This window comes from Camelus bactrianus, chromosome 29 (assembly GCF_048773025.1).
Source record: "Camelus bactrianus isolate YW-2024 breed Bactrian camel chromosome 29, ASM4877302v1, whole genome shotgun sequence".
NCBI classification, from domain to species: Eukaryota; Metazoa; Chordata; class Mammalia; order Artiodactyla; family Camelidae; genus Camelus; species Camelus bactrianus.
This window is the reverse complement of record NC_133567.1, coordinates 5,337,319-5,481,497: the sequence shown is the minus strand read 5'-3', so window position 1 is coordinate 5,481,497 and position 144,179 is coordinate 5,337,319. Positions and strand designations below refer to the sequence as shown.

Below are 144,179 nucleotides of genomic sequence, written 5' to 3'. Positions count from 1 at the left end.
GGAAATATATTTGGCTAATTCCTTATCTTTTGGAGCTTAATTCAGCTTCAACTACAGAAGCTGAAAATGCCAGATATTCATTGTCCTGGCTCTCTTGGGGCTAAGGGGTGTGTGCATGGTAGGCCTTTGCTAGTCATGTGTTGACCTGGTGATGCAAAAGAAAGTCATTCTGGTGATAGATTGCATGGCAATAGCTACATTCACACTTTTCAGTTCTGTGGTATCATTTTCAGTGCTACTTTTCGCCAAGGAGCTCCAGCCCTAATTCACCAGCCGTCTGGATGAGTCTGTGACCTACTCAATATTCTTTTCATAAATTCCTCTTCTGCTAATTTCAGCCAGAGTCAATCAGCTTTTGTTGTTTGCACATAAACCTCTGACTAATACATATGGAAATATGGGTACAAAACATTAAGTGCAATTGGGAATTTATAAAAAGTTACCATTCTTAAGAATGGGGAAGGGAAATAAATACCCCTAGTAAAAAGATTGGCCAGAACACACAAAAAAAACCCCTAAAAGTGATTATTTCTGGTTCGTGGGACCCTACGTGCTGCTTTCTCTTCTTCCTCTTCCTCTTCCTTATCTTTTTTTCTTCTCTTTTTCTCTCTCGCTCCCTTAGGCTCTCCCTTCTCATCTTCCTTTTCTTCTTAAAACATCTTTTCTGACATTCTTTTACAGTATATAAAAATAATTGTTTGCAATGCCTTTGTTAAAACATGAGGCAGACAGAAGGTTTACATGTATAAATTTTAACAAATTTTAGAGGGTAGTAACTCAGAAATTAAGTTCTCCAACTGCCTCGTTTATACAGGACAAGATATCCAGGGCCCAAAAGGTTACTAACTCACAGTCACACAGCAAGTTTGAGGCGGGATTAGTGCTAGAACATAGATCCTCATTCATTCAACAAATCTGTATGAGTCAGGCACTGTTCTAGGCATTGGCGAGAGAGTAATGAGTGAGGTCACTGTTCTCCTGAAGCTTAAATGCTATTGGGAGAAAAAAACAATAACCAGACAAACAAATAAATAATTTTTTTAATATATATGTATTTTATTGAAGTACAGTCAGAGGTTACAATGTGTCCATTCTTGCTGTACAGCACAGTGTCCCAGTCATGCACATACATACATATATTTGTTTTCATATTCTTTTTCATTAAAGGGAGCAGAGGACACAGTCTTTCTGCTTTATTCCCCGTGTCCCCAGAGGCATGGGCTTGTTCCTCTGGACCTATCTGAAAAGTCACCAGATAGAACAACATTAATTAATTGCCAAGACCTTTATCAATAATTTGGGAAGCCACTAGGAAGAAATGGATCTCTCAGGAGGTAGACGGGAAGAGGGAACAGAGCATCACTGAAAGATGAAATAAAGCTAGTGACACTTGGACACGTCCAGTGATTTTTGGAACCAGTAGGCCAGCCAGTTTTAATACCCAATAAAATAAGACATTTTGGGCAACATGGAAGAAAATTAGCTTCCTTTATAACGTGTGTTACATAAGTAATCAAGGTAGACGGGGTTGGCATAAGATTTTTTTACATCCTCCATTTTAAGGAATAAATGATTTTTTTAAAAGACCCTATTATGCCTTATTTCTCAACTTTTCCATAATTGTGACTTCATTAGTTAATCCAGGTATAGAATTTAAACATCTAATTAAGGTAGTAAGAATTAGGCACTTTAATTTAAACCATTCAGATACTCAATTTGGTATTCAAAATAACCCAAACGGCCTGGGATTCCGATGTTTTAATAAGTTCTGAGTTTTTATATCATTAGCCATCTGCTTATGCAGCAGACAAACTGAAAACCCAGGAATACGGGCGTATCAAATATTCATGGAGATCAAATAGAAATACATTCTTCAGGGAAAACCACTTATACTTCTAGATGCGCTGCGACATGCAAATCTGCGTTTTATCGTCAGGAAGAGGACATGGCATGTTTCTTGCTTTATTTTAGACGTAGGCTGGTGGTTTTGACCGATCTGTTCCAAACTCTGCATGACCTCCTTCTGTGGGAACCAGCAGGGGCAAGGGGGCGCTTTCCGTCAGCTGTGGTTTTTATTCATGAGCTCTCGCAGTCTTTCTTCCTCCCTTGCTTTAGATGTTTTCGTGTATGACACGTTCAGAGGTTTGGTCTTGATAAGCCTGTGCAAGTTTGGATGTTTATTTAAACCTCTTGCATCTGCGAAAACCCAGCCAGGATCTTTTGAGAGCAGCCTTTCTTGGAAGCTTGCCGACGCCTCTGACTTTCTTCCCTACTGGCAATCCCAGGTAGACTCTCTAGCTCGTGGCAGTTTATCACTTTGGCTTTGAGCCTTAGCAGCAAAGGAGAGACGCAGGTACTGAGTCCACATGCCCATTTTGAGAGAGAAGGGAAGGACTGTACCTTCAGCATTGGCTCCGTGTGACCTCAGTGGATGTGGAGGGACAAAGGGATGGCCATGACCTCTCAGACTTGAGATACTGAACTGTGATAAAATTTAAGGGACACTATGCTTTTAAGTTGTAAACTTCAGTATTAACCACTTTAATCCTGTAGACTAAAAAGTCCATTCTAGCTCATACACATCACTTTATGTTAATCTACATTTTTGGCATTCATTCATCTAGTTTATGTTAATCCTGTGCTGGGTGCTGGTTGCAGCACTGGGGTTCCATTCACGGATAAACTTCGGTAAATAACTAACTCCAGAAAGGGCTCCCCTGGGAGGATCCCTTTCTTTCCCCTTCCGCTGAATCAGTGCCTTTCCAGCACCCTCCATGGCACCAGAGTAATTATTCAACAAATATTTCTTGATCATTTTGTTCACTAGGAATTGCTACAATATGAACACTGCCAATGATGAAGCCTCGGGGACAGGCAACAATAAACTTATTTCTTAGTCCTTCATCTGCCTGTGAGGTGGGTGTTGGCTGGTGGAGGCTGGCTTTGTTGAGCTTGCTTCTCAGCGGTGAAATGGATCCAGGTCTGCTCCATCTGCTTTCTGTCCTCGCCAGACCCCTGGATCTCCAAGGACTGGCAGAAGCACAGGAGGGGCGGGAGGAGACGTGTGACGCTCTCGCGGGCAGAGCTGACACGTTCTATTGGCCAAACAAGTCACAGGGCCGCCTTCGCCATCCGTGGCGTGGGGATGTGCACATCTTCTTGGGATCTAGTTGGGGAGGGAGGGGATGAGTATCTGCTGAACGGTCATCTGCTCTGTCACCAGCACCTGCCATGTGCCCACCGTTTGCAAGCTGCTAAAGAGGAAATGCCTTCCAGAAGGTCAGAGTCTCTCTTTCCCCTCCACTAAATAGACAAGGACAGCAGGTCAGCTAAAGGCAGTGGAGGTGGAGTTCAGGATTCGAGTGCTGAAGTCAGGCAATCTGTGAATTCTGGTGGTTCCATTGATTAAATCTTGAACACAATCCTTTTTTCTCCTCTCTGAGCCCCAATTTCCGTATCTGTAAATTGAAAGTGACAATAAGTTACCCATCACAGAGGGTTCTTGTGGGGATTAAATAAATAATGCACGTAAAGTTTTAAATTTAGAGTCTGGTGCCATGGAAGGGCTCAGTAAATGGACATTGTCATCATCAACACCAGGCAGCCCAGATGGCCAAGAGGAGCATCCTTGTTCGGGATGTGCTGGGCAGTAGACTAGGACCTGGAGTGAGCTCTGTCCCAGTGTCTCTCCAGTTGGGTTACAGGCATTGGGTGTCCCGTCTGCATCCCCAGTTGGCCTGTGAGCTCCTCCAAGACAATGTTCATGCCTCCTTCCCCTGCTGCTGCCACCCAGCTGGCACTCAAGGCGTACTAATGGTAAACCACCTGCATCCAGTCCCCTCCCCACGGGGCTCTCCACAGCACTGCTGCTTAACGAGGTGCCATGAAGCATCTGTTTGGCTTTTTGTTTGTGTTCATTGTTGTTGCTTTTGTTTCCAGTCTGTTGTGGACCAGTGTTTTATTTGCCCAGGGAGATAGACCTCCTGATCTTATGCCTGAACGTTGCGGGCACCTCAAGTTGCCATAAACGTTTCTAAACATTTCCTGGAACATTTACTCGCTCTTTCCCTCCGCATCTCTTTGTGAACTGGCAGCAGTCATTCTGCAGACCAGCACCAGTTCCCAAAGCCCCTCCCCTTTGAACAGGGCTGCTGTACGTTTTGTGTTTCCCCCTTACCTCCTTGCCAAGGACAGCCTACAGATGAGCAGACGCAGCCTTCTGAGAGCCTTACAGGTACTTAGAGCCAATGGGCTAAACCATCGCTTATCTTGTCAATGGTTTTCTCCCTGATAATTTGTTCCTGCTTTTTCTCCACAGCCCAGTTTTCCTACAAAAGCACCGTGGAAGCTGCTACAGACGCAGGTCCGTGGGCCAACTCGGAACAAATCTCCGGTGTGTGGGCCGGGGGCGTCTGAGAATGCTTCAGACCCGGGTGTCTTTCCAGCAGGGGGCTGTGATCTCCCGGAGAAGAGCTTGGCCTGCGCCAGAAGCATGTGAGTACCTCCTGAGGCTCCTAGGGCTGCCGGGAAAAGTCGCTGAGAACCCAGGCGAGAGCCCCTGGCGGAGCATCACGTGTTTACAGACTGTTTCGCTCCTGCCTGTTTCCGGATGCTCAGGGAGCTCCCCGCACCCCCTGAGTGGATCTTCCCGGCTGTGACTTCAGCCTCAGCTCTTTCTAACTAACCTAGGCCGGAGCGGGGAGCTCCAGGCCCGGAACAGGTGTCGGGACCCAGCGGAGGGTTTCCAAACCCTCCAGCCGCAACCCACCCCGCTCCATCTCCCCTTGCTGCCCGAGGCTGTGACCCTCACAGCTCTGGAGCTGCTCTCATCTACCGGGGAGGGGAGCCACAGCGCGTGGGTCCCCCCAGTCCCCAGGAGCTAGTGGGGGTGTGTAAGAGGGCCACACCCGCTCCCTTTCCTCCACTTCCCCAGGGGGAGGGGAGCCTCTCTCCTTCCCCAGTAGACTCCATATGCCTGTATCCTTAACACCCCAATCTCTCCCTGAACACCCCCATTCTCCACCTATGGGTGTTGGGCGCTCCTTGACCCACCCAGATTCAACAGTACAGGGGGGACTCCCCCACTGCTCCTCTTTCCATCCTGTGACCCCATGTCTGGGGCCTCATCACCCTGGAAGATGGGGATAGTAAGGGTATAAGTGGATGGGAGGTGTGGGGAAGGTTTTGGACCAGAACCAGGGGTGAGTATGAAGGGGGTGACAAGGTCCCCCAACGGGGAAACCAACTTTGTCTGGTGGATGAGAAGGCATGTTTATTTTTCACTGCATAATACATAGCAAGAGAATAAAAAATCTAAATGGGGAAAGAGACCCTGAGACGCTTCCAACTCACTGTGCTTCAAGCATCCATTCTGATCAGAGGTTTCATTTCTGCTGCCACAGACTGGGCTCCAGCTCCCCGCTCCCCAGCTGCCTGTAGGCTACCGGGGACGCTCCAAACATTCCAGCATCATTTAACAAACAAACAAACAAATAAATGGGCTCAACAACTCCTAAAGCATGGAGCTTCTGTTAAAAAAAATATGATGGTTCTTAAGGAATTAGCCTAAATGGCTACAGAGCAAAACTCTAATTCGTTAACCCTTAAGCTGCCTTTCCGGTACCGCCGCCCTCTGCTGATACTCACGCACCCCGCAGGCAGGGGAACTGAGTCCTTCACGTAAGCCTGGTATTTCCCACCCCTGGTATTGCTTGTCGGGCCCCTACCTTCCAAGTCCACATGCACAAGGTCTACCAGTCCTTTATCCCCCTCATTCATGTCCTGCATTAAACCTTCCCTGCTGTGCCAGAGCACGATGACTTACACATAGTAGGACGTCCATTAAATGTCCCGGGATGAAGATATTTAAGCAAAACTTCTTTCCTCTTCAGGATGGGGGCCGTGTCATTTTGTTGCTCAGTTCAGCCAATCAAGACTTAGGTTTCAAGAAAATTTTTATATCATGAGGGTTTTTTTTTGTTAGAGATGCGGCTTTGGACAGTATGGTTCCAATGATTGACTGGATTGAATGAAAGAATGAATGACTTTGACCCTTGTTGAGGGGCCCTGGGAGTTCTGTTTCATTTTTTGTTACCCTTGGAAGGGTTTTCCTGGCGGGGTTTGAGTTCTTCTTTCTTTTTCCCTGTCTCAAATCTAAGAAATTGCAGTCATTTTATCAAAACTCCTGACTCTGAAGGAAATTGCTTCTCTTCATTCGTAGCAAGTTTCCAAATCGTCCTACAAATGAATGGTTGCTGAGTCTATGAAGCAGTTCAGACAGAGAGATCTCCTCCCTAGAATCTTAGATGAGGCGGGAGCTGTCTGTTCCAGGAAGGGAACCAGGGGTGCAGAGGATCCCTCCCCTGTGTTCCCAGATCCCTCCCCTGCATTCCCATTGGGGGCTGGTGGCAGAGGCAGGACTAGAACTCGGGTCTGCAGCTTCCCTCTCGGAGCACTCACCACTAGGCTTCCTTCCCCTTGTGGGAGCCTCTCCTTGGCCTTTCTTGTAAGTTTGAGGTCCTGGGAGGGGCAGCAGGAAGTGGAGGGAAGGCGTAGGTGGACATGGACGTCCTGGTGACACTTTCTATCCTAGATCGCTGTCAAGGTATCAAATTTCACTGCATCTGTTACCAAACTGGTCAGGTCCTAGCCAGAGGAGACCCCCTTGTCCAGGCCAGGGAGGATTCACGGAGCCAATAATGAAACTGATTTGAGGTTGGAACAGCACAGGCTTTAGGCAATGGCCAAAGACTGGAGAAGCGGGAATCTAGCTTGCAAACCAACTTCTCAACCCAATTTGGGTGGAGACACCAAATATAAAGGCAAGTCTAGGTAAAAGGGAGGGAATTGGAAAGAGCAAGAGGAAAGAGTGGGAGTTAGCTGAGAACAGGGTTGTGGTTTGGGCCCAGAAATGATGCAGCTCTTCTTTTCAGTCTTTGTATGGGCTGTTCTGGTTGTTGTCATGGCGATCGTCAACTGTCATGGCGCCAGTGGCTGGCTCGTTCAGCATGTGCTGATGCAGCGCAGTGAGCATAAAATGAGGCTCAGGGTCAACTGGGAGGTGGTAAAATGGTGGCCTCCTAACTCCATCATTCTCTGTTACCTAAATTGAACTCATAATGTAACAGCGAATAAGACAAAGACTCTGCCTCGAGGAATTTACACCGTTTACTCCTTCAAGACATGTCTGTTGTGCTAGGAATACTTACCATATGACCCAGGAATCCCGCTCCTGGGCATATGTCCAGAAGGAACGCTACTTCAAAATGACACCTGCACCCCAATGTTCATAGCAGCACTATTTACGGTAGCCAAGACATGGAAACAGCCTAAATGTCCATCAACAGAAGACTGGATAAAGAAGATGTGGTATATTTACACAATGGAATACTACTCAGCCATAAATACCGACAACATAACTCCATTTACAGCAACATGGATGCTCCTGAGAATGTCATTCTAAGTGAAGTAAGCCAGAAAGAGAAAGAAAAATACCATAAGAGATCGCTCATGTGTGGAATCTAAAAAAAAACCGACCAAACAAAGCATAAATACAAAACAGAAATAGACTCATAGACATAGAACACAAACTTGTGGTTGCCAAGGGGGCACAGGGTGGGACGGGATAGACGGGATTTCAAAATTGTAGAATAGATAAACAAGATTATACTGTATAGCACAGGGAAATATACACCAGATCTTATGGTAGCTCACAGAGAAAAAAATGTGACAATGAATATATATATGTTCATGTGTAACTGAAAATTGTGCTCTACACTGGAATCTGACACAACATTGTAAAATGATTATAAATCAATAAAAAATGTTAAAAAAAAAAAAAAAAAAAGCATGTCTATTGTGACTCTGAGCTGTGTCCCAGGACCTGCGGTTAAACACTGGCAGCACATCGTACAGCCAGGCACCACCGCCCCTCTCCCCGTGGAGCTGACTGCTTTACGCCAGGGCGAAGATGATCCACCCACGAGCAAATAATGGAAGGAGGACAGATCTGCGGAAAGCGCTGCGGCGTCCTGACGGGGGGCGGCAGGGAAGGCGGTGCGGAGCTCGGTCTGAGACGGGGGAGGGAGCAGGCATTTGCCAGTGAGGGTCGGGGTTGGGGGGAACCCACTCTCGTGGGCAGGGATGGAGACAGGCAGCTTTAAAGGAGCCCCTTCCTACTCTGTGAGGCTTTCCCTCCCACACCATCCCGGCCACCCACCTCCAGGCGGACTGAAGGCCACCGTGCCTGAGGGGACCCCTGCGTCAGCTTGGCCTCTACGGAGGGAAACATGGCCTGACCTCCCGCCTCCTGTCCCAGACGGCCCGTCAGAGAGATGCGCTCGTGTCTCGGAGGGAGAAAAGAGAACCATCGCCCTTCAAGTGCTTGGGTTGGGTATCAGCATCCTCCAGGCTTCACTCAGGGAACTCAGGCCCTGAGACAACGCCCTAGATTGAAAATGCAGAATCAGAATCCTCCCAGGTGGGCTGGGCCTCCAGTTGCTCAGCTGGAGGGGCCGGGCCGGGGCGGGGTGGGGCGGGGCGGGGGCGTGGCTGGGGTGGGGCCGGGGCGGGGTGGGGGCGGGGCTGGGGGGGCTGGGAGTTGGGTGTGGCGGGGCTGGGGCGTGGTGTGGCGGGGCTGGGGGCGGGGCTGGGGCAGGGCGGGGCTGGGCTGGGCGGGGTGGGGCGGGGCTGGGGCAGGGCGGGGCGGGGCTGGGAACCACACTCTCAAGTTTCCTGCAAGGATTCAGTGTGATTATGCTTGGAGAGCCCTCGGCTCCTGCTCACACCTGGCTAATACACACATGTATTAGAGGCCGGTTCCCACTTTTATTTGATTTTTTCTCATTAGAGACAGGGTCTGTTTTGGTGACTGTTATTAATAGGGCATGACATACCAACAATTCATGTAATATAGTGTGGCCTGATACACGAAGCCATGAATATACATAATATACCATCACACACTATATCTTATTTCAACGGAGTCGTCATTAAAACAGCCATTTGATATAATTTTCCATCATGTTAGAAAGAAAACTCACATGGTGGTGGAACTCTGCTTTTGTTCCAAAAAAAGAATTTTAAGAGCTGAGCTTGAACTTAGCATAATGATTTTTAAAAAGTGACAAATATAGAAATTAAAGAGTAGCCTTGCCCCTCATTGCTAATGATTATAGTCGGAGTCCCTTCCACACCGGTGGTGGAGCAGGGTCACCAGGCTCTGTTTGGGTTGGGGCAAGACAAATACCATACCTATTGGGTGTGTCCCACCAATGCTCTTAGACTAAATCTCTATGACAGCGAGAGGGACTCAAACCCAGACAAACAATACTTTCCATGTCCCCACACTAAGAGGACTGGGTGTTTCCGAAGTGCCTGTAGCTGTAAGGAGTTACGGCAAGGACATATGCTTCTCAGTAAACTGGCTGGAACTCATGCATCTAAATGAGGCCCACCCTGCGGAGCAGTTGTTGTGGGACATGCTCTGTACACATCCCCACAGAGGTGTCAGTTCTTAAAATACCCGGGAGCTGTGTTTTTGGAATGATTCTAAGATAGATTTTGAAAAACTGCATAAGAATGATCAATGCACCATTCACTCTATAATTGTGTCTTACTCTAAAACAAAAATAAAGTCTGATCACTCATGTGATTCTCCTTTGTTGTTTCCCAAAACGAATCCAGTTTATATGGGCTGCATTTGGAATACCAAGGAGGACACTGTGTCCTGGGACCAGGGCTCAGGAGAGCCCTGTGCCGCTGAGCTTTGATCCTTTGGGTGGAAAGAGGACTCCATTTGGGCATCTTGGGAGAACAGAATGCAGTAGATGGGATACCTGCATCTGACGTTACTGAAGCTTAAAAACCTAGCAAGTCTCTGAGTCAAGACTGAACGCAAGTCCCACTCCAAAGCCCAGTGCCCTGTAGAACTCCACCTGAGCTGCCCCGAACCGTGTCATGAGATGTACCTGAGATTAGGTAGCTAAGCAGGGCTTGGGCGTCAAGGAAGCCTGGCCTGTCGTCTCCAGCTGCAGGGAGCCTCATTTACCCCTGGGTGCCTTGCAAGTATGATTTCTCAGCGGGGCTTGGAACATTTGGAAGTACCACCTGGTGCAGTGACACTTCATGCCGTCACTCACTCACTATTTTAATTGATTATTAATCCTGACCATTAGGCCTGCACAGTGATCCATCTCGAAACGATCATAGTGAACGAGACACAGCCCTGTGTGTGTGTTTAATGGGCGTGGGAGGGATAGACAAGGATTAGCAACATCGTTACCTACAAGAGTCATGAGAATTCGGGAGAAATGTTCCTCTCTTTCTTTTTGTCTTAGTATTTCCCAGTTTTCCTATAACCACCATGTATCAGAGAGCAGTTCACCTCCTGGCAGAGGGAGCCCCGGGCTTGGGCTGGCCACATGGCGCTTTATGGCCCAGACCGTCTTAACAGCCCGTGGACCCCATCCCTCTGGTCCTGCTCTGATGCTCTATGAAATCTTCATTTGCACCAAGCTTCCAAGGAGAGCAGGTGTCCAAGAAACTGGCTCATGTCTGAGAGTATTCACTGTCCTTAAATAGAAATGTTCTCAGAGGCACCATACGCAGGCCAGTAGTCAGAACTCTTTTTTGAAAGCCACGGAAAACCCAACTCAAACTAGTGCAAAGAGGTGGGGGCGATTTTATTTTTTGCCCACAGAATTGAAAGTTGGGTGGGCTCTGCTGAGCAGCCAGCCTCACCCTAGGCGTTGGCCCAGCAGCTCCAGCCTTCCCCCCACCAACCCTGACTTATTCTAGGGACCCTCTCCCCACTTCTCACTGGGGGACCTCTGGCTGGGCTGCGTGGCCAGGGAGTTGGGACCCTGGAAGTCACAGACAAACTCTGAGTCATGGAGAAGCCTCTGAGCCTGGAGGGCCCTGCAGGCCAGCTGCCCCGCATGCGGGGTAGACAGCATCAGTGTTGTCCTGCTGGAGCCATCAGACCTCATCCGTGACATCACCACTTGGCAAAATATTTAGGGCTTCATTTTGAAGGACAAGAATAGCTGCCAGAGGTTAAGGTGCTCTGAGCACTTAGGAGGCAGAGCAGCAACAACAAGGTCAAGACCAGGATCGCTACTTGAGCTGCTTAGACCTTCAGTCCCGGAAGTGGCCTTGGCTTGCCCCCTCCCCTGTTTCTGTCCCTAAATTTCCTGCGTGGGTGTCTGCACGCTCGGTCAGCCCCGGAACCCTTGGAACAGACTTTCCCCAGTGTTCTTCGGGGAGCACAGCACCCCATTGTCAGCTACGCATCCTGGGACGCCCTCTCCTCTACCAAAGGGAAAACTGTTGTCACCTAAGAGATGCCACCTCACTCAGAGTCAGTATTGGTGCTGGACCCTGGGTGCTGTTTGGAGGGACAAGGCCATTGTTGCTGCTGGTCTCTGACTGACTGGTGTGTGGGGGACAGTCCCGGTGAGGGTGTCTGCAGCTGCCACGGGCTGCTGTGTGGTTTGTCCTCCAGCCTCGTGTGTTCTCTGCAGGGACATCCGTCCAGTCTGCAAGGTCTCAGGGAGGGAAGGAGGTCAGCGGGCCTAAAAGATTGGCTCAGACAGAGTGAGAAGCAGAAACCAGACCTGCAATGCGGAGTCCTGTCCCCCATTCACTCTTTCAAATCCCTAAAGTATAGAGTGCAGCTCCTTTCATAAACACCAGCCCTCCCCCCCCCCCCAACACCTGGAGAAAAGCATTCACACAGAAAATCCTTCCAGGCTGACACTTCCAGGGCTCGCAGCGCCCGCTTCCCACCAGCACCTGGAACGGCGCTCCGTCCTGTGTGGTGGTCTTGCAGCTCCTTAGCGCCCCCTGGGCTGGCGATGGCAGCCGCGCAAACCCCAGATCTCAGGCGAGCTCTGTGAGCGTGGTGGTTTTCACTCACTGTCTGTTCTTGGTCTGTTTTCCAGCCAGCTGCCACAAGTTCACGGCCATACCCCAGTTCTGCACAGCCGAGCCCTGAACCCCAGTGAGTAGATCTAACTACTTGTCTACCAGGTAAGCTACAGTGCGCAGCGTGGTTGTAATGCCTACGGAGTTCTGCAGAAAGCTTTATCTCAGGGAGTCCAGCTCACAACAGTGTACAGCGCTCGGGGAACATTCTCTGTCTCTCTCCTTGGCTTCCCTTCCTCCCCCCACCCCAAGTTCACTATGTTGCTATTACTGTAACAGTGAAGCGCCATGGAAAACCTAATTTAAAGCAATTAAATGGTATTCGACTGCAGGCATTCACAGTGGAAGGAACGGCAACACTCAGTTCAGAGCCTGGATGGTCTGTCTGGGTCTTTAATTAACTGCACGTGTCTGCGCGTCCTTACACCCATTGGAACCAAAGTTATTTTTAGAACTACAGTTACTTGTGTAGATAAACCCAAACCAGAATGTCTTAGGAAGTAAATCCGAGTTAGAGTTCACGCCAGGGCAGCTTGTACGCAAAGCGGGTTTTCCCAGATGAAGCCACAGCGTGAACATTTAGATGGGTGGGCTTTCCCATTGCCTTCCCGGTGGGAAAAGTTAAACAGAGCAATGCCAGGTCTAAACAACCATTTCTAACACCAGTTTCAAAAAAACAGAAGACAGGCCACAGGGCCATGCATGATTTATTGCCACGTGTTCTCCACAGTGAATAGCTGTCATAACCCATGCAGAAGGGAGGCGCTTCCTGCTGGGAAGAGCAGGTGTGGGCTGTGCGGGGGCAGGACGGGGAGCCCAAGGCGCTTGATTTGGGCTGAAAGTGGAGGGAGGCGGGCTCAGAGCTCCAGGCGCTGGGGCCCCGCCCTCTCCCCGCCCACCTGTCTCACTTCTGTCTGTGCGGAACCCCCCTACCCGGCGTGGGACACTCCTGGCCTGCAGCACATATACGTATACATACATGTATACGTGCACACACACACACATGCACACACACAGGGACAGACACATATGTGTACATGTACACACATATACAGTGTATACATATACTATATATACTAATTATATATAAACATATACACATATTTATAGTACGTGTGTACATCAATATGCATATAGCATAGGTATGTGTTATATGTGTATGTATAGTATACATATGTTACATACATATATGTATAGTATGTATTCATGCATGTATATATTCATGTACATTTAAGTAAACATATATACTATACTATATATAGTATATATTCACTATATAGACATATATGTGTACATACAATTATACACATGTGTTATTACTTTATTATACAGGTCTGAAAAAGCTGTCTATTTGAAATTATATTATCCTGTATTATTTGCTTTTCTGTTACACAAATGCTATTAAGAAACAAAATGAAAATGGGACTAGCTCACAGCGCCGAGTGGCAGTGACGAGCAGCGGGACTGAGTGACAGCGTGTGCTTAGTCCCCTTCCTGTGTGCAAGGAAGACGTACTGTTTTTGTGATGTCCTTTCTGTCGCCTGGCACAGCAGGTCCCTTCAGCCCTCCTCCTCTTTCTCGAATGTTTGAATGTCTCGGGCTGGTTAGGATGTGCTGGGGACACAGCCGGTGACAATGTGGCTCTCGAGTCAGCCCCCATTGCCACTCCCCCTCCTGCCCCTCAACTTCCTTCTGTGATCTATACAGAACTGAGTTGCCCAAAAAATGGTTCTGGACTCACATACACTTAGGAAACAGTTTGTACTAAAACTGCCTCTCGGAGATGAAAGGCTCCGATAAAGATCCCAGAGAACCAGCTTAAGTTTGTCTAACCTGGGCTTCCCTCTAAGTGGCATTTGATTGCTAGAGCATTTTTCTTTCTTAGCCCTTCCCACTAAGTAGCTAACAGGCCTTACCTGATCCCTCTTCGTTCCTCTTCAGCCCTACGGGCCAGCCTCCCACCCTGTGATCGCCGTGTCTGCAGCCTGATTGCTTTCTCCAGATCTCTGCAGGGTTCCTCCCTCGCCTCCTTCAGTCTTTGCTCAGACGCCGCCCTGAGTAAGGCCACCTCCTATCACTCATCCCTGCTTTGTTCTTTTTCCCTCAGCGTGTGTCATTGTCTGGCATTCTGAGTGCCTGACTTACTCAGCTTGTCGTGTTGCCAAGGGGACCAGAGCTCCTTGCGGTGGGTGCTTGTCTGGAGGGCTCCCTGCTGTGTCCACAGGCCTGGAGCCTAGAGTGGTGCCTGGTGCAGACCAGGGACTCACAGAAGGGCAATGCACCGGAGGAGACCACAGAGGGAGGGAAGCCCGGGGAAGGGTCAGGCACAGCCAACGGGAAGCCGCCTGCTAAGCCCGTCAGGTCTCTCCCCTCGGATTAGACTCCTAAAATGATCTTGGGTTCTCTCTACCACATATTCACTCAACAAACGTTAGGCACCCGCACCCAGTACGTACCAGACAGGTGACTAGGCAGTGGTTGTAGTGGGCAAACGAGCGCCTGTCTCCAGGGAGGTTACCTTCTGGCGGGCAGGTGTTCGGGGACAGGAAGAGGACTATCCAGTGGAACCACATCCACAGCATTAGCTGTGGTTCTGTCTGCTTAATAGGCAAGGCGTTTGCTCTCCATCTCTCCTTCTCCCCCAAAGCTGAATGTGTGGAAAAGCAACTCAGTCACGAGGAAAGAAGGGTTCAGAGCAGCTCACTGCTAAGGAGAGAAGGTGCCTATATTTCCTTTCCAGCTTGAAAGCAGCCTTACTACCCGCTGTCTGCGTAGCATTTCAGATCCCACTGAACAGACCCCCAATCACTAGGATTTTAATTTAAAAAAGAACTGTGCTGTAAGGTGACCCTCAGCACACTTGTCTGGAATAAATTCTTTAAGAAATCCAACATGTGCATGCATATGAACACATAATCGTTTAAGTGCAGAAGGTACAAAAATCCATTTCCACTATTAAACTGGATTTAAAAGGCATCATGTGGTGAATTCAATGCTGAAAACAAAACCTTGGGAACCTGCAATGCTGTCCAAATCTCAACTCACAGATTCTTTCAACCAGAGAATTCGCAGCAGATGGATGCAAATCCATAAGCTCAGAGCCAGGCGTCTTTAGGGGAGTTGGGTTTGTTTTCTGTCGGATGCCTGGACACTGAGATGCTCGGGGAAATTTGAAACGTGGACAAAAGACATCAAGCCTTTGTCCAGGCGAAGTGGAGTGATCTTCCTGCAGCCACAGACATTAGCCCTGCATTCCTAAACCCTGTGCAGCTGTCAACTCATTGGAAGAAAATAAGAGCCTTTAGTGACATAATCATGTGCCCATGAAGTTGCTAGATGGATGTTTCAACATTTCCCACCAAAATAAAATGCTCAGTGGTTCAAGTCCTTAAAACGTTCAAGTCTAAGACTCAATAGAGGAAAGGGATGTGACTGAAACACTTGGAGGCTTGTCTACCAGAAGCTAGCTTGTGGTGCACACACGTAACTCACCTGGCTGCTGTGCTCCATCTCTGAGACAAGAGAAGAACCCACCGGAAAAGGCTAAGGATGCCTAGAAATCCTTGAAAGTGTCCAACCTACTTACACATAAAGGCAAAACCTGCGAACCCAAACGTTTTCGGAGGTGGGGCAGCGAGGCTTCTCCCCTCCCCCCGTTTTCCTTTCCCCACTTGAACTTCCATATGTTCTCAATTACGAGCCACACAGTGTGATTCAGCTGAGGGGGCAGTTGCATTCATGCATGGCTTGCCTTTTTTTTTTTTTTTTCTCTTCCCCAGTGAGCAGAATTTTCAGAGAATGAGATGGTGAGCCCTCAGTTGACAGGTCAGATGCACATTTGAAGGCTAAGACATTAGGCATTTCTGAAGCAGATCTGTCTTGCAGACAGTCTGCCAGGAGACCTTCAATGGTTCGTACCCAGTAGCACTGCCTGGAGTGTGCATTTTCACGCAAAGGGTAAGCTTTTGTTTTTTTTGGCAAAGAAAAAGGTATGTAGGCTTCTCCTTGACCTTTGGGACAAAGGAGAGTGTCAAGCTAACAGTCATGTCTGCAGCCTTAGATTTTTGTGAGCAGAGGAGTTAGGCTGGGATTCATACATTCCGTCCAAAGAGACAGATCATCCACCAACCCTGTGCCAGGCACTGAAATAGGTAAAAGGGATAAAAAGTGCCCAAGATAGACAATAACTTAATGAATGAGAGAATTTCAGATTGTGGTGTAAGTGCCAAGAAGGAAATGAGCAGGGATGGCGGTGAACACTTGGGATCTGCTTTACACAGAGCGGCCTTCCGGGGGGATGACCGCTGAAGAGGAATCTAAGATGATGAGCATGGAGACGGAATGTCCAGGGGGAAATGGCCTTTAAGGAAGAGTGGCGTGGTCCTGGACTTTGGGCAGTGGGTGAGATGCGTGTGGATGTTCTATAAACACGGAGTGAGGGTGTGAGAACGGGGAGCACCGGGGGCGAGGGGCAGGGAGACTCCTCCTTGACCTTGGAGACAATGAGGGAGTCAAGATAAAAATCATGACTGCAGTCTTAGATTTTTGTTGTGCCTCCCTGTCCGACCCCAACCAGTAGAGCCTGGAGAGTAAGGAGGAAACAGCTGCAGGGTCTCATTGGCCAAGGGACCACGTTTTAAATTTTGTCATAACCGCAATGGAAAACGACAGAAAAGTTTTCAGCAGCACAATGACACTTTGTACATCACTTTTTCAAGGGTCAGTTTTGCTTGCTTTATGGGAAGAAGGTGAGGGAGGAAGAGCACAGCGGGTCACCCAGTCAGAGGCTCTGGTCGCGGTCCAGGTGGAAGACCACGCAGCTGGGCAGGGTGGGGCAGTGGGAACGGACAGAGGTTATAGCATGGCTCCGACCTGCAGACTCTGTCCTAGCAGACGGGTGGTCTGGAGTGTATTTTTCATGTCTGAAAATTAGACTCCGAAAGGCCAGCGCTTGTAACTACGATTCTAAGATGTAACCAAAGTATCTTCAAGTATCTGGCAACTGTAACATTTTCACCAGTTTTCCGGTTAGCAGCATTGAAAGCAGATTAATTATCTGTGAAAGTAGAGACTGGAATTTTAACATGTCTAAGAATCTTCTGGAGGGCACTTGTTAAAAAGGCAGATTCCTGGACCCGGAGTGGAGCTCAGGAATTTGCTTTGTACTGAGAACCTCAAAGAACTCAAACGTGTTTGGGGGTGCGCTTTGAGGAATAATGTGTTCAGCCTGGCTGTTTGATTCTGCCTCCTGCTGGAGTAACACGGTGGTCCTTTACGTGTACGCTGCTACGCCTAGACTGGGGCTGCTCTTCCTCTGAGGCAACAGTCAGGTTGTGCTGCAGAAAAAAATGATCCTCAGACTCTCAGTGACTTACAAGAACAAAGCTCATCCCCAGGGCTGGGTGCGGAGGGCTACGTTCCCCACTGTCCTTGTTCAGGATCCTAAGAGCAGCTCTGCTTTCTGGAATTTTGTCGGCTGCCATGTTTGAGGGAGATAAGATGGCACATCTGGGACTGGCTCTTCTGCGCTTCCTCCCAGCTATAACACTTGTCGCTTCCATTCCTGGTTCATTGAAATGCAATCTTCTGGTGAGCCCAGAAGGAGAGGAAAATGCCTGCTGGAAACAGTGTTAACATCTACCCCGAGGAATACAGGAAGCAGAGGCATCAGGCTTGGGAAAACTGTTCCTAAGCTCTTGCAGAACACCCAACACCTAGGGACGTGGAGGCATTACAATTATATTAAAATAGTGGTAATTATTTCCTGAATTGCCAATAACTTCCTTAAAGAAATGTCTTAATTTTTAAAAAGTATTTTATATCTGCTAGGGTTAATTGAAAAATAGTTAATGTATATCAACAGAAAGTCTTCTAATTGAAGTTTCATTAAATATCTGATCGTTTTTGAGATAAGGAACACCGCATAAGAATAACAGAGTGAACACTAATCAAGTCGCATGATGAAGCTGTCAGTGGTCCCGCTGCTCCCTGGCTCTGGTCCTTAGAGAGGGTGGAGGGCACTGGTCTCTGTTCTGGCCCCATCTGCCAGTTAACTGTGCTACAACCCGGGCTGAGTCCCACCACCTCATTTCTCTGCATCTGTTTCCTCCACTATAAAATAAGTGGGGGAGAGACAGTTATCACTAATATCTCTCAGAGGAGCCCAGAAGTTTCAGTCCTAGCGTGATCAAATGTAATGAATAGTTTTGAGACACTCACTGTATGGAAGAATCAAAGCAGCACACGCAATCATGCTTTAAGCTTCTGAGAAATATCCTGCAACACAGCTTACTGCAAAGGAGCAGGAATGGCTCCTACCACGCTAGGTGCTGAAAATCCACTACAGCGTGAGTCTGAGGATGCGCTGTATTTACCCGGGTTTGCATTTCACTTTCCCCGCTTATTGGACGTGTGCCTTTGAGAAGCTGTTTTATCCTCGGATCGCTCATCGTCAAAATGGATTCTAATTTGCTTCTAAGGTTCTTGTGAGAATAACATGAAGTAATGTGACAACGGGCTTCGCACCGCGTCTAAGACATACTGATGGTCGTTTTGTGAATGCGAAGGGAGTGAAATGTCCAACTAGTGGAAGCCTGTGTCATCGTTACCCGTTGTGCGTGGTGCGTGCCTGCTTACGCTCAGTTCTGCCAGCTCCTGACAGCCCGATTCCTCGCATTCAGAGAAGGATCCTTTTACAGACGTCACTTCTTTCCCCAACTAGAGTGCTCTCTGCCGCCGGTCATGCAGCCCTTCCAGGGAGGTGTTTGGCCCCCGTCAGCCTCGCCCGCTCCCCTGCTTGGCAGGACAAGTGGGGCCCACTCTTCCCTGAACATTCACTCCTCACATCTCATCCTGATGTCCCCCCGGAACAGCTCTCAGTGCTGTCACAAAGCCCCAGGGCCCCGGGAAAACACGCGTGTCGGCTGGCTTTCCTGCCATTTTACAGATGAGGGGGTGCGGGCAAACTTCCAGGCAGATGGGTCTCTGTTACTGAAGAAAGGGGCTCCAGAGGGCTGCTGAGACCCCTCTCCCTCTGGACTTCCCTTCTGCTGGGGTTCTTCCACAGCCAGGGCGTGAGCTGAGAAGCCCTCCACGAGGCTGACTTGTCCAGAGCTAAACGTGCAGCCGCCGAGCCTCCGGCCCCTGGCAGGTCGGGGCGGGCAGCACGGGAGCCAGTGGGAGGCTCAGGCATCTCCCAGGGCGAAGCAGACAAGGCAGATCTGACACTGCAAAATCACAGTGAGATGCGTCATCTTTTGTGAGTGAAGAATCTATGCCGTGCCTCTGGAGACCCCGCCACCTGTTTATTCCTGCCCCAGTGCATCTTCTGGTCAAGACACACCGTGTACATCCATCCCCGAGGGTGGGAGCAGGGAGCGATGCTGATTCACCACATCATCAAAACGAGTTTCCTGCTTGTTGACCCGTGGCCAGAACTTTCCCTCTACTGCCTGCCCTTCGAAAAGTCCTTGATCAAAAAAGGAAGGGTGGGGTTTCAGAACGGCACACTCGAAACTGAAAAAATGGTATCTAAGCCTTGTCTCTCTGAATTCAGTGGTCTGTAAGTTACTTATGGTGGAACAGTGGACGTCTTCTTCCAATTTTTACTGGTTACCATTTGGGTAAGAGTGAGATTGCTGAAAATCTGACTCAGATGTGCTTGTATACACAGGCGGCAGATAAAGTTATCAAGAGGAATTTAAGGGCGCTTTGGTTTTTAAGTACAACACACTCGCTCTGCCTGGCCTTGTCTTGAGTTGGGCTGCAGGGAGGGGCAGAGCTGGGATCACAGAACTGAGTTTAAGTCCCATTCCGTCACTTACTTCCTCTGGGGTCTTGGTTAAGCAGCTTAATCTCCATGGAACTGAGGTCCTTCACTTCTAAAATGGGACAGTAACTACCACCTTGGCTTCAATGTGACAGTATTTATGGTGTAACTAGCACAGGACTAAAATGTGATAGGTTCAAAATATCACAGCAACATTTATTAAACATCTGCTGTATGCTCTGGGCTTCTGTGTGGCCTTCTGCCCAACTCTGGGGCCATTGTTCACACCGTAATCATCAGAGCTTTGTGAGTTTGTTAGGACAGGTTTCCTCCCTCTCCCCAGGCAAAAAATAAAACATTTTTAGGAAAGTATATGACCTAAAAATTCACACCAAGGCACCCATTTAGTCTGGCAAAGGCTGGGCCCATGCTGGTAAAGACAAAAATGATCACCAAATGGGAAAAGGCGACACTGAAACTTAAAAAAATCTCACCGGTTGATAGTTGAGTCTGTGAGGCCAAGGAGGGAGAAGAAAGGATTTCTTACAGAACGAAGATCTACCGAAGCCCAGCAGTAGTGGTGATACTGAGATATGTCCATAAATTCCTTGGTATTCCTTCCTTTAAAAGCTGGGGCCACACTCTCCTTTCCATGTGTGGGCTGCATGTACTGACACTCCCCTGATGAACTGAACTTGGGGGTGAAGGTGTGTGACTTAGGATGTGGGGTCACCAAAGGCATGTGGCTTCGATCCCTGCTCTCCGGGGTCACTCCGCCTGGGGGAAGCCAGAGGCTATAGTGTGAGGACTCTTGTAGACACCAGGAGCCATCTTGGAAGTACTTTCCTTGGTCGGTCAGGCCTTCAGATGACGCAGCCCTTGTTGACATCCTGTCTGCAGCCTCACATGACACCCTGAGCCACAGTCATCCAGCTAAGCCACTCCAGGATGCCTGATCCATGGACACTGAGATAATAAATGTCTGACTTAAACTGCTGAGTGGTGGGGACATTTGTTATGCAGCAGTAGGGCACTGATGCAGTAGTAAAAAGTCCCCACTTCTTCTGGGAAACTTCTCTTTGGTTGGAGCCTGGAGACCTAGGCTGGGTGGTTGAAGGGGACACAGAAGATGAGTCTGAGAGGGGAATGTCTGACTTTCCTCTGTTAAGAAGTTAAGATTTATCCTCGCAGCAACTCATTCAGGCTGGAGGATGTTTTTACAGGGAGGAGTAACAGGATCAGAGCTGGTTATGTCTTCGGCACGAAGTGGGACGTAAGAGGCCGACTGGGGGAAGAGGGAGCTTCCAGTTAGAAAGTTCTAGGAACAACAGATTAAGATTGGATGTGAGCCTATACTGAGGCAGTGGAAGAGGGGGTGGATGTGGGACGACTGCCTTAGAATACAGCGGTCTGCATGACGGTGGGGAATGAAAGGCTGCTGACCTGTACCACAGCTCTGTATTCATACCAGCAGTATCATCTCTCTCTCTCTCTCTCTCTCTCTCTCTCACACACACACACACACACACACACACACACACACACACGATACTGCCATGAGCTAAAAAAGTGATGAGCATTTTGCAAAAGGACCTGACTGGGAAATGTCTTGCTCTTACAATTTAATATTAAGCGTTTGAAATCGTCCTTTATAGAAACTCTAATTTCAAGAACAAAAAGAAAATAATGAGCTCCCATCTTCCGTCAGGACCAAAAGCCTCACAGTCGTCCATGGTATAAATAAGGCCACAGAAGATTAGACCGAACCCCAGTCCCTGTACTGTGGGCCAGCTGCAGTGGGACAGCTTGTAGCTGTGTTGGAATACAGGTCAGACGTGGTTTTGAAGTGTTGGAAGATTCAAACAGGATCTATAACTAAAACAGCACAGGCAGAGACGGTAACTCAGCTCAGTGCTCCTCTCCCTCCAAAACTGGCTACCTGACGAAAATGACATTGATCTTTAGTGTTTCAATAGCTCCAGAAGTAGACGGATGTATAAATGTTAAGCTATGAATATTTTAGACAGCCACATTTCTGCCCAAACGGCAAGGGAAGAAAACGTGTGTGTGTGTGTATATATAAATATGTAAAACTTTCGTCCTATTATCTTGAATGCACTGGGTCATCACCACTCACAGCAGAATTTCCGGGAAGTGGTGTTCTAGTTGAACTTAAAAATAAGCAGAGAACCAGAAAAATTCAGAACTAGTGGAGAGTCGAACCAGATTTGTTTTCAGAAGGAAGATGTCTGTGAACAGTAATAGTGGAATCGTATCATTTGTTTCTGTAACTTACTTTTAAAATAATCCTTTCTTTTACCTTTACATGTGATATGGAACTTTTTAAGAAATAATAATCTGCAAGTAACTTGATTTCATGAACACCTGTTGAATACTCAATGTCCTAATAATAAGAGAAAAGACAGGTCCACTAAGGGGACTGACATTTCTCTTAAAATAAATGTGAAAATCTAAGTTCTTCAAGGCAGACACTGTGCTGTTGACCACAGCAGTCCTGTGTCTACAGGGGGCTCTGAAAAAGAGAATCACTCTTCAAATGCACTTTTAAAAGAGGAATGAAGAATGAATGACGGAACGGACCGGTGTATGAATACACGTAATGTTAACGACAATGGACTTGTACAAGTAAGAACAAGGCTATACGTTTTAAAGGTATGTCTCCACTGTAAGAACTCACACGTATTTACAACTGAAGAGCCAGGTGGAATATGTTTAAGAAAAGATAAAAAATAATGGAAGAGTGAACTGAGTAAAGCAGCAGCAGCATATTTTCGGAACCTCGGTGAAACTATTTTAGCACAAAGCACACTGCTCTAGCGATGAGGAAGAACACGGCTGTTCAGAATAATTGTGATCTGGTGAAAAGAACTTAATGAAGTGCTGTCTCTTCAAGACCATCAAAACTCAGCTCACAGTCCAAAGTGGAACTTCCGTGGAGGGCAGAGGAGCGGACAAAGAGAAACCACCACCGTTAGCGCCTGCACCAGAGCTGTTTATTAGAGTAACTTTGCCTTTTTTTTTTTTTCCCTTAAAGATTTCATAACAACTGAAGTATGTACAGAGTCTTACAGCATTTACACCATAAAAAAATGTCCTTTGAGCTGATGTCTAAGGCAGTGCTGCCAACAGCTCTGGGGCATGACCACAGGGCAATGAAGCCGATCAGCGCAGGTGGACCCCTGCCTACCACATCCCGACTGGGGGACAGGTTAGGGTGGGGGGAACAAGCTGATATGCAGAACTAGAGACCACAGGGTGGGAAGACTACATGAAGTGGTGTTTCTACAGTTTCCTAGAGCAGTGATGAGGGTCCACAGCCTGACGGGTTAGCATATGCACGGGGACTCAGCCATGCTGCTCAGATATGGGTTTGCTACCAAAAGTACTGACGTTTGAATAGGAGTCTCTCTAGTGATACTGGTATCTCCCTTTGAGTTCATATCTTCAGATGGCTCCCACCGCCCCAGCCTGGCTGCCCTCTCCCAGCTACAACAACACAGGGAGGGAAGAGAATCCGCCTGGAATTAGTTCTTGACCAAAAAACCAACTTAAAAAAAAAGACATTCAGATTTAGCCTTAGGGTGGCCATTCCTGCCACCCTAAAAGATTAATAGGAGATTAACAGGAGAAATTTCAGAATCAACCCAAATAAGAACAGTTATCAGCCTCCCCCAACACCTAATCTGATTTAATCACCTTCATGGCCTCTGATTGTCTTTCCTTGGGGTCAGGATTACACAGAACCACGCACATTTACACACCGAATAGGACACAAAACTGACGTAGCATTGTTGCCCCCGCCGTCTCTTAAGTGGCCAGACACCTTCAACAGGTAAATGGCTAACATCGCTCTAGTCCTCTGAGAGCCTCGCCTGGCTCTCTCCGTCAGTCACTATCTCCGCTGGGCAGCAGAGCCCCCTCATCTTCCCGTCTTTTCTGTCTCACAGGTTGGCATTATTGGCTTTTTATTTCAAAAAGATGCTACTCTCAACTTAAAAGCCAGTTGATAAAACTTTTAATTAAGACACAATAGCGTGGGATATAAAAACACAAAGGACCACATAAATATTTAAGTTGTATACCGTTTTCGTGTAAACAGTTCTGCTGAAGATTGAAGCCCTAATTAGCATCTGGCCGGAAACTTCTGGCAGATGACGGTGTGCTCAGCCAGGCTCTGCGGCGATGGTGGACGTGGAAGCCAGGTGAGGCCCCATGTTGGCAGGCATGCAACTTGAAAGACATTGCACAACAAGCAACACAAAGAGAGCGGCGAAGCTCACAACACTGCAAGGAGACCTCACAACCTTCACGACTGCGGGTGCACAGAGACCCCCCCTCCCTCCGCTGCGCGCCCTTTCATCTTACACGTGGGAGACCTTCTGGGATTCTCTAGCCTGTTTGATGCTATACAACCATTTGATGATCCTGGCATTTCTCTCGATGGCAGAAATGCCGTAGGGCACCCGGTCATTGGCACTGTCATCATTTCTAAGGTCACTGTTACTGTCCTGAGACTGTTCACAGTCTGAGCTGATCATGCTGGCGCTGCGGAAGTTGAGGGATATGATGTCGGAGTTGGCCCTGGCGAAGTTCTCCATGCCCAGGTTCTCCAGCTCTTCGGGGTCCAGCCCGCAGTAGTTGAAGAACCGCTCCACGTCGGCGTCCACGCGGAAGTACCTGTCGCTCAAGTCCGACTTGGACCGCTGGAGCGAGGGTCTCCGGCTGACCCCGCAGGCCGGCTCCAGCGCCTCGGCCTCGGGGGACTTGCCCGCGCCGGCGGCGGCGGCGGCGGCGGCGAGGGCGGCGACCTTGGGCTTGGGTGGCAGGGGCGGGGCGGAGCTGCTGCAGGGGATCGCCTTCAGGGGCTTGACGCTGGTCACCTTGCGGATGTCCGAGGAGCTGTGCGACACGTGCAGGAAGGCGTCGGCGGCCGGCTCGAGCAGCCGGCGGCCCACGTGCGAGCCGCCCTCCTGCGGGCTGCCGCGGCCCGGCGTGCTCGGGTAGACCCGCAGCGACTCGGCGAAGGAGTGCCGGTGCAGCTCGGCCGCGTCGGCCCGCGGCGCCGGCCAGTTCCGCGCGCCGTGCTTGTGCGCCGAGCCCGCGCTCGAGCCCTCGGAGCTGTTGATGATGTTCTTGAGGATCTCCAGCTTGAGGCTCTCCCGCTGCGCGCCGCCCTCCGTCTTGGCGCCGCCGCCGAACACCTTGAGCGTGGGGCTGCCGAGCGCGCGCTTGGCGGCCGGGCACACCGGGGGCTTGGCCAGCACGGCCGGTTTCACGGGCTCCTGCTTGGCGTTGATGACCTCCTGGCTCTTGACGTACTTGGCCTTGTCGGCCTCCAGCCTCTCCACGGCGCTGAGTCTTTTGGGGTTGGGCTCGGCCTGCCGGCGAAAGTAGTCGGGCCCCTTGTTGAGGATGCGCAGGGGCACGGCCGACGTGAAGGTGCCGGCGGGGCTGACCGGCTTGACCATGCTACCTGTCTGTAGGCTCTCCGTGGGCATGGCGGGCGGTCTCTCCCCGGCGGCCGTGGTGGATGCTCTTCTGGGCGCCTCCGGATGCGCTGAACAGACACATGTGCGTGGAGCACAAAGGGCGGCGGACGGTCCCGGAACCTGAGCGTCAGCAGCTGCGGCGGCGGCGGCGGCAGCAGCGCCTCATCTCACAGCTCATGACCCGCCCCGGGGCTGGAAGCCACTTCCCCCGCCGACGGGCAGCCCCGCGCCGAAAGGCCACCAGCCACAAGTTCCTTTAATCTGCTTCGCCGCCTCCTTTCTTCTCCCCGAAGGAGGTGGGAGTCTCCTCCAGGTCTTTGTGTTCGGCTGCAGCAGGCAGAGCTGAAACACACAACAACCAACCGCGGGTTAGGATGGGCGAGTGACATCACGGCTGTAGCAACAGCGGAGCCGCGCGCCCCCGCCCCGCCGCCCCCGCCCGAGGGCGCCCCCGCCGCCCGCCCGGTGGGAGGCGATCCCGGCGGCGGCCCGAGGTCGGCCGCCCGCGCCCCGCGCCCCGCCCGCGCCCGGCGCTCGGAGGCCCGCGCTCCGGAGGAGGAGGAGGAGGAGGCGCAGGGTTCCCACGCGCCAGCTCCTCCGGCTGCCTCCCCTCTGGGGGAGAACCGCCTCCCGATCACGCCCGGTTGGCATCACTTATATCAGAACCCAGGAAATACTGGATGCGCGCAGAAAGGCGGGTTTGCCACAGCCCGGTGCACTGGGTTCCTGAGAATCCCTTCTCTGCTTTAGGCGACAGCCTCGTTTGCCATGAAGCCAAACTTCTGACTTCTCACCATCAGTCTCTCCTAACACTTCCACAAGCCCCTCACTCTTCAGAAACTGAAAGGTGGGCAATAAATAGCAGGAAAGATGAAAAGATCTTCAGAGAGTCAACATGTTCCTCTTACTTTTGCCCACCAGTATCTTTGACAACACTCTCCCGAAAATTAAGAATGTGTATGACGTTCATCCCATTAAATACAAGCTTATTTTTAACTAAAAAACAAAATACAAACAAAACCCCCTAAACCCCTAGAAACACTTCCAGATTAACCAACTGTATAGGTAATTGGATTATAAATGTCCCATAATTTTTCACACAAGGAGCAGAAATCAAAAGTTTGTGATATGTATTTTCCCCAATCCCCTAGAAAACTGAGAACAAAATCTTAAGATGTCAGTCATACATAAATGTTACTTTATAGAAAACTTGTATGATAGTTAAGCACTCCTGGGGCTTATTTATGGCTTTCTGAACAACTTGACCCCCCCACCCCCCATCCAAAGCCACTATAATGAAACTCTTATCAATACTCCCAAAATAAATCTTTAGGGAGTCTTTCTACTTAGCGCATAATATAGTGTACCATCCCCGCAGCCCTCTGAACAACTCCTCGTTAGCCTGTCACCGCTGGCAGAGAACACTGACAAATAATACATCAGCATTCCAAGGCACTGGTTAAAGACCTTTTCAGCATCTTTGGTGATAATCAGGAGTATTAAGAGACTAACATATTCAACTGACACATCAAATAGCTAATTCACAAAATAAATGAAGTGGTATGACTATAAAACCATTTGCTCTCGTGGTAGGAAAATCAAGAGCCTGTTAACAACACGCTTTGGAGGCGGGGGGAGCCTGGTAGATTTCCTTATCATCTTTCAGAACTCTTAATCTCTAAGCACACCCATCGTCCTGTTTTGTTAGAGACAGTTTTGGTAATCTGCAAAAGGATCTGTTCTAATAAAAATATTTTCGTTTGTAAGATTTAAGAAGCCCCAAGGCAATTCGTCCACAATGATTTCCTTTAATTGTGTGGTTCTATGATGATACTTCAATTTAGTTTAAAAACCATCTCCTCTCATGAAGATTAAGTGAGATTGTTTCTTTGAACAGTCTGAATGCAACGCCAGGGGAGAAGTGGAGTCCTCTGCAGAGCCTCAGAGCCTGCTCCTCTCCTACCCTGGGTCCACACAGCAGGGAGATGAGCGGGCAGAGGAGCCTGGGCTTGGAGACAAACCCCTGGGCAGCCCCCAGGGCACCTGAGAGCCCCCAGGACAGGCCATGTTTCTCCCGAGCGTGTGCAACATCTCCACTGATTCCCTCTGTAGCTTCCAAAATGTGTCCGCAGAGGGGACCTTGCTAGAAGGTTCAGGGACAGAGTGAAGGACAGGACTGCAATCTCTGCCCGCCAGCCTGGTACCCAAGGACCACAGCACACCTCCGGCCAGCGGGGAGAAGGCCCGGCGGGCGACAGGAGGCAGCCCTGCGCCCTCTCCCAGGGCCGTGTCTTCTCATCTGTGACGTGCGGTGCCTGGACAAGACTCCCACTCTCTTCTCCCTCTGAGGATGGCTCTCCCGGGCATCCCCATCCCACACACCACGCCCTGAGGAAGCAGTTAGTCACAAAACCAGCATGAGATGCATCTGTCAGAAAAACAGTAATTATTTGTAACCAATTTACACTTCATTTCCTTTTTGTTTCTACCCCTCTGCCATGTTTCCTCAGTTATTCCCAATATCCCTAATCATTTTTAACACACTGGTGATGTTTTGAAATGACCATGGTCACAGTTTAAAAGTTTTCATTTAAACTCTTTGGAAGAGGGGAAAAGCATCTTCTTAGAGAACTCGAAAGCCCTGAAAAAGCTAGAGGAACTGACTGGGGCCCCCGGGTAATCACGCAGCACCCTTGATGTTTTCCACCTGTTTTTGCGAACAACCTGAACCTTCTGCAAAGATAACGCAGGCGGAATCGGCTGCTCCTCGTCTCCATCTTGACATCACCCTTAAACTCCTGCTCTCTTACTTTTCGATGTTTAACCCGTGTTGGCTGAGATAAGCTGCACACCACGTACATTCACGACGACCAGTCAAATGGTAAGTGACACACCTGGAAGCCTGGAGCTACATCGTGATGCCAGAGATGGGATAACCATTGGGGGACACCGGGCACGTGACCCTCTGCTGATGGCGGCCTGGCCCCAGGCCCCTGACACCAACAGGCCCCGCAGGTGTGCCCGGGCACTGATGGGAGCAGCCAGGGGCTCCTATTCCTCTTCTTGTTTCACGGAAGGAAAATCAGATCTCAGCTGTACAGGGTTTCATAAACAGAAAGAATTATCCAGCCCCGCTTGGTCCCCCACTGAGGGCGAAGGAGTGAGAGCACAGGCCTGAGGGAAGCGTCCATTCACAGACCATTTGCCTACATTCTACCCCCATTTAATATCCATTTGAAAATTTCATGAAAGCTTAAAAAAAATTGGCAAAACCAAGGCCCCCTGGACCCAACAGCAGCTGGCCTGGGGGTCATCATGGGAGGAGCCGTCTCCTTCCCACTGGGGGACCAGGGCTGGAGGGGGTCACGTTATCCATGCGGAAGGGCTGGTGGGGCAGAGAGTCAGCTGGGGACAGAGGACATGCTCCCACTGGTTCTCGCGATGCTTCTCCGTGCCCGTGCCCCTGGGGATCTGCTCCAGACCAGAGTCTGACTCAGCAGGTTCAGGGTGGGCCCCCGAGGCTGCATTTCTCACCAGATCCCGGGAGATGCCCAGGCAGCTGGTCCAGCCTTTGCACTCAAGGAAATGGAAGGAACCTCACTCCTGGACCAGCGAGCATCAGAGTTGGTCCTGGGTGCTGGCGTGGAGAAAGCCAGCCAAGCTTTCTCGTCTCGTAAGTGAGTACGAGTCTGGGGCTCTGGGGGCAAGGAAATAGCAATGCTAGAGAGTTCAAAACTTTTAAAACCAAAATGGCCTGGATCCTTCTAATTTGAAATCCGCCCGCGGCTCACAGGGGCAGTTAGGTAGAGACCAGGACCCAGGTACCCTGGTCTAAGAGCGTTTACCACCCCGGAGGCAGTTAGGGACAGAAAATGAGCTGCAGTACACACAGTTCATGGGAAAAATGCTTCAAGTCCAATTCCTGTAACCCAGGCAACGTGTACCTCCACGTCTCCGAGATCAGGCAGGTAACAGGGACTGTGGCCTGTGTGAGGGGGCCTCTGGCTACGGGCTGCCACGGGGAATGGCCTTCACTGCTGACGCAGCCAACCCAGATCTCTGAGTCATCTCTCGAGATTTTAAAATTCAATAATAGAAAACAGCGTGGGCCACATGCTTCCAGTAAGCAAAAAGAAACAGAATAGTTAATCCCTAATTGATCCTTGAATTTTAGGCAGGAAGAAAGCACCGCTGCGAGAGCAAGGGCCCTGAGACCGAACACCTGCCCGCTTTCACCCGCAGAAGTTTCACAAGTATGTGAAAACTGGTCCCTTCTCTTGTGTGTTACGGTGGAAAAAAAGGTGGGGATACTGTTTCAAAGAGGGAGTCACTAATGCCCCTTGGAGTCACCTAACATCTCAGTGTCTAGATCTCACCTATGAAAATGGACGTGTTCAATTTGGGGAGCCTGAAAATGTCTGCAGCTCAAACATTCTTGGAGGCAAGGAGCAGAAGCAGCAAATTTACCTTGGAGCTTAGAAGAGCTCTCAGAGAATGGATTCTCCTGGCTTCCTCACGTCAGATCAGAAAGCCTTTAAAATATGGGCACACTTGTCCCAAGCTGCTTTCTGGTTTTTCGTAACAGCATCTGTGCTTACTGACTTTAGGCGTAAGATTCCAACCAGCCTGGCGGTCACTCTCCTAACTGCAGTCTCGGTTTTCCCCATTTAAGAACAGAGACACATTCTTCTTATTAAAGTAAGAACGTAGTCTCGCATGACAGTGTTAACCTCTGAATTCTTTACAAACATAAGAGAAAGGCGCTCAAAATCTAAGGGTGCTCACTGACTCACAGGCTGCGCTGAATCAACTGATTAGCACATGTTGACTGAACAGTTATGTGTAAGATGGAAAGGAACAAGAAAGTCATGACAATTTAGGAAAAAAGATTGAAAAAAATATGATGACTACTAATTGAATGATGTTGATAAATATGGCAGGACTGTCACAAAGCACTTTCCCACCCCAAACTTCTTGCGAGTCAGAGGATGGAACAGTGAGGAGGGAAGACGGGGTTAAACGGCTGGAGACTGCGTGTCTGTCCCCACAGCAGCTCTCTCCTGAGCTCACGGTTCATCCAGGAACCCTAAGGCACACCCGACGGCGACGCAGAGCGCCAGGGGATGGCGGCGTGGGGAGGACTGAGGGGTGGATGGGCTTTGGGTTTTATGCAGAGTAGTGGGAGAGCCGTACAGGGCACTGCAGCATTCGTGACAAGGTCAGATTTGTATTTTTAAGAAGTCCCCTGGCTGCAGGCAGGGGACAGGAGGGGGGGCAGGATCAGCTGCAGAGGCCCAGCAGAGCTGCCCAGCAGAGGGAGGGGCAGCGGGCTCTGAGTGGTGGCCCACCAGGCACTGTCTTTGGGTTTGAATCCTGGCTCTGCCCCGAAGGGCTGCGTAGCCTGGGGCAGGTCACCTCCCCTACCGGTGCCTCGGGCTTCCCATCTCTTGGTGGAGATCACTACCTCCAGTTCAGGGGAACTGAGCAGGTCAAATAAGGGCACAAAGATACTTCTCATTCATGTTGCCCTTTGGAGGAAGGTGGCTTTGGGGATGGAGAGAAGTGTGGACAATTTCAAGAGATGCTTAAGACGCCCACTGGACGGAACTTGGAGATGGACTGGTTGTGGAGGAGGAGGGCGCTGTTGAGGACAGTTGTGGATTTCCTGTCTGACTGCTGACAAGCGGTCTGTGGGGAAGCGCACACACCAGTCTAGTCCTCTGTTCCTTCTTCTTTTGCTCCCTAGGCTCGAGCCGAACCAGCTGTGCATTCATACATCTGCCTCCCTCTGCCTGAGACAATTTTAACCAGCAGGGTCTCACATCAAACTTGTCATCTCCTTAATGTGCATCCCAAAGTGTTAACACCATTGTGCTCATCACAAAAATTATATTTAGAAGCCAAACGTATTCATAAATCCAGTGCTCAGTTCTGTGGGCTGAAGGAAGCAACGCCATTGCATTTGGAAGACAAGGACTTACCCGTTTTAATTAATACGCCGTGTCTCTCAACGTCTTCCCTTTCCCTCCTCTTCCTAATGCATAGTCACTTTTATTAACTGCTTTTATGCCATGAAAATAACTTGTAAAGAATGCAAAAGGAGAGTAATGAAAGTGAAAAGGTAAACAGGGGAGTAACAAAAGTATGTATCAAAAAAGCCTGCGTCTGACACGGCAAACTGAATGGAAACTAAGAAGCCAGAGGGCCAAACATCTGGAAGCATTAAGTCGAAACCACCACCCCTTTGGGACCTGTACTTTTGCAATTACTGAATGACGTGCCTCCTTCCTTACTGCCTGGTGAAGTCCCTCACCAGCTGCAGTTCTGACGGCTGGATCTTCCCTCTCCTGACGCCAGCACTGCCATCAGCGATCAGCTCCAAGCTGTAAATGAAATCATCTTCTTGCCAACACCACCACCACCACCACTTGGTATATTCTCGGAAAGCCACGGACTGGTCCTAACAACGTTTAAACTTTTGATTTCTGAGTCCTTGTCATTTTTTTTTTTTGGCTTCCTTTTTCAGTTGGCTCCAGCAGGTCTTCAATGTCATATAATAAAAAAAAAAAAAAATCCTTGCCCTGGGTTTTCATTACTTTGTTTTCATACCCACCTTTTGTGCGAAGCACTTCTCCACATACTCAGCAAGGTCTTTACACCTGTTTCTTTTGCCACATCCATTCTGTGCAACCGAGTCTAGAAATGCCTGCTGGAATGAGTGAAGACAGGCTGAGGCCAACTCTTGCCTTCTAAGGCCTTCACGGGTACAGGCCATGGGGTAACGTCCACCCCCGGGACGGCTCTCCTAGGATGTGCGGAGGCAGCACAGACGTGCACAGGTGTTCTCCGTGAACGTGTGACAATGACTCCGTCAGGTACAGCGTTACGGCGACAGCCTCCAGGGGGCGCTGTGACCTGCGCTAGGCAGGCGGGAAGAGCGGCGGGGGTGCAGCTGTTGCCCACGGAGCTTCCACGGGAGGTGCAGTGGGCAGAGCAGGAAGTGGGAGACAACCTGGGCTAACGGGCAGGTATCAGGACAGGTGGTCCCAAGCCCTGTGCTCAGAGCCTGGCACGTGCGCCCACCCTCCCCTCAGACGGGCTGAGGTCGGACGCAGGCACCCTCCCGCCCCCAGAGCGCCTGACCCGGGTCTCTTGGAGCTGGCGGAGTCTGGCAACCCTGAGAGGTCTAAGGGCAGAGTTGGCCCTGGACCTTCTGCCGCAGGCCACAGGCCACAGGCCACTGCGTGGAAACACGTGTACTTGGGGAAAGGTGGTCTGGGGTTATCTTCAAAGGAACTCTCCCCAAACAGCCCCCCCGGCAAAGGAAGCCGAGCTTGCACTGAGGGGTGAGCCGCAGCGCCCCCAGGGACGGCCTGCCCCCGGGGAACCCAGAAGCTCCCAGACAGAACCACCTCTGGGTCCCAGGCCCAGGGGACACTGGATGACAGGTGTCAGAGCCAAGGAGGGGACCCCTTGTCATCTTCTGCCATGCATTCATACACCTCACGGGGCCTGCCCCCAGGGGAGAAGTCACGTCTAGTCATGAGTGGGAAAGGAGCCGGTGCCAGGAGAGATGGAAAACCCATGAGATTTATCAAGCCCCCTCCTCCACAGAGGTTTCCAGACCAACCCAGGCCTGCACTGGGAGAGAAGCCAACTGAAACAGGAGAAGAGGCTGGAGTTCCGGTCGTGGCCCTGGCCCGGCTCTTCCATGCCTGAAACTGATCTGAAGACTGAATTATTTAAGATGAACTGAAGAGACTACGGGTCTTGTCTGAAGTTTCATCCCAGAGACAGAAAAAAGAATTCAGGATGAATTCTAGGGCCCGAGGAAAAGGGGACGCTCACTGTCCCCAGATGAATTCAGGCCAGAAAGGAAAACAGGTCGTTCCGGTCTGTCTGCCTGTTAACTCGGGCCCCTCAGTCCAGAGCCAGGTCCCGGGGTCAAGGTCGACCGCGATTACTCCAGAGCCGGCCACTCACAGCCCTGCGACCCTGGGCGAGTTACTCAAGCTCATGCACCTTGGTTTCCTCCCAACAGCTCGGTGATCACGATGGTGCCGCCACTTCGCGGGGCTGAGGTGAGACTTCCACGAGGGCCCAGGTCGAAAGGGCCCAGCGCAGAGCTCGGAGCCACGTTTGTCGGTCACCCAGCGCTGTTACTAAGTGTCGTCCCCAGTGTCCACGCTTGGCACTGACCATCCTGTCATTAGATTTCAAGCCTGATGGCAACTGAGTGATCTTTTGTCTTAAAACAAGCCCGCTGCTCTCCAGCGATAGTGTGTGTGCTACTTCTGTCGAAGTGGGCGGACTCTGTGGTTTCTGTCTGAAAGGTCATTCGCGTGACCCCATTTTTATTTGAGTTACAAAGAAAATATGTGGTTTCAAATTTCAAAGCAAACAGTCATGTGAGCGAAACAGCCTAGGGTAAATAATAAAGCCATTATTAAAAATGAAATCCAACCGAAGTTTGGTAGGAGAGAAACCGCAGGTCAAGTCTCCCCCCCGGGAACGGAGTCTGGACCTCAGTGTCACTCTCTAAGGTCACTTAGAAGACTCGTTCACAAGCGTCTTTTTCATTTGCAAGTAAATCCATTCTAACAAAAATGTGACGGGTTTCTTTTACAATTGCTTTTTTCTTATTTGGGACAATGACAATGAACTAGAGAATCAGGAAAAAAAAATCACCTTTCTGGTTCAACACTCTTCCTTGGCTGAAGGCAAAGAATATTTTGCAATAACAGGGCCATCAACCTGTGGCGATGTTGGGCGGGGTGGGGTGGGGGGCACCCTGCTTTTGCACCTGAAGTCAGTGCTTCGCGGAGCCAGCACCAAAAATCACTTGGAAATACAATGACTTGTTGGATGGAAATGATGACAAGTAATTAAAAAGCAGGACTTCCAGAATTCTTAATGAAAATCCAGTAGCACTGCTTGCTTTATCCAGAGAAACACAAAATAACGCCGCTTTCAGCCACTTCTGTCCTCGCCGGTGGCTCCGTGCTTGACTGAGAATGTTCAGGCCTGGCCAGAGTCTAAAGGAACGTGGGGTCCAGGGAGCACCGTCCTGTATCACAGACGAGAATGCTCAGGTCCCGGGCTTCACAAGACTTGCTGGTTACTGTTGAGGCTAAGAGGTAGCTGGGACCCCAGGCAGGCGGACCAGGAGGACCTTCTAGCAGCAGCAGTAAGGGCTCAGCAAACTCAAGGATTATCAAGTCTAGTAACAATTCATGGAGTTCTTGGGGCCACTGCGCTGGGCTCACAGTCACCACCTCACACACCCTCACAATTACCGTCCTGTACCAGCAGGAGGGTAAGTACTTGTGAGAGGTACCCAGGGAGCCCCAGCCAGGACCCAGGGCCATGTGGACCTGGGACCCTGCATCCAGTTCTCCCACCCACGTGGATTTGAAGCATCTGCACTTTGTATACTGTGTTTTTTTTTTTTTTTCAGCTGTGTAGACTTGTACATACTCGTGGCAGCCGGAGCAGGTAACAATATAGATCGAAACTTTATTTGAGAAAATATTTTAAATTCCCAGGGAACAGCCTTGGGGCAAAGGATATTTACTCTGAAATAAATATATATTAAAACTGTGAAACATTTCAACTTGAATGAAGAAAAAGTAAAGCAGCATTTTTGGAAGGAGTGGACCAAGTTCACTGTGAATGTATTTAGAAAACTGCTGTCTAAATTATGTTTAAAAATTAACCTGTTCATAATGACCATTTTGTACTAAGCACATAAAATAATGCATTTTACAGGTTTTAAAATTCAATCTCACCAGCATCTCTAAAACAAGTGTTATTATCCCCATTTCACAGACGAGTAAACTGATGTCCAAAGACACCAACAAAGTTGTCTAAGAAATTCCGCTACTGTGTGGCCGGGGGCTCCACACCAGATCTGCATACCTACACCTTGGTCCACCTCACCGTGTCACACTGTCATTCCAGCTCTTAAAAAGATGCGTGAATGTATTTACCTTAGGAAGGCACGCTAATTATATTTTAGTTCCTAAGATCTAAGACCTACTCTTTTGGCCACTCACTGCTTAGAACCAGTTTCCCCCAGCAGGAAGAAGAGGGAAAGAAATCTTTTTAACTTTTTGTTAAATCAGATAATCATGTTACTTGCTCACAGCTTAAGTGCACAAGCAGAGAAGGGAAAAATGTTTATAAAGTGAGTTCCATTTATTTAATTTTCTTTCTTGACACCACTGACTGTAAGGTAGCGCAACTCTGGCGAAAGTGCTAAGTGAGGGATAAAAAGAACAGTAAGCGATGCGAGGCGGTGTTTCATCCTGACCGCACAGAGCACTGGGGAGCAGGGATAACTTGCTTTTTACTACCATTTCTGACTAACGCCCCCAGCCGTGCACACAGTAGGCACTCACTAAAGCGGGCACCAACTTAAACCTAGAATCTAAAATGCTAAACCCTCAGTAACGATCTAGCGCATCATTTTATGCTGTAAAGGATCAGTGATGGTGTCAGATGAAGAACTTGGGAAGTGGAACTTGGGGTACACTGTTTATAACTTGGGAACAGCACTCCCGGTGCCTCCTTGTGGCTGGAGAGTGTGCGGGAACAGCACACCCGTGCACAGATCCTGTTGATTCACAACTTAGCGGACACACTAGCCCTGACCTGCACTTGGAACACCAATGTGGCCCAAAGGGAAATCGATGCCAGGGAGCACATCGAAGCAGAACCAGCGGGTTCACTTAGCACGTACCGGAGACTGCTGACCTCGCTGGCCCGGGAGCCCTGGGACGCTCTTCCGTCTCGTGAATCGCTCCGAGTCCAGCACCTGTTAGCACAACTAGTTCCCTGCCCCGAGTGTACTCAGGAAAGACTGCTTTTTCACTTTTAAAGATTCAGATGGAACTGCGGGACAAACAATAATCTTCAAAGTAAGACACGGACGTCTGCAGACACCTGTTACCGCAGCACACATTTTAACCTGTAGCTCTCACCACGGCTTCCATCAGCCACCTCCAGGTCTAGAATGGTGCAGGGTGAACAAGGCTTTGCTGCAGTCTGCGCTTGCAGCGCTGTCCCGGGGACTGAGCGACGAGGAGCTCAGCGACGACTCAGAAGTTCACTGCGGTTGCCCAGCCCCGTCCCAGCCCTGCTCTGGGAACTAAAGCAGCAGGCAGAGGGACACGAGTGGACATGAGCCAGGAAGGCGGGGAGCAAGGAGCACTCGTGGGCCCCTCCTCCCCGCCCCCAACCCGGGGTCACCAGGCTGCTCCCATCACGAAGCCCCTCTCCTGCCGCGGTGGCAGGGCCTGGGTACCCACCGCAGGGAGATGCTGTGGTCCCCAGTACTTGCTGTGCCAGAGGATAAAACAGTGAGGGGGGGTCAGGGGCAGGAAGATGTTCTGGAAGCTCTGTGAGCAGAAGGCATTCATAAATATACAAGACAGGCCCGAAGAATCCAGTGTGTGGCAGTGACAGTAAAGCTCTTTGGTAAGGTTCTCTGAAGGGCTCGCAACATTTCACTGCATCCTCCTTAGTGGAAAATAATTATTCCAGTATCTTGCTAAGGAAATGAGAGTATCTTCCGAACAACAGAAAGGTAACAGGCTAGTCATCACTCGACTAGATAAAAATCAAACTTCTCAGTGCTTCCCTGGAGGATGGGGCCAGCCCCTCCAGACCACGGAGAACCCCCAGCGTGGCAAAGACAACTTCCTGAGACCCTCCTGCCCTCCAGAGGACAGACCCCCACAGGGGCCTGATTAAGCACGTTTACACAGACGGGACAGCTGGAATGCAGGAAGCAGCAGGAATGGGTTTGTTCATTGAAAGATAATGTTTACTGAGCACCTATGATCTGCCAGGCGGCGAACACAGTGAGCACTACGTGGAACTCGTAAACGCGGCAAAAAATAATTAAGCAGAATCTGCAGTTTGAGAAGTGCAGGTGCTAACGAGAAGGGGAGCACCAGGGCTCAGCAGGGTGGTAACTGCTGCTGATTCCAGTAAGAAGAGTTTTCGGGAAAGTGATCGGCGGGGGTTCTGGAGAGAACGGAGTGGATGGGTGCTGGTGGCGCCCAGGAGCTCTGGGAGGCGCTGGAGGCTGGAAGCGCGAGTAGGACTGAGAGCGGGCGTCTTCGCTGAGACAGCTGAACTGAGCGCACGTTGGTCGGCTGACCAGGGCGATACGGCAGGAAGAGGAAAGCCGTGCAGGTGACGCAGGACAGACGTCACACTGCCTCCTTGGCTACTACACACTCTGCGAGCTCTTCGCCGTTTTCCCCCAGCGTCTCTGATTCCCCGTCGATCAACCTGAAATTAGCAGAAGCAATACATTTTTGCTCTGTCTTCCAGGAGATAAAATTCTAATTCATCAGATGATTTGCTTTGGGCAGGAGGAATAAAAATGAGAAGTGGAAACTTTAATCTGCAGTAAGTCACGGCTTACAGGTGCCAGGAGGGTGCGTGGGACTTTCCACAGCTTGCCTGCGACATCGGAGGAGACCTCTGTTGAGATGACAGCTCTGAAGAAGTAGGGGGAAGGCGCTGCTGTGGGTGAAGGCAGACCTAGGGACCCCCTCAGAGCCTGGGGTGGACACACACAGCACCTGCCGATGCTGACGGGTGAGAAAAATGGTGGCGGTGCTGCTGTGGGAAAGCAGACCCCAGCGAGGCAGCGTGACCGTCCGGTGCAGATGCCGACCTGCCACAGAGGCAACGCCTGACAGTGACAGCATGACAACTCCCCATTTGCTTCTCCTCCTGCCCAAAGCAAATCATCTGATGACTTGTAATTTTACCTCCTGGAAGACAGAGCAAGAATGTATTGCTTCTGTAAATCTCAGGTTGATCAAAGGGGAATCAGAGATCCTGGGGAAAAACAGCGAAGAATTTAGAGTGTGTAACAGCCAAGGACGGGAAATTCCATCCTTTGACAAAGACCATCGGTGCCTGTCAGGGGCCAGGCACGTTCCAGGCGCAGGAGACACTGATGTGACTGAAACAGACGCAGTGTGGCCGTCTGACGACGTGCCAGCCCGCAGACTGCACAACTCAGAGTCAAGTGAGCGATTCTACAGCTGGGTTCTAGGGCACCAGGGCCGGGAGTGCCCGAGTGGGAAACGAGCATAGTAACCCCTAACCATTCCAGTGGGAGGACGGGGGAAAGGCGTCTGAGAGCAGAGGACAGAGACCTCATGCGGGAAGAAAACAGCGAGGAGAGAGGGGCCCAGAGAGCAGGTGTGACCCTGAAGCGGAAGGGGCTCGTGGGGGTGCATCCTCCAGGGTCTGGGGTCAGAACACGGCTCCCCCCACCCCTACCCTTTATCCCCCACGACCTCGGGTCTCTCTAACCCTCAGGCTCCTTACCTGCACCCCAGGGATGGCCCCAGGCCCTAGCTTACTGCGGGGGGCAGTGACACGGCTAGCCACTGCTCTTTTTAACGGGCTGGAGAAAATGCTACCAGACGAACCACACAGATGGTAGAGGCAATTTCAGACTGACTGAAGGAAGAATTTTTGGACAATTAAAACTGTCCTGAACTGGAATTGACTCCTTTGTAAAGAGTGAGATTTTTATTCCAGGACTGACTCGTGCAGACAAAGGCTTCCCATCAGCCCAAGAAATTTTAGAGGGGATTTCTGCAGTGGAGGACGGGTCCTTGAGGGGATGTGGCCGACGAATAGCAAGTTCTGTGGTCCTTTGACACTTTTCTTGCTGCTGAGATTGATTTACTGTGTTCAAAGCCAAAAGCCGGGAATGCAAGGACAGAGGAAACACACAGACAGAAGGCAAGTCTGAATATAAACTGTGTATAAGTTACTAATCACCAAAAGAATAATTACATAGAATATACTGTAGAGCACAGGGAACCCTATTTAATATCCTGTAGTAGCCTGTAAGAAAAAGAGTATGAAGATGAATGTAAGTGTGTATATGCATGACTGAAACACGATGCTGTGCACCAGGAAGTGACACAACGTTGTAACTGACTACACTTCAATAAAAAATGAAAGGTGCCAGGATATTTTAATAAGTGGATTGTCTCTTAAGAAACAGATAGTAAAGAGGAGGGTATGGGCGAGGTGGCGTGGACGAATGAGAGGGGAGGGAGGAAGAGGCAGCAGGACCCTGCTGTGCCTTGGAATGTGGGCAACCTTTCCTTTCTGTCCTCCTGGCTCTGCACCACGGCTGATCTCTGACATCCTTTACGGCCCAGAATTCTCCTACTTCTTATACAGCATGTTTCTATATACAGAAAGTGTAGAGTTCTTTAAGCAGGGCACAGACTCCCCAGCTGCCCCCATGAGTTTGCAGGCTGACCGAGGAATCACCCTCTGGAGCCGTCTGCTGGGCTGAGGGGTGACGTCCAGGGAAGAGGAAGGAGTGGTTGGGACTGGAGGTCAGAGGCAGCATCTGACGTAACCAAGAGCTGATGGTCTCGTAAGAAACACGCTAACAGCCGTTATATTCGCACGCAGTGTGTCAGCTTACATTTCTCATGTCATCACAAATCCTTTAGAAAACATATTAACTGGCAGCTGCAATACACTGAGTAACCGAGCCATAGAAGTCTGCAGTTGGGACCTGGTGGGCCTGCGAAAGGAAGCCACGGGCTCCCGACGGGAGGTGTTGCCAGAAACCACTGTGGATGCAAAGTCTACGCCTCCAGCTGAACGTGCGGATTGATGTCATCTCCTCTCCCATTAACTTAGAGGGAGTCCAGTGGTTTGGTGATATTCTTTATTCTTTATTGATTTCTAGAGGGAGGGGACTGGATTTTTCTATTTTGTTTAATAGCCTTAAAGACAGACGGAGGCTCATAAATGTTCATGTTCATCTATTTTACTTACAAAGGTCCTTGCGATCACTCCAATTGCTGTTTCTAGAACTCAAGGAGATTAGGAGCCTTCCTGTGTTTACAAGTAGAAAGACACTTCAATAAATGAAGCCAATACATATAATATAAAGACCACACTGCTCCTTTGATCAAGCTACAATTGACCATTAAAATGAAATTTATCTACGGAGACACTGGAAAAAGGAAACCATAGGGAAAAAAAAGCTACTGTCTATCTCAGCAAATAATTCAGTAGTCCATTTCTAGTCTTTGCACAAAGAATGACTCAATATTCAACACCTCATTTTTCAATGCCAGCTTTTTTCAAATATTAAGATAAACACCATGAGGTGACCTCCTTTCTCTGATACCTAAGAGAAGCGAGGTGTCGCTCCAAACTCCATTTCTCCCTTTTGCAGGGCAAACAACAATGCTTCTAGAGTCATCCTTCTCTGACAGATGGGCAAGGTTCTTTTAAATAAAAATTTCCAAAAAAAAAAGTTATTCTAGAAAGTATCAAATATTCCTTTTTAGCTGGGCAATTTAGCGCAGTCCTTGGGCACTGCTCTCCAGCTGGAACCAGAGTGTTCCTGGGGAGCCGCGGAGTGGAGCCTTGCAGGGACTAGGCAGTGAGGGGCTGGAGGATTAGCAGGGCTCTCTGAGAGGGCACTTGGCTGAAACCGAGGAGGCACCAGGACCCCTGGAGGGGCAGGAACACTGAGTGAGAGCAGACTTGGACTCAAGTTGGTCTACATGTGAACCCTGCTTCCGTACTTCTAGCTCTGTGGCCTCGCGCAAGTACATCTCCCCCTTTGTGCTTCCGTCTTCCTTTCTGTGACACGTGGACAATAACAGCGTCTTTACCTGCTGATTACGTGACTACAGAGACGACCGAGGATGGGAGGCACTCGGTGTGGGGCCCCCACACAGAGGGCAGGCACTCGGTGTTTGTCGTAAACGTGTTATTTCTAATTGAAAGCACTACAAGTACCTGGTATTACTGCAAAATCATCTCCCTGGTTAATGTATTGTTCTCAAGTCCCACAGAAAGGCCAGATGTTCTTGTGAAAAAGAAATGCATCAAAACAGAAACCGTGCCTGCAAAAACACCTGCCTGGGATTGTGAGGGGCGCCGCATTCAACTGGCTTAGCGTTGGGGGGAGAACCGGCACCTTTACCAGAGTGAGTCTCCCGGTCCATTAACATGGGATGTCTCTCCATCGATGCAGCCCTGTTCTGATTTCCCTTATCAGACTTCTGTGGTTTATAGCACACAAGTCCTGTATGTGTTTTGTCAAAAAATCAGCAACAAAGAGAAGAGGTTTGGAGTAGAACTGCCTTCTTGGTCTACCAAACTGACAAAGGAATCACTTGCTTTTCTTTTTAAATTCCCCAGTTTCTCTGTAATCTACTAAGAACAAGATTCAGAAATATCATGTTTAACCTTTCCTAAGTCTACCTCATTCATTCTGTTTTAAATGAGCATTCTAACAGAGACGTGTGTAACGTGGTCGGCAAAGTTCTCAAAACAACACTCACTTTGGAAATTTTAGCTCCATTTAAACATGGTCACCTGTTTGAGAATTAGTGAGGCTAAATAAATAAATAAATAAATAAACGTTTCTCTGATCCTCTGGTATGTCTCAAAGATGCCCCAGGCCAGTTCAGAACATGTCCCTCTCTGTCCTCCACCTCCCGTGACACAGGTCACTAGGGAACAGGGTATGACGGCTTTTCCGGGATTTTAAGACTGTAAGCAAAGGTTATAGCAAGGCCTCACGATAAAAGTTAGGTGGGCAATGCGACATGGAGTCACAGTCTCTATTTATAAACTAGTGTTTGGCTTTGAGGAGGAAGGCTTTCGGGCAGACAGAGCAACCCAAGAACAGACCCATTATGTAAGTCCTCTGAGCAACGGCCCACTGTGCTTTGCGATCAAAAAAGCTGAAGATTTCACAGATTTTAGAGTCAGAAGGGACTTAAAAGGCCCATCTGGTCCAATTCATTTTACTGCAGTGTGACCGAGCATCCTAGTTAATCCGGTGTGAAGGTTCTGCCAGTGTACGTGGTCCCTAATCCACAGAATCGGCCCAGGCCTAATTATTAGTCCTAGTGGCCAAGAAGAGGTGACCTGGGAACCCGGTTTTTTTTTTTGTTTGTTTTGTTTTTGTTTTTTTAGGGCTAAGTGCTTCCATTATCAATGACTCTAGGTTGACATTTTTATTAATTAACCAGGGACCACCCCCTCCCCGAATAAAAAAAAAAACAGAACTAGATACAAAAGAGACAAGGTAAAGCAGACTAGCAGAGCTGTGAGGGAGGATATAAAATTTAAAACCCTTTCCTGTATGGATATCAAATCCTCCTCACTTGTAAAAAGAATCAGAATAACACATTTTCCACAGAAAAAGAACAAAACTGAATCCCTGTCATACACACTATTAATTAAGTTAGGAGTCTGCTTTTATTCTGTCTTCCAAAGGAAGTCTGTACAGATGGAAACCGTGTCTCAGAATCTATCATCAGAGCAGCACTGAAAACGGTCTAGCACCAGGTGACAAACTCGTCTCCATCATCTGCACGAAGCAGAGTCATGTTAATCATCAGGTAATTCATAATCACCATCCGTATGAACATCTGTACGTGTCCTGTTCACGTGTTAGAGTTTAGCTCTTTCTGCACAATAGCTCCTAAAGATGGACAAATCGTACGGAGAATATTATTAGCTGACAAAACTGACTGCTATGATTCACACAAGGTGAAATATATTACAGAAAGTGAAAAAAAAAATCCAAATGTAACTTTGGGTTCAGAAGAGTAGAGTGACTTCTTTTGTTCACCCCCTTTTATTTCCCAAGCCCTGTTAAATTGAGAATAAGACAATAAAAAAGGCAAAAAGAGCAAGAGAGACACAAAGGGGAGGGACGGGGAGTAACTAACCTAATGGGCCTCACGCCCCAAGTGTCTGGTGGAAGATTCCAGGGAAAGTGACAGGATGTTCCCGGCCACACCCCCCAAAGAGGCGCGACCCTGGAGCAGGACAGGACAGAGCAGGGCTGAGAAACCAAGCTGAAAATAAGGAGCCCCTAAAACCCCAAGCACAGTACTGGGGGGTCCCCGAGGCTCCTCCGTGACACGGCACCGAGGCCAGTCCCCCACCCACCACTGCCCAGAGGACCCCCAGGTGGGCAGAAAGGGGCCGAAGGCAGGACTGAGTTCCCATGAAGATGCTGAGTGGGGGCCCTATAGCTCACTACCCCCCCGAGCTCCCCCCACACCAGCCGCAGCGCAGACGATGCTTTCCAGGAAGGAACTTTTCTCCCTCTGAAGAAACCGATCAGTCTTGAGTAGAGGTGTGTGTATGTGCACGTGTATGTGTTTGCGTGTGTGTTCATGTCGGGACGAGGGGAACGGGGCACCTACTGAACTTTTGGGGTTCAATCTGGAGAAATCTGGCTCCCACAGAATACCATCCAGTGCGTCCTGCCATCAGCAACCCCACTTCACACACTGAGATCCCGTCTGAAGCTCAGCAACTCCCTTTAAAGTGTTAATGGGCAGCCAGGCATCTCACATGAAAGCCAGAGGCTCGAGTAATCAAACGGGAGAAAAAAAAAAGGAACTTGGAGGAAAATGAGAAATTCAAAGGACATTTGATGAAAACTTCAAAAGGTCTAGGAAATCGTCTAGAGAAACACGTGAGGCTGCTGCAGCCCTAAATTAAGAACCCAAATGCTCTTAAAAAATAAAGAGGGAAAAATAAGAGTTGGAAATTAAATATTTAATCGATACAAAGATTTCTTCCATGACAAAACTGAGATTTATCCAGAAGGTCCAATATTCACATAATTAACATTCCAGGCAAAGAGAACAAAGACTATGGAAGGGGAGAAATTATTTAGGAAATGGCAGCAAGCAGCTAGTCAGATGCAAGGGCGGGACTGTGAAATTTCAGATCATCAGGATAAAGAGCTCACCGAGCTTCGAGAGGAATCCAGGACACACACAGGTGCCCGCATGGACCGGGCTTCCTGAGGGCAGCACTTGATTCAGAAAACAGCAGTGCCAGGCCCTCGCACTGGAGGGAAAGTGCTTCTTAACTTACAACATTATGCCCGGGCAATCCTGTTTCAAGCATGAAGGCACAATAAAAACCCTTGTCAGACACGCAGGGATTCAGAAGCAGCCTCCCCAGATACTTCCCTTGGGAGGCTTACAGAGGATGTGCTTAGACAGGAAACATAAACCTGCAAAGAAAAGATACAGCAATCGGAGAAAAGACCCCCGACCCCCTACCCCAGCCAAGAAGCGGCCAAGGGCGGCTCTAGCTTTCTGCCCATGAGGAGTCACAGCAGCTGCTCAGCAGCTCAGAGCAGCCGGCCCCAGACCGACCCCGGGGTCAGGCGTTCCAGGAAGAAGACATGCGGGTGTTTGTGCACTAGCGGTCAGCCGCACGCGGCAGAAATGCTGGAACATCTGGGATGAAAACTGCCGTGAGGTAGGTTAGAAAGTGCAGGAGAGACAAGCAGAGGCCACCAGTAACTTGACAGAACAGGACTGGTTTCTAAATGAAGACGGGGTTACCGTACACTGACTACCCAGGGTGCGGAGGCCTGGCTCACTGTTCCTTACAAAGTCAACCTGAAACACAGACTAATTACAAAGGCTCTAAATGCTGCGTCATTTCTGCTGTCTGGCTACTCCCCGGGCAATTCAAGTGACACAACAACAAAAAAAATGAGTTTGAAATGCTGCACCTGCCTACAGCACACTTTTTTTTTTAGATTCAAAACTTTGTCTAAGGAGCATTCTCTGACGGATGGTTGGAATCTGGGAACCAAACACTGAATAGAATCAAGTAGCTTTTCCTTGGTTTGCTTAACTCGACCACACTTCTCAGACTGACATGAGGAGAAACCAGAGGCTCTACGATGCTCTTCTGTCAGTGGGACAATTTAAGCCGCATCCACCGTGTAGGCACAGGGACCAAGGAGGTCCAGGACCCACAGGTTCACCCCACTCCCGCCTCCGACCAGCAGGTGCACGGCATCTGGACTCCCACCTCTCCCCAGCCTCTTACAACGCTTACTTCTCTGCATGAACTTGTCACTGCCTGAAGTCTGACTCCTTTGTCGTCTGTCCTCTGCACGAGAACGAGGGCTGAGGACATCACAGCATCAGTGCCTCCAGGAGCACTGGCACTGAGATGACTGCACGGTCACATGGCAAGTCAGGGGAGAAGCATGTTCCTCACATGCCTCCAGAGCAGCGTCCACTGAGCATCCTTTAAACGGTTGCTTCTCACGGGGACGCTCCGAACACCAGCCCTCGGCCTCCACCCAAGTGCTGTGGCCTGATGGGCGAGGCCTGTGTCTGATGGACAATGACCTCAGCTGACTGATTCCAGCCGCCCCCAGTCACACCCATGCTCCTTTCCTCACCTTGGGAATTTCATGGGGTCCCAGAGGCATGTCCTGAAAGTATTAGATGCTTTGCCACTCAGCTCTTCAGTAGCTAAATCAGAACCTCAACAACACGGGCTGGTACTCTGTCCCTCCGAGTTCTAGAACACTTGACCGGAGCTACAGCAACGGGGCAGCTACTTCTGGGGTGGGATCCAGCTGTCTGTAAGCACGGATTCTCATTCAGAAGTGAATTACTGAGGGTGGGAGTAGAGCTCCGTGGTAGAGCACATGCTCGGCAGGAACGAGGTCCTGGGTTCAGTCCCCAGTACCTCCATTAAAAAATAGAAATAAGTAAATAAATCAATAAATAAACCTAATTACTTCCCACGCCCTCTACCCTCCCCTAAAAAAGGGGAAGAAATGAATGGAAACAATCACAGAGAAAGAAGTTACCTGCGGAAATACCGGGCGTCCTTCCCGAGGTCCCCTGGCTGGAATTTCTCCTGGTTACTTCTTATCCCTACATTGTCCGTCACTCTCCACTACTGAGCAATCAACAGGATAATTCAGACACCGAACCCTAGATGAGGAAGGTGGAAAGGGAAGCCCCCAGAAGAAGAGGCGCAGCGCGAAGACCTCCCAGAGCCACGCGGGGAAGGAGGCGGCGGGGCAGGCAGGCGGCGGCTGGGCGAGAAGGCGTCTACGCGGGGGCGCAGCCTGGCCGCCTCCTCGCGCGCCCCGGCCGGCGCCTTTGCTGCGTCCTCGCTCCGTCGGAAGCTGCGTGCCACGGCGGGAGGCGCCCTCGGAGTCAGGGGCACGAGCCTGGGGGCAGGACGTTTTGCTCACTTGCTCGGTGACAGTACCAATGTGGACTGAACATAAGCCCGAACTTGGCTTAACCCTGGGCTCCGTCGCCTACAGGCTGCGTGTCCCCGACGCAGGTTATCTACCCACACCTGCACCTCGGCTTCCTTGGCCGCCCCAGGACGGCACGCAGACGCCACCTTACCGGGTGGCTGGGATGGAAAACCAGGTTAACAGGTGCAAAGCGCTCAGCGGGATGTCGGGCTTGGCAGACACGGGGGAGCCGCGCCAGTCACAGCCTCACCCCAACCCCCCGCGCAAGGGGGGCCTGAGGAACAACGCAGCCCGCAGCGTCCGCCACCAGGCCGGCGGGAGGGACCGGGGCATCGGCGCTGTCGGAACACGTTCTATGGCAATGGTCGCAAGGCTGCAAGGTCCCACAAGAAAAGTAAAGGCTTGATTTCAACCAAGTTTCCCCAAACCTCGCCGAGGAGAAGCCAGTTATTTGGAGAGTCTGACCCTCTATCACAATGAGAAATGCACACCCGCGTTTCCCCCTCAAACTCCAATGAAGACAAATCTTAAGAGAAAGGAGAGCAGGTGCCAGCTGTTGAGTGATGCTGCCTGGCCCCCATCCGGTTCTCCACCATCCTGGGTTGAGTCCTGCCTTCCTGAGTCAGCAGGCACATGGGTGGGCACCCCTCGGAGTTTTTGGCACCCAGAGGATACTATTATCCCACTTTTTCAGAAAACTCATGAATAATGTCAATTCTGAACATTTAAGGTAATACATAAGAATAACGTCTGTAGGCAATGTTAAAATGAGAATCGAGAGAGGAGACTAAGGCTTAGAAGCACAAATACGGTTGAGTGGGTTTTTTTAAAAGTGTATCATTACTATTATCGTAGCTTGTTTTAGAATAGTAAAAGGGAAACAGCTTCCCCAGGCTGCATCAAACTAATATCTTCAGGTACAGCTGTGAAAAAAAAAAAAAAGGTACTTTTCAAACCACATTTTTCAGGTTCAAGAGGGAATTTTTGGAGTTTGTCACCGAAGGGGCTTGGAAGATGTTCATAGCCGGAGCTGTTGCAAAGCCTGCTGATTTGGAACTGAAAATCAGAGTTGTGCTGAGTCAAAACTCTCCTCAATGAGGCCTCTCTGGAAGCTTCTCCGCACCTCATACCACGGCCACGCCCCCTCCATGAACAGCCCTGGCTCAGAAGTAATCATTTGCCACCAAGCTCTCCACCCGAGCTAGCCCATCGGGAACCTTCTGGTGCAGTGCCCTGAAGCTGCCATTTGGTCTCGCGAAACAAGGTGGCCAGTTTCGGGATGGGAAGCGTGTCTGAAATCTGAACGCCCCGGGATGTTTCCCTTCTCAGTGTCAGCGAGTCTCCAGAGACTGATGCTTGCTTCTTGGTTTATCACCCTGGCCGGCCCCCACTAGCGGGATGGGCGTTTCCAAGACAGAATGAGCTCATTCATCCAAGGTATGGAAGGGATGTCACAGAAAAGGTCAGGGCAGAGAGGAGGGAAGAGAAAAGGAACAAGTCAAATTAAGTCCCTGAGGGTTAGGGAAATGGCGTTATTATCAGTAAAGAGGTGGATGAGAACTGCGTAAACTTTTAAAAAACTTGAAGTTAATGACATCTGTGCACACAGGGTGTATCTTTTTCATATCTAACGATCTTACTCTAGTATCTTTCTCATACTCACCTTTTGGAGGACAAGAGATTTCCCAATATTGAGTATTTATAAAGATAGATACTTTTGACTTAATTTTTAAAAATGCTGTCCTGTATTTAATCTTTTTTTATTTTCTAATGAAAGAGGGAAACTGAGTCCCTATCAAGTTCAATGCAGATTAAATAAGGAAGCTGAAAAAATGCCTTCTGGATGTAAAGAGATGGCATTTATGCATATACGCATTCATTAGGCACAAACTACATGACAGCTACGATTAGAGAAGTAACTCCTGGATGGTGCTTACTGTGCACCAGAACTGTTGCAAGGGGCTTCACAAATTAATATTTTGTAAATATTACATCAAATCCAACTATGACTCAATTAGTTAGGAGCTGTTATGATCTTTCATTTTATGAATGAAGAAACTGAGGCCCCAAGATGTTGAGATGTTTGATCATTTGCCTAAGAAAACCCTCACTCCACCTGAGCTAGAAAAAGTGGGGCTAGAACTTGAACAGGGAAATCCGACACCGCAGTCACATCCGCCCAGCCCAGCGCAGAACTCGAGGTGCTGAGAGGTGAAGGACGCCCCCAGACCTGCCAGCCCCGCTTTCTGCAGTCACTTTCTCTGTGCTTAGATGTCAGACCGAGGCCCCTGCACCTTTCCCTTTGTAACTCTTCCTGAGTGTTGGTGCAGGGGTTGTCCCTCGGGGGAGTGGACTTGAATAAACCGCTCTTGTTCCCAAATCTGTGTCCTCCGGCCGCCAGGAAAGCCCAGCACGGAATCCCTTCCACGGAGCTGGCGTGCCTGCTGCTTTGTTAGACTCAGAGAAACCTCTTCACTTAGATCCCCTAATTGGTTTGCCTACTATTGATTTTATCCTATTTTATTTTTCCTGCTTAAAGGATACTGCACAGAGCTGCACAAAAAGGCCATAAAATAAACACAAAAGAGGCGTCTGGCTTTCAGCCAGCCCGTGGGGTCCCGAGACACCCGCTTTCTGGCCTTCTCGTTGGTTTTTCTTTAGGTCCTGAGGGAACCGCTAGGCTCTGGACCCCAGAGGCAGCCCCCCAGGGCCGTGTGCACCACATTAAGGAGAAGCCTGAAATGGTTTTGAATTAACCAACCATTCTGGATGCTCTAGAGTTCATTATATCCTCCAGCCTCTGGAATCCAGAATCACTAGCCTGAAATGGAATACACTCTGGACAAGAATAAGGTCATGGGCTTGTCTCTTCCGTATCTCTTCCCGAGAGGCTGAATCATCATTCATTTACTATCTCTACGTTACCTGTCATGACACATCCAAACATCATTCTGTGAGGAGGAGGACTCCCAGACCTTGGAAACACGCTGATTTATTCCAGGGACGGGCCGCAGAACTCCTGGAGTATAAAGACCCATTTCTGGTCTGGATTTTAGGGCTGGCACAATCGTCTGTTCAATGGCTAAGTCGGCTCCTCCTACATCAAGGCAAGATTTGACATGTTGGACAGGGAGGGCCGCACTGAAAAGGGGACATCTCAGCAAAGCTGTACAGGGGGGAGGGGGTGATCACAGGGGTGCTAGGGGAGGACCAGCACAGAGGCACCTGCGTGGCTGGTGTGGGATGAAGGAGGTGGGAGAGCTGAAGGCATCACCAGGTGGGCGCAGGGGGCCACCGCAGGACCACAACCCTCTCCACGCACAACAGGCACCGCTGGAAGGATGTTCTGCTGAGAACAGGTTGCAGGGGCCAGTTAACTGGCCATCCAGTGATCCCAGGGTCTGAGCTCAGTGACAGTAGTGGGGTGGGGAGAACTGGTCACGTTCTGGATACACATTAAAGGTGGGTCCAACAGGATTGCTGTGTCCTTCTGGATTTACTGTTTGTCTCCTATACGAGTATGAAGTTCCATCAGAGCAGCCTTTGTCTGCTTGTTCTCTGCATCTCCAGAACCCAGACTCGAGGCTACAAATACCCACTGCCCGAGTGAGTGAGTCTTCCACAGGCTGCCATGTGGCCAAAGCAGGATTCCAGTCCAGGCCTGTCTGACTTCCACAGCCCAGGTCACAATCACTGTGCTGTTCTGTTTCTGCTAAGATCACACGCAGAACATTACAAGGACGTGCAGGGGAATTCCTTTCCGTAGTTCTAAAGGAAATGGGAAATGAGCCCGGAAAGTCGTCTTTTTAGAAATTGGGTAGGGTGGGGCATGGGGTTGGGCACCAGCAGGTGAGCCGTGGAATATTTCAGAAAACAGTGCCGGTCAAGATGAGTCATCGATTCTGAGGAAGGTAAATTTCCCCAGAATCTACGGTGATGCAACTACACATTAAAGCAACAACAACAAACTTTCCAATAGCGACACACGGGTGATCGCAGAGCACTGCAGAAGTCTGATGCCGATCAGGACCGCCTCTCCTGCTGCCTTTCATCGGAGGGCAGTGCGGTGCGACGCCCGGAGAGGCGCCTGCTGGGCTTGGACATTGCCGCTACCTGACTGGCGAAATGTCCTTCAGCGAGAGGCTTAAGCTCCCTGTGTCTCAGTCTCCTCGTCTGTAAAAAGGGGTATCACCCAGCTCCGATGGACATTAAATCAGGAGGAAGTAAATTAACGCACGTCGGGTGTTCACAGCATTGCGTGACTCCCACTGACTGCTAACCCTGTTGACCCCGGGCTGCTTCGCCTGTGGCTGTGTCTCTCACCCCAGTGCCTGTCAGCGCACCAAAAGCCCGACCCGTCCACGGAACTAGGGAAGGAAAGCCCCTGCAGTGCATGGGTCTAGGAGGAGAGGCCTGGCGTCCCACACCTGGGGTTCAAGAGAGACGAACGTGGACTCTCCTCGTCAAGCACGTACGCCCCGGAGGCCAGCGTGCGGCTGGCCGTGCTGAGGGGGGCCGCGGGGCCAGGAGAGCTCATGTGGATAGGGTGCCAGCATCTCTTCCGGAGTGCTACGCATAATCACAGTTTTCAAAGGAAGTTCTGAGAATTCCTGGAAATATGTCATTTATTCTTGTCTCATTATCAGGATAAATAACGATCAAATATAAACCTATTTGACTTTAGGAACAACAACTATGGGATAATCCTTTTAGATGAACACTTCCCTCGGCGTGGAAAGGACCCAGTCACAGACACATTCTCTCACGACTTTTGATTCCACCTCCCATCATTTTGTTAATCTGGGAAAACAGTGTCGCCTTGTACAAATATCAGCCTTTGAGCTATTAGTGAGACCTTTCCTTCTTAAGGGACAGGGCTAGTTCACTAAAGACCCAGAGGGCAAGCGAGAGCAAACTTACTAAGTTTGTAGATGACATTAACAGGAGGGCAGGATGTGAGTTACTTTAAAACACAGAAAATACCAAAATGAAGGGACAAGGGGCTAGGAGTGAGCATCAGCCTTTTAAAAACTGCGGGACAAGGCACTTACACTCTGCTCTGACACTGACCTTCCTCCTCGGCTTATGGAATTTTAGCCGAGACAAGTCCAAAGCAACTGTGGACCCGGACACCTACGAGGTGCCATCGAAGACCCAGACCCAGAAGAGCCTGTTTTACTAACGAATCATTCCAGCACATATTTGCTTCCTTCTTTTGCAGGAAACTTTTTAAAAGATCCTGTAAAGCCACAAAGCCAGATGATTATTTCCCACAGGAGTGCTCTTGGGAACACATTTCTGGAAATTGTTTCCAGGTTTAATGGGACTTAGGACTCACCCGGAAAGGGACTTGATCAGGCCTGAGCAGTGTAACGACGAGGTGGGCTGCACACCCAGCAGGACCCCAGGGACCAGGCCAGAGGGCTCTCAGCGCCACCCTGCTCCACACAAAGCAAAGTCCCACAGGTGAGGTTTGGCTGCAGGATGCGTGGGGGTCGTTACTAGTGATACAAACAAGTGCTCAAGGACAGAGAGTGACACTCAGAGTTTGTTTCCTAGAAAGTTCTTTTTGAAAAAAATCTTGTTTTTTATTGGAGGTACTGGGGATTGAACCCAAGACCTCGTGCATGCTAAGCAGGCGCTCTACCACTGAGCTATGCCCTTCCCCCAACACTCAGACTTTGGAAGCCTAGCTTATATATGGTGATATTCACAATTTTTCAGGTAAAAATGAGTTAAGAACTCACTTGTTAAAACTACTAAGTAAGCTACGGATGTGAAGATACTAACTTTAAACTTTAATATCATTCTGATTTTAAACTGTACTAAAAAACAATCCAAAACAGAGTTCTATTTTTTACCAACGGCCTTTTGCTGTACGTGTAACTAATCCGAACTGTGGCCATCCGGACATCCGTGGCTGAATTTGTCTCTCAGTTAAATAAGACACAGAAAGCGCCAAGCGTGAGGCCGGGGCAGCCCCGGCCTCAGAGACTGGCCGAGAGGGTGTGGTGTCCATTGCTTAATTAGTTCCGGTTGTCAGGGAGTGAGGGCCCTGTGCACACCTGGGGGGACACAGAAGACAGAAGCCCTCTCACTCACTCACCACGTTTATTTAAGGGTCAAAACTGTTTAAACAAGCATTTGTGATGAGATCTTTTAAAAGTAGATTATATACTTCTTTCCCTGTTTGTTGATAGTTCACGGCTATCACATGATGACAGAACATGTAAACACTGTCTGTAGACGTCCGCTTTCTCAGATGTCTGGGGTTCCCCAGGGAGCCAGGTCGTTAGTTACTAATTGTCTCGTCATTATTCTTGTGTCCAGAAGTCTCCAGCCTCTTCACAAGTCCTGCTTCTAATCTACTTGGGTTCAGAGTTTAAAAATTCATATTAAATATAAGCCAGAAATGAGGCACTGAAGGGACAGTTTAGGTGTGACGAGTATATTTCACGGCATTATACTGAGAGCACCATTTTCTGAGTGCAGAATTATTTTTTAAATTTACAGGTAGATGAGGGCTGTGTCTGGTACAAAAATTAACGTGTACATTTAGAATGTTTCTTTTTCTGTTTACAATAGCCAAGACATGGAAGTAACCTAAATATCTAATGACAGACGAATGGATAAGGAAGATGGGGGGGGTGTACATATACACACCATGGAATACTACTCAGCCATAAAAAAGAAATGAAATAATGCCACCTGCAGCAACATGGATGGACCTAAAGATTATCATATTAAGTGAAGTAAGACAGAGAAAGACAAATATCATATGATATCACTTATATGTGATATCTAAAAGAAAATGATACAAATGAACTTATTTACAAACCAGAAGCAGACTCACATACATAGAGAACAAACTATGGTTACTAAAGAGAAAGGGCAGGAGAGGGATAAATTAGGAGTTTGGGATTAACATTTATACACTACTATATGTGAAACAGATAAACAACAAGGACCTACTGTCCAGCACAGAGAACTATATTCAGTGTCTTGTAATAACCTATAATGGAAAAGAATCTCAAAAAGAATATATATATATGTATGTATAACTGAATCACCTTGCTGTACACCTGAAAGTAACATAACATTGTAAATCAACTTCATCAAATTTTACTTCAATAAAAAAAAAATAGAATGTTGCTTTCTGTTGGCAAAAAGAGATACAGAGAATTGTAAATAAAAACAAAACATACAATTATTTGTATAGAAATTATTCAGAAGTCCAATATTTTTCCTAACATAAAATTTATGAATTGCTATAATCAAGGGACAATATCCAATCATGTCCGTTTTATTTAGAGTATTAGAAATAAAGCCATCTTCAGAAAAGTAAAGCTCCAAAATAATGCTTAGAAGAAGACGCTATACTTGGCCTATTACAGTTTGGACTCTATTTTCCTATAGCATCTTTTATAGCAATTTAAAGAATAACCTTTTATTTGAGGACCGGTCACCATCAGGGTCTCCCCTCCTGTGTCCCTCCTTAAAGGGTTTGGCACAAATTTACAGTATTGTTCAAGTGACACACTCAAATGCTTAATCTATAATTGACTTTCTGTGGGAATTTTCTCAAAAACTGAAAAAAAAAAAAGTTGCAGTTGTTTTAATCTGATTTTCTTCCCCCTGTTGGTTTGCATTTGAAATAATAAAGGAAGTTTAATACTTGGCCAATAACACAGTCCAAATCAAGACTTCATGTAATTTTTTCAGAATCAAAAGAACCCTTGGTCAGGGGCTCTGATTTATGCTAAAGAAAGAAATGGTAAGAAAAATAATGCTTCCAGGTAAAATATACTTGAAATACTGTTACTTTTACTTACAACTGAATTAAATTTTCCTTTTACATAAATCAGTGTAACATTTCCAACTATGATCATTCATAAATCATGGGTTCCCCAATGAAGAAACTTAAGTTTTAATAGTCTTAACCAGTCCCTTTCCTTTTTGTCCTCTACAAATTAAAGCACATAATAATGTCATAAATAAACATAAACAAATAAACATAAATTTCTTTTTTCTTTTTCTAATCATAGCATTTAGTGGCACTTTCTGGTCTGGAGCAAATTAGACTAATAATTACGTTTCCTCCTCTAAACAAGTAAGTATGATGCAATAACCACGTGCATTGAAAGGGTTCTTGAATAAATAATTCTAAATAGTGAAAAATGGGTCTTAGGAGTTCAATTCCTGCTCGCCCCCTCATCACAAGGACTTCTGTTAGACAGAAGCTTCAGACCTCCAGGGCGTCTCGTATCTCAGGCCCTCAGGGAATTCTGTTCCCTTGTGCTGTTTAGTTGACGGTAACAGAAGAGCAGAATCATCAGAATAAACAGAGAAGGCATGATGCTCTGAACTGTCCATTTGGCCCTGACTCCAGGCCACTGACAGCCTTTGAGTAAGTAAACTAAGTTCCAGCAGACTGTTTCTTCCAGGCCTGACTCAGTCCCATAATAAATTAGCTGCACGGAAGGGCAGCTTAATGACTGGAGGGCAGGGGTGTGTAATGTGGTCTCAGGGTCAACCATCAAGGGAGGGTGTTGTGAAGTCCAAGGGCCAGCGGGACCGCACTGGCTCAGACGGCCACTGCGCCACTCCCACAACCGCCTGCTTCTCTGATGCCAGTGGGGATGCCTGGCCTCCCTGCCAGGGTCCGAGCACCGGCCACTGCCCGGGATCTCTGACCTCGTTCTCCCGCCTGCCCTCCGGCCACGGCGGTGGAGCACACAGCTGGGAAGGAGTGACAGCCTCTCCAGACCTGGGCCAGCCCCGCTCCCCACGCTGCCCTCAGGTACCTCCAGCCCAGGAACCGGCAGGGGTGCCCCCCCATGCTCAGTACCGCGGAGGACAAAACCGTCATTTCTCTGCGCCCTTAACAGAAACAGCTACTGCGCCTTTGTCTGAGACCAATGAGTAGATTTAGTCCTGGGGTCTTTAAGAGTTCTATTTACAAAAACTCTCACCACGGCCAGATTTTGAATAGCAGAAAATTATCCCTGCACATCTTATGTTAATTTTGTGAAACTGGAGTTTAGACTCTCTTGCTGATTCAGCTCTGACTGTGTAGCCCCTTGGGAACTGATTCAAACTTCCATTCAATCCCTCATCCGGTCCTTGGATACACTGTTACTTACAGAACAAGGGCTTTGGTCCAGCTCGGGGCTGGATGTTCAGGGCGGAGGCAGAAGTGATGATAAACAGGTAAGACAGGAGGGCTTCACAGCCTCATGGGGAAGATAAGAACGAAGCAGCCAGACAGTGATCCTGAGAGGTGTGACGTGCCGTGAAAGAGTGCAGGCTGCAATCCGGCGCCTCCCCTCGCTGGCGCCTCCGGCAGCGCCTGCAGCAGGGTGAAGCAGAGCCCCTGGTGGCGGGGACCCCACAGGTCTAGAGCCTCGGCGGCAACAGGCACCAGTTGGGTGGGAGAAACAAGCTGCTTCCGGAACCAGGTGAAGACTAACCAAGTTCCTGGGAAGGGTGGGGACGCATTCCTCAGGATTTTCACTGCGGTTCACAAAGCGACAAAGTGGGAGGAGGGGCAGGCATCCTGGGCAGAATTCTGGAAGCATCTGAGTCAAGTCGCACCCCACCAAAAGCCAGCCCAGGGAGGGTGGGAATCACTGCCCATGGGGGCGGGTGAGGATGGCCGGAGCTGGAGATGGAGGCCTCCTGGCGGCCAGGCTTGGGGGTCCCCCGTCCCCAAGCAGGGGACACTGCTGGCCAGGAGACTGAAGAGAAACAGCAGCCAGTTCCAAGTCACCAAGTAGACAGCCAGAATCTGAGAATTAGCGAAGGAGCTTCAAAACCACCATTTCTGACCCATTTCTTTCCCGTCACTGGCCTTTTACAGCTCCTCCTCATGATAATCTTTGCCTCGGGTTCAGGCAAAAATATTTTGGGGTAAACATTTTTATTTTTTCTTTATAAAGTTGATGAACATGATTAAAGAAACCACGTGAAAACCTATATAAAGATTCGTGTATAAAGAGGGCATATCCGCAAAAGAACAAAATCAGCTAGTTTCCGTGCTATGTGACCACGAAGGAGGTTACTTTAGCAAAAAGTTGGAAGAGAAAAGGCAGAGAAGAAAGTCGGTCTTGCCGCTCTCGGGTTTCCCCTGAGCTATGTTTAAGTCGGCTCGGCTCCCTGAACGTGACGAAATCACTCTTTTAAAGCACAGACCCTGCCCACCCCAGGCCCTTCATCACCCTGCGTGACGCAGCGTGTTGTCTGCGCAAGGCCCCCCAGGGAGAGGCACACTGATGCGGGCTCGCTGGTGGCGGTGCTGGGGACCTCCTCCCAAACTGTCACCAAGGTCCCTTCTCTTACACAGACCGTGGCACAGGCTCGGAGGCATTAAAACAACCCAGAGGCTCTCGTGATTACTCATCATTCTAGCATCTTTCAGAACCAAACCACTGGAGGCTTTAAATTACAGGTATTTTTTATAAGCTTGGACGGTGCCAGGCAGTTTTAATCATTTTAGATGTTTAATTATCAAACCATTCTGCCTGCACACCACAGAATTCACAGTGAAGCCTCACAGCTTGCTGATTTAAATGAGCAAACATGAGTGTGTGTCTCACCCCCAAGGGACCGCAGACACGGATGGTAAATCTGGTGATCACTCGGGAACTGTCTGTAAAACCCGCCGTGTGTAATCCAGCGACTCGGCTGTCTGCCTACGTAGCATACCAGAGGGGCCTTCATTTACAATGAAAACAAACAAACAAAAACTTTTACTGTATAAAAATATTTCACCAAAAGCACCACAAAAACCCAAGTCTTTGAATATTAACTTCTGGACTCTTTGAAAAGTAACAAATACTAGAAAGTCGGTGAAGTTCTATGATCAATAAGGCATTTATTACTATATGAACTGCCTTTCAAAGTCGAGAAAAATACTTGAAAATACTGGCAATATTAAAACGGATGTGTGAACACATTTTTCAGTAATAGAAAATCCAAATGGCAACAGGATCTGTTGGACTCTCTTCTCTACAGATGGTCCCTCGCTTTGCAAGGGACCAAAGACCCAAATATGCTGAAACTGGGCCATGTGTACTTAATAGTCAATAGCAAAAATTATGGTTCTGTACCCTTTAAAATTTTCTGTCAAAACTGTAACTCGTGTGGCAGGGTATAGCTCAGTGGTAGAGCACATGCTTAGCATGCACGAGGTCCTATACCTCCCCAGTACCTCCATTTAAAAAAAAAAAAAGGAAATCATCAAATCACAAAGGAGGAGACGAGAGAGGAACAAAGGAATTACGAAACAGCCAAAAAACAACTCATAAAATGGCAACAGTAAGTCCAAAACTTTCAGTGGATATTAAATAATGCAATGGGTAGGGACAGTAGGCGTGGCTCCATAAGAAAGCTGAGATTTAAAAAACACAAATAGCATATACACAGCAAAGAATGATTCAATAAAATTAGGGCCTCCCAGATGCATCTAAAGCCAAGCCCAAAGCGGAGACACAGAAAAGGAAGGCTGGGTGAGCACAGGAGAACCTGTCTCCTGGTGGGGGTCACTCTGCTTATATGAAGGATCATGACTAATAACATCAAATAAATTACTTTTCAGATGAGAAGAGCCTATTTGTAATTTTCTTTCAATCCTCGTAACTATTCAAAAGCCAGATGCTAATCTTAGACACTTTTTTTTTTTAAATACTAGTAGAGAGTTAATGTTCCTGGAACTAGCTGGAAGGGTTTACAGACTAGTAAATGTGTTTCCATGGAAACAGATGCTTCCCAGGGAGCGATCATTCTACACGTTCTCTAAAACCCAGCGACCAGGGAGGAGAAGACGGCGCTGGTGCTGGGAAGCCGCCTGACCTTCCATTTGTCCCCTTCTCCAGTGCATGGATGACACGAGGCACAGGGACTGGTGGAGGTAAAGTCACCCACAGAGGAGTTCCAGCACACCTGCTTATCCGGTCCTGACGCTGGGTCCTGAGGGATGCTGGATGTTTGCCACAGCCTTCAAGTAGACGAGGTGTACGGGGGCGGACACTGCCCAACAGGGGCTCCACGACACCAGCTGGACAACTGAGTCTTGACAAGCGACCAGGGGGCACGAGAAGGAGCGAGCAGAAAGCAAGGATGAGGGCACGCTTACACCCCAACTGGAAACAGGTGTAGCAGACGCTCTGTGACCTGACATTGACCTTCACAAATCCCAGAACAAGGGCATCTTTGCTGGGGATGCTGCTGGAAGTAATGTCTCCATTCCGCTTTGCTTCACGGGCAATTCTGGTGGGAGAGGTGAGTGTGAAGATGCCTTTCTCTTTGTTCTTGCAGAATTCACTGCTAGAGGGGCACTGCTCTGGCCCAACGCAGGGACCCCGGGGTTCACCGAAGGGCACATTTACTATGAGGACCAAGTCCCAGCCAGACCTGCGGTCACAGACCCAAGCAGAAAGCAGTCCCATGGGGACAGGAGTTGCACATTTGTCTCCCCATGGTGCAAGGATCCACACCAGGTTGTGAGGCTTGAGGAGAAAATCCAGGTAAATGCTTAAAAGGGGGCAGAGTGCACAGCAGGCACCCAGTGAGCATCAACTGCTCTAACCGTTACTGTTAATTGTTATTAATATCGTTAATATTAAAAATCAGGCGGTGTCTCTGCTAGGCCGTGTGGGGAAAAACTCAAGTTCATCTTTATAAAAGGTGAGAGGAAAGCACTGATACTCTCAAAGGAATTCTTGGAGAGCATACACATGACTTAGTCTCCATTCTGAATAAAGCTAGTTAATCGGGTCTGCGGCTGAGTCTTGCTACTGGGTTACCCAGCTGGGGAGAAGGACAGAATCATACTTTAGCTGTAATAACAGAGCAAAATTTTCCAAAAGATGCCATAGTGACAAAAAATATGTTTTTATGAATGCAATGAATGAATGTTTTATGTACGTATATGTATGACGGGAACATTATGCTGTATTGACAGCAGTTGACACATTGTAACTTAGTCTACTTCAATAAAAATTTTAAAAATGTATGTTTAAAAAATTCATTTCAATGTTTTTTGACTTCTATGAAATGCTTTCTTCGAAAAGATGATCTCCTGATCTAAAAATAAATAAGGGTTATGTGAACTTTTAAAATGAATACCTTTAACTTAGAAGGAAAATTTATCAACACCTCCATATTATATCTGTTTCCCAAATTCTCTGTCAAATCGTCACAATGTTAGGATGTTTACAGTGTTGCTCCCACTGAGTGTCTTTTCAGACTATCATAATTATTTTGGTCCTTATTTTGGTTGTTATCCGTTTATCACATGGAATAAAATAACCACAAAGTAAAACCACAGGTGTTGATGAAAAAAAAAAAAGAGCAGGGAAGGAAATGTACTTTGGGTAGTAGAAGGTAAGGGCTTTGAGTTCAGATTCTCCTATGCTTTGTGTGTGTGTGTGTGTGTGTGTGTGTGTGTGTGTGTGTGTGTGTGTGTATGCAAAGCAAAATCATTAAACCAAGCCCCCCCCCAATAAATCAAGTCGTGAAATGAAATTGCTGTGAGTCTGAAGTGCCGTGTTTTAAACACGACCGCTGAAGGAGGCAGCCGTCAAATGTAAGCGTTAAACCTCTAAACGGATTCCGATGCAAAGGATGAGGTTGGGAGTGATCTCTGATTTTCTCGGAACTGCAGAAATTACAGCCCAGGCGTCCACGACCTTCAAGTGACGGAGCACTTTATGGTCCTGGTCCACGGCTTCCCAGGGCCGAGGCGCAGAGGCAGCAGGTGACAGGCAGTATGAAGACCACAGAGCTGATGTGAAATAAAACCATCCGTCTGTGAAGGTTTTATTTTAGCTTGTCCCTGCCCTTTGTTGGCCCATTTGACTGTCATCCTAAAACTTCAAAGCCTTCTCGCAGTTTCCACCACTGCGAAAGGAATATTCATGGCGCGAGGCTCTGCCCCGTCAGAGGCGTATTTATGTCCACGAGAAGATAAAACCGTTGTAACAAGGGAAAATGCTGCAGATTTACAAGGGGTCAAATTTATATGGCAGCGCGCTCATGTGCCTGGGCTTCACCTTGTGGGCCCCCTGATCGAAAAGCTAGTGAGGAGGCCGCAAAAGCTGCCCTGGATGGTTTCTGGACAAAACAGCACTTCCGCTCAGAAGGCGGTCACAACCCCTCACCGCCCCCGTCCCCCACTCCAGACGGGGCTACACCAAGGGCGAGGATGTAACTCTGAGCTGGTGTCCAGTGTTCTCGGAACTGCCACACACATTCGAGGGCACACCACCCACGGAGAATCACAGAGCTTTCTGAAGTCGGGGCAATGGGAGAACAGGAAACTGGTTTATTAAACCAAGGGTTCACGGTCATAGTTTCCCATAAAAAGAACCGTATACAATCCCTGTACTCAAATCTCTTCCAGGAATGAAGATAACACAACACATGATGGGAAGAAAGAGGAATTCTTCACTGAATTTGAAATTTAACTGCGAAGGATGGAGAATTCTGTCTGGAAGTGTCATTTTATCGTAGGAGGTCTAAACTAGAGATATGACCTGAAAACATCATTTGGGCCCTGACGGAACTGGGGATTCAGCAAGTCAGTAAATAAGGAAGACAGCTGTGGAGTGACCGGGGAGGTGAGGAAACTCGGTGTTTTCCAGACACTGACAAATCTACGTAAGCATGTGGTCAAATGAGACTTCATGGCAAAACCGAAAGGTCTGATTATCCTCTAAAATTAATTATGAAATTATTTGCAATCCTAGCACGCTGTAACAGGTGTCAAGCAAGTACATATTTTATATTCTGTGCATTGCTGAAAATAGATACCATAACACTATTTCCTTTTTCATTTGATTTCATTTTCGCCAGCAGTTACCAGGGCTGCTCCTGGGAGTCAGCTGCTGTTCTGACCACGAGGGATACAAAAGTGACTGAAGTCCATGCTGGCACTGAGACCACAGGCTAGACAGAGGAGATGCCACTTGAACAGAAAGGGTCTGTCTCAGTGCAGAGAGGACGGCCCGTAAGGGGCTACGCAACCACTGGAGAGGGGCGGGCGGGGTTAAGTCATAGGCCCCAAGAGGAAATGAAGCGATCCCAGGAGAAAGGACATCTGAGCAGACCCTGAGGCTGAGTGCCAGGTGCAGGAACAGTCCCAGCTCAAGTCCAAGGGCGGAGAGAGCCTGGCGTTCACCGCGGCCGTGAGTCCGTTCACCAGCCTGGGGGAAACGTTGTGGGGCGGGAAGAGAGAGCAGAGGTGAAGACAGCCCATCTCGTGGAATCTTTTATCCAAGGGAAGGGGCCTGAACTTGACCTTGAACGTGATGGGAGCCAGGGAATGGTGAGCGGGGAGCCACTACCTGATGCTTCAAACCTGGCTGGTGCTCTTGGAAGTGTGCAGAGTGGATCTGAGCGGGCGAGGGGGCAGCCGAACTCCAGGGACGGAGGGACGAGGTTCCCAGCGAGGTGTCTGGCACTGAGCCCAGGAGGAGGGAATTTTGCTTCGAGGGAAGCTTCCTGGCCTCCTCCAACAGATACATTTTTTGAAAAGTTGCAAAGTAATTTTGTAAGCCAGATAATATTTTCCTACTGACAATTCACTCATGTTTATATTTATTTCATTGATTTTTAAAACATTGGTTCTGGCCCCTAGAGCCAGAGCTTAGGATGTAGTAAGAACCTTGGGGTTCGGTGGTCTTTGAAGCAAGTTTCAGCCGCAGAAGCTTTTCCTCGGGTAAAGATCACGTGGAACATGGATGTATGAAACAGGCAGACGCGGGGAGGTCGGGGCTGCAGCAAAGCCTCCGTCTCAATGCCCCTCAGCCTTGAATCCCCCAGTACTTGAGGGACAGAGGTTGAAAATCACTAATGGAGGTGAAGTCATTCATTTTACTGGAGGGCCAATGAAGTGCTGGTACCAGCAGAGGTCTCGCTTGGGAGCCGGGATGTGGTGGGAGGTGGGAGGGCTCGTATCCTGGTTTTCTAGTGTGAGCCATGCAACTCTACAAAGTCACTGTCTCCCGTGCATCTGCTGCCGCGTCTGTAAAGCTGAGATAACAGTTCCCCCACCCTTCAGAGCTGCTGAAGTGTAAAATGTGCCAGTCTGTATTAAAAAAAATGCAAATTGCCACTGCTGATCAGTAGCCCCAGATCAGAGGGCTGGGAGCAAAGCCGGTGACCTGAGTCCCAGGTGGCGAGGAGACCTGTCAAAGGCCCCCAGACGAGGACGGGGGTGAAGAACAGCACTGGTCTCCTCTGGGCCACACCAAGTGATGAGCACAGCTGAAAGGGAGCCTTGGTCGGCACCTGCAGCAAGTCTTGTGCTTCCAAGAAAACGTCAGTAAATCTACTCTGCCGAAAGAATACGGTTTCTAAATAGGAAAAAACATTTGCCTCCAAGGTTTGAGAAACCCTGGGCACATCAAACTATCACATGTGACACACCTTGGGAAGGTGGGTGAGGCTGGACCTGCAGCCAGACATACCTGGGCTCGAATCTCAGTCCGTGATCACCTTCTTTGTTCCAACAACTACCCTGCAATTGTGAGAACTACAGGAGGTGTTAAGGACAGGACTTGACACCACGCCTGGCCCCTGGGAAACGCCCAGTAAATGCTAAGCGAAGCCCCAGATCCAGTCTCCTACCTGCACCACATCACATACGTCCTTACGCTCTGGAGCTGTTTTCCACTGATGTGCCACTGCCTTCTCTGGGAAACACACCAGCACTGAGACGCACTCTGAGAGCATCACCCACGTTCCTGACCAGAGGGGAGACTGGAAACTAAGGGAGGGGGGCTTGTCCGGAAACAGACCCACAGACAGAAAACAAACTATGGTTACCAAAGAGGGAAGCGATGGGGGCAGAGGGCTCAATGAGGAGTTTGGGATTACCAGACACAGACTACTACGTATAAAACAGATAAACCACAAGGACCTACTGTAGAGCACAGGGAGCTATATTTAATGTCTTACAATAACCCGTAATGGGAAAAAAAACCTGAAGAAGAATATATATACACACATATAAGTATAACAATCACATTGCTGTACACTTGAAACTAACACAGCAACACAACACATCAACTATACTTCAGTACAAAAAAAAATTTTTTTAATAAAATAAAATGAAGGAGAGGATTTATAAAGTACTCTACACATCACAGCAATAACGCACAAGTTGAAAACAGAAGCAGCGCTCCCTACGAAACACCCTGGGAAGCGCACGCAGCCCTGCTTACATACGAGGCTGAGTGCCAACAAAGTGGCTACTTACCAGTTGAAAATCTGAGAACACGTCACACAGCACCTCAAAACCGGGTTTCAATAGTCTTAAAAATTAGAGATCGATTGGATGCAAATGTCTCATCATCAAAGTGCTTTGAACCGTAGTCGCTGTATTTAGGACTAATGAGATGCACTGCAAACATGTATAGTGTCAAGTATCCTTAGTAAGGTACTATGAGAAACCCTAAAATGCTGCAGATCTGGCATAAAACATCCCTTAATTTCCTGTTCCTTAAGGGGATGTTTATGGAGTCTTTCTTAATCACACTTAGCATCTCTTACTCAAATGCTTAGTGACCCCAGGATGTTAAGAGTAAGAGAGAAGCACTCGTGCGAAGGCTGTGAATGAGGCAACTGACTCCGCCTTGCACTCCTGGAGTCTGAGACAGGATGAAGGATCAGCCGTGAAAGCGAGCCCCGGGCACAGCGAATATGAACACCAGTGCGGCGGGCGATGCCGCCAGTGCCGCGCGGGTGCACCGGCGGTGCCCAAGGAACGCTGCGAGGAATAAACAGCTCCACAAAAGCAGAATGCAGCACGTTACGTAACGGGGACCAGTCCAGGGATGCTGGCCCTGTTAACCGCCAAGCGGCCACATCCTGTGTCTGCAGATGCCGCTCATCACACTTGCAAAACAGCAGGTGAGAAACCTACGACTGTCCTTCACGAGCAGAGAACGTCCTCCAGCCCTGGGAGAGCCCACCCGCTGCTGTCAGTGCTCTGCCATTTGTTCGATTCTGTGCTGGATTCTAAAGACAGAGTAAACAGATAAACAACAAGGACCTACTGTAGAGCACAGGGAACTATATTCAGTTTCTTGCAATGAGCCGCAATGGAAAAGAAACTGAAAAAAATATACCTATGTATGTCTATGTGTAACTGAATCACTTTGCTGTGCACCTGAAATTAACACTGTAAATTGACTACACTTCAGTAAAAAATAAGAATTAAAAAAAAAAAATCCCGTAATTCCTACCCTCACGTTGCTTATAATCCACCAGAAAGAGGTGAAAGAAACTTCCCATAACACAAGCCAGATTACGCTAAGCGCCATCTATGTCCTCAGAGAATGAAAAAAAAGTGCCTGACTTCACGCGGCACCAAAAGGGACCACAAGTACACAGAATGCAAGAATGAAGGCAGATGCAGGGAGAAGGAGAAGGAAAGTCTACCCAGGAGAGGAAATCTGAACCAAGCCTCACGGGTGAGCGGGATTTGGGTTGAGTTTCCACGTGTGCCTCTTGCTGTCAGTGGGTCTGTTTCCCCTCCGGAGGAGATGCTGTTACCTTCCCCCTGGACTGTGTTTCTACGTGTCTCTTTAGATGTCACTCTATCATGGACATTTAAGAGCTGACAGTAGCTTTCCACTCTGCGTTGTTGAATGAAATTGTTATTTTTGTGAAGGGCTTCCAGGGTGGGTAAACAGCTTCGTCCCTCTCCGGGAAGTCAGTCAGCCCACAGAACTCTGTTAATGCTGCCAAACCACCTCTAGGATTTCAGCCCCAGCTCACGGCCTCATATGCACGGCGTGGATGCGCCAGGTGGCCTGGTGTGACACTCGGTGTTTATTCATCCTCTCACACAACTGAGAGCCTGAGCATCCTTCGCATTAAGGGAAAACTTTTAAATCAACTTACCCTGTAACTTGAGAATCATATAAATGCTTAAAGCAAAGAATAATTTCAAGGCTACTTATAAATGTACTTGGTATATACTGAACTGTACAGACATTTGTTGTGTGAATGTGCTGAATGAATGAACAGTAAAAATTCTTGGATTTTGCTCAGAAAGGCTTTTTTTTTTTCCCTTAAATAAGGAAAAAGTAACTTTTGAAATGAAATGGGCCTGAAAGGAACTCCCAGACTTGGGGAGACAGGAACGGACAAGCGATCTCAGGCAAGAAAATGCTCACCGCCTCTGATGGACCAGGAGAGTGAAGAAAAGGAGGAGAGAAATGGATGCTGATTCTGGGTGAGTGCAGGGGGCCCAGCTGGCAGGTGCCTTAAGTGCCAAGCTCTGGAATTTAAATTTTATCTGTAGGCAACTGGGAGAGAACAGGGCTTGGAGCAGGGAGGTAACATGATGAAAACAGTGCTTGCCAGAGAACTTCCTGCTTACTAAATGGACCGGTCTGAGAGCAAAGACGAGAGGCCGGCTGAGGAGCAGATGGTGAAGTCAGCAATGGAGCTGTTTGGTGATGGAGAGACCGCAATTTCAATGCACGCAGGTAGGGAGGGTCAGCGATGCTTCATGCGGGCACGTGGGGTAAAGAAGCAGGAGTCATGCAAGGAGGCATCCTTCCAGAGGGAGGTCCTTCCGCTGACTGTCCTGGTCACAGCTGCCTCTCTTGGACTGAAGATGATGTTGAGCTCGGCTTTAAGTGTGTCCTACAGAGAATTAGACTCACGAGACTTGAAGAAAGGCAGTAGATGCGTATTTCAGGACCAGGATGGACCAGTGCTCCGTGCGTGGGCACTGAGAGTAAGTGTGTCCCACCACCACCCAAAGACCAGGTGCAGAGAAAGGGCCTCTCCTCTGCTAAACAGGAGGGATTTCCCAAAGAAGAAATGCAGATTAGAAGGGTTTTCAGGCTTTCTGTTGTACCTATGAACGTAACAGAATAACAGAACTGAATATTTAACATACTTTTATCCTAGGTATTTTAGAATGTTCAGGCTGCTGTAATAAAACAGCATGGGTTGGGTGGCTCACAGTTCTGGAGGCTGGAAGTCCAGGATCACGGTGCCAGCACGGCCGTGTTCTGGGGAGGGGTCTCTTCTGGGTTGCAGCCTCTGCACATGTCCTCGCACGGCGGGATGGGAAAGGGCTGGTCCCCCTCATGAGGGTGCCACTCCCAGGCCTTAAGCACATCCCAGAGGCCCCAACCTACTATAGCATCACATTGGGCACCAGGAGTTCAATGTATGAATTTTGGGGGAGGGGCGGCGCACACACTGGGACCACAGCACTGGGCTATGGAAAGGACACCAGCATGGAGAGCACACGCCAAGACTCATGAATCACGTGGTTGTAAGGGGCATCGCATGCTTCTGAACTTGGCGGAGTGCTGAGAACGCACGGGAGCTTTCGCAGTCCGCGCGGTGATGGAGCAGACGCTCAGCAGGGTGGAGAACCGATGAGGAGGCCTGGCTAGCCCGGTGCGCCTGCAGCCGCTCTGCACGTGTCCTCCTCTGCCTCAAACCTGGGTGCCCTGCCGGGTACTTACTCCATTACTTGACTTTTCGGTCTCTTCCCTTCTGTTATTCATTGAAGACTTTCCCTGTTTTCTAGGGGATCATTCCAATATTCCCCGAGACATCTGTGTCGTCCTGTAACTTTCCCGGTCCCCCTTCCCCACAGCCCAGTCTCCCTCAGCCAGTTTCCTGTTCCATGTGTGACTCCATCGTTGTAAAGAAACCAACAGGTGTGAAGGCGCCGGGGTCTGGACCTGGGTTTTACACCCAGCATGTGCCTTGCCATGCGGTTGCCCTCTGTGTGCGGCTCCCTCTTTGATTCTCGTACCCTCATCTACACCCCGAAGATTCTAAACATGGTGCCTCCAGCACAAGGCAGGCCTTCCACAGATGATGGCCTTAAGGTTTCTGCTGGTCTTTGTAGAAAAGCAATGACAACGTTGACAACGACCCAACTTACATTGTCACAGACACTAATAATTACCCACAGCAAACTCGGCCGGCACAGAACCAACAGAATTTATCTTTCATTTGATTTTTTAAAAATACCCTTTAAGTCCACCAAATAACTTAATTGGTAATTTAATCATTTAAATTGTAATCAAGAGTGGTCTTTTGAACTTCATACTAAGCATGTGTTGCATTCTCACAAATATAACTTGTGCTTCGGGGTATTGATTTTCGAGGGGACCCTCCCTAAATCCAACCTTCTAGAAGCCAATGTGATTTTTGTGAACAAGGAGAATAAAACAACTGAAATCCTCTCCCAGAGAGTGCTCCCTCCTCTCCCTCTTCTTTTGTAAAAGGCGCTGAGCAAGGTCAGGAGCCTGGGCCCTGGCAGGCCGCGCGGTGGGTCTCGGCGGCAGCTGGCTCGGCCCGGCCCCGGGAGACCTGCTCAAGGTCAGCCGAGCCGGCTTCGAGGAGACACCGCTGAAGGGACTGATGTTACCTGAGCTCTGAGTCACTCTCTTGGCAAAGAGCTGACCTGGGAAAAGGCAGGAGTCAGAGATGCTGGCGTGGAAGGCAAAGAGCCATGGACAGAGAGCGGATCTCTCGCTGCGCAAGCCCAGCTTTAGGGAGACTCTGAGATGGGAGGAAGGGTGTCTGGGGAAAACTCGCACGTATGTTTGTTCGCGACCACGTGACACACACACACCTGCAGAGGCTGCTCGTGCTCCGGGCAACTGCAAGTCCCCAGCTCACACTCTAAAAGAACGGAACTCCCTCCCAGAGACGTTCTGAAAAAGGCAGCCTCCCGAGAGAAGCTGACTTTATCAATTACGTAGGTTTGATTAAGATAACAAGCAACTACAAACAAGGCGAACATTGTAACTTTCTTCCTGAAATCACCATCATGTGAATAACAGAGACTCGTGGCTGTGTGCTGTGTTCCTTGAAAGGCGACTTACATAAACGTTACACAGGAGGATTCAGGTTCTAGGTTGAAAAGCCTCAAAAGTTTGACTAAAAGAACATTTACAAGGTCATTTTATGCCTTCATTTTCTATTTTATTTTCCTTAAAGAAGGGACTTTCTTTCTCATTTTTTTAAAACCATATATATAAGCATGTATGTTTATGTTTTTTTAAACTGTTTATTTATTTATTTATTTATTTAATGAAGGAACTGGGGATTGAACCCGGGACCTCCTGCATGCAAACAACACGCTCTACCACTGGCCTATATCCACCACCCCAAGAAGGTACCACTTTTAAAAAAGATCTACCTTGTATTCTAAAATCGTAATAATCTTAAATGCATGTATTCAAGAGTTAAGAAAAAAATTAATAACAATAATAAATATTCTTCATAAGGTGACTTACCTGTAATTTATAAACTCAGAAGAGAACAAAGTTTTAATGAACATGAAATGTGAAAATAGCTTAAAACAACTGCAAACATTTGGATAATAAGACAAAAACTATGTCTTCCACAACAATCTTTAGAGCACTCTTTTAGTTTCTACCTTATTTGCGGGAAAGCTGATATAAAAACAATGTAACACGACTCGCACACAATGACCTGGTGTTGCCTGAGACTCACAATACAGGGGCCGAGACTCAAAGTCCACACCCAGATGACACCGTGGTCATGAGTGCCATCCTGAGTCAGTCTGATCTTCCTGATGCAGAACCTGGCTGAGTAATATAATATGACAAAGCTCAAGTCGACGCTGCCTGGGAAGGGGACTCACTCTCCTCTCCAGAGAGGCGGTCTGGGAGGGGAGGAGAGGGGCCCCACTTCTCCGTGGGACCCTGGAGCAGCAGCACCTCCTGTCGCTGTGTCAGGTGACTGTCCCCCAATCCTTCCTAGCTTGTTCTTACTCTTATCTGGCCTCTGGGAAGTGAGGCTGAGACAGGTAAGGTCCATTCACAGTGTTGGTGAGCAGTGGAGCTGAGGCTACACCCACGTCTACTCAAAGCCCCGTTCTCTCTGGCCACTAGGGCTGCCAACTCACCTGCCGGGAGGAGCCAGCGGGGTGGGCGTGGCTGGGGGAGACAGGACAGGTGCTGGGGATCCAGAGCGAAACCCGGGGGCCCCTGGGGGCTTGCCCTGCTTTTACCACTTGCATCTTGTGTTCCAGAAACCCCCCCTCCCTGTGAGCAAACTGGGACGAGTGGCCGCCCAGAACGAGCAGCGTGGGGAGGCACGCCCTGATGGGAGCACTCCCCATGAAATCCACCTGTGCACAGGTGCGATTCTACAAACTCGCGACTGGGGACAGGAGATGCTGAGTTCCTGCCAGGCAGCAGGAGCCCAAGGCTTTCCCATCAGAACCTCTTACATGGGGGATAAGCTAACGTGGTGATGAGGTTGGTGGGTTTCAGGGCGTATCACTGACACATGTTGCTGGCTTTTTCTTTAATCTCTCCCTCTGCACAGACTGCAGAATTTCACCTGGCACAGGCTGATTCTTACTTGTCAGCTTACGTTAGATGCTGAGGTCCCTGGAGAGCAGTGTCATCTACCTAACAAAGTCCTGCCTCGTGCAAAGGTGGACAGCCACCAAGGTCGTGGCACGCTCTACAGGTGATGGTACATTACATATGGGCGCCGGAAAGGGGGCTCGAGGAAGGCCGTCAATCACATCAAAGCACGTGGTCACTCGGGAATACGGGCGCAGAGGGTAAGTCTCAGTGACCTCCCGGGGGCTGCTCTTCACCACTCAGGGCCTCGCAGACATGAGTCCACTGGGGGGCTGTCTCTCAGTTTCCTAAACATCCCCAACCTCCTCATTTGGGGACACGGAGCTCTCAGCCCCTCTGACAAAGGGGAGGAACCATCTGGACCTTGACCACTTCCTCAGCTTCTTCGTGGGAAGACGGGCCTGGCTGTGGGATGTCCCAGCTCGGCACCAGGAAGGAATCCGGGAGTGGCGCGGCCGGGGATAAAATCCCCTGCAGTGTCCTCCGTGGACACGCACGTTCCCACGTCTGCAGGCTGCCCTCCGACACCTGCCCCGTCCCCTCGGGCTGTCCCCTGGCTGGCATTTCGGTTCTGTCCCCTAGACACAGCCTCTCTTGGAAGGCCATCCTGCAAAGATCTCTGTGCCCCAAACTCGCAGCGCACTTGCTGCTGGCCACACACCACTAGGCCTGCCGGAAACCACCATCTCGCTCCCCAACCAGTGTACTCCGAGCTGGAGTGTAGACATACTCATTTTTTAAAAAACATTGTCTTCAAATCCATGTCCTTCTAAACACCAGGGAGATTACTAGTAAACACTACACAGCCCTTAAAAACCATAACTACTAGTAAACATGTAGTGACAGTCCACAGAAGCCCCTGGCGGAGGAACCATCATTACTGCTACTCTGGTCCTGCGGGACCTCAACGGTAGGAAGGGAGGGCTCTCTTTTTTTTTTGGCCAGATAGCAAACTATCTGAAGCCTCAGCCCCTGTTCTTAATGCAGTAATGACACAGGCTTTCGGAGTGAATCAGTACCTCCTGCTCAGAACGGACCAAAGCAAAGCAAAACACTCACCTAAAAGAGGGACGAGTGGTTTAGGGACTGCAGGCAGAAGTCACAGGGAATCCGTCCTCTCTTAAAGTACCCTCTGCTGCAGGCAATGCCTAAAAACAGAAGGAAAAAAAAGATTGCAATAGAGCTTTTATTTGACAAACACAGGCAGGCCATTCAACATATACAGCAATGGAAAATGGTAACTCTTTAAAAAATTGGCCAATAAATTAGAAAAACAGATCACAAACATGTAAGTAAACCAACATGTGTTAGTCTTCACATACGTATTTCATTTAGAAGCTAAGTGTTTTGCTCACCTCGACTCTTTTCTTAAGGAGACATTTAACCAGAGATAGGAATTATGTCGACAGAAATATATAAACACCAAGTTGTGGGAAGTCACATAAATCCAAGCTGACAGCATGTCATTGCACTTCCGGAGTCGGAGCCTCCGCGGTGGGGGTGTGACGGTGGTGTGTGACAGTGGGGGTGTGACGGGGCATGGGGGGGTGAGCGTCTCACAGGGCCGTAGGGCCCATCCAGAAGAGGGCCCCTCAGGGCATGGGCTCGGCCCAGACCACCCAGCTGGCTGGGCCAGAGCTCCTGACTGCCCCAGGGCACTGCCCCACTGCCATGCCTGTGGTCCTTCCATCACTCTCTGGCTCATTCATTCATTGTCTAGGGCCGACTGAGTACTTCCCGTGGACCAAGTTCTGTTCTGGGCTCTGTGGGGTAAGACCTAATCTCTGAGCTCAGAGTTCATATTCCAGAGAGGGGGCACTAAATGCCAGCGATGCTGTCTCAGACTGTCCCACTGGAATGGCAGCTGGGGACATCTGAGCATCCCCCTGAAGGCAGTGAGGGAACAAGCCCCGGGCCTCACTGGGGGCAGCCGGGGCCGGAGCAGAAGGGCACAGGAGGCCGGTGCGGCTGGAGCAGGGGGCGCAGGGGGATGCAGGAGGGCGGCTGAGTCTGTGGCCACGGATGAACCCATCAACAGAAAGCAGGTGATGGGAGGCTGAGGAAGGGCAGAGCCTTGGAGAATCACGACTCAGAAGTGGGTTGAAAAGGAGGCAGGAGGAGACAGTCAGAGGTGGGCGGCTGGCAGGGTCGGGGCTGCAGGATCCGTAGTCAGCTGTGAGCAGAACGCTTCCGACCCAGCGAGGCGGGGTGGGGTAAGGACAGAGGGGAGAAACGCAAAGGCTGCCCTTCTGACTGGCTGTGCAAAAGTACATCTGCAAGCCTGAGAGGGCAGCGCGAGAATCAGGAAGCACTCTAACTGCAGGTCCCAAAGTATCAGAGCTGTGGGGCTGGCTCCGCTTCCAAGTAGACACTTCATTGGTGGCAAGACCTCACACAAGTGTGGCACCCTTAACGTGGACTCCCCCTCCAAATCCAGCAAGATTTAACATGTCTACAGTCAATCAAATATATGAGGGGGGCAGAAGGCCTTAATCACAGCAAGGTGACATCCAAGTGCTACATTCCAAGCCCAGGTTTTACAAGCTTGTCTTTAATAAGCGTGTACAAAGTGAACGACTTAAATAAATAAAAGAGCCAATTAAATAAAAGAGTCAACAGGCATCAGCAGCAAATGATAATTCCTGGCAATGAAGCAGTTCCAAAAGCCAACCCTAAATTACTCAAGAGCACAACAGTAATGAAGGTATTTTGTGATTCCTTTAAGATTCATTTTTAAATTAGCAGGTACATTAAAAAATTTTTTTTCTAAATTCCATGTCATATAAATCTATTAAAATAAAAATACTTCTATGCAACAGTCTACTGCATATTCTGAAAGGGTTAGTAGCAGGAAGAAAAGACACGACAGTTTATACTTTTGACATTTATTACAGATCACAAATAAGATGGCAAGGGCAACTGAAAGTCAATATAACATAAGGACCAGGTCTGTGGTCCACACTGACTCCTACTTGACATTAAGAGTAATGCATGTGGGATGACTAGATAAAGCTGTGGTGTGTATACACAACGGAATACTACTCAGCCATAAAAAAGAATGAAATAATGCCACTGCAGCAACATGGATGGACCTGGAGATCATCACACTAAGTGAAGTAAGTCAGACAGAGAAAGGCAAATATCATATGATATCACTTATACATGGCATCTAAAAAAAAAAAAAAAGATACAAATGAACTTACTTACAAAACAGAAACAAACAAAAAACCCCAAACAAAACAGAAACAGACTCACAGACATAGATAACAAACTTAACGGTTCCCTAAAAGGAAAGACAGGGATAAATTAGGAGCTTGGGATTAACAGATGTACACTACTATATACATAAGATAGATAAACAACAAGGGCCTACTGTAGAGCACAAGGAATATATTCAGTATCTTGTAATAACCTATAATGGAAAAGCATCTGAAAAAGAACACATATGTATAACTGAATCACTTTGCTATACACCTGAGACTAACGCAACGTTGTAAATCAACTGCACTTCAATGAAAAAGAAAGAGAGTGGTGCATGTGGTGCAAGGTGGGTGGGAATCAGAAAGCTCTGGATCGAGCAGTACTGCCTTCCTCCTGAAGCCTTCCCATCGCCCCTCCAAAGAACTGGGCAGCCCTCCTCAATAGCCCCAGTTTAGGCACCTCCCTTCTGCCCCCCGCACCCCTGTGATGACTTATTTCCGTCCCCTCCGCAATCTGCTGCTTCCTGCAGGGAGGGCCATGCCTTCTTTCCTTCTTAGCACAGAACCTAGCACAAGGGCGATGCCCATAATTATAGAATAAAATAATGAAAGAAAAACTAAACACACTTAGATGAGGCTTCATGTCTCTTCAAACATTTTTCCAACCCAGGCAGGTTTGGGAGGGTCAAACTCGAAACACTTACCAGTTGCCAATCACAGACCACCCTCAGTTCTTCCAATATCAGAGACACCCAGATGACCAGCTAGAAAGCCACCCACAGGTACCACTCTGCCCCTCTCCAGCCAGCAGCCCGGGCAGCCCACTGAACCTTCCCTTTTGTTTTATTCCCTGAAAGTAGTAACTTTCAGGCCCTTTTTGTGGCAAATCATAGTCTATATGGAATGACTTTTCATTTTAAAACTGATTATCATTTTCTCCTGCTGTGACTCTAAGCCCCTAGGGGGAAAAAAGTTAGAAAATATCGCTTACAGCAGATAACGTTTTAATTTAAAAAAATTATATATTTTATCCTCTAGTTCATGCTAATAGACCTATTTTTGATTCATCGAAAATGTCATTATTCATCAGTAAAGAGCTATGGAATTTATAAGAACAAGAGAGAAGACAACTGTAAAGTGTCCAAGAAATTTATGTTTACTTTTTTAAATCTCAGAAATATATAAAGATTTCCCTTAATGGAGTTGAAAAAAAATTAAGATGTGTTTCATCTGAAGATAAAAGTGCAGATTTTGTTACTTTGCAAAAACATAAATAACATTTTATTAGTGTGATAAGAAAAATGTCCCTTTAGTAAATGTTAAAAGGCCCTTCGGGACCTCATAGTAAATTACTACTCAGTATTCATACACTGTTATGTTTAAATTTACATTTACATTTTCAAGAAGTTCCTTCTAGACCCAGAAGATCTTTTAAGATCCAACCTTGAGAATCGACAGCAGTCAGAACTAGTTCTCCCGGCTTCCCACGACGCACAGCCTCATGGCAGGATGCTCACAAAGGGAGGTGTGCCCTGCTTGTGTCCCACAACAATAATTTACTTCCAAGGCTGCCGACTGCCTAGGATGCTCTAAGACCAAGATAATTTACGGAGCATTTCATGAGATTAAGAGAAGGAAGAGGGAGAGACAATTATGGGATTGCAGCAACGGACTCTTCCCCAACTGAGTGTCCAAGCCCAACTGCAGACACGGAGGTTATTTTCCACATCCACACAGGGAGCACTTCAGACAAAGAATGAAGAGGCCAGAGGGGTCCGGACAGGTGCAGAGCACCAAGCCGCTGCTCTGCAACCTTGTGCAATCTGCCCGGGGCGGGGTTCCCATCGCAGCGGGGTGTCCAAGGAGGAAGGGCTCCCAGCAGAGCCACCCCTCCAGTGCTGCCTCACCAGACACGGTAGGTATGGTAAAACCGAGATGCTGGATTCCACTGGACCACAACCCAACTTTCTTATTACAGACGATATCCTATCATAGTAAATGACAAACTTTCACAACAGTCCTTTTTTTTTCTCTTCAAACTGTTATTCGGGAGTAATATTACACCCCGAGTTGGAGTAGGGAGGGAATTTGCAGGGGGTGGGGGTAGAGATAGGGAGGGAACCACAGTGCGTATTGTGAAGTTTTCCTCTACCGAAGAACACACGGAACCCCTTTAATCGGATTAGAGTTTTAAAGCAAAGCAGTTATTTTAACCAAATTCTGAAATGGCAACGTCTGGCTTTTCAGGAGCAGGGAATAATTCCTGATGGCTTTCGGAGATCAGCAGGGCTCTCCACCGATCCCAGACGCATGGTGGCAGCCAGCCAGCCGTGTGACTGGTGACTCAATACACAAGTTTCTGTGGTCTCCACCATCTGATACAGTAAGGGTATCAATTTTTAAGTTTGAGGACTAGATGGCGGCCGGGGGCTCCGGCAGAATAAAACAGAACTCCCTGGAGAAGGGACGCCAAGAAGCGAAACTCACATTGCATTTGTTTGCATTTCTTTAAGCTCAGCCTTGACTGTGTAAGTATTTTTTCCTTCGGAATGTATATCATCTTGATTACAGAATTTAAGATTATTTATTGTTTGATTTGGAAAATAATCCAGGCAACCATTAACAGAAATTTTAAAATGTCCAGACATCAGTCAAAGTGGTAAGAACCCCACCTTCTTGTGATTCCAACTCCCAAAACAATATTCCTGTTAAACAAAGCCCAGGTCAAAAATCCTCTCCGGCACAGGCCGCACACACACCTAGGAGTGTTTCTGGCAGAACAGGATGTGCTAACATCCTCTATGTGGAAAGGGCTTAATGAAAACTAGAGACAGTGAAACAAAGAGAACCATCCAAAATGAAGGCTGCACACATCTTTGAAGAAACAATAGACATTACTTCTGCCGAGGCCCTGCGTTGACACCAGGAGAGCCACTGCTCTGTCCTAATTAAAGTGTGTTTCTCTGAACTCTTCCCCCATTGCTCATTATTCAGGAGGGTCCGGACCCCAGGCAAACAAAGTCGACCCGGTACTGAAATGCACCTCCAAAGACACCTAAATCGATGCAGCCTCGGGCTTTCCAAAACAGCAGCGAGCCAATAAGAATCGCTCCCCAGCACATGCCCTCTGGAATCCAGGTAAAAACACTATTTCTGCATGAAGAGGATGCCTGTTTATGAGCCAAGCCCTTCTCCGGGAGAACATATCTTAGACGGAGCGCTGGAATACACACAATATTAACAAAAGCAAGATCAAATTAAACAGATGACAGGATGAGCACGCTTCATTTCATGCACGGCGGTGTTTTCTCTGTGAGAGAAAGGCTCAGAGTAATTACCGTGAACTGAAACTTCTTCCCCGACCTCTGGCGACTGCCCTGCTCTCACAACAAAGACGAACGCCTTCTCCTCGGGGCCTTATTCCTCCTTATTCCTCCTACCAGCGAAGCACCTCCACCCTTGCAAGAGCACAGCGGAGAATCTCTGTATCTGTGTCTCCGATGCAGCATAAAGAGTCCTGTGGAAACCTATCAAACTGGCGAGCAGCGAGGCTGGCAACCAATGAGCAGCGGCCCAGGCAGGACCCGGCACATGCTCTCTGAGGCGCAGGCTGTCACCAGCGTCGAGCAGGCTGCTAATCTAATTATAGCCAGTTTGCTAGCACAGAGTGATTGAAGCAAAGCACACGAGCAAATTAAATTTTAATAAATTAAACCCCGCAGACAAAATCATCTTGATTTCCTGTCATTTTGAGGATTAATGTGTCACCTTATAAACTGTAAGCGATTTTTAAAGTGCATTCTTGCTTTCCTTCCAAACTAATGAAACAAAGAGTGGTTAAATCAATGTACGGTAAGACCAGCTTCCTTAAACTTAGCAGATTCCAGTACCAAGGAATAAATAATGAAGTCGATGGCAGGAAGACATCAGTGGGAGAGCGATAAAATCTGAGACGCGCTTTATTGCCTCTGATTAGCATTTCGCCACGTATTGTCTGAAAGTGCTAATTAGTCTCTCAGTACAGTTTGAAAGGCCATGCACATTTCCATCCATCATGGAAACGGACCAATCGAGGTGTCAAAAATTGTAATCTTGACCACAGTGATCAGCAGTGATTCAGAAGTACAAGAGCTGGAAAAGGAGCATCAGAAGTCGTTATAAAAGGACAAATTAAGGAAATCTGCTCCCTGCGCCATTTAATGGTAAACATATTTCTAGAAGCCAAATCTTGTGAGAGGTACGGGAGAAAACATGCATTCCCACAGCCAGGAGGCCTGGGCTTAAGTTCTGCACCAGCTACTCCCTCCTGTGTGACCTGGGGCAAGTGACTGGATTTCTCTGCGTCTCAGAGGCCATCCTGCACTTTGCAGAATCACTGCCAGTGAGGTACAAGCGCGTAGCACTCAGTGCGGGCCTGGCACGGAGTGAGCTCTAAATTAAACAATTATTAACAGCGGCGATCTTTTCACAACACCATGCATAGTGCCTCCCTTCTTCTCTGGTCTTAGACTACTCAGAAAAAAAGTGTCTAAACTTCTCCCGTCCACAGCTTTGTCAGGAACACCAGTTAGAAGTAATGAACGGTGACAAGTCAGTGGCAGACTTGATGAAACACACAGAACCATTACTGGCGCTCACTGTAGTAACAAAAGAGTATTTCACCTGCGTCATTCTGGATGTGTGTTAGTCACTAACTTCAGTGGATTCCATATGGACCAAACTTAACGGGAATTTTCATGAAATTGGGTTTATATAATTGCCTTTCATTCATGATTTGCAGTATAGATTAAATGATATACATTTGAAAACACGTTTTCTATGCAATATAAATTGAGGAACATCTGTAATGAGGAGTTTGAGTAAACTTTGATGACAAATTTATGTGAAAAGGGGAATGGGAGAGGTCTGCTGGTCAAATGTGACTTTTGTCTCTGCGGCCAGCTTATATATTTTTCCCTTGAAGTCATTTCCTTCCTCTCAATATGTTCTACAAAATTAATAGTCCTTCCATAATATTAATCAAATCTTTGAACCTGTTCAACTTCTCTTCCGTAATTCCTCCAAACTGTTATGTTCTACCAGTCAGGTTCCAATCCAAGGATAACACGCAAACTTCTCATTTCTGTAGTTTTGCTTTGCTTTGGTTTTGCTTTGAAAACCTCTGCAAAAAGCTGGCATGCTCAACAGGTGTTATGATTTGCTCCGAGGATCCAAATGTTCCCAGGGATTAATCCGTAGCCATGGACAAGAAACATTGATAAAGGGGCATTCTCCATTCTTCAATCTTTGTGTACAACAAACTGTGTGGGAAAGAAACTCAGGGAAGGAGCAGTGTGGCCCCCAAACAGGGGAAAGCACAGAAACATACGGTCTATCCATCCAAGAGTGCAAAAGTTCGTAGAAGTGGAGACCCAGACCCAAACTGGGAGAAAAGATGCTGGAGACAGATTTCCTAACACGCCGGGCACATCTGCTACCTCGGAGCAGCGTCCATGTGGGTTATCAAAGCGCAATCGCCGTGATCAGGAATGAAAACTCCAGGAGAAATTGGCTTCAGTGATTTGGCCTAAGGCACACCTAGCTCCCTGGAGGCTGCCAGGGTACAGACCGGGAGGACTCGCAGGCATTCATCTAGGAAACGCCCGCAGCTCTTTCTCCCTCTTCATTTAACAGTCTGCGGCTCAAAAAAAAAAAAAAAAAAAAAACCCACTTTAAAAAAGCTGTTTGATTAATTTGTCTCATGCCTGTTTTGTATCAGACACTTTGTAAGGGAAAAGCAACTGTCCTTTCTTGGGTCTTATCTTTTGACATGTTGAGAGCCCATATATTACTTTGAAACTGAGTAACAGTCCATTGCTAATCCTTGCCATTGGTACTCTGCTAGGGGAGCTCAGATATTTTTTAACCTCCGGAATGAGCACTTCTTTGAACTTCAGTCAACTCAGTCTTGATTCTGAAAACTCATTCATTCACTCAATGAATCGTTTGGGCACCAACTCCATGGAAGGACCGTGCTGGACACTGGAGATGCTGCAGGGAGGGGCAGGGTCCCCTGTTGCTCAAAGGAGCTTCTATCCTAATGAAGGAGATAAATAAGTGATGCATCAACAACGGGGTGATTATGATAGGGGTCAGAGTGCTGTGAAAGCGCCCAAGTCGGGGCAGGGAGTCTGGTCTGTGGCTGGAGGAGGCTTTTGGCACGAGGGTGGCTGGGGGTGGAGAGGGCTGTGAAGTCCTGGAGAGGCGGGCGGGGCCCGCGGACGCAGGAGGGCGGTGGAGGCGCAGCCGCAAGTGGCACACACGCAGGAGGAGGAGGTGGAAGTCAGACTGTGGTGCGCTCCTTCCGCCTCTCCTTTAGCGTTATCCTCCGAGTCGAACCCTCGCTCACCCTTCTCTGCTCATGGAATGAAAGCGTGTTTGCTTCCCACTGGCGGCACAGGGCAAGGAGGAGCTTACGGTCATCACAGAAGCGCTTCCCTCGCCAAATGGGCTTGAGTTGTGTTTTGACCCTCTCACCGCGGAGGATCCGGAGAGGAGAGCCTGGGGCTCAAGAACGCCCACAGGGAGCGCTGTACAGCTTTCTTCCCTTGGAAAAGAAATCAGGGTTCACGTACTAAAAGCGGTTCTGTTTAAGCCCATGGCTCCAAGATAACTTCAGCCTGGTCAGAATATTTCGGTCAGAACTGGCTCTGTTTGGGTTGTGTGTCAAACTCGATCTTGCTGAAAGGGGCCCAGGGGACCTGTTTCTGCTCTGAGGAGACCTGATCGGAGGCTGGGCCGCCAGCTCTGATGTCCCTCCTGCTGGCTGTGAACAAGCACACTGTCCACCCCCAGCCCTGCGGAGGCGGGAGGAGGGACCAGCAGTCCAGGATGGGCCACAGACCCCAGCCCACGTGAAGAGGGGTGGGCTGGCGAGTGTCGGCACAAACAGCTTGTGGCATTTCCACTGATATTTCAGGCCACCAACGGGAAGTCACTTGGCATAGAACTGGGCAGAGATGCTGACAATCAGCTCCCTCAGCACAAGCGAGGGGCTCCAGCCCCTCCACCAAGCCCCCTCCAGTTCGGATGAGAAGAGAACACTCAAGCTGTGACAGTCTCCTCTGGCCACTGGGACAGGACAATTCATGAGAACCCATCTGGGCATTCGGTGCCCCTTCCTTCTCTGTTCATAACACCCACACATCCATCCACTTTTTTTTTTTTTAAAGAATGTGGCATATGTGGCGCTCAGAGCAGTTGCACTGTGTGTGGCTGGGCTGGGAGAGGCTGAATCGGGCTTCTGGGCATGAGTCCTGCTGCTCCCCAGGCAGGCGTAGCCCTCATCCCCCTCTCCTTTCAGATGCTCAGCATCCCACCCTGGTTACCAGGATGTGACTCCACTGCCCGAGTAGGGCCTCAGTGGGGACACCACCATGTGAGTCTGTTCCAGGGCAAGACGGGGCTCCGCCTGGACGATCATCTTGCCAGGTAAGGGGCTTGGTGTACAATCCATATGAGCATCTGGTAGCGTCTTCTCAAAGCCTGGCCCACACCATCATCTTTTTTGTTTTCACTTTTTTCTCCTAGTGATTCACGTTGTGTAGTAGTGGTGAAGCGAGCTGGAAGGCTAGGGGACAATGAGACCAAGGACTGATGACGCTGGGGGAGGCCAGCTTGGAAGACACTCTGTCACAAGGCTTGCTTCGACTGGCTAGCAGCTGCTACCACGCTGAGTTGTGAAGCACTGGCTATCTGTCCAGTGGCCTGAAATACACTGTGTTTACCTCTAAGCTGCGAATCCAGGCCAGCTCACACATCCTTGTGGAGGGGCCTTCTGGGACCCAAGCACCTGGCACGGCTGGACTGTGCAAGTCAGCAGCGCCCCACCACAGCACCTGGATGGACTGCCTCCCGGCTCCCCTTCACCCCGTTTCCTTGAACCACCTTTCTGCCATGTGCCTCTATAACAGATGTAAGAGGCCCTGTGTGACCCCAGCTCTCAGGCCATTTGTCATCCCAGCCCGCCCAATGGACCACTGCGGGCAGGACTTTAGACTTTGGAACGGCTTTATCATAGGTCAGTATTGCACTGGGATTAGCCGGGAATGCCTGTTTAGGTGAGAACTGACTGGCTTCTCAGGCCTTGAAGCCAAAATTCACGTGGTGGAAGAAGAGGAAAAAAAGAATTTCTTAGGTGTGGGACTGACCCTCAAAAAGAGTCACACAGACAACTTCACTGTCCCCTACCCTCCTCCTAACCTCTAGCACGCTGGCCCCAGGCTGCAGAAGGCCAAGTGCCCACAACACTAACCGGCCAGGGAGGCCTGCCTGGGGTCTGCCCAGCCCACACCTCCCTCCTAAACCCACCCGGCCAGACCCCGCCCTCCTAACCCAAGTCGTCACCCCCTCCTTATACCGTGCTAACTGTTTAAAGCAGCACATACGATTCCTGCCCTGGAGGTGGACTTCTGAACCTGCAGCGGTCAAGCCTAATGTGATCCAAATGAAGACAAACCCGCAGACGTGCTTCTGCACAGGCTGACGGGGAAGAAGGCACATGGCAGCGTGGAAAGGACTCATCTCCAAAAAGCTACGAAAAGAAATGACTCGGCTAACATAAAAAAGCTCTGAAATCTGAATGCAAAAAGCACACTTCTCTGCCTCGTGAACCATCAGATGAAGAAACCCTGCATCTCGGGGTTCTCGTTCACAAATGCAGCCCCTAGTGTGCTAAGGAGGAGGGTCTGGAGGTGGACGGCTCTGCAGTCGGGCACGTCCGGAATCAGACTGTGGCATCTGGCTCCAACACCCAAGGGCACTGTCAACACGGCCAAGTCACTGACCCTCACATGGGTCTCAACTGTCCTCACCTGGCAAGAAGACTGACCGGCAGAACTTTCTTCCTGAGGTTCTGTGATGACCAAACATGCACTGGCACGGAAAGCGCTGACGAGGCTGCCAGTCACGTGACAACACCTGACGGTGAGCAGTTCCAGTTACGCTTACGCTGGGGCCTGCAACGCACTCGGTTCTCAAACGGGGCTCCGTGTCAGCCAGGCTCTTCTGCCAACTCCTCATAAGGATGTTTAACTGGTATTTTTTTATCTCCTGGCATTTGTCAAGCGCTGTGCTGGGATGAAGACATGGACCCACCAAGCCAGGGAAAGAAGCAGATGAAAGAACGCTAGTGATTACACCTGAACTGGTTTTCACATTGACAAGGAAACTTCACAGTCACGTTCTGCTTTAGGACCCCCCCCCCCCGCCCACCAAGAGGCCATCAGGGCGACGTTACTATTATTCTCATTTTAGAGAGAAAGAAGTTGGTCCGAGGTGGTTACATTTGCAAAACTCTGGACTCAACTGGTTCCAATTTTGCTCCTTTTCTCACTAAAACCAGGTTGATTCCTACACATAAAATAATGAGTTGTTATAATCTAGGGGCATAAAATCAGATACTATTAAATATTATTAAATAATCTGATAGACAATTAAGTACTATAATCTAATAATTAGATATCATCATCATAATGCTTAGCTATTATTATCAACAAAGAGCTATAAATTAGGCAGAAGTCGTCCTGAACTTATTAGCTTCCTGTCTGTCCTCAAATCATACCACATTTTCTGAACACTGCCAGGCATGTTCCAGGATGCAGAAGTGTTCACCTCATCGACAATCTCTGTGCTACCAAAGGGACCCAGGCCTGGACTCTCTCCGTGGACCATGGGATAAGTCCCACAAAAGCTTAAATTACAGTAAGCGGATTAATGTCCTAAATTTCAGCTCTGTCTCCTGAAATGCCTATGCATTTCAGTTAAATGAAGTTCCCTGTAGTTGTGAATAGTTCTGTAAAGCACCAGTACCAGTTTCTGAATGTAACCCTATACGTAGTGTCCAAAACCAAGGCATATAATCTGGCATGAGTAACTCACGCTGCTATTTTAAGCAAAAGCTTCATGGAAGAACTTCAAGTATGCATGGCATGAAGGATCATAATTATGTTTTAGCATTACTAACTTTGAAAGGTTAGACTTTTATCTAAACAAAGATGTAACTACAGAACATAATTTAGTATTATATTCATCAGAGGTGTTTCCAAAACTTTTAGAGTCAGTAGAGGCCAAAGAATAGCTGTCATGAAAAGGGTCTCATCAAAACTTGGGAGGTTATACCCTGAAGATACTCCTTGGGAGAAATTATGTTGCTAGACTGTATTATTATATACTTCTCACCTTCTACTCCTTTCTATTTCATCCCAGTCTAGCCACGTTCCAGCTGGTGACTTGGGTTAGTAACTTAACTTCCTCATGCTTGAATTTTCTCATCTGTAACATGAGTACGAGGATGTTGTGTAATTAAATGAGTTTATATACTCAGAAAGCATTCAGGGAATGCCCAGCATTTTGTCAACATTATCTAAGTTCTCCCCACTTGACTGATGGCAAAATTAAAACCTCCAGGCCAAATGATATTAAAGTAATTAGAAAAACCAACTCTCTCCAGAAAAACAACTATGTAATAAAAATATAAAACCATCATGCCCTGAGCACAACCCAGAGAGAAAACGCTACACTGTGAAGTCTGTTAATAACATCTAGACATTCTGAAACTTATATAAGCATGACTTTTTTTTTTTCCTGGGGCAATTTGGAAAAACTCCTTGAAAATTTTGCAAATGTGTATACCTTTACCCTTGGCCATTTACTTTGGGAAAATCATCCTAAGGAAAGAGTTGGAATCATGTGCTAAAGTAGAAATGATTGAGGATACATGCAAAATATAAATATATATATATATATATACACACACACACATACATATACAACTAAGGTATTTATCACAAAATCCTTTACAAAGCAAAAACAGAAAGAAAGAAAACAAAATCTTATTCAACAACAGCCATTCCATAAATGATGGTGTGCAAATAAAATTAATGGAATAGTATGTCACCTTTAGAAGTGATATGACAGAAGAATATTAAATGGAAGTATAGCTGAATATTAAGTAGGAGTCACAAGTCAATGTATATTATAATTCCATTTTTGTTAGAATTCTCTCTCTGGGGACATACACACATATCTCTGGGAGTATCTACAGAGAAAAAGTCCAGGGGCAGATGCCACAATGTGAATAGTTTTTATCTCTGCGTGGTCAACTGGTCTGAATTGTTGAATTTTTCTACTGTGCTATTCCTAACGCTGAACATACATTTTTAATTAAACCTTTGCACTTTCCCCCAGTCCCACCCAGGGAAAAGACAAACACTATGGGTAACAAGTTTTTATCGAGGGGCCCCACTAAAACCTGAGGCTTGGAGATTCCTGCTGCCCGGCTAGGACCTGGGCTGTGGCCCCAGGCGGTCTACATGACGTGGCCCTGCTTTGTGACCCAGCTAGTAAGCGGCAGCCTCAGCATCAGCAAAGCTGATTTTAACGTTCTAATCATTCCCAGCCATAAGTCAGACCATTAAGGGTGGGAACCAAAAGTTCAGCCTGGACTGTCAGTCAGTCTGCTGATTCTTCTCAAGCATTAGGGCCTCTGTCGGCACCGCCAAGCACAGCTTAGACAGCCCCATCCTTGGTTACTTGGGTAATTCTCTACTTTCATCCAAAGGCCCTCCTATGCACTTAAAAGATACGTCCAGGTTCAAATGCCTGGAAAGAAGCCAGGACATTTAAGTGATGGAGGAAAAGGAAAATCATTTCTTAGGACAGCAAGTCAGAAACATTAGCATGACTGAAGGGTGACTGGACCTTGGCAAGTTTCTGAAGCTCATGGATTGTTACCTCTGAGTGGGAACAGAGTTTAAGATCAGGGGAAGCAACGTGATCACCTTTCAGGGTGTCTGCCTTATGCTCTTTTTACTTCCACAGTTTAAAAAGCCTTGTGAACCACAGTGCAGCATCATTAACAGAAAATGATTCCAAGGTTTGGTTAGAAAGGTATCTCCATTCATATGTGTGTATTTTAAAGGTAATTTTATTATATGGAGGGACCAATTTTTTTAAGTTCTACAACAGAAATTAATGTGCAAATGGGGTTTGTTTCACAAGAAATTTGCCTTGAAGCAAACGGAGCTCTGTTCCATCGATACTGTTAAGTGTGTAATTACCTGGAAAGCCTTTCCTACTGAAAATAATCACCCCTCAGTTTCTTTTGTGAATGTTAAGTTTTTCATAAATGGTGACTAGTTTTCTGAATCTGGATTCCCCATATCTCTCCTGTTTCTTTTTTCATCTGCAGACATCCTTTTCTCCGTTTTCTTTTACAGCAAACAAACGATTTTTCATTATGCAAGCCTGTTAAAGGCAGCAACAATAATTAGGAAACCCTTTTCATCTAACAAGCGTTATTCTCCTGAAGAGTTTACCACTCAGTGATCTGAGCTGAACAAAAATACCACGTCCTTCAAGAACGAGGAGGATGTTATCCAAAGAGAAAGATTCCTTTGAAAATATGAACATCGGAATAGTTTCTAAATAAAGAAGAAAATCTGTGTCACTTATTTCAGGTTCTTTCTTGGGCTAACAATGTACGTTTTATGGACCCAATAAGAAAGACATTGTTCTTCCAAACGGCACTGAAACAGTCTGTAAATCTCGTGATGTTTGAAAGTCATTCCGGCAGATGTGGGCTCCGTCTATGCAGGGCACCTTTTCTAAGCCCAGTATCAGTGTATCAGGCAGAGCAGCACATGGGAAAGATAAGATCCACTGCATGTGACTTTTATGGTGTGTGCTATTAGCTTTGAAACTGGAAGTGATCTGAAGGACATTAATTCACCTTAAGGAAACTTTCTTGGGCTTCTCTTTTACTTTATTTTCAAAGTCAGCTTGTAAGCCAATTTAAATTTCAAGTATTTGATTACATGCCTCTTGAACGACTGCTCCTGATCTTTGCCAAGTCAATGCTCCCATTCAGGGCAAAGCTATTTTAATTCCATGGCAGGGCAGGTCGTCCACCGGAGAGGGGAGTCTAAATTCCTCTTATGTGGAAGAGCCCAGGATGAATGTTTTTTTATGACAAAGTCCAAGTCAAGCCTACATAAGCAGGCTTTTTGTACTAAATTACATAGAAGGCTTTTAAATTAATAGCACAGAAACGTTCTGCAATAGGAATGAATGGCGCAAAGTGCCTCACAGGTGAGTGTAAAAGCGACAGGAACTGCCCACCTGATATCTTAATGGTATCTGGCACCTTTCAGAGACTAGAGAAGCTTTTGAAATTTTAGTCATCTTCCCCCAAAGGGTAAGCGTAATCTTCGCATCTGTTTTTAGTGCTGTTTAAGAACGAAAATAATTTGAATATGTGATGTAAGTCAGTACCAGGCTCTAAAAAAGATGGTGCCTGGTGTTCCATTGTCCTGAGCATTGGGGCTGGGGGAGAAGTGGGTGGCTCTTGGTTAATTTCATTTTGTCTACAATGGGTGTGGCTTGTCCACGTGAAAGAGTGGATCCTGACTTCTCTGGGTGCAGGAAACAGAAAATCTTACAGGCCTTGCTCCTCCATCGGTAGTGCCGGGTGGTCCAACTGATGAGAACCAGTACTCCAAGCCCTTGCGATGCGCTGCATGAAAGCCAGGGTCCCACAGAGATGGCCAGGGGCCTCCTGCCCCAAAGCCCAGCCTGGGACAGGCCAAGGGACGAAGGAGAGGGAGGGAAAGTCTTCTCTGAATTGTAATTACCACTTTTCTTCAAACGTCCTCATTTTCAGCAATGGAACTTACATAGAATTTTTTTCTATTATTTTTTATTTTTGAAAAATAACTTCATTTCTGTCCTTCCAAAAGATACTGACGCAGTGTACTTTTTGGTAGGATGAAAACAAACAAACAAACAAACCCCAAAACAAAAAATTTCTGTCAGCAAGCAAGAGAGAGCAATACTAAAGCACTCGTTTTCAACACTGGTGAGTCTCAGTCGTGTGACGTTAATTGGAATTGCGGTTAACCTAGTGTCCTTTCGGATTTCCTAGCTTTGGGGCTGCTCTGCAGTCTGTGCTCACTCATGCCTTCATACTCCCCCCACCCCAGCATTACTCTCTGACCTAAACTGCAATGAAATGGAACGTATTACACCAAATTGTTCATATCTGAACAAACTGAGGTCATCCGACTGCAAAACACATTCCACCAGCAAAATCCCCATCAGAATCACGTATTGGTGATGTTTCGCATTTTGTGGATAACATGTACCACAGTGAGGAACCCAGACGGTCGCTGACCTGTGTTCTCACTGATAAGAAAGTATCCTCCTCCCAGAAAAGGATGGGAAACTGTTCCATGAAGACACTGAAATTCCATCACTGTGGTGTTAATAATAAACAAGGTAGATCAGTGAAGCAGACGGGAGAGCTCAGAAATAGATCCACAAATGTACACCTGGTGTTTAACAAAGGAGCCCAGACAATGCTGTGGAGAATGAAGAGCCGTTTCAACAATGACAACAGAACAACTGGATATCAGTAAACTTTGACCTCTACCTCCCACCAAAAATATCAACCTGAGATAGATCATAGACCTAAAAGTTAAAAACTAAAACTATAATGCTTCTAAAAGAAAACAGAGGAGGATATTTTTGCAAGCTTGGAGTAGGTAAAAATTTCCTAGAGTCACAAAAAACACTTAACCGTGAAAGAAAAAAAAAAATGACAAAATAGTCTTTAAAAACATTAAAAACTTCTACTCAATGGAAGACACTGTGAAGAAAATGAAACGGCCAAACACTAAATGGGAGAAAATGTATTCCACACAGATATCTCAAAAAAGACTCTTAGCCAGAAAAAATAAAGAACTGCTAACCAATAACAAAAGGACAAACAGTCCAACTTAAAAAAAGGACAAAAATCTAAACAGACATTTTGCAAAAGAAGACGTATAAAGGACCTGTCAGTACACGGAAAGACAATGTCATTAGTCATGAGGAAAATATAAATCAAACCCGCAACAAGACACTACTTCATAGCCACTCAAGTCACCGAGAATGAAAAGACAGTAGCAAGTGTTAGCAAGGATATGGAACCAACGGAACACTCACACGCCGCCAGCAGGAAAGTCTGAATCAATCAGACCCCGACCCTGTTATCCAGCAAATCCACTCAGGGTTCCATCCAAGACAGAGGAAAACGTGTCCCCACAGGAAGACTTACCCAACAGTGTCACAGCAACTTTATTCAAGATGCCCAACTGGAAACAATCCAAATGCCCGTTAATAGAACAGACAAACAAACTGCAGTATATGCACACAACGGAATAAATACTACTCAGCCACTGATAAGACAAAGACCAATCTCAAAACACCATGAACCTTGAAGACATGATATTGGGTGAAAGGAACCAGCACCGAGGGTATTCACTCCGTGATTCCATCCACATACACTTAAAAACACACAAAACTAATTTACGGTGACAGAAATCAGAACAACAACTTTTTCTTTTCTGGGAGTAAAAAGGGAGATCTGACTAGAAAGTGGCCAAAGGCAATTTGCTGGGGTGATGGAAATGTTCTGTAACTTTATTAGGGTGGTTACAGAAGTGCGCGTATTGTTAGAACTTACCACACTGCACACCTAAGAGGTATAAATTTGACTTTGAAAGATTCCCTATATTCTATAAAAAGGCAACATTACCAATATAGTCTTACCATGAAGTTTTGAAAAAGGTCTTATTACTGATTTCACACACTAATAAAATTAATTTAATCTAAAATTCTTCCAACTCTTTCGATCTCTTATTTACATCCAGTATACAAATAAACCGCAATGTATACATAGAGAAAAAAGCCATATACACACAGAGGAAAAAGGATGACTCCATTCCAGGCGAATTTAAGCGAAAGTTATAGTTTACTCATCTGAACGTCATACTGTGCCCTTACATTGAGATGACTTTATCAGAACCTCAGAATACTTTTTTCTATTTATTCAGCTCATTTTAAACAGTTAACCACTGTTAATACCCATTTCAGACAACTTTCTTTTAAGTTCTTTTTAACTCTTCAGCTTTGACCAATTTTTGGTAAAGGAGGTCAGCTTCGACCATTTTTTCTTTTTTTTTTGTCTCATGTTTGTCATAAAGCAGTTTTCTAAAAGATATTACTATATATTATATATGAATATAATTATACAATTGAATTCTTTTCTGAACTGATTATACATCACTCATAAAAGCAGCTCACAGCTAAAGTCAAAGGAGGCTGTAATAAGAGTATTGGGTTTGAATAATTGTTCTGTTTTTTATGAGTTACATGAACTTAGGTTAAATTATTTAATTTCCTTTAGACTCAGTTTCTTCTTAAATAAAAATGGTGGCATCAGTAGCTATCTCACAGCTTCAGAAAAAGAGGAGAGGCGGGAGTGGGCCCTGCAGTGAACAAGGGGGCGCAGTGTACGTAGAGAAGGTGAAAGACAGAAACAAAGCCACACGCAGACAGTTCTAAAACGTATCAGGGATAAAATGCGTCTCCCCATGGCGCAAGCCATTCCCAGAGCCACACAGTGCCAGGGGCGGGGGGCGAGGGGAGGGAAGTGGCAGGAGACCACGGTGAATGATGCAGTCATGGTCCAGAACGGCTGGCCTTTCTGGGACCCTTCCATGTGCCTGGCCCCGACTCAAGCGGTCCCTCGTTCAATCCCCGCAGTAGTTCCGCAGAGCAGATACTACTGTCACCACTCTGCGGTGGAGGGAACTGACCGAGAACCTTCTGGAGGCCACTCGTCGGTCAGTGGTGGGGCCAGGGGGCAGGCTGGCTTTGAGCCCTGAGGCCGCACTCATCTCTGGGCTCCCCAGACTTCCAGGCAGCTTCACAGGGACTGGGGGGTGGAGGGGGAGCGGGGCTCTCCATTAAAGCAGTTTTGAAGAACTTGGACCCTCAAGCTTGATTCACAGCAGCGCAAGAAGTAAGAATAATATAAAGCGCAGAGCCTCCAGAGGAAGATGAACTGCAGTCTTATCTCCCAGCGTCCAGGAGACAGAGAGGAGCAGCCCTGCCCAAAACGGTGTGTTTAGCTACCAAAATGTGCCTTGTGTGTGTGTGTGTTATGGGTGTATCTGTATGTGTGTATACATGTATATGTGTGTATATGCATGTATTTGTGTCTGTGTGTACACGTGTATATGTAATATGTGTGTGTGCATGTGTGAATGTGCATGTGTGTATGTATATGTGGCTGTGGATGCATGTGTGTACATGTATGCGTATTTGTGTATATATGTATATGCATGCACGTGTAATCTGTATGTATATATTTGTATATGTATGTGCACATATGCATATGCATGCATGCGTATTATGCATGTATGTATAAATGTACATGTTTGTGTATGCTGTGTGTATATGTGTTTATGTAAGTGTGCATGTGTATATGTGTGATTATGTGTACGTGCGTAAGTATGCATTATGTTTGTGTATGTATGTGTTTGTGTGTATGTTACGTGGGTGTGTATGTATGTGTTGTGTGTGTATGTGTGTCTGCACCCACCCCCACCCCCAGGTACTGTACAGCAGGCCCAGGTTCCTGGCCCTCAGCTGGCCGTGTAGGGGCAGGGGACCTGTGAGCCGCCCGGGGCTCTCACTGACCAGAGCACAGCCCTCCAGGCGGCCCAGGGCCGGTGGAAGGTGCCTTCAAGGTGGAGAACTGGGCCCTCAGCCACGGTGTGCGCGTGGCTATAAATCGAGCAGTAAGCAGATTCTACAGCATTTATTTAACACCCCCTCTCTGCTGCCCTCTTCGCCCAGCAGCTCTGGTGGCAGGAAAGGCTGAGCGCTCCCACTGTTCCCACTGGAAACGCAGGCCCCTTCACTCCGAGCCTGGTTCTGCCTTCGCCCCCTCAAGCACCAGACAGCCCTGGAAAGAACATTCTCTCAGGGCCCAGGTTCTGGGACAGTCCGCTGCAAACACCCTGGGGACGGGATGGAAGGGGCGCTGATGGGGTCCAATCTGTCCTCATCACCCTGGAACCCACATCAACACTCAGAGCTGGAAAACGCAACAGCAGCTCAAATAAACGACCGTCAGTCTGAAAACGGAGCAGCCCTCCCAGAAGGGCGCGGGCACCTCCGCGGACAGGCGCGCGCGCGGGAGCTCCGCAACCAAGCTCTCGCCTGATTTTAGCCAAAGTGACCTCAGCCTGCGGTGCGAGCGATAAACACGTCGCCCTGGGTGATTTACGAGGGAGACCTCGGGAGACGTGCGCGTTACGCCGTCGTGAAGATGCCAGATGTAAAGGCTAGCCAGCCCTACTGAGACGCGGCCTGACAGTCAGGTTTACAAAGAAGCGCCAGTGCGCCCTTTCAGGGAGCCCCGCTGTTTTTATTTTACATTTCCTCACATTACGCTTCTTCAGTTAAATAAGTTTTGATAACCTGCCCAAATTGAAATGGTACTAAAACGCGTGACAACACTTACATTTTATTGCTTTTAAACTACTGGCTATTTTTTTAGGTAGCCGTGTCCTGACAACTTTAAAACGCTGAAGATGCCCATTATTCCAAAATTATTTCATGACCGAAAATTTTCTTTTTTTCTTGAAAGTTGTGTATTTTAGACCAGAGCTTGGCCAGTTTTTTTTTAGGCAGACAGTGACTGAGGCCCTGCAGGCCGCACGGTCCTGACCGCTCACCTCGGCCTCAGTAAACACGTCAATGGTGGACATGGCTGTGTCCCAATCAAACTTTATTTACAAACACCGACAGTGGGCTGGATTTGGCCCATGGGCCATCATTTGCCAAACTTTGATCGAGGCTAGACTGACACAGTGTGGAATCTGGTCTCTTATGTATATTAGAAACTGATACTTCAGAGGAAAAAAAAAATATAAAAAGGAGCCTCTTGTATCCAGATGTTTGATGTTAGATGTGGCAACTGTTGCTTGAGTTTCTGGACGTTGCTAATTTTTATCATGTAATGTTAAGACTTGAAGGGGCACAGAGCACATTAATGGGTCAATGCTGATTGCAGCTGGAGACAGCATGTCCTGAGTGTGACTCAGGATGGTGCCCAACTCACAAGGGAAGGCTGCCTCTGCCTGGGGCTGGATCTCAGCAGGCCCAAGGCACCTTAAAAAGAAAGTCACTTCTGTCACTGAAGAGCACAGCTGAATCCCTCGACTCCGTTGGAAATGCCGCGTGTGGAAGGACGCACAGAACACGAAGGGGCCGAGGAGAGCGTGATGTGTCCTGAGCCGACACATGAGAACTTGGGTCTGCAGGCCCAAGGAAAACGGACGCAAAGGTAATCCTGAGATCAGGAATGGGGACTACTTAAATGCCAAAAAGGAATACAACCCCCAGTGGGGGGAAAAAAGACAAAAAAGCTGCAGTAGAGAGCTGGGAGTGCCTGCCGTCGTGTCTGACCAAGTCCAGCCCTGGGGACGTCCAGCAGCGTGAATCACATGCCCATGCTGAAATGCTGACTGTCTGGGTGACAAGGCTGCCCCGGGCTGCCACCCTCACTACAGAAGGCAAACCACTCAAAACCCAATTCTCAAAGTTAGCCACCAGAGTCCTTTCTGGAACAAGATAGGGTATGAATAACAATCTCAGGTCCCAAAGATTTTATATCCCCATCTGTGGGAGTCTTTTTTTAAAAAGGTACCACTTTGCAAAGGTAGCAACTCAGTCCTCGATAAAAGAGCCCATCTGATAACATGGTGCAGAAGTGGAGGGGGAAAAAAACAAAGAGTAAGAGAAGGCTACGAAATAATGGTTAATTTTTAAGATAGATGAGTAAGTCTGTAACTAGGCTGAAAAACAAATTTACAAAGTAAGCCATTCCTTATATACAAGCAGACGTGGCCACAGGTAGAGATCTTTTGCTTCTTAATTTATTTTTTAATACCTCTATTGTGATACGATTCCTATAAACTAAACATATTTCAGATGTACAGTTTGATGAATTCTGATCGCTGTACACACCCATGAAACCACCCATACAATCAAGACAGCCAGCATTTCCATCTCTCCCCAATTTATCCCTTCCCACCCCTTTTCCCCTGGTAACCACTGAGTCTGTTCTCTGTGTCTGTGAGTCTGTTTCTGCTGTGTAGATAAGTTCATTTGTGTCCTTTTTTTTGGAAGAGAAAGAGCTCTTTTGCTATTGAGGGATGTGGTGATCCCCACTCCAGCCATCAGCGCTGACCAGCTTCTAGCTACAGATACCTCGGGAAATTACACAATGTTTCAGAGACTCCTCTTACCTCCTCTCAGCTGTTCTGCACTTGGCAGTCTCCAACCTTCCCTGTCTCCTAAGTCCCCACAGTGTCCCCTCCTGTTCTTACTCATTTTCTCAGTTGTGTCTAACAAAACACAGCAACTCTATCCAGCCAGCAACGGGTCTTCTGGAAAGCCCTCTGTGGAGAACCACAGGGCCAGCTACCCGACCCTTCAGGCACGAAGCTGAGGACCAGGGCGAGCTGCAAAAATGCAGAAGTGCTCTGCCCCCTCCTGCCAGCCGAGCTTGGAAGAAGACCTGAGACATACAAGTCTGTTTGCCCCCAGGAAGAAGGGGTCTGGTCCCCTGGGGGTAGACCGCTCCCCGCTGGTGCTGGAACCTTCTTATCAGAAGTGGCAAGAGGATTTTCATATCCAGCTTTACTCCCCCACCCGACAGGGTGCAGTGTCTAACGCTGTACCTGGAAGCCAGACAGGAAAACTTTAAAAGTGAGCTGAGGTTCTAGAGAGGGAGAAAAAAACCCTGTCAGTCAGGGGAATATTGAGCAAACGCTTATAATAAAACATGAAAGTCACTGAGAGAAAATGACTGAAAATATTTTACAGGCGCACCAAGGCTGGGGCTGGAAACCCTTTCCTTGCATCTCTGCAGTCATTGCATTAGATCCCGTGGCTCTAGACCCCACACACGTGCTCACGACTCCCACACGTGTATCTCCAGTTCATCTTCTCCCCAGACCTCCAGGCTGGTACGTCCAAGGGCACCTCAAGGCCTCCGTTTGTTTCTCCCCTCCCCGTGAGAGGAGGCCTCCCGTCTGCATCAGTTTCCGTTGCTGTGTAACAACCACTCCACCCACTCACTATTGCACAGTTTCTGCCAAGGCCCAGGCGTGGCTTAGCTGGGTCCAACCTAGGCTCAGGGCTCATGAGGCTGCGATCACGGCGTGGTCTGGGCAGCCTCTGGGATTAGCAGATACACACAACTGTATACAAAGCAGATAAACAACTAGGTCCCACAGCACAGCTCAGGGAACTATAGTCAATTCCCTGCAATAACCGAGAATGAAAAAGAATATACACATGCGCGCGCACACACACACACACACATATATAAGTGTGCGTGCATAACTGAAAAAAAATAAAAGCAGCTCAGGGACTTCCCTCAAGTTCCCACGGTTGCTGGCAGAATCAGTCCCTAGAGGCTGGAGCACTGAGGTCCAGCTCCCCTGCGGGCTGCGAGTGGGGGCCGCTCCCCCGTCCTAGAGGCAGCTCACAGCTAGCTCCCCACCCCAGGGCCTGCAGGAGAGTCTCTCTCCACCACAGCCTGCTGAGACAGGGTCTCATACCAGGTAACCCAGGAACCACTGCAGTGCTATCCCTCACCCTCACCAAACGCTGTTGGCCCCACCCGCCCAGCACGGGGTCCTCTTAGGGCCCGGCCAACCTCGCTCTCTGAAATGCCGCCGCCCCACCCCCACAACACACATTACCCCCTCCCCGCTTAATTCTCCTCTACAGTGCTTTTCACCATTTGAAATACCAAATATTTTATACATTTATCTTCTATTTCTGCTTCATCTCACTGAAGTAAAAGCCTCACCAGGCAGAACGTTCTGTCTGTTTTTGTTTACTGCTATATCCCGAGCCTGGAGAAGAATACTGCCTGGCTTAGAGCAGCTTATCAACAAATGCTTATTGAACGAACAAATGATTTACTACACAGGTTTGCCTGAAAAGTGTCAGCATCTCAACAGCTCTGATCCCACTGCAAAGCACAGATTTCTGCGACCTCTTTCCACTGTAGGTAGCTGCCTTACATCTGAACTTGGCTTAGTCACAAGAAAGCAAGCTAAACGCGATCCTTCCCATGTTAACAAAGCTATATAGTTTTAGTTTATTTATAGTTTGACCAGCCAAGTATGTGGTGAGAACTCCACACTGAATATTTGCAAAACCAGCATTTTTAAGCTTATGGGAAGACGGATACGTTTAATGCCTGGTTCCCAGGCTCAGAGATGACTTCTGTTTGTTTGGGGTTTTTTTTAATCTTAAAAATAATCTTCAGCCAAACAGTGGAGAAAACAGGAAGTGAAAATCAAGCTCCCTTTTGAACACTGACTACAAGGAAAGCATGAGCGTGTGACCAGGTGGGTGATCTGACAAGAGAGCGAAGTGTGGTGTTCGGAAGCAGTGAATGTAACTGTAAAAGACAACTGCCTGCGAAGTACACACGGGGCATCTGTTTCACCCCACGTGCCTCTGGTTAGCAACGGTTCTTTTTAAGCAATAAAAAAAATGCATGTGCACTTAAAACTATACTCATAAATCCAACTGCAACTGTAAGTTCTGTAATAAATTGCTGATTTACCTGAAGTCCAGCCTAAAACCCACTCACGCACAGTCCCCACTAAAAGTAACTGAACGCTACTCAGGTGACCACAGCTCGTAAGAGGCTGACTGTCTCCTTCATCCTGGTTAACTTCCCCTGCTCTTGTCTATTTCACCAGCACTGTTACTATTCACGCAATTCAAGGGACACATTAATTCCTGGCTCTCCCTTGCCAATGATAAGTGAGCGGTCACTTCTGCATTCCTGGCTGGTTTTTGCTTCTGGCTTCTCCTCTCTAACCATAAATCCAGTTTCCAGGTTCATCTGCCAAAAACAGTGATTCTGGCAAGTCTTTCCTCTGGCCTTGAACTCCGGGCAGCTCCCGGTGGCCTCGCTCCTCAAGTTCACAGCCCCCACTGTGGCCTCACTTGTCAAGCTCCTCACCTGGGTCAGGCCCTTAGCTTGGGTCGGTCTGGTTTCTGTGTTAACCACAAGACTCTGACCACTTGACTCCATCCTTGTCCGGCCACCGCTGGCCTCGGGCTGATTGGCTAAGAGAATGCAGATCAATGAATGCAAATCACAAACCTTAAACCCTCACCCCGAAGGACTATAGACACATTTCTTTTCGTGGAGGACAGACTGCTTCTCCTTCCGTTAGAAATACAGACAGGCTAAGAAAGAAGAAGATCCCTAAAACCCGGTCCTCCGCATCTCAAAGTGAAAGCATGGTAGACGAGAAGTACCATGGAGGTAGACGAGAAGGTAGACGAGAAGTACCACGGAGGTAAACGTGGCATTTCCCAAGCACCTTAACTGACTGCGTGGAGGCAGATGTCCACAGGGCCCAGGAACTCGCACCCCCTGGTGCACACGACTGCGCGTGCCCAGGACCACAAAGGATGCCTCTCCTGCGATGAGGACGTGATGCAGCACGTTAACCTCGGTGACCAGGATGACCCGGACGGGCCCGGCCCCATCTCATGGACCCTTTAAAAGTAGACGGTGTTCTCTGGCTGGTCCCAGAAGAGACAGAAAAGCTGGGGCAGGGGGGTGGTCTGACAAGGAATTCTACCGGGATGCTACGAGAGGACCCAGAGCAAGGAACTGCAAGTAAATTCTAGAAATTCCTAGGAACTGACAGCAGCCCTCAGCCTCCACCCCACCTACCACCTGAATGAGCTTAGGAGCTGATTACTCCCCAGAGTCTCCACCGAGAACACGGCCCGGACAACACCCTGAGTGTGAGACCCTGAGCAGATCCCAGCCTGTGGGATGACGGACTTGTGAGCACAGAACACCGAGCTGTCACTTGTGGAAAAGTTAGGCAGCAAAAGAAAACCCGTAAGCTTTCCTCTAAGCCTAGTCTCTGCCTGTTTACGTGAAAATAGCCTCTTAAAAGCACCGTCAACTGTCCCCGTGGGCATGAATGTACCGCCAACAAGGGAGAAAGAAAGAAAGTCTAAGAGCCCTCCAAGGGCACCTCCGCCCTCCCTACGAAGCCCCCAAATCTGGGAACAAGCAGAACATACAAATCTGTACCGCCAGCAGCTATTCTGAAGATCATCGTGTAGAAGCAAGACTTCTCAGAAATGTTAAAATGGGAATCAGCCCTCCCACAACACTTTACTAATGCGAACATCAGTCCAATGGCAACGTGAACGCTAGCATTTACTCAAGTTTCTAGGACACAGATGAGGAAACGGGTTCATCTTTCATTCATCAAAGTAGTAACTGAACTACTACCTCCCGTATCCTCTGCAAGTGCTTGCCGACTAACCCCCGGGGGGGGGGGGGGCTCGGAAAGACGTGCCATCTACGTATTAGTGCAAGAAAAAGTAAATGTTAGAGGACATTTGCCCACTGCTTTCCTTACGAGTAAACATCAGTCACTAAAAGAGAAACACCCTGTATCTCTTGGCCTTTAGAAGCAATCCGAAGTCTTTTAATTTACAGACATGTGCGTCACTTCTACTCCATGCCAGGCTCTCTGCCAGGCACTAAAACAGCATAGACGGTAATTCAGCTCCTGATTTCCAGTTGCCCACAGTCTATTCAGAGAGAGAAACGAATCTATTAAGAACTGAAACAAGCAGTTTCAATCAGTGCAACATCAGTGGTATGGAGGCTGCGTATGATGCAGTGTCGTCTGGGAATCATGTCACGTTTGGTATGATGGTGGTGGGCAACTAATTAAGAACCTGTGTCTCTCCACCCACCCACCCACCCATCCATCCATCCATCCATCCATCCATCCATCCATCCAAGACTATTATGAGCAAAACAGAAATATCTGACCTCAGAAAGAGCCATCCTGACATTTGCTGTGTGCCTAAGGACTATGACCAACTACCTCTTTTTTAATTTAAGAAAACCAGCTTTTCATGAAATACATCTATCCGCTGCAGCCTATTTAAATACGGAAGGCAGTCTCAGCGGCTCTCAACCTGCCACGGTCGAGTTTTGTACGTCTCTAGTACAACAGTTTGAGTACAATCAAGTTTTACCCACCCGTGGAAAGGCAGCACCATTTTGTTCACTAACCTCTAAAATGCCCTGAAGAGAAAGTCATAGTAAAACCACGCTGACTCTCCAAGAACAGAGTGTATGAGAGTTTGGGACCTGAATCAAACTAAACATTTCATTCCCGACCCTGCAATGTAAAATGATAATAAATGTATTCTTGGGGGCATAGAGCGATGAAAGGAGAAAACACTGAATGTTACAGCCTAAGAACACACACACACACACACTCTCACACACACACACACGGTACCTGTTACACCAGTCCTGCTGGGAGGAAATGAGAATCTTAATCCCCATCACTCGACCACGGTTCTTAAGTGAGAAATTTCCCTGTGATAATGCTTGTCTTATTCGGCATTTATTTTTAAAAGGATGAGCTGTGACTTTTCACACAAGCCGTTTTCAAATTCCACCGCTAAAAATTATTCCTAAAAGAACTTTCTTAAGCTCAGTCGTCAGCTGTTTAACATCTGCTGTGCGCCAGACAGAGTCAGGGAGGCAAAACACAGTGCCTGGAAATAAAAGGCAGAGAACAAACGGATGGAATGCAGTGCAATGGACAGCATGTGACCCCAGGCGTTAAGGACCTCATACAACAGCGGCAGAGATGTGGCTAACAAACACGTGAGACGTTAAAAAGCAGTAATACACAAAATAACAAGAGAAGCAAGAGCAGATAACCTGGAACGTGACACCCCTGGTGACGGGCTCTGTCCCAAGAGGTCACGTGGTCCCCCAGCTGTTTTCGCTGCGTGACATCACACAGGGGGGGCAACGGGGCCTTTTCAGTCTGTGAATACCAGATTTTAGTCACTTTAACGCAGTTACTAATGAGTAGCCATTTATTCCTAAGTAAAAACAAAAGTCTAAAGACGAGCAGCCTAGGCGGGTGAGTTTCAAAGGAGGCGCTCAGAGCCAGGCTGCGGAGATCGCGGCAGAGCACGGAGAAGCCTGGAGCCATGGTCACACACGCCGGTGCCCCCAGCCCCGCCTCGCACACCGCATCTCCCTGTCCTGTCTGCCCAAGGGGGATGAGGAAAGGGGAGGTGACAGTATGTGTAAAAGGGGGCCACGGGACAGCACCGCACCAAACACTTGAAAGGAGCGTCTCATGTAATTCTCACTAGAACCTTTCCAGGCAGGAAACGGGAGGACAACACAGAAATAGTAACAGACTGACGCCAGCATCACAGAGTCGTCGTGAGGATGAAGTGACAACAATATACCGTGATCGGGAGCATTTTGTCAGGCACACGGTATGTGCTTAACAACTGGCACACATCACCATTACCTGGCTAAGTGAAGAAAAGTGGCGGGGATTTTGAGGAAAAGAACAGGGTTTGCAAAAACCTTCAAGATCTCAAGTGGATCAGTACAGCTGAGAAGGGTTCCAAGGAGGAGAGCAGGAGAGGCTGGGGAGGTAACTCTGACCTTGACTGTGGCTGCAGGTGGGCGCCCAGCCTACCACACCCATACCTGTTGCCCCCAGTCTACGGGGGTTAGCACCAATGAAGGTGATGAGGAGATACTACTTCATCGAGATCTCCTACAGGCAACACGCAGGGAAGATGGAAAATGGAACACCTGCGGGACAGAGTGACCAATCGGAGGCGGTTTCAACAACTCTATGTAATAAGAGAAGATGGCGGTTAGCTTGGAACTGGAAAGACAGAAAGAAAAGGGCAAACGTGAAAGCGTCAAAGATCAAAAATGTTTAATAAGTGGATGCCCAGGACTCAGGTGATTCCCCTAGGTTTCCCAAAGATGGCTCCTTGGGAAGCTCAGTGGCACTAGGAGGGGACGCTGCCTTAGCAGGGAGATCAGGGAGCCATTCCTGATGCGGTGGATTGGAGTCGGGAGTGGGACATTGATTAGGAGGGTCTAGCAAGAGGCACAGAGGTTGGGACAGTCAATGGGGAAACACAGCTGGAACCAGGCATGGCTGTGATGCTCCGGGGCGTGGGCTGACCCAGCGGCCGAGCCTGAGCCCTGGTGGACGTGCACATGTAGGTCAAAGGAAGTGGATGGACAGAGAGGGCCGGGAGGAGACTCTGACACGGGAGGGCAGCAGAAGACCGAGCAGCAAGTCACAAGGTCCTGAGGTCAGGGCAAAAGGAATGAGTGGAATGTGTCTCTGGTTCATAGATTAGGATCGAGAGCCCAGAGAGAGCACATAACGGAGGCAGAGCCAAGGGCGGGAGGAGAGGACAGTAAGGAGAAGGATGGCCACAGGCAGACGGCGCATCCAGACGTGCTGTGAGATGGTGAGGCAGGGAGGGCGTGGAGGGAAGGTGCTGGGGGTGCGGGCATCAGGCCTCGCAGGGCGAGAAGAGCAAAATTAACACTGACTCTTACGTCAGTCAGTCAGTGTTAACATCCCCTTGAAAAGGAAAAATACTCAACACCACCATAATAGTCCCCGCCAAACCTGCACTAAAGGAACAGCCAGTGCTTCTGCTTTTATCCTCAAACTATGAACAGATCATTTTTTCCTGAAAAGAACTTGCAGGTGCTTCTGAAAGGGACTAAGTTAGAGAAAAGCCACTGCAAAATACTGTCTGGTAAACAGTCTGCCGCTGACTGACGCTGTGGTGATGAGCTGCGCTTAAGCTGCAGGGCTCCAGGCTGGGGTTCAGGACTGGCAGGCGGGTATTCAGAATCAATGCTGCACTTCAGCAGGCGGGTGTCACCCATTACACTTTCATGCTAATAACTGTTTGTTGAAAGAGAGGTAAAAGAAAGAAGATAAAGTTTAAATTAAGTCTCACTTTGACATTAAAAAAAAAGTTTGTTTTTTTTTTTTTTTAAATTCTCAAATTGGTCACCAAGCACACTGACCTCCGACAGGAAGAATCTATTTTTAAAAACATGAAAATCTCAGTGTTCATTATGCACATGAAACGCCCTCTCAGGTTTAACAAGAGAGCGGTCATGTACCAAAACAAGTATCAACTGCACGGAGGCAGAAGCCCCCAGTGACTGCTGGAGAGGAAGTGACCTCTTCACATACTCACGAAGCGTCATTACCTGATGAATGTGCGCTGGGTAAGGAGAGAGACAGAGGAAGAGGAGCAGTTAACGACAAGCTCGGGCAGAGCGCACTCCACTCGGGCAGAGCCGTAAACAGGTCGCTTCATTCACACAGCGACTCTCCCGGGAGCACCCCCGGGGGTCAAGCACGGCTCCGGAGCCTGGGGACAGGCCAGTCAGTCAACAAACACACTTCCTTTCCTCACGGAGCTCATCACCTCGTAGCTCTTCTTGTCGGCTTTCTAACCGAAGAGGGACACAGCAGAGAGGGAGAGTGCGATCACGCCGTCAGAGATGGACACGGTGCAGCCCGACTGCCGTCACACACCCGGTGCTGCTCTGAGCGGTTAGAGGACGCCGTTCCGGTGGCCCTGAACCACACACGTGCCGGACCCAGTGCGAGGTCTCCGCCCGCGATAAACGTGGCAACAGCCAGCCCCACTGCACAGCCCTACCCTCACCGACTCATTGTCAGATTCATTTCGCTTTATTAATTTTTTAAAAAATTTTATTGAAGAACAGTTGATTTACAATGCTGTGTTAGTTTCAGGTATGCATAATGTGATTCAGTTACACATATGGAAAAGTATATATATGTGTACTTTTCCATATCTGCTTTCTCAAAAAGTACACATATGTACTTTCAAAAAGGACATATATATACTTTTTCAAACATATATATATTTCAACTATATATAATTTTTCAGACTCTTTTCCATAATAGGTTGTTACAAGATACTGAATACAGTGCCCTGTGCTCTACAGTAGGTCCTACACTTTACTAATTTTTAAAATAACTCTTTAACAGGTTATTAAGCTTCGACTTTTAACAAATTAAAGCTGTTTTTTATTTTAGCCAGTTAACTCATTATTTCCCAACACTAAACAGTATAAATGCCATACAATCTATTCGATACTGAGTGTATTTAGCGGACAAAGCTGTTTGTGGGCTTTGCTTCCATTCATCCACGCAGTTATTTTGTCCTTGTTTTATGTGACGTTCCAAGAGCCGCCAGATTTTAAGCACAGCTGGCACTCTGCTAAAGGGCGTCCGTGAATCCCCAGATTCCAGCGCGGGAGTGAGTTTTGTTGGCCTGAAGCTAAACGCGGGCCAAGATACTTCAGACTGGCTTTTGTTTTGTGATGCTACTGCACGAGGTCTACAATTCGCACAATTACCAAGCTGATTATTTCGTGAGTGTAATATCCACAGCCCGGCCAATTTCGCCTACATAAGAAATCAGCCCGGGGACTTATTCTGATCCTTCTGCTGTGGTTCCAGCGTCGTTATGTACCTGGTAGCTGCTGCTTTCATGCAGGCGCTTCAGCATATAGAAGTTCGCCACATAAAATATTCATTTTTTTCATTCGTACAGTTTTAACTGAAAGGGAGCTCTGATGCGCTAAGCTGAGCTATAAAGCATGAACTGCCAACACAGGTACAGTGCATTCTTCTTCTCTATGTTCCTGAAAGTTTCGTAAACAAGGCTATCGATCAGTTCACAAAGGGCTGTGCATACAGTGGTCCAGGCTGCGTACTACACATCCTGGGAGACATCACAACCATGATGGTTGACGTGGGTGGCGCCCTAGGAGCCCACACGGTTTGCTTGGACAAGTGCACGTGGTGCTACAAGCGCCCGGATGTCTCAGTATGTGCCCCAGTGGCTGCAGAGAGTAATTCCCAAGGAGCACGAATCCCCCTAAACATATGTCAGTATCAGGTGAAAAGTCATCGCATTCAGTGGTTCAAATACCTCCCACGAAAGGGTAAACGTATATTCATACAATCAAACCAACAAAAGGAATCAGGGAGTGGTACGTTAATTTTTCAGACAGAAAGCACACAGTTATCATGTAAGAGAGTGGAAACCCAAAGCCAATCTGACCGGCTCAAATCCTAACTCACTGCTTCTTAGTGGTGTAACCCTAGACGAGCTATTTCACCTCCCTGTGCCTCGGTTTCTTCGTCTATAAAATGGGACAAGAGCCGAACCTAACCAGAGCTGTTGTCAGGATTAAACGAGGCAACACCTGTAAAGCAGCCAGAACAGGGCTTGGCAATAGTAACCACTATGTAAGTATTCAGGTTGGCTGTTAGCGTTATTGGGTGAGAGTATGAAAGCAGAAAGAGATTAAATAACTTGTCGTGGGTGTAAGAACTAGTCGGTGATTTACTGCAGAAGGAAAATGAAAGCACTTGATTTATAAGAAAGAGTTTTCCTGAGACCACGTGTTTCACATTGCAACTTAGGTCTGAAAGGCAAGCACCCATGCACCTTGGGGCTTGATTATGACATGGGGTGTCCGTCACAGGCCACCCAGGCTGGCGGTGACCTGCTGCCTGCCCTCGTGGGGAGGGGCACGCCCAGTGGACTAACAAGTCCAGCGCACATAATCAGCCGTCGATGAGACTGCAAATCCTGGAAGACAGTGATTGTCAGAAAGCGCTCACGCCTTTCCCGGGTGAGGTGCCTGCTGCTTTCATTCCTGTTCTTTAAATATCAACCAATCCCCGCTGTGTTACGCTCGCACCTTGAAAAATCATCTCATTCACTTCAGTGCAAACAGTGTCCCTTCCTGGTTCCCTGAGGGAGCCAGGTCTACTTCCACAATGTGAAGTGGGACATCCAGAATCAGAGAAGGTCCCAGCATGTTAACGGCGGATGCTTTGTATCTATGTCAATTCTTACACAAAGGTCCAGGGAGATTTGGTAACCGGTTTTGATGCAGATTATGGCTTTCAGATCATGGAAAACAACATACACAGGAAAGAAGTTCTTCCCTGGCCCCTCCATTGAGGGCACGAGAAAAGTGCAGTCCTGCCCACAGAACTCTGCACACAGACAGCTCACACGCATCCAGCTGTGCCACGGTCGTCCAGAGCATCTACCCCCCTAGACTGTTCTCCAGGAGCTGTGCTGACGTCACTCAACTAGCTCCCCTCTCTTAAGAAATGAGATGGGGAGATCCCACTGGGCAAAATTTAAACTTGCATAGCGAAAAATCCAGGTAAACCAGAAATCTGAATAAGTCAGGAATAAGTATGTTGTATAAAACAGTCTGTGTAAGAGGCAGCCCCAAACCAAGTGGGTCACACAGTGTCACCTCTGAGTGACATTATCACTTCACCCACAATTCTCATTCCCATTGCATTTAGTTAGAAGATCAGGAAAAAACAGCCAAACCCTGTTTCTCAACAGCTTAATCAAAATGCACAGGTTCTATTTTTAAATCAACTAACATCTGTGATTTTGAAAACGTCTTCATCACAAATGTAATTAGTGGAATATCCTGGATCAAGCAGAGAGTGTGGTTATCTAAAAAGAAGGAATAACATTATTTTCAGTCCAATAGCATTGCTTGTCCTAACTTCCTGCCTGATTGGAAGAGTCAAATCAAAAATCATGTCTTACAGAAGCAGAGGAATCAGAATCAATCTCTCCTCATGGTAAACATGAGGAAAGTAAGGGTTGGAGAGTGTATATGGCGTATCTGAGCCCAAATGCTACCCAGGTCTGAAGCTAGACCCCAGCTTTTTTCATACAAGAAAGACCCAGGTACCAGGAAGGACCGTCAGCTCCTAGGGCCGCGTCCTGACTCACAGCCGAAGTTAGCTGTCCATCAACCACGTGGTGGGCAGGAGACTACACGACTGCCGAGTCTCAGAGCCGAAACTGGGGGTGGTGATGTAGGCACCAGTTTAGCGGACATCCTCGCTTACCAGATGTTCACAGCAGGAAGTGCTGACGACCTGGAGTTCTTCTGCCGCCAATCCGTGCAGCACAAAACCTAGATGCCACACGTTTGTGACAGCTGGTGACCACATTGGTGAGTGAATTTCACCACCAGGGTGAGGCCCTTGCCTTCCCTACTGGCCACAAGACTCCCCAGCTCACGGCACACCTGCAGTGACTTCCTCTGATGGCGGCGTCTCCCAAACAGGCAGGAGCTACAGAATAATGACGAGTCACTATGTGGCGGGGAGACACCATATCACAGAATAACAACTGCTAACATGTTGGTTGAAATATCACCACCAATTAAATGATGAGGAACACCAAAACACATCATCATGATAGGATGTTTTAAGTTTTGGTAAAAGAGCAGAACAAGAGAAGAGTTGGAAACACCACCATGTTTTAGATGAAAAGGGTGGTCCTATCTGGTGCTAAAATGAACATTTCCACTTAATGTTTATTCACGTGGTTAAGTTACTGTGCTGTGCCCTACTAATTAAGATTTTCCCAATTCTAAACCCCTCTTAAAAAAAAAAAAAAAGCAGTGTGTACATTTGTCCCTAAAATTTATTTTACCAATAAACTGTATGCTAACAAGGTTGCTGAAATAAGGATGGTAGAGAAAGGAAAAATCATAAAGGGACACTTAAAGCCTCATTAAAATTGAGCTTAAAAAATCCTGGTCCTAATCTAAGGGGAGCCCTAGAGCATCCGCTCCTGGTCCTGTAAGTGTGGGCACAGCAATTTCTCTTTGTGAGCACTCTTTGGGATACTGGGAAAATGGAATGTCAGAGAAAAGCAAACTGCTTTTGATGGCTAGACAGTCAATAATTTGTCACAGAACACAGATGAATTAGTTTTGGGGACAATAATCTATGTCCCAATCAAAAGTAAACAAATGTAAATGATTTGCAGGAAAAAAAAAAAAAAATAAGGGAATGACCCAAGGAGCAGCAGGTCAAAGAAGAAGAACCTTCAGGGGAGACTGACCTTTCTTGGGGCCACTCAGACCAAGGTTAGAGGCAGGGCAGGACATTCCCAGTGCACCTCCCACTGCTCCTTACAGTCCTCTAAACAGAGATAACTTACTTACTCTTTTAAAAATTGTGCAAACAAAAGTTCCAGGAAGTAAAATGCAAAACCATGTGAACTCAGTGGGACCCCACACTGGTAAGACCTTCCCCAGGGATGGCAAGACGTTCTAAAGGGAACAAGGAGCTGGTGACGAGGGCTTTTGTGCTCATGGGGACACTGCCCAGGGTTCCTCAGGGCACCCTCAGTTCCCTGCCAACCAGCAAAGAATCAAGCAGGTGTTGAAGACATTGCATTCACTCCGAGGGAGGTGGGTTCACTCTTCGAGTCAAGTGCAGACTGACCAAGCCCTCTGCATTTTTAACATGTCCCACATGTGGGAGTCTCTCATGGGGAACTGTCCTCCCAACATTCCCAGGGCTCATCTCTCCTCCCTAAAGAGGGGCCAGCGAGGAGGGGTCCTGAGATCCTTGGCTGTTAACACAGCCAGGTTCACTCTGTCACCGAAGTGAATGTGGGTCCACTTGCCCGATGAGCAGCAAGGCCAATCTGCTGACACCAGGTTGTGGTAAAGAAAAGCACAGCATTTATGGCAGGGCACCAAGCAAGGAGAATGGGCAGCTCATGCTTAAAAGATCCGAACTTCCCGATGGCTTTCAGGGGAGGGTTTTAAAGACAGAGTGAAGGAGAGGGTTGCAGGGTGTGTGATCAGCTCATGCACAATTTTCGGATTGGCTGGTGGTGAGGTAACAGGGTGATGTTTGGGGAATCTCAATCATCAACCTTTTGGTTCCAATCAGTCTGGGGTCTGCCTGTTGGTGGTCAGCATGCAGTTAACTTTGTCCACCTGCTCGGGGTTTCAGTATCTGCAAAACAACTCAAGGCTCTGGTTCAGGGTATTATCTATACACCCTGAAGAGGAACTAAAGGTCCTTGACTTTGTTTTACACTTGAATTGTTATTATTTTGTCTTGCTTGGCTGCCTTTCTTTGTTTCTGCATTTTTAAAAAAAAAATTTCTGACAAAACTTGTTCTCTGGAACTGGGGGAAGGCCTAGGAGGTTAAAGCTTTTTCACAAACTAGAGTCAGGGAACAAGGGGGACAGGGGTGGGGAGGCCTATCCCCGGGAAGGCCCCCAAGGATCCTTCTCAGTTTCACCTGGAACCTAATCCCAGGCACCTCGGGCAACACCCTGCAGGGCTACCCCAGAAGGACTTGGGGACATGCCAGTTCATAAACCCTAACGCAGGGCTGCTATGCTTTGCTCAGCTTCCTCGGGGATTTCTGGTGGCCCCACCAGATGCTAAATTTACAGAAATAGGGGGTCAGGTAACAACTCTGGTAGATTATCTCTGAGCTTCTCAAGAGTACCAGCCCTGCCTTCTCACATGGTACTGTGGATGCCCGTGTGTTAGGTGAACTATTAAAGGAGCAAGTGCAACCACATGGCCACTGAGGACACTCATGGAAGCCAGCTCTGCTCCCAGAGGCCCCAGTTTAAACAAAGCTGTCCCTTCCTGGGGTGCATACTGAAGGCTGATCACCTTTAATATGACTTAATGCACTAGTTATTTTTTGTAAATATTTTAATTACATGAAGAATACCTCCATTAACAACAATAGAAAAAGATATCTTTGCTGCATTTATATTAAATGAAGGCAACTGCAAAGTGGTCTCAGTTTTCTCCTCCGTACAATAAGGAGTTAAAGTGAAACCTGCAACACCTCCATCTCAAACACTCCTCGATTTCATACAGAAAATACGCCCCAGTTCTGAGTAAACAGAACAGACACTGATAATGTCCTAGGGCTGATGTGAGGAGTGACAGCAGCCTGGCCACCGGATCCAGAGTGAGCAATGCCTGAGCTTTAAAATGTAAGTGGAAAAAGTCTACAACACATTTTTATGTCATCAGCTGTCACTCACGGTGAGAAGAATGACATGCTTTTTCAGTAGGTACAATCAACCTCCTAAAAGTACCTTTTGAAGATTAAGAAACAAATATTGGGGGATTTACTAGGTCAGAACAATCTGGAATTCACTGGGTCCCCTACAGCCTGCATTTCAAGTCCAGACAGTCCCTGCATGTGTCAGGTTTTGGTGACGCCTACTTGCTCAGGTAACAGAGACCAAAGAAAGCAGAGCATCCTCTGAGACGACATGCAAACGGCAGCTGGACAGAGAAAAGGAGAAGCAAGATGACGAGGCCTGGTGGCCCCGAGCAGCAGTGAGAAAGAGAGAAAAGAAGCATCTGCTTCCCAATTCTAACTAACATAGGAAACAAGTCAGAAGACGCAGCCAAGAACGGTACTCTTGGAAAAGAGATGCTACTAAAAAATGTGAAAGATAGCTCTCCTCCTTAAAACAGAACTTCATCTTTATGACCAGAGTGTGCAGCATAAATTGGAAACATTTTAAATCAATAAAATAATCAAATTTCCCCTTAGAGAAAGAAAAGCCAAATCGCACACTTGTGTACAAAAACCTGAAAAAGAGCTAAGTATTGTGTTGTTTGTTTTTAAATCATCACATGTAACAATTAGAATCATTTACTGTTGATAACAGGTTTTGTAGAAGACTAATCAGAGGCCAGGATTAGAGACTAAGTTGGAAAAACAAAATTAACAAACTTGTACTTTAATGCCATGAATACATGAAAAGTCTATCAATAACGTAATGGTCTCAAAAAACCCTCAAAAGCCAAAACCTTCCCCTAGATGTTTTTCTCCTTTAACTAAACGATAAAACAGAGTAAAAATACATACATAAAAGTATGACTGGATATTAATCAGGGAAATTCAGTCTAAGAAAAAAAAATCTAAGTTTATACTACAGAAATTCAAAAAGACAGGACTTGGAGAAGAAAAATTAAAATTCTCAGGCTTTGAAGGGTTTGAAGAACTGCATATATCACTACATATTGAAATACTCCTGCTTACATGGTTTGCTCTTTGATGGTTCTCAGGTCAGATCGATACCAAAAGCAAATAAGGAGGCAAACTCAGTGAAAGTTTAAATCAAAGGTCACCTCCGGGTGTGCATCTGTGGGGGGTGGGGCGGGGGGGACCCACTCATTTATCCCATTCTGAGCAGCAACTCAACTACTCTGTGGTTTTTAGAAACTTTCACTTGGCACTGCAACAAATTTTGAGAAGTATCTGTTTACTTGTTTAATCTCAGGACAAACCATAACCTATGTGCAACCGTGTAACAAAGTCAAATTTTTAAAGTCGTGCAAATTTCCAAAAACAAACGAACAAACAGACAAACAAAACACCTAATGAAAGAGGCTAACGTGTGCGGTCCGGAAGAACACGCGGCAAGATCAGGAGACACACTGCTCGAGTTCCACTGTGAGAAATGAGCGCTGCAGATAAGAGAGTAAGTCTTGATTTCAAAGAGAACATAAAACTTCTGGCTGAGCCTCAGTGTCTCCCGCTGAACACAACCATTATTCTGTTCTCTGCTACAAAGTCGGGATGCTAATAGAGCAGAATGTTTTCTTCCCAAATCAGCTGAGAAAAGATACAGCAAAGAGCACCGTGGATCCAGCAGAGGGGCTGACTGCTCCCTCCTGGGGCCGGTGATGTAGTGGGGGGTCTGTGGGAGCACAACTCTGCAGCAGGAAGGGAGGGGTGGCGTCATGGCTCAAGCCTCGTTACTGCTGGTAGTGGGAATTCTCATCAGGACCTTGGAGGAAGTCCAGGTCATAGCACAGGGCCGCTGAGAGAGCCAGGACAGACGGGGCCACAAGTAAGATCCATCTTGTAAGCAGGTGGGTTGAAGGAGGAAGAGGGTTAGATAGAGAAGGGGGAGAATGAGGAGGGAGGGCAGAAAGAAAGCAGAGACAGACTCCAGCCCAGCAGCATCCTAAATGCAGGACAGAACAAGACCGAGTTTTACCACATTCAAAACCACACAAAATACCTCCCACACGGAAACGTCTTTATTTGCTGTATTACAGTAACACTAAGGGCAAGTTTGAAAAGTCATCATATTCTCAGCGTCCTAACAAAGGGGCTCTCAGTGCTCCGATTCCCAAGCTGCATTTTCCGTTCAGCTGCCAGCTTCACTGAGCAGCAAGATGCCAAACACGGGAGCAAAGATAACCAGGCAGGGCTCAAAAACATTCACTTCCAGGGGTGACTCACCATCACCTGAATTATGTCCTCTCCTCTTTTCAAGTAATGCCATTTGTTTCAAGTGTAAGGAAACCAGATGTGTCAAAGAGTAAGAAATTCTCTAATACACCAATGGCTTGAATGCATTTTAGATTCGAAGTACAGGGACAAGAATGTCAACATTCCTCCTACAAGCCTCCTTTAATTTAGATATGGTAGAATCAAGCGTTGTCAGATTCCCGTTTGCTTCCCTTTTTATAGTTTTAGAACAACCACAGAGCATGGGTGATAATGTGTTCATATACTTCACATTTAAGAACGAGGGAAGATGGGGGAGGGGAGAGCTCAGTGGTAGAGCACATGCTTAGCATGCCTGAGGTCCTGGGTTCAATTCCCAGGACCGCCTCTAAAAAAATAAATAAACCTAATTACCCTCCCACACCAAAATAAAATGATTAAATAATACAGTAATAAATAAATGAAATACTTAAAAAAAAAAAAAAAGAATGATGGAAAAACAACACTATCCAATGAGAGAAACCAAAATAACCCGATGTTTGGATCACGATCAAAGCCTGGTCCATGCTAATGGATTCTAATGCTACTCAAGATCTATTCTTAAGTAAATTTTAAAAATTTCATAGAACACCTTCATTAACAACATTAGTATATGCAAAGAGAGGAAAAGAATTAAGGTGTGTGCACCCAGATTTAACTGGCATTATTTCTGGGTAGTGGCTTTGGTGTAGATGGTCACATTCTATGTTATGGATCAGGATCATTTAACTTTTTTTTGCAAGGTATGTATTATGTTGGTGGTTGGAAAAAATAAACCAGGTCTCACACCAAGCGAGCACATTTACAAATTCACCCGTTAGGAGACAGTACACACCTGCTCTGTCAACCCGAGTGACTGCGCATCTAACCGAGGAGGTTGGGCAGCCACCGAACCTGCAGAAAAAGCCACCGCAAGCAAACGCCAGGCAACTTCACAGAGATCGGGGGAAGCGCGGGCATTTCAGGGCCGAGGGGGAGGGCCTGGGGGCAGCGATGGGACAGGCAGGAGCCGGCAGAGTTGGGTGGGCCGCCCGTTTCAGAGGCTGTTTCCGCCAGACCCTCCTGTTCCCGCCAGTGGCCCCGAAGGACGGACTCCACACACCTTTGCTGGGTGGATACGTGGAAAGAGGGAGAGGAGGGAAGAAGGTAGGAGAAGGCAGAGAGAGAAGGAGGGACTGGGGGGGGCAGGAGAGGAGGGACAAGGAGGGAGGGAGGGAAGGAGGGTGAACAGGAGGGAGATGGTGGAAAAGGAGGCAGGGGCAGGGGAACACCCACATTCTGCTCAACAAATGAGGGGTTGTCATTACTTTATGATCACAGATGAACACATGAATTTAATAATTCACTTTTTAACATGTAATTACCTTTACTTCCCTCTCAGGCCGTGGAGAGCCTTGCTGACTTTCAATTCTAGACTTAACAGGACAGGCGCCGGGATGTCCAGTTGGAGATTTCTAAAATAAAAGTACAGATTAAACATTATCCTGGAGAATAAAAGTGAATAATGTTTAATGTATCATTTAAAAGAAACCAATTATCACTGTGTACCAGAGACAGTGGATTTCCTAATATACCTGGGGAAAAACTGGGTCCAAAGCTTCTTCCTAATACAATTGTGCTAGTAAAACTTTAAATTAATTCTAGAAGAAGATAAAAATCAACTATAGTGTTGGCTTTGTTTGTGAGTTTAATGGAAGATACCCAAACGAGCCTGTGAGTTGCCATTCTCTTGGAGACCCCAGCATGGCTTTTTCCAGGCTCCACACCCCTAGCACAACCCACAGTCTTTCTAATCCACAAAAACCTGGCAGGAACTAATGTAGCCTTTTCACAAGAAACCCCATCACATGGGAGGCAAAAGGATACAGTGTTTATATTTCAGAAACTTTGTTAATGTTTGCAGGGGACTAAAACATTGCAAGTCAGCATTTTCTCTTCCTCGTCCTCCGCACACAGCTCCCACACAACCTCACAAACACGAGCCTCCTTTCTCCTGGAGCAAGGACAGCCCTTGGAGGCGACATTACCCCAATTCTGGGGTCTACAATATTTCATTTTTAGGAAAGAAATAATTAACATGGACCGGGCATGTTCTTATGGCCAGAAACAATGTGACAGAAGGAAAGAAACTGGGGCTTTTGGAGGAAAGTTGTGTCCCCAAGTCTGGGTGTCACATAAATGTTCTTACTCTTCTAGGAGAGACTCAGATGACTCATGCAAGTGATCAGTATCTGGACATCTGGCAGCTCACAAGAAAAATACCATGGTGGAAAACGTCACCGTCTCCTCCCTTAGGGTCTGCTTTCGACCTGTGTGGTCAGTCCAGATAACCATATCTTCATTTACTTGAAAGGGGAGTGAGCAAAAAGGGAGGGAAGATGCTCTGACCATAACAGGTATCTTTCTGATTGAGATTCACTCTATGTTTTGCATGGCAATAGGAGTCAGCAATAGTAAAATTTTCAAGGAGGCACTTGGGACTTCAACAGAGGATGGCCAAGAACTACTTCATTAAGGCTGATTTCCAGCTCCCCCACCACCATTACCTCCTTTCTGGAGTGACTGGTAATGAACAACATGCCAGAATTTTATGAGCTAGGGTGCAAATCTTGACCTAGATTTCTAATAGCTTCAAAAAAAAAAAAGAAAAAGAAAAAGAAAGCCTGAAAATGTCTATTTAAATAACAGCTAAGACTGATAATTCCAACTCTCGCATTTAAAGCTTTCAAAATAATCTACCCTCCCTTGACTCATTACCCAACAATGTTCAACAAGAACATAAAATAAAAACTAGTACTAAATTAAAATGGAGATGGAAACTCCAATTTCCATGGCTCTTTTTGATTGCTTACTGCCAGCAATTTAAGACTTTATTTTATTTGCCTGCTGAAATACATGGGATTCCAGGAATGCAAATGAATACAATCATAGACTTTGAACAGGACATTAGAGGAATTTTCATCCAAAATACCTCTGGTCCAACATAAATTGATTGTAACCCATAATAACAAAATAAAAGTTTTGTATTTTACTATTTTGAAAACAGTACTTTTTGTTTTGTCCTCAAGTTGTATCAAAAATTCCTTTTCATCTTTAACACTATTTCTGCCTTTTCCTTCTCATACTTTGGAAGAGAGAAAGTAAGAAAGAGCTGAACTTTGACTCTAATGATTCAGAGGTAGAAAAGTCACACATATACAAGGAACTTCAGGACTGGATGTATTTTCAAAGTTGCCATGTAGACTCAAGGCCATCCCAATAAAAATCATTCACAGCACATATTCTTTCAATTGACTCACTTCATAGCTGAGGAAATGAAAGCCCAGAGTGGCCAAGTGACCTCTTCAAAGTCACACAGCTCAGCTGGTCCTAGACCTCAGTTTTGCTAGTAGGTGCCAACCCAGTGCTCTCTTAGGTCATAACTGATCTTTAATTTTCATAAATAACCCTTCAGCACTCATAATTTCATCCATCTTTCTACACATCCATTATTCTACACGGAATGAACACCACTTGGTGAGTCAACTCAACTGTGTATTAATAGGAAACACTGCTCAAAAAAGCCATCAAGAACATCTCTGCCTTTTGCTCCACTGAGCCAGCTAGATTCAACCTTTTTAAGGGCCTTGAGAAACGGGAAATGAAACTCGGGATGCTCCGAGGCTGTCTAACCTATATAAACCTACTCTAAAAATAGAATTTCCCTTTCTTGTTTGTAGTCAAATCATAATCATAGCTTTGCTACCTCTTCAAGTCGATTTGATAGAAAGCTATCCAGCAAGACATAGGGATTTGACAGCTTACATAAGCAGTCTTTAAAGTAAGGATTTCAAGGTAAATTATTCCTAGAGCCATGAGTTCAGACAGGACTCTTATTCTCTACAACTCTGGAGTCATTCAGGAGCACCGAACCTACCCAGATCAGAGACTTACCATCCACAGTCATGGGTTGACTTCCCAGTTATTGACATTGCACGGCCGCAGCTGCCAGAGAACCAGAAAGCATGAGAGGATGCCCTCACCTACTGCAGACTGGGACCATGAAGGGACCTTCACGGTGGCACCCGAGTCAAGGTTTGCACATGACAGATGTAGATGTGTGAGCATGTGTGCTTAGAGCCTTAGTTCGTACCTCCACATACGGTTTTCTGAGTTGACAGATTCAGTAAAGAGATTCCACGTGGGGAAGCAGGGCAAGATAAATCAAAACAGGCCAACAGATGACAGAAGATCCCCTCTACACACGCTCAGTAATTCCACCCCTAGGTAGGTTTAAAGACACAAATTCCACACAAAGACTTGTACAAGAATGGTCACGGTAGTCTTATTTATAATGGCCCCAAACTAGAAAGAACTCAAATGTCCATCAACTGGTCAATGGATGAAAAAATTGTGGTGTCTCACACAAGGGACTGCTACTTGGTAGTAAAAATACTACTTAATGACTGATGACACAACAACATAGATGAATCTCGAAAGTATTACACCATGGGATGGAAGTCAAACACAAATGGCTAAATATATAAGAGATTATAGAGAAAACAAACTACAGCAATAGAAAGCAGATCAAGTGTTACCAGGGGTCGGTGGTAGGGGCAGAGGCTGACTGCGGAGAGGCAGGACAGACCACGTTGGGGGATGGAAAGGTCCAGTGTCATGACTGTAGTGGTGGGGACATGACCGTGTGTATCTGTGAAAATTCGCTGAATTATACACTGAAATCAGCTAATTTAATTGTATATACAGTATCTGTCTCAACAAAACTGATTAAAAACAAACAAAACAAAATTCCGTGCCACCATTATTTAACCTGAAAATCACGAACCTCGGCAATAAGATCTGAAACTCATTCAGCAGATGGTGTCAACATCTTCCAATACTTAAGCAGGATGATAGCAACCTGACGGCTAAGTACCTGGACACCGTCAAAAAAGAAAAAACAAAACCTGCCGTCAATCATACTGCTTACAGGGAAACTAAATTATTCTACTGTCCTGCAGCTTCCTACAACCTACTGGTTGTGGTCTTTTAACAGGTCTTCAGACAGTGGTCTAATAACGTTTAGTCTAAGATAAACCTCAGCGTAAACGGGTAGCCTTCCTAACACGACTGAGGACCCATGGAGAGTAACACATAAAAGGGAAAAGAGTTACCAAGAAATATGCAGGAAAAAAACTAACAAGTATGGGAACTTAAACGTGGGCCAGGCTACAAATCAACTCCAAAGCCATCCTTTAAAACCCTTCGACACATTAACTGGGAAATACTTCTTAAACACGCACAAGGCTCTCTCCTAGTCCACTGCACGTGCTTAACTATGATGTAAACAGAGACACAAGACAGGCTTACCACAGTTATCACTAATTCGAGGTTAAAAATGGCTAAAATTTTACATAATAGAATCATGATTCCAAATGTGTGAAGATGGAATAATTTCCCAGTTCTAAAATCAAATATAGGGAAATAAATAAATAGTGTTCATTCCATAACTATTTCCTGAGGTGCCACCATGTGTTTGTTGGTCACAACACCAGACGGAAAAAGGGACGAGGACTAAGTAAGAAAGAGCCTTTGACCTTCCAAAGTTCATCATCCCCCAACGTGGGAGTAATGCATCCACCGCGGAAGTTATCAACTAATTAATGAGGAAGAGACCTAGGAGCTTGAGTTTCTCACTCGACTCTCAACTATCACAAAAATACTAGAGAAATTACAGGCTGAACTAACAGAAGCATTGAACTCAGTACAAATGCACGCAAGCACTACGCTGCTCCGAATCGGTCCACCGGTGTGGGGCACTGGGTGATGTTCTATTCTGCTCTGGACGGACTCATCACAGTCCTCCTTCTAAAGCCCAGCTTAGCGCCTGAATCTTCCCTGGAGTCCCCAGCCTCCCTCCCCCTCCCCACTGCTACGTCTCTCAGAAGACACATGAGCCTGGAATTACCCGGTACCTGCAAGGCAATCCAGGCCGCTAAGAGTGTTGAGTATCATCGGATCTTGACAAACTGAGGCACAGACAGTTAGGAAGAGGACCCAGAAAGATTTAAAATCAACTGAGGAAGTGCCTGGGAGTGGGCATGGAGGGCTGACCGTCTTATGGGGAAGAGACATCACTCTGAGTGGTGGATGTTACAGGGGCAAATACGGCTCGTGATGAAAGCATGCCAGCAACGAACAACCTCAGATCTGAACAGACGGCCTCCTGAGGTAGGGAGACCTGGCAGCAGCGAGTTTACTGAGCTGAAAATGCAGCCACACTCCCTTCCCAATGTTTCATCCTAACACGCCACCTGGACCAGTACCATCACCTTGCAACCTGTCTCCCGACACCCAGACTGCCAGTCTTCCGCGTGGCAGCAAAATCTATATTTTTGTATCGGATTATGACCATGCCCTCCTATTCCCCGACTCCTATACCTACTCTCAGTGGCTCTCCATCCCCTTTAGGGTCAAAGCCAGACCTGACTCAGGCTGGCAGCCCGGGTATCCTATCAATTCAAGGAGGGGCATCTCCTGCCCCTCCCCCTTCTGCACGGTCCCCAGCGATTCTGAACCCCTGCATGATGCTCTTGGGGGCCACCCTTCCTCCTGGCCTCACACTGCAGGTGCCACTCACGGCCTGAGGGACCCCACGTGTCCTGATGTGTGTCTGCGGGCTTCAGCCCACTGGGTGTTCGCACAGCTTGGACAATCCCTCCTTTGAGACACGATCCCTTGACCTCCCCAAGCTTTAACCAGTCCCTCCTCCTCATGCCCTGGCGCCTCACCGGTCTCCAGGAACACATTCAGCCCAGAGAGGAAGGTTAGTTACAGCTGTACCTCCCCAATAAACCACGCCCTCCACTTGGTTATCTTAATCCCAAGACTGAAACCCTAGGATGTCAGGATGTGACGCTCCGTAGATATTTTTAAACAAGTCAGGGATTCCAAGAGGGCCCAGGTCTGGTGTCCTGTCGGATCTTAGACCCAGCAGCATGCATCACAGTGGGTTATGTAGAGAGTGAGCTCAGGGCACATGCCATCTTCCTGAGGCTGCAGAAGACAGAGTTGACAGCTCTCCAAGGATTCCAGGCAGCCTTATGTCGGGACACAGAACTGGAACCAAAATGATTACCTACTGGACGCTCTTGGGTGTTTGTCTATCAGCTGGGTTTAATCCTGCCTTCACAAACTACGTGATCTTGAGTAAGTAAACCTCTGAAAGCCCAGATTTTCTGGTCTGAGAATGGAGAGAACTGTAGCCCTTACCTCAAAGGTCACTGTGAAGATTAACTGTCAACGTCTCACAAAGGAGGTGACAAAGGATTCAGGACATGGTGCTTACTCACTAAATGGGGGCTGGTCGCTCAGCCATCTCTTCCCACCAGATCTTCACCAGCAAATAATATGTACCTGGGTGTTTCGGTGAAAATGTGTCAAAATGACAGGCACAGGGGAGTCACCTGATTATGAGTCATTGATTTCTAAACATTCTAGGAAATTATCTTTTATTTCCAAAAAGGCAGATTTATACAACTGGACATCTCCTTGAGGTTCAAGCTAAAAAGACCTCGCTGACATACCCCTCGCATGCTGTGGATTCACCTTAAAAGAGGCCGTTTATGTGCTCCAAGAATTAATTTATTTGGACTGAGTTGAAACAGATCCCTCTATTTCTCTAGGCTTCACAAAAAAAGAAAAAGCACACTGGAAAGTCTCATTAAATTCACTCAGATGTAACCCGTCACTTTTGCTCATTGATTCTCTAGACACAGTAACACTTAGCAAACCCACGTAGATCCAAGATAGAAATTTCTCAAAATGTCATAACGGAAAAACCTGTAAGATGCTGACTACAACGTCAGTGTTGCAATTTTTTTTTTTTTTTTTTTTTTTAGGGATAAAGACACCTGGTTCCAAATAATACATTTTAAAAGAGTGTTGCACGTCTCAAATGTTCATTTTTAACACTCTTCAAAACGGCACTGACACACAGCTTATTCTAGAAATACACGTTTTTACACCTAGCACATTATTAACTGATCCAGTGATGAACGTTGTCATTTTCCAGGGTTTTAATGATCATGAGGCAGTAGCTGGAAATAATATCTCATTGAGAATAGATTAGTAAAATAACAAAGCAAACAGAGTGTATGGTGGTTCCCAGGCTACATCCCAGCCGCAGGGGGGTGGGACTGTTACTTAGATGCAGGAACATGAATATAAATAAGGCGGTTTTGACATATTCTGTGGGACTAACATGCTTCTCTGGGAAAAAAGAATAAAGAAGCCTCCTTCCTTAAAAATGTTTCAGACTTGTGCAGCACTAGAGATTTCCTAAATCCAAAATATATTAAGAGATGTTTTCTTTTTGGTCAGCACGGTTCTTCCAAAGTCATTGTACTTCTCACATCATTTACAAAAATAAACTCAAATTGGATTAAATGTAAGACCGGAAACCATAAAACTCCTAGAAGAAAACACAGGAAGAAAACTCTTTGCCATAAATTGTAGCAATATTTTTTGGCTCTATCTCCTCGGGCAAGGAAAACAAAAAGCAAAAGTAAACAAATGGGACCTAATTAAATTTAAAAGCTTTTGCACAGCAAAGGAAACAACTGACAAAACAAAAAGACAACTTACTGAACGGGAGATAATATTTGCAAACGCTGTGTCTGATCGGGGTTAATATCTAAAACACATAGCGGCTCATACAAGTCAATATCAAAATAACAAGCAACCCAATTAAAAAATAGGCAGAGGATCTGAATAGACATTTTTCCAAAGAAGTCACACAGACAGCCAACAGGTCCATGAAAAGGCACTCAGCATCACTCATGATTGCATGACGGAAGTGCAAATCAAAACCACAATGAGGTATCACCTCGCACCTGTCAGAATGGCCAGCATCAAAAGACCACTAATAACAAATGCTGGAGAGGCTGTGGAGAAAAGGGAACCTTGTGCACTGTTGGCGGGAATGTAAATTGGTTCAGCCACTACGGAAAACAATACGATGGTTCCTCAAAAAAACTAGCAAAACAAGATCACTGTATTTCTTTATCCAGCGGAAACCACTGTAGAAAACATGTATTTTGTAGTTACTCAAATTTTTATGTGCAAAATTCCTTACTAACCTATATTGTGAAAAATATTTCTTCCAAGAAAAAAAACATAGGAAGTTTTCAATTTTTCTACTGTGGTAAAATACACTTAACATAAAATTTACCATCTTAACTGCTTTGAAGTGTACAGGTCAGTGGTATTACACACACCAGAAGGCTGGACAATCATCACCACCGTCATTTCCAGAACACTGTTTATCTTGTACAACTGAAACTCTAGACCCATTAAACATGAACTCCGACTCCTCCTCTGCCAGCCCCTGGTAACCACCATTCTTCCTGTCCCCATGAGTCTGACTAAGTAGCTCATATTAGTGGAATCATACAGTACGTCTTTTTGTGAGTGGCTTACTTCACTTAGCATGATGCCCTCAAGGTTCATCCATGTTGTAGCATGTGTCAGAACTTCTTTCCTTTTTAAGGCTAAATATTATTGCATTGTGTGTATCGACCATGTTTTGGTTAGTCATTCATCCTCTGATGTACACTTAAGTTGCCTCCACATGTTTGCAATTGTGAATAATGCTGCTATGAACATAGGGGTACAAATCTCTCTTCGAGACCCTGCTTTCAGTTCTTTTGGGAGTATACCCAGCAGTGGGACTGCTGGGTCACAGGATAATTCTACTTCTATAAATTATAATTTTTAAATGACTATCTATTAAATAAGTCACCATGGCCCTTGAAAAACAAAAATAGAAATTATGTAATAGTACTGAAATAACTCTAAACATCATGCCAAGAAATTATGTCAACAAATCTCTGTTTTCTGCTATGATTACAAACTGGCAACTTTCCAGCCTCCCAGGCATCTCTAAATGCCAAATAGGAGAGAGTGTAGATGAGATTCAAGTCTCCTCTTTTTTTTCCCCCCCTTTAAAAAAACTGGTCTGCACAATAACAGTCAGTGTTGGACTACAGGCGTTCTCCATCTCCCTCAAGCTGTTTGAAAGACACCACGCCTTGCGCTCATCAAGCACGTGGGCCTGGCTTTCCCACGTTAGTTTTCTGGTCCTCACGAGACTGGATCTCTGTCTCAAAGCCCTGAGGTTTGGGGCTCTCCTGTCGAGGCGAGAAGTGTAACTGGAGTCCCCTTCAAGTGCTTTCCAGAGCAGGTGGCAATGATTTCAGGCCAAAGAATCTCTACTTTTAGCTTTCTCTAAAAAAAAAAAGCTATTCATCTTATTAATAAGCAAGTGGAGAACAGTGCTGACGTCAACACTGGGATCTTCTGCTGACCCACAAAAACTAAGCGCGATGTTAATCAAATGGAACACAATCTGTTGGGCAGTTTTTTATTAACACTTCAACCCAGGCTTTCTGGAGGCATCATATTTTATATTATTTCACTTTTTTAATCATGGTAAAATACATACAAAATTTACCATCGTAACCATTTGCAAGTGCCCAGTTCAGTGGCATTAAGTGCACCGACACTGCTGTACCGCCATCACCACCAGCCATCTCCAGAACTCCTCATCTCACAGAACTGAAATTCTGCACCCATTAAGCATTCCCTTCCTCTTCCCCTCCCCTCCAAGCCCCGCACGCACCACTCCACTCCCGGTCCCTGTTCCTCTGACTGCTCGCAGTCCCTCCCGTAACTGGGGGGTTCGGTACCTGTCCTTTTGTGACAGGCTTACTCCCCTCGGCAACATGTCCTCCAGGCTCATCCACGGGGAACACGTGTCTTCTGGGCACGTCTCACTCCCCATGTCACTCCTACAGATGCAGAGCCAGGTGCTTCTCACCCGTGAAGCCTTGTGCATGGAGGGGAAACCATAAATCACCCTGTTTGTGACAGCAGGGGTCTGGCTGCGCGCGCAGCCTCATCCAGAAGGTCCGGGGTCAACAGCACCACAGGAGGCTGCTCTCAGCCCCCTCCTCCCCGGGCACCCCAGAAGCCTCCCACGCTGTCTCCCGGTCCGGCCTGACAGCAAGAGGAGGTGTGACCCAGGCTACTGGCGCGTCTGTAAAGTAAGTCAGGGTAAGGTTCCCCCGAGGACTGAACTTTCGTATTTGATGTCTGCCAGGGGCTGTCTTTAGGGCTTCGGGGAAATGGATGTCAACATAAATGACTGGCAGAGAAAGATGGACACTTTGAGGAAACATCAAATTAATGGCTCCATTACATTTCAGGCAGTTCTGTGATCTGAGCAGTAACAAAAAATTGCATGATAAGAAAGACGGCTTGCTCCATAAAATAGAGCATTTATTATATGATCTTTGGTAGCATTTTGTGGCTGTTTGGCTGTTTTATGTAAGCCTTATTTTTCCAACTAAACTGTATGTTTCACAAACACAGTCTTTGAATTATTTCATGTCCATCGTGTCCCGTGCTTAAATCACTGTCCTTAATAAAGTAGGTGTTGAATAAAATACTACTGGTTGATCAAAAGCTGATTGATAGGACCATCTAAAACATAAAAAAATTAATTGATTAATCATCCCAAAAAAGTGTTACACAGGTAGTATTTATAGCTTAGTGGTAAAATGTGTACGTTCTACAGTCAAACAATCCCAAATTTGAGTCTCAGTTCTACTCAGGGTTGTTCTGAATTAAATGACAATACATTTAACACTATCCGCTTGAATCTGAAATATAAAAATATAGTAAATCATCAATTACCTTTCCACCATTAGCAGTAGTGGTGTTATTGCAATGGACTGAATGTTTGTGGTCCCCCAGAATTAATATGTTGAAGCCCTAAACCCCACTGTGATTGGTACTGGGATGTGATTAGGTCATGAGGATGCAGCCCTTAGGAATGGGATTAGTGTCCTTACAAAAGAGACCCCAGAGAGCTTCCCCACCCCTTCTGCCAACTAGGGACAAGATTGTTGTCTACGAACCAGGAAGCCGGCCCTCACGATACATTCCGCCTGCACCTCGACCTTGACTTCCTGATCTCCAGGACAGTGAGAAATACATGTCTGCCGTGCAAACCACCCAGTTGGGGGAGCCACGCAGACAGGCCACGGCAGCCGCGATGCACTTTGCACCTGTATCTTTACCTCCTCCTGTTTCCTGAACTGCAATTTCATACCTGAAAAGGAGTTTGTCTTAGGGTAAGTCCTAGAGAACAACGCTTGGTTTTATGTTTTATTCCCTTTCAGATATCCTGTTCTGTTACCAGGAAGCAGTAACCAGTGGTGGCGCATTAGAACAGCACAGATATCATGGATTTTTAGTCTTGGGAAAAGGAATAATTAGAGGAATGCCACTCGGTACAGTCAACTGGACGCTGATCATCTGTCAGTGTTTCCCATTGGTAGAACCCATTCAGAATCCAGAGGGCGTGGCAACTCACCGATAGACTTCCTACTTCTAGGCACTTATTACAAAGATGCAGGTGAGACTTCTGCTTCCAACTGGGATACAGAGCATACGGAAGGCCTTGGATATCATGGTAACAAGAAACTTCACCTGGACAAAATAAAAACGTAATTTCCTGTGCATCTAGGGAAGAGTAACAAACACAGAGAAGGCTCGATGACCCTAATCTGAACAAGAAAAAAGCGCTTCACAGGTGGGCTGAATGCCCACGGAGGTTCCGTACCCGTGCCCTGCTAGCCCGGCTCAGGGGAGGAGAAACCACAGAGAGAGCCGGCAGGGACCAGAGGCCCCGACCAGCCTGACAGTGCCAGCTGGCAGAACAGACTGGAATCCGGAAGAACGACACATGCAAAAGCAAATTACCTTTCCGAGTAAGTCTTCCGACCTACCTCAGCCCCCAGAACTACCTGAGCAAGTGACAGCAGGAAGTTTTGAAAACCGAGAGAAATCAGTTCAAACATTTCCGTGATGTTTCCATCTCTCAGTTCACTGGCAAGTCAAAAGTATCTAAAGCTGTTGTCCAACCCTCTCCGAGCTCAAGCACTGGCAAAGATTTAATTAAAAAAAAAAAAAGGCAGATTAGGTGAACTCAAACTAGTTAAAAGTATAACTCAGACTATGACTCAACATGTGTTTCAGGTGAGTCTTATGAAAAACCAGTCTCCTGGGACATTATGCTGTACGCTAGAAACTGACACATTGTAACTGACTATATTTCAATAAAAACAAACAAACAATAAATTGCTAACAATTCCAAAAAAATAAACAAAAAGAAAGCAGTCTGCATGTAACTCTTCCGGTTAAGTTTTCACATTGATGCTCAGCCCTGCATTCACCAGCCGCATGACCTTGTGCAGTCAGTGTCTCCCTCACTGCCTCTCCTCTGCAAGATGGAGACATCCCCACCTCGCAGGCGTAAGGGGAGCAGAATAAAGCCTTAAACCTGGTAGCTGCTCTGGGCTCCACCGAAGGAATGGATGAGAAGAGACTCATGCACCACATGCTCACAGCATGAAGTCCAAACTCTGGATCTGCCATGCCAGGTCTCTCCATTCCCCGACTCTTTCCCCAGCTCAAGCATTTCACTTTACAAAGCAAATCTAAACTGCCAGAGGTGCCCCAGACCTGCCCTGCAGTTTCCTGCCTCAGTCCCTTGACCTGGTCCTACCCATCTGGCTAGAATCTCCCTCTGAATTTCACCCCTGACTCCCCACCACCAGCCAATCACATCACCTACCTAGCACCCACCTTTCCTTAAGAGCAAGGTAGGTCTGACTGGGCTCAGATCGGACCTCCAGGAAAGCCTCCCTGGGTGTGCACCCTCGGCACCTTACAGGCTGAGCTCACTCTGCCCACAGCATCATCTTCTGGGGGGCACAGGACATGAAACCTGGCATTTTCTGGTGCAAGGAAGCACCTCAGGGCGAACTTGCTGAGTATGTGGAGTTGGGGAGCGAGCCAGCCGGGGACACCATGAAAGGTCACCCTTCTGGTGCTTCCCTAGCCAAGAAGTTGACCTCTAACCCAAACAGTTCAAAGAGCGCCAGGAAAGGCCCCAGGTGAGGAGGGACCGAGCCCCTTCTTCCCACCCACTGACAGCTGCACCCACCCCTCTGCCATGGAGCTGGGACCCCCGGATGCAGCTCCTCCAGGCCCCACCCTGCCTCCAGCAACCCCTGGACCACAGCCTCCTGAGACACCTGAACCCCACCGCCCAGAAATGTGAGGATGAGAGGCCTTTATCATTCGGGGGACACTAAGTTTTGGCGTCACTTGTTATATAACAATGGATAATACAGATTTTACTTCAACCCTTGGCTTTCTTTTTGTCCAGTGTAGCCATTTATCTCAGTGTCTATTTCACAGATAAAACCATCATCAAAGGGGCATAAAGAATGCATGTTCTAATTCCCTGCGGCCACACTCACCAAAGAGACACCAGACCTCTCGGATTCTAAAATGGTTTAAAAGGTAGCCTAGTTTCTATTCAGATAAAGTGGGTCAACTATATAATTAAGCCATAAAAATAAAATGAGCTGAATGATACAATAAGAAATAGTTCCATTTTCTGTGAGTTAGATTTGTTTCCAAATAGCACTTATTTTAATTATAGAATACACATTTCACTAGATGTCACTTTAAAACCTCATAACTTAAAAAAATATATACGTTTCTGCTCACCGGTGGGGGCAATCTAACTTAAGGACCTAAGACTAAATTTAGAAGTTCTCTTCACTCATTTCATTTAAATTTAATCAATTTAATAGTATCTCTATAGTAATTTTTATTGAAATAAGAAAAAGAGTTCCAAGAACATAAATTGTATGTACTCTAAAACAAAAAAGAGACAAGCTATCCGGATATAAGGAAGGTCATTAACTCAGCTGAAAAAATTAAAATTCCCAAGAAAAGGATATTATTTTGTAAACATTTTTAAATCTAAGGAAATAAGTTCGTTCTCATGGCCCAAAGTCTTCAAGTCAATAAACAAAGATATCTCGGGGTGGGGGGGAGGGTATAGCTCAGTGGTAGAGTGCCTGCCTAGCAAGCACGACGTCCTGGGATCAATCCCCAGCACCTCCATTTAAATAAATAAATAAACTTAATTACCCCCCCAAAATAAACAAAGATATCTCATACTCACTGCATTTCAAAATATTTTATAAAAACTGAGTATGCTCCAAGAACAGATTTCCATTAATTTTTTTAATTTTAAAATAAAATCTGAAGGTGACAGTTTTACTTCTAAATGTCTTAAAATGTTTAATTAAATGGTGCCCCAGAAAGCAAGTCATAACTGAACTGATATTCTATATACGAAAACGCACGGGGACTTAAGTACAAATAGAAAACAGGCAGAGAAAACCATACGAGCCTGCAGCTCGTTCAGCAGAAGTGCTATATTAAAAATTATCCACTTCGTTCCAGGTTCTTGGAGAGAAAGTCAAAGCCTGTGACACCACAGGTGGTCTCCTCCGGGAGAGCGTGTTAACCCCTCTGTCTTCCCAGCATCTTCCCTACAAGACATCCACCTTCAGTCACCCTCCCTCCCTCCCTCCCGCTCAGGATCCTGCAAAGTTTTCTGGTGCCTGGAGGCTCTCAAATCAAGCACCACGCACCTCTAGAAGGTGACTTTTAGGACTTCACTCTGTTCAGCGGTTCAACATCACCAGGGAATGCCTTAAAAATGCAAATTCTCAGGCCCTCCAGGACTCACTGAATCAGAATCTCTGGGAACAGCCCCGCAGTTTGTGTTTAACCCTCCAGGTGAGTCTAGTTGCTAGAGTCTGTGAGTCACTGGCCCAGAACAAGATCCCCAGGAGCCACCTGTGCATCACCGTCACACCAGAGGTGACCTCTACAGACGCCCCAGTTCCCACTCGGACGCGGCACAACCCCAGGCGCTCTGACCGGCCGACAGTGGGGACCGCTGGCCTCTGTCTTCTTGAAGGGCCTTTCGAGGAAGAACTGACACCTGTTATGCCAAGTTCACCCTGCGAGGCCCTATTCTGCTTGGCCCTCTGCCAAGGCAGAGAGAGCAGAAGGCAAAAGCCTGCGCACGGTGGGGCCGGGAGCTTAATGCACAGAAAATCCCTGTTCCCGGGAGACACGCGGTCCAGCACGGGAACCAACGCTCCAGAACTGGAGGCCGGCTCCCTGGCTCCCCTCCCACTCTACTTACAAGCATTTATCAGTTTATTTTGGTGTTAAAGAGAGACGTGACCTTGGTTTCCAGCACTGTGCCCCTGAGAGAGTGCCCTGAATAGACTCTGTTAAATCTACCGTGGAGCAGACTCAGAGTGAGCAAGATGGAATAAACCCAAAATGAGGAGGAAAAAAGATGGTGCTAGAAATGACAACAGCCACACTAGGTTATAGGTGAAGCTGATGTGTGTCTGGATGGAAACGATCTTGGCCTCAGTGGGGACAGAGCCCACAGTCCAGCCCCTCTGGACCCCTCCTTCCCATCCTGCCAACAACCCCTCTAGGCCTGGGGAAGGTGGGCTTGGCAGAAGGCACATCCGAGGGTAGAGTGAACCCCAAGGCCTCTGGGAGCAGCCCCAGGCAGGGAGGCACCAGCCAGGCAAGACAACGTGGGAATGCTAACTCCATCCTGCCAGCTCGGGTGGGCGTGGTGAGACGCTGACGCCGGGAAAGGGAGGGTCAGGCTGGCGCGGGGGAGCAGAGTGGGAGCCTCTCTTCCTGCCCACAGCCAAGGTCAGGGCTCTGGTTCACTGTGCACAGACACTAGACCAGCTCTTCCACTCGCCACATCTCAGCTCTCAGCACCACGTTAGGTGGAACTGTAGTAACACCAACCCTGAAGTTTGCTCTGAGAAAGACAGAGGATCACCCAGGTGACTTCCAGCTCCCTCGCCAGCACAGGAGCCCAGAGCTCTGCCAGCCAGGTACCGCGACCACCCAAACATGCCCAGAGAGCACCCTGTTCATGGCCCAGAGACTACTCAAGAGATGATTAAGTTCTAAGAAACCCTCCCCCCTCCACACAGGACTTAATAAGACTTGCCATTTTTTTTTTTATGAAATAATATTTTCTTGGGAATTTTAATTTTTTTTTTAGCTGAATTAATGCTCTTCCTTATTTTCAGACAGCTTAGCTCTTTTTTGTTTGTTTTAGAGTATATGAAATTTACATTCTTGGAATGCTTTTTCTTATTTCAATAAAAATTAATATAAATACTATTAAATTGATTACATTTAGATAAACAGAATGAAGACAATTTCTAATTTTGAATAGAAAAAAGTAACCTCTAAGTATTGTTTCTCATCTACAAAAAATACATAAATAAAAAACTGAAAAAGGTGCCCACCGCTAAGCTAAATATTTAATATGAAAACTTCAACAAGGTCAAACATACAACGCCTACCTTCCTAATGTAAAGAGTTTAAACAAGCAACTTACAGGCCAAAAGTTACATTAAGAAGGCCTCTAGTTTTACTTTAAACCTTGCTTTCTTTCACAAAAAGATGTGAGATACCTTCAAGAAAAAATAAAATAAAACCAGAGAAAAACAGAAAATTAAAATTTCAAGACTTGGAGAAAATTAAAGCCTAGAAACAGAGGTCAAGATAGAGAAGAAACTGGCCACAATTTCCTTCTAAGTTGCTACAGCTGAGCTTCAATTTGCTTAAAATGTATTGTTTATAATCAAATTATTTGCCTCGCATGTTTCTGACAAGGTTTTAAGCGTGTAAAATGTCGAGCACACTGGGCGATGACAATGCAAGACGTACTGACGTCTCCACCAAAACACAGGGGGAGATGTGGTGCGGCCGCTTCTGGAACGTCCTTCCCCCACCGTGGAGAGGAGGGCGGTCGAGAGAGCTGCTTGGTCAGGAAGGTGATTCCAGGAGGGTCTAAGATCACTCCTTGCCCCCAAAATGTTGCCAACAGCCATTTACCAGACACTTGGAAGATCAAAGTTGAGGGACCCAAAGCAGTGGATGGGTTACATAAATCAGCTCTAGAAAGAATTTTCCACAACATGCCTCTTAGATTGTTAAGAGCTCAGACAGTTCCTAACTTTCAACTGCAGTTCAAAAGCCCTGACCATTATGCAGAATCCTCCACTTGTCTATGGAGGCAGCCACGAGGTACCCAGTGGTACCTAGCCAGAATGTTCTTTGAAAACAACAGTCTGAAGGCCACTCTAGAGGTTAGGGACAATATATCATTAGTCCTTACTCCCAGCACCCAGCACAGAGCCTGAGCACACACGCCCTCCATACACGCGCTCAGTGGTTGTGCTCCGGACCACGGCTGGTGTGGGCGACCTTCCTCAGACCACCAGGACCTGATCAGACTTGACCTCTTCACAGATAACCTTAGTTTATGTTCCCTCACATCACTAAAATGAAACAAGCTCTATGGGAAGCCTGAGAGCATCCCCCAGCCTGTTCCTGACACAGCAATCAATATAAGATATTCTGGGAACTGAGTTCAACGAGCTACAGACACAGACACACCACAGACACGACCACGCCATCAACCACAACTCTGCATTCCCTAAGCTGTCCTCAAGCTCATCAGGGGAGACGTTTCCAGCATGAATCTACATAATTGTTCTGATCTTCTAACCAAAAAAAAAATGCAGTTAGCTTGGCATGCTTTGTTCTTAGTGAAACTATTCTTGCTTTTAGTTATTACTACTTCCTTTTCTACAAGTGCACAGCCATCTGCTTAACACTATGTTTTAAAATCCTGCCAAGGATATGAAGTAACAGCAATGAATTGTAGAATCTAAAACAGCGTCCTCCCAGGGAAATCGAATGCAAGCCACAAATGCGAACTACGCGTGCTATTTTAAATGTTCCTGTAGCTATATTAAAAATCAGAAGAAGCAGGTGAAATCAACTTTGATAATATACTTTACTTAACCCAGTCAGTCCAAGATACTATCATCTCAACATGTAATATAAAAAATTATTAGTGAGCTATTTATACTCTTTTTTCAAGAAAATCTTCAAAATCTGGTATTTTACACTCACAGGATCTCACAGTTCAGGGCAGCCACATATCCAGTGCTCAGTGACCAGTGGCCAGATGTGACCAGTGGCCAGCATACTGGACAGCGAAGGTCCAGGATCTCTTGGCATTTTCTGAAAAAAATCAGAGCACTTGTTTTTTCCTTTTTTTTTTTATTTTGCTGTTGTTTTAATTTTATATTTATTTTTATTGAAGTATAATTTACAATGTTGTGTTAGTTTCAGGTGTGCAGCAAAGTGATTCAGTTACACGGAGATATATATAGATATCTATCTATCTATCTATCTATATATATATTTTTTTTTGATACTTGGCACCTCTTGTCTTCCCTACGATCTCTCAGGATATTATCAATAGCGATAGCTTGATCTCATCTACAAACTCCTTCAGCACCTGAGAGGCCACTCGCCTCAATCCTGAGATGCAGGCTGCTCTCCGAGTAGCAGCATGGGTCAAGACTGAAGCAGATATTCATTCACATGAAGCTGCTGGCTTGAATACAATTCACGGCGCTCTATCAGGGCTTGCAGTAGTGATAAGGCAGAGATAAACTTTTATGCCTTTGCATTCAAGTTACTTGAGCATCACAAAAGAGGTGATTGTTTCTTCTGCTTTCTTAATTTAGACCACACACAGTCAAGGAAATAGGAAGGAGGGATGGCAGAAGCCTTTCAGGGTGACCAGGATCCCAGGAAGCAGGGCAGAGGGAACAGCAGGTGCAGGAGCAGGCACAAACCAAGAGTGCACCGTAAACCACAGGTCAGCCGGCTCAGTGGGGAGGCGCTGCTCCGGAAGGCCCAGGTGCACCGTGCCAGCCCGTCCGGCAGGGCAGCGCCTTCCTGGAGGAGCGGGAAGGGGCGGGTAGCCGGTCTTAACACTGCGGGCTCAGCTCATTCACACAGGCTTGGGAAACGGTACTTTGACAACACGTTTTCAAATGTGTTACCCAGTTCCTGAAATGCTTTGATTCTACTACATGGGTGTGCGGTCTATTTTCTGTATCAACTTGACCAGGACTGGAGGTGCCCAGATAGTGGGTTAAACATGGATCTGGGTGTGTCTGCAGGATGTTTCTGGCTGAGATGAACATCTGAATTAGTGGACAGAGGAAAGCGGATGGCCCTCGCAGTGTGAGCAGCCTCGTCCAGTCTGTGAGGGGCCTGAACACAGCAAAAAAAGTGCGAGAGGGAGAGTCGGACCTCTGCCGGATGGGCGAGCTGAGACGCAGGTTCCCTCCTGCCCCACACTGGGGCTGACCCGCCACATCGTCCCTCCTGGGCCTCCAGCGTGCAGACGACAGGTCGTGGGGCCCCCCAGCCTCCTTAACAACATGAGCCAACTCCTTAAAATAACTTTCCTCGAGATGGAGATGGAGACAGAGGTCCCATTGGTTCTGTTTCTCTGGAGAACCCTACCACGAGGTGTAGTGAAAAATAAACACTATCTGGTAAATGGAAAATCCAAGTTAAAATGAAGACCCTTAAGCATTTCAGACGTGAAACGTATGAAGAATCTGAGAAAACCTTGCGATGCTGAATTAAAAGGCCGTGCAATGGGGCCTCTCTACCATTAACTCAACCCCACCTAAACACCTTTTGGGAAAGACCCAAAGAAAGGAAACAGCTTTTCAACAGCTGAAGGCTTCACACTGAAATGACTCTGGACAAGGCACATGGAAAGAGCAACTGGGGATTAACAACCAAAAAAGTTCGGTCCTGTGCTAGGAATTCTGAAAGAAAAAATACCTGCAGGGGAAATCCGAGAAGCACAGGACACACGAGCTGGAGCACATCACCACGGGGTGAGGGCAGGGCTGCTTCTAACGGGGAAAACGCAGCGCCTGCGAAGCTCGCACTGAACACCAGGGTTACAGCTGGAGAAGTGGAGTTCTCATACACACAGCCACGTACACACCCCCCCAGCTACATGACATGTGTGGGGCTCCCATCACTTGTACAGAAAAGTCACTTCCAACCTATTTCCAAACAACACAGGTAGACCACAAGTCCCCTCTAGCACGACCTAACAGAATATTTCGACTTCCCACAAAATACACATGTATACGACTCTAACACTCTCCCCTTTTAAGAGCTGTAAATATAAATTCACTAACAAGAATTAGAAAAAAAAACACTCCATTAAATTAAAGAACTGAGTTACTGGACAGTCTGTCCCCTGAAAGATGGTGGCCACTTTGACCAAAACACTGTAAGAAGGCTTATGGCTACACACCCGAGCCTTGCTGCAGGTTAACACAAAGCCTGCAGAAGCAGGGACTAGTCATGTTCCAAACCCACACAATGATTTCTCTTCTTCCTTCATGGTCACTAAACAAGAACAAAATTTACTGGGAAGAAAAACATCTGATTCTTAAAAATCACAACATTCCAATCAGTGATCATTTGAATGAGCACAGGACAAGGATAGATTAAAAGGATTTAAAAATCCCCAACTCACAGTCAAGTGTACAAGAAACCTCTTAATTCACCCTGTTCTAATCATGCAGTCAAAACACAGTAGTGCTGTCCAGGTTCACCGGTATTTCCCGGTGAGTTCCCAGTTTCCAACTGTCCATTTCTGACCACCACTGAGCACAGTGGTCCCCCGGTAGCCAGGGAAGGGAAGACGGTGAACAGCCTGCACGTGTGTGAATAAATACACACACACATCTAGGATTGTGGAGCGTCTGCGCAAGGATTTGAAAATCCGTCTTTATAGTTTGTTCACTAAACTTTACCCAAAGACTGTTGTCAACAAGCAAGCACTGGAAAAGATTAAAAGCCTGGAGAAGAACATATAAATGTTCTTATTCCTAAAATGGGTACGATTTCCTTTTGAAAAACACAAATAGCATCCAAATCAGTGCACCAACAAAAGTCGTTATAATGGGATGCGGCATCATTAGTAACAAAATATGACTTAGAGACCGGGTGAATAACCCACAGTCCAGACTGCTGGCTGGGCAGGTCCCTGGGATGCCGGCTCCTTCTGCAACTTCTGTGCTGGCTTCCCGGGTGGCCAGAGCACCGAGTCAAGCACCGGCCCCTTTAACAGCCGGTGCACTTCCCCACCACACTCGCCTTTGTGGTTTACAAGAGGCGGGTGCCTGTGAGCTGGCATCTCAGGCAATAGGTAAGCCTCTGGGGACATTCACTGGAAGACAAAGCAGGTGACCCTCTCTGAAACGCCAGGCAAAACGACAAGCATGTCCCACTACCCCGAGAAACCCATGTTTCCAGGTAGAAATGCTCCCTCTCTGCCAAACCCTGACCCCTGACTCTAAGACACATTTATTTTCCTGGGTTCTCTCAAGGCCAACTGCGGGCATGATCGCTGGACTGCGGGTCATACTCCTTGACTAAAAGCCCATTATATTGGAGCACAAAAAACACAGTGGAGAGAACCCTGCCTGAGGACAGGCCTTTGTGCTGTGCCTTCAGGGTCCCCTGGGGGACCTCGTCGTCAGCAGTGTCGTGCACACAGTACATTCAGTATATACGTGGTAAGCCCTGCCATGTGGCCTGGCACCCTTCTGGGCCCTGCGGATACAGCAGCCCACACGACAGTGACTTATAACAACACATAAACAAAGGATACAATTTCCCTTAGGAATGAGGGCTGTGAGTAAAATAAAATAGGACTTCAGGACAGACTGTGGCTGAAGGTGGGCGACCTTAGCTTCAGAGGTCAGAGTGAGTCTCTGAAAAAGTGAGTTTCTGCATGTGACCCTTGTGATGAGAATATACAGAACGCACGGAAGGCCGAATAAAATCCACGAGACAAGACCACCTAACAGCAACCAGCCTCCAGAGGGCCTGGCATTCTGCAAGCACCATCCTCCTAAAACCTCACAGTCATCCTATGAAATAGGTACTGCAATTATCCCCACTTTACAGACCTGGAAACTGAGGTTCCGGAAGCCTGGGTAACTTGCTCAGCTCCTGCAGAGCTGATCTTTGCACCCAGACAGGCTCAACTAGAAAACCTGTACTCTCCCTGTCCCTCGGTAACCAGCTTACCTATTTGCTGGCCTCTAACTAAGCATTTGGCCTGGAGTCCCCATGGCTCTGCCCCAGGCCTCATCCTGTCCTGCTCCCAGTGGTGACACAGAGAGAAACAAAGTTTGGAACTCCCGAGGGACTGACACCCATTCTGATCCAGCAGATGGTGTTTGTGACTCCCCTGGAACAAACCTGGGCTGTCCCAGTTTCCTTGATCTATGGCAGCAACAGTTTGTGGTGCACCTGGAGCGAGAGCCTCTGCAGATGCCTTCTCACGTGGATTTTTAAGCCTCAGAAAGACTACTTACGCAGGACCAGTCTTCTATACCAGCTTCCAATCCAGGGGCAGGCGATTCCCCTACACAAGGCCCCAGGTCCTTCCAAGTCACAGAATTCAACTTGTATTGTTCAGATACAAACAGAAATGAAATACAAATTGGCAAGCCCGCTCAGCTTGAGCTCCAGAAAATATCGTATTTCACCAACTCTAAGGCACATCTATTTTCCCGTGTTAATACCTGAAATCAGGATCCTTGTCACCAAGGGTGGTGTGTCCTAGCTGAGCGGGCAGTTTGCTTTCATTCTTAGTGGCACAGGCGATAATGATGAATCTTCAGATCACCGGTGTGTCAGCTTAGCAGAAATTCGGCATCCTGCAAACATTGATTTCCCGCCAACAACCGGCACTGGTCACCACAACAGCTTTCTAACCAGCTCCTTGCTCCACTCCTCCTGAATCATTCTCCTCAAGGCAGGCAGAGTGAGCGGCCAAATCTGCAAAGGAGGGCCTGACCCACCTGTGTCACACCCTCCGGCAGCTCCCACTACATTTATAATAAACAGACACACCCTCCAGGACCTACAGGGAAGGCCTTGCTGAGCTGGTTCCTTTGCTGCTGTCTCCTATTTCCTGCAAAGGCCACAGAGCCTTTGCACAGGCCATCCATCCTCTCTGCTCGGAAACCTTCCATAGGTTGACTTTCTTTTTCACTTGTCTCAGCTGAAGCATCCTCTGTGAGGCCCGCCCAGACCACCCAGCCCAGGTAAGAGTGCCGCTCTCATTCCTGACTGCAATTATTACTGCTTCAAAGCAGCTTTCCACTTTGGTTTATTTTGCCCCACTTCACACTGGAAAGCCTTAAAGAGCCACTTAAGGAGCCACTGCATGCCAGGTGCTGGGACTAGGCAGTGCCCAGGGATGGCAGGGAAGGCACTGCCTGGTCCCAGCACCTGGCATGCAGTGGATCCTCTATAAATATCTGTTTAATATAACAATCATAACTGAAGAAATTACAAAACTGCATTATTTCACAAAATCATTTTCTTTTCATGACATTCCAGTCAACAAGACAAAAAAAAATTGCTGCCAAGAATGACCATTTTGAAGGATAGCAGTGATGCTTCCTGAAAAAGACAAAAAGATGAAACAAACTTCTAGTGCAGCTCTGAGGAAAAAAATTCTTTGCATCACAACAGAACTAGTCCAAAATTTCCCATATGCTTCTGAATTGTATTTTTAAAAGCCCTATCTGGAGCTGGACAATTTCAAAACACACTGATCTTGCTCTGATGTATAAAACAGCACAGAATTCTTATAATTCTTCTAGGAACCTGTCTGCCAAATGACATATTGTTTCCTTTGGCTGAGTATTCACCTTTGAACTTTTCTCTAAAGTGTTTACAATTTTAAAAACTCATCTTTAGCGCCAGTTTCAGTTTAGAATTGTTTAATCATACTGGGAAAAGGAAGTAATTTGTTTCACCGACTAACATTTCCTTAAAAAAAAAATAATAAAACAAGACTCATGCCTTTAACTCCTGTGCTATTATGTGATTCTCTTTATGCGACTCAAACTGCAAAAAATTAAAAATGTAAAAATCACATGCAGGCCCTTCTCACAAGTAGGAGGGAACCTAACATGTCAGGAGAGGAATGAATATGCATGATTTAAGTTCATTAATTTTGTGTCACAAAAGATCACGCAGGAACAAAACCAAGTTTAAAAACAGGATGAAATGTATTCTGCAACACATTTCCTTGCCCATATCTAATTGCTTGTAATTAATTGTTTAAATCATGACATCCATGAACAATGAAAAACTAAACTGCTAACTACTATTCTCCAAAATCTTCCATGCAAATCTTCCCATAACTTATCCGGTCAAAATTCACAATCAATGCTACGTTTAGCTTCTTTGATAAACACTTTGGGCGTAGTCTGTGTTCTCTTCTGAGCCATTCTCAAGCATTGCTTTTGTATATTTCTATAATGTTTTCAATACCAAAGAAGACCACCATTAAAAAATTAAATTAGGCTCTGGCTAAACTGTTAAAGTTTAAAAATTAAAAAACAAAACAGAATAATGAATACATGGAACGGGGATTTGATCCAATGTTCCATTAACCATCAACGTCCCCTCTGCTGCATTTCAGTCATTAAAATGAATAAACCTCCCTCCACCCAAAGGAAAGTAAGTCACTGAGGGGACAGGGGAGCTGGGACTTTCGCCAGATCACCTGGGCCACAAAGCCAAAAACAGACCAGACATGATGACTTCATAATCTAAGCCATTTGCATTGACCTTGACTTAGTCCTGTCATTGTTATCCTCAACCCTCTGAAAATAAGCAACTTTTAACAAGGTGTTGTGAAATCTTAGGAGGTCTCCTCTGAAAATTAAAAACAGTTTAATTTCTCCCATCTGGAGCCCTTTAATGCCCAAATGCTACTCAGGCCATTCAAAACATGTCACTGAGTTCCGAAGAAGAGATTTATGGGGATCGGACCCAAAAAGAATGTCGTGAATGCTTTGCGAATGCACAAAACAGGGGTTCTCATGCCACGGTGATGGGGCAGGAAGACCCAGGCGCTCCAGGGCACCCACATACCTGGGTGAAGATCGCAGCTTTGCTACTGAAGAGATCTGTGACTTGGCTGAGTCACCCTGCCTCACTGCAGCACAGAGATAACAGCCCGAGCCCTGTGCTGGGGGAGCTAGGAGACTGGACCGGCACCGCCCTGGGACTGGGCCAGTTCCAGAGCCGGCCTGCAGAGACACCTCAGAGCACAATCCAGAAAGCCCTCACTCCGAGCGCACCTCCCCCTTCCTATCCTTGGTGCGACACTATAGGATGAATATATTTTTTTGTAGATGAGTCATGGCCCTGCAGAGCTTCAGAGCCTTCATCCTGAATCTCAATTCTCACTGCATCACACCGGGAGTCAGCATAATGGTAAAAACCAGAATAAATGAGAATTCACCCGAGGAAGCTGTTCTCGTAAATAAAGTCAAGAAGCAAGTAGGTTCCTTAGCATGTGTTTCTCTCTCCTAGACGTTAAGTATTGGGGGGAAAAAATCCAGGTTAGCTGGAGATCCCCTAGGCTCAGACCGATCAACCTTACTCTGTTATGGGAAAATAAGAGGAAAGGGTACAGTCGATTAAATAATATAAAAACAATGTTTTTCTTAACACTTGGAATACCATGATTTTCAGAAAGAAAAATCCATAAGTAAAGAGTCTTAAAAAGTTTAAAATACAAAGGACAAACTTTTAAAATATTTTATTCCTAAGAAGATTGTTCGACGGTGTCAGTGCAGAGAGAGTACGGCAGGCTAGATGTCGGTCCCTCGGGTTCTGCTTGACCGCACACGCGCCCCGTCCACCAGCACTGCTCACAGCGCCACCTACCGCCCCACTGTGCCTCCAGCAGCCTTGGCTCTGCAGGGCCCCAAGAGTTAACCCCAGGCATTTGCTTAGCTAAGTAAACTGTTCAAGAATGAAAAAGATGTCACTTCAAAGTTAAAATCGGGGAGGCAGCGGGGGGCCTCAAAATGAAAGTAAACTCCTGGCAATCTTTTAAAATCCAATTAGCACAAACATCATCTTTCGGTTACTCACCCATGACAAGCAGTTTTTATTTTTCTTAGCTAGTTACACTATAAACCCTGCTCTGAAGATTTTAAAGCATGGGTAAGAATTCTAGGTGCTGGGTGATGTGTATACAGCACAGATATTTACCTTTCAGTACCTTTTGACACTGGGAGTTTCCCAATTGCTGTGCTAGCTGCAACTAGAAATTGAAAGTATTATTCCAAACCTATAGAACAAGGGGGTTCGCGAGGGGGTTCAGAGCCCAGGCTTCTCCTAATGCCTAGGCTTCTCCTTAGTCAATTAGGCCCATAAGGATAATGAAGTCTCACTATGAAATGAACCTGGATACCACCGGGTAAAGGGCTGTGTCCTCATCCTGACGGATCCACCACATACAGCACACAGCACCACACAGAAGTTCGTCGGTCATAAGCAAAACAATAACCCAGCCTCAATTCCGGTCTAAAATTAAGCCACAGATTTAAAACAGACCACGATTTAAAAGATTTGGGATGTAAAAACCCCCAAACAACCGTCTTCCAAACCGAAAAAAAACCCACATGGACTGATAATAAAAATTAAAAATAAAGCCAGCTGACACCTACCTAGCACCATGTTCCAGACACTATCCTAAGCACTTTGCAGATTATCAGGTTGACAAAATACCATTTACAGTAATACCACAGATTAAAAACTATAGGGTAATCGATGAGTCGTTCTCCTCTCGGAAGAACTCTGGCTCACCATTAACTCGCCCTTACATTAAAATAACTCTGCTTAATAAATAGTTCACTTGAATGACCGGAGGTAGTGATTCACAAAATAAGTACAAGTTAAGGCAGGTATTTTCCATGGAATGACTCTCAGTATAAACTGGTCTTGGAGGAAGGGGGTAAATAAATATCCTCACTACCAACAGGGGAAATGAAGAAAATGGAAGTCATACTATTTATATGGCCAAGAATGCTTATTCTACCATATTCCCTTTCTCAAAAGCAGACCAGTTTGCAGTCCTTACCACGCCAGCCATGCAGTGTTGTCACAGATGTGTGCCAAATTTTGCACAGGGCACGACCGTGAGGAAAAACACAAGGCTGGCTTGGACCTCGGGTACGAGAGCAAGCCGGCTTCTTTCTGTGGCTCAATAAATCTGAATAACAGCTTGAAAGGGTTAAAAAGCCGGGCACCGGGGGTTTTCTTTCCACTCTACAGAATGACTGAGGCATACAGGAAAGTTCTCTCCGCTTCCCGCCACCCCCGACCCCCAGCCTGCACGGAGGGCGAGCTGTCACTGCCCCTTCACACGCCGCAGCTCCGGTTCTAACCAGCATCGCAGGGCACCCGGCCGGGCAGCAGGCTTCGGCGGCTTCCCACAACCTGCACGCGCTTGGCTGCCAAATTCCGAGCCCGTCCGCGGGGTGACGGGGGCACGAGTGAGCCAAGGATAGTTTAATTCTGTGTCAAATCTCTATGCTTTCAAAGAAAGTCGAGACAGTTGAGACCACGGATGGAGCTGGAGGTGGGTAACCAAAAACAAACTTTCTGAGCCTCTGAATCTGCATTTCTGGCCAGAATTCCCAGCCAGCGATTAGGAGATACTGATACGCCCTAAGTACTTGGCACCCGAGATCGGAAGCTGTGCGAGGAGACCTGGCCGAGGGGAGCCCCCGTCCCTCGCCCATCCCTTCCTCCTCCTCCGGAGCCCATCGCCCGCGCCCCGCACGCCCACCCCCGCGCCGCCGCGCTGCCAGCGCGCCCGCCCGGCCCCCGCCCCGGCCTCCGCCCGGCCCTCCGCCGCCTCGGGGCGCGCAGCGAGCGCGCGGGGGGCGCAGGGAGGCCGCGGCGCCGCGCCTCGGCTCGCGGCCCGGAACGCCGGCCGGGGTCCGCGCGGGCCAGGCGGCCCCCGGGCGGGGCTGGACGGAGACCCAGGCCGGCTGGGGAGCGGCAGGGGCGGACCCGGCTACTCTCCCGCCGCGCGCGGCTTCGGCTTTGTCCGCCATCGGGGCGCGGCGCGGCCACCCGACCCGGTCCCCGGCCCCCGGCCCCCGGCCCCCGGCCCCGCCTTACCTCAGCCGCGCTCCCGGGGACGCCGGGGACGGAGAGTCGGGGCGCGCGAGGGACGGGGTCCGGGCGGCCGGTGCCGACCGAGGGCGGAGCGCGGACGAGGCGGGCCGACGGCGCCCCGGACGCGAGGCCGTGGAGCGCCCGGCTGGCGGCGGCCGCGGCGGCTCGGTCTGCGCCGAGTGGGAGGGCGCAGGCCGGCTTCGCCCGACAGCGAGGGAGGGAACTTGGAGCGAGTTGCGGCGGCCCAGAGCGCGTGTCCCCGCGGGGTGGGCACGCCCCCAGGGCGCCCCGCCCCCGGCCCCACCCCCGCCCGCGGCTCCACCCCCGCCCGCACCCCCACTCCCAGCCCCCTCCCCCATCTCCGACGCCTCCCTTCCCTCTCACCCAAACCCCGCCCCTCATTCCCACCCCAAGCCCCAGCCCCCGCTCCCCGCCCGCCCCACCTCCAAAGCCCTCCGGCGCCCCACCCCCACTCCCACCCCGGTGAAGAATCGCGCATCTCCACCGCCGGAACCCCCAGGCCTGGAGCCTGCCCTGTGAACGTGATAACCCCACCAGTCAACCCATCCGGGAGCTCTTGGTGCCTGACAACATTCTCTGCGGACTAACTTTCCTACACTCAGATGGACAATCTTAGTATTTGTAGAGTAAATTTCTGAAGGCATTTTTAAGGCTCCCGAAAAAGGTTTGAAGAAGACAGTAGAGAATATAGAAAAAAAAAAAATCTCCAGCACAAGGTACTGTCCTTAGAGTATGCGCCAGCTGATGTTTCAAAATTAAGTAAACCATTTTGGGATGTGGCCTTATTCATCTCATAATGAGGGGTTTGGTATTGCTGTTTTTTTTGTTGTTTTTTTTTTTTTTGATTTGCTTAATAACTTGGTTGGGATTTTGAAGGTTTTTAATTGTTTTGGGAAGATTAAACCCATTCTCGTTTAGTTTTTTGCTACTGGGAATTCTAAAAGATAAAACCCTGTATTTATCAAAATGGTTGAATTTGAATAAAATACCATCTCACAACATAATTACTTCTCTAAAGTATGCAGCAAAAATTGAATTTATATCTTTCATACATTTGAAATACATTTGCATTCATCCCATCTTCTCAGAAAGATCATCTATATTTGAATTGTGTGACTTGTTTTCATTCTAGTTCAGAAATTATCAACTAAATAAAACTCAGGCTCCCATAGTAAATTTTTGTCTATTTACAAGAGAACCATTTTAAGAAAGTGACATGATACTGGGTTTTCGATGGAACTTTCCTTTGGCATACTCATGCATTCCATGTGATCACAGATTATGCTGTGGTCTCCATTAACTCCAAAAGTCTTGTAACAGTAGAACGAAGTTATTTTTTCACCATTCCCATAGCAAATGGAGCCAACCAACATATCTCACTCCAAAGTAGTCCATTAAAAAGAAAAAAAATTTACCTTCTTTGCCCCAGCCTCTTCCTTTTGGGAATTGCTCCCCCTGCCACTGTAGGGGACATGTGACCCAGGCCTGCCAATCAGAGTGCAGCTCATCCCCTGGGCACAAAGGGATAGGGGGCTGGCACACCTTCTAATCAGAGAAAAGGGGGTCCTTTTTCTGAACTGATATGGCAGCTTCTGAGACCATGCCATGGAAGCCAGCAACAGCCTGTTAGAGAAGAAACTCAAGCCAGAGGAAGGCCAACTGAGCAAGGGAAACAGAGTCCTGATGACATGAATGAGCGCCTCCAGGCAGCCATCTCTGAAACCAGTCATAACCCCCAGACTTCTGAGGAAATGCACCAATAAAATACCTTCTTAACTTGTTTAATTTTGATCTAGGTTGCTTTCTAAAATACTCACTTAGAAGGCCACGAAAGTTTCCCATATGACCCATGCTCTGAAAGTCAGGGATGTAACCAATGAGCGATGGCTTCTCTGCCACCTAAATTGCTTCTTCATAGTAAAGTTTATGTCAAGGAGGTGACTTACCAGGCAGCCCTACCTTTGGAGAGGACTAAGGTTCTCATTTAGGGCATAACCATTGCCTGGCGTAGATTTAAGATTTTCACATTGTCCTTGCCCAGATTAAAAATTAATACAAGATGTAGTTAGAAAACCACGTCTAGATTACACATCTAAACTAGAACATGCCATTAAATGTTTTTGTCTTATCAGTTATTCCAGTAAAAGGTGCCTTCCTCATCCCCAGTATTTGCTGATAGAGGACAGTTCCTCATTGTAGAGTCTGCTACAGGCTTTCAGGGACTGCCGAAGTTGGCTTGTTGTGCTGGAATTTTATTGTGTTGCATGTTGTTCAGGAGAAGTGGGCTACTGGCCTTTGCTTGGAATTCTTTTGTTTCATAAGAGATTTTTGCCTCTAAAAGTATGTAACCTTATTTGACTAGTACCCTAACGGGCATCCATTCACTAAGCAGTGGGTTGCTTAACCATTACTCACAGGTCACTGTGAACAGTCAGAGTGTTGGTGGCCGGGGTGGGGGCTGAATGGGCCTGAAGGCATTGTTTTAACACTCTGATTCCAAGAGTGTTTTCTTAGGGAAACTCTGATCCCGGTTCAGTTATCCCCAGTCTTTTTTCACATGGGTATGTACCCAGTCGTGTTGACAACTAGTGAAATTTCATGTGCAAAAACCCATCAGCAGAATAATAATATATCATAAACAGATCTGAGCCCCAGAAAAGAACAGTTGGAAGAGGTGGACCATCTCCAGAAACATAGCAGAGTAGCTTAGGAGGAAAAGGAAAGAAAAATTAGTTCTGGAATCCTAGCCCAGCTCTGAATGACACTTGTTCAAATGACCGGCTATGATTCCCCAGCAAAAATGTCAGCCAAATATGCAGAGTTTGCCCACATCCATGTGCCAAATCCCTGTGACGTCTGTGCCATTTCCTTACCCAAGTGCGATACAGCAATTTCTCAGTTAGCCTGGGCTCCGACCACCCCATCTGTCCAGAACCCACCCTGAAAACATGGCATATACTGGTTTTCCAACCCTGAAACAGAACTCTGAGAGCTTCTGAGGACGCCAGGTCTCCAATTTGAGAGGGAGGAGGGATAGACATGTGTATTATTATTTTTTTAATTTCCCTGAGAGATTGTGATGGGTAAAGGTAAATAAGGTCTGTGAATATGTGCTCTTAATTCCACAGGAGAAGGCTTGAGACCCCTCTGATCAGATTCTACTGACTTAGACTTGTATGTAAGATTCAAGTTGTTGACTGAACAAGCTAGATCTGTCTTTCCCCCTAAACATCATTTAGCTCTTCTGAGGTTATAGAAAAAGCAGTCAGGAATTCTCCTTAGGAGGAGGAGGATTTGCTAGAAGCAATCACACTGAGAAAGGACAGCTCACAGCAAGGCAGAGATAAGAGAATCTTTAACTGGAAAGGCATTGCCAGTTGCTTAAGGAAGGAGTGACTCCACCAGAGGCATCTCAATGGGGTTATCTCATTGCATATTTCACAGTTTATTACATATTCATGCTAATGATCAGAGCAATCAAAACAATCAAGTTATGTTCATGAATCCTGACTCACATCATCTAAAACTGGTAATAGCTGTCATTTATTGGATATTTGGTCTTTGCTAGGCAGTGTACATGCCTCATTTTCAGCCATCACCATGGCCCTAAACATAAATATTATTATGACCCCTGTATCATAAAGAAGCTGAGGTCCAGGGACAGTGAGTGACAGACACATCCAAGGTCACAGAATGAGTAATTTGGAGATTTAAACGTTGGTCCACATGATGCCAAAGCCTGTGTATCTTTTACCCTAAAGCAAACCTCTCTATGAGTCACATGAATCATCTGTCCAACAAGGCAGTCCCTAGCCACATGAGCTCTTTAAATTTAAATGACTTAGAATTAGGTTGGGTGAAGACTTCAGTTTCTCAGTCACACTAGCCACTTTTCAAGTGCCATTAGCCACAGATTAAAAAAAATTCCATCATCATCACAGAAAGTCCTGTTGGGTAGCACTGATCTTCACATGTTTGTCTGTTTCATCAATGAAGACGCTGTTCTCTGTCATTGGATTTTCATGTAAATTACTCCAACTTTATGTTAACTGTTTGGATGGAATTTTTCCCAAAACATGTACTGCATTTATGGGCCTCTGTCTTCATCCGTTTGGGCTGCTATCGCAAAAGTACTATGAACTGGGTGGCTTATAAACAACAGAAATTTATTTTTTCACACTTCTGGAGGCCAGGAAGTCCAAGATCAAGGCACCAGTGGATTTGGTGTCTGGTGAGAGCCCAGATGCTCCTTGTGAACTCACATGGCAGAAGGGGAAGGCAGCAGGGAACTCCCTCGGGTCCCTTTGATGAGGGCACTAATTCCTCACGACCGAATTACCTCCAAAGGCCTCCTGTACCAATATCATCCCTTTGGGGCTCAGGGTTTCGATGTCTGAATTTGGGGGTACACAAACACGGCAGCATGCCTTGATCAGCGGGGCTCACTGAACGCGGTGCCCTGTTTGAGGCATTCAGGGCAAAGCGCCCACCTCAGGGGACCCACGTGGTCTGCCAGAGCTGATGCGTCTCTCTCCATTTGCCCCCCTGTTGTCCACCCTCACTCCTTCTTTCTCTCAGACTCTCCACTTGCTTTTGGCCCCATTCTGGCCACGTTTTTCCATGTCTCCAGCTACCACGGGTTTGCCAGTGACTGCAGATCTCTGACTCCTACCCCACTTTCTAATCTTCAGAGCAGTTTCTTTTCCTTCCCTGGACTGGACTCGTGCTACTCGGGCTCTGTCTGTGGACCGACAGTGCTCTGGGAGCTGTTGTTACTGCTCTAGGGTGCGATGAGTTTAGATAGTGGAAGCCCGTGTTTAGAAGCTTTTCTAGCAATTTGACACTGCTGGGACATGATGTCGTGGTCTACGGTATGTAAGTAAATAACAGACTCCAGTGGATTGGAATTTACAACAAACAAACACTGTACCTGACTCTACGAGGCTGTCTCTTGGGCCCCTAATGCTCATTACCTGCACTTGTCAATACTGAGGTTACTATTATCCCCCGAGCATCAGTCAGGATCCAGGCAGGAAACAGGGACGTGAATATTGGGAACCACTTAGCAAAATGCTGGGGAAGCTGAAAGGACAAACAAGGGAAGATGAGTCAACCTAGATTTCAGCAGGAGCAGGAAGATCTACATAAAGTGTGCCGATAAAGGAGAAGGCGGTGCCATTGGCCCCCGGGATTTGGAGTGGGTGAAGGGAACTGGTCAGTTACGAGGAATAACAAGGAAGCCCCCAGGAGCGGAGCCCGTGGAGAGCTCATGAATGCTGTCTGCTTAACTGAACTGAACTGAACTGAATTGATTTTCCTATTCTGTTATTGACACTGAACACATACCATGATTTCCTGAGGAATTCTAGATTGCCAAATATTGCCTATAAC

The 144,179-nt window shown here is 47.4% G+C and overlaps 1 protein-coding gene across 5 annotated transcripts; it reads right to left on the bottom strand.

Moving 5' to 3' along the window:
- Nucleotides 1-23,712: 23,712 nt before the first annotated feature.
- On the bottom strand, nucleotides 23,713-139,008 carry LOC105081475 (protein FAM110B). Of its 5 annotated transcripts, XM_074355131.1 has the most exons (5): nucleotides 138,771-139,008; nucleotides 128,832-128,942; nucleotides 111,242-111,331; nucleotides 70,747-70,835; nucleotides 23,713-25,545 (listed from the first exon to the last, which is right to left on the bottom strand). In XM_074355131.1, exon 5 carries the CDS (start codon nucleotides 25,210-25,212, stop codon nucleotides 24,076-24,078), a length of 1,137 nt encoding a protein of 378 aa, XP_074211232.1. In that variant the 5' UTR covers nucleotides 25,213-25,545; nucleotides 70,747-70,835; nucleotides 111,242-111,331; nucleotides 128,832-128,942; nucleotides 138,771-139,008; the 3' UTR covers nucleotides 23,713-24,075. The 5 variants fall into 5 exon arrangements, with proteins under 5 accessions (XP_074211232.1, XP_074211231.1, XP_074211233.1 ...); XM_074355130.1 differs by lacking the exon at nucleotides 128,832-128,942; XM_074355132.1 differs by lacking the exons at nucleotides 128,832-128,942; nucleotides 138,771-139,008 and adding an exon at nucleotides 133,349-133,829.
- Nucleotides 139,009-144,179: the final 5,171 nt, after the last annotated feature.

Bases quoted from the DNA above. Each gene is read 5' to 3' on its own strand.
- LOC105081475 (XM_074355131.1), bottom strand. From the start codon at position 25,212: ATGCCCACGGAGAGCCTACAGACAGGTAGCATGGTCAAGCCGGTCAGC.